Genomic DNA, 144,179 nt, shown 5'->3' with positions numbered 1-144,179 from the left:
TAACTAGAAAGAATAAAAATTTCAAATTTATATGCACATAATAACATGGCATCAAAATGATAAAGCAAAACTTGAGGGAACTACAACATGAAATAGACAAAATCACATACATAGTGGGAGATTTTAACATGCTTTTAAATCTCAAGACAAAAAAAATCAGCAATTAGATGATTTGAACCATCAAATTAGGAAACATGCTCTAATAAACATTTAGAAAGCACTGTATCAACAACTGAAGAATACGTATCATTTCCGAATACACATGGAATATTTATAAAATTGAACCATCAAGCACGTCTCAGCAGATTTCAAAAGACTGAAATAATTCAGAGAGAATGTTTTGTGACCACAATGCATTTAAGCTACAAAGTAATAATGAAAAGAAAATTAGAAAATTCTCACGTTTGCCATTTTAAAAATACCTTCCTGAATACTCTGTATGTCAAAGAAGAAATCTCAATAAAAATTAGAAAGTATTTCTAACTAAAATATAATGAAAATACTACATATCAAAACTTGGGGGATGCAGTTAAAGCTATACTTAGAGGGAAATTTATAGCCATACATGCATACTTTAGAAAAGAAAGTCTGAAAAATCAATGACCTAAACATCCATCTCAAGAAGTGAGGAAAAGAACAGCAAATTACAACCAAAGAAAATAGAAGGAAATAAATAATAAAGGTAAGAGGAGAAAACGATAATGTAGAAAAGAAACAATAGAGGAAATCAATATAACCAAAAGTTTTTGATAAACCCGTCACAAGATTGATCAAGTAAAAAGAAGAGGTACAAATAACCAATGTAAACAGTAAAAGAGAAAATATCATTACAGATCCTGAAGACAATAAAAAGATAAAAGGCTATTATAAACAATTTTTATGCTAATATAACTGAAATTTTCTATGGAATAAAGGAATATTTATTAAAATACAACTTACTATAGCTGATACAAAAAGAAATAGAAAATGTCGAAGGTCCTATAACTATTAAAGGAACAATTACGGAAATTGAAAGCATAATTTAAAATCTTTTCACAAAGGAAATTCTAGACCCAAATAGATGGCTTCAACCAGCAAATTCCACCAAAAATTTAAAGCCAGGGAAGAGTAAAAGAGGGAGCAGCTCCCAACTTATGAGCTACCAAAAGACAATAAGGACATTACAAGAAAGGGAATATCACTCAAAAAAAAAAAAAAAAAGGAAAAATCCTGCAGGAACTATTAGCCCATCACATTCAGAGACATATGAAAAGAATAATGTATCAAGCTAATTCAGATTCACTCTGAAAATGATAGGTTGGTTTAATATTTGGAAATTTCCACATGTGTTGGTTTGAAGCTGTTGTGTTCCCCAGAAAAGACCATGTTCTTTTAATCCATTCCTGGAGTGCAGACCTATTGTGGGTGGGACCTTTTGATTAGGTTATTTCAATTAAGATATGACCCAGCCCATTCAATCTGGGTGTTAATCCTCTTTATAAGAGGATAAAGGACACAGAAAAAGCCAACAGTTGAAATTCAGAGAAGCCCCAGAGAAGCTGAGAGATAAGACATACCCACAGAAACTGAGAGAGGAAGCCACTCAGCCAGAAGCTGGAAGCAATGAAACCCAGGAGAGAAGGACCAGCAGATAATGCCAGTGCCTTCCCACATGACAGAGGTGTCCCGGATGCTGACAGCCTGTCTTCAGAGAAGGTATCATCCTGTTGATGCCTTAATTTGGACATTTTCATGGCCTTAGAACTGTAAATTTGTAAACTAATAAATCCCCATTTTAAGAGCCAACCAATTGCCATATTGCATTTCAGCAGCTTAAGCAAACCGAAACACCATATTAATAGAAGAAAATGATAAAATTTAATATTAATTAATGGTTTCTTTTTAATCTTAACAAAGAAGGAAATTTCTTAATTTGAAAAAGAATTTATATGAGAAACCTACAGCAAGTATCATATTTAATGGTGAAATGTTTAACTCTTTTCCCTTTGAGATCAGGAATCAGTGAAGGGTACTCACCACTATCTCTTTTATTTGGCATTTTATCACAGATAAATGCAGAAAGGCAAGAAAAAGAAATAAAAGAATAAAGATAAGAAATAACTGAAACTAGAATTATGTGTAGATTTTATGATAATATACATAGAAAATACAAAAGAATCCCAAGATAAATTATTGGAATTAATACAAGGTCAATATACAAAAATTTGTTTCTATATATTTGTAATAAATATAAAATATCAAGTATCTAGGAATAAAATTAAATAAACCTAAGCAAATGAAGGTATATATCAAGTTCATGGATTGTAAGGCTCAATGTTGTAAGACTCATTATGCAAACTCTCTCTAATTAACATGTAGTTTCAGTACAAGCCTGATAAAAATCCCAGTAAGTTTTTCTGGAAATTAATAAGCTGATTCAAATATTTATATGAAAAATCAAAAGGTCAAGAATAGCCAAGACAATCTTGAAAAAGAAGAACAAAGTAGGAGAACTTTATCTACCAAATATCAAGATCTATTATAAAGCTATAATACTTAAGATGACATAGTATGGCTGCAAGGATAATCACATAGATAAATGGAGCATAAGAGAGAACCCAGAAGCAACACACAGATATTCAGTTTATTAAAAAAAAAAAAAAAACAAAACAAAAAAAAAAAACAGTAATGCTTGAGAGCAAGGTGTGGGAAATTATTTTTGATAAATATTACTAAAACAATGGGTTATCTATAAGAGAAAAATATTAAACTCAATCCCTGCCTCATACCATATACAAGGACTCAATTCCAGGTGGAATTATTCTGAATAATAATGTGACAGGTAAATCATAAAGCTTCTAGATAATGATACAAGAGAATATATTTTTTCATTGTTGAGAAAAAAATTAGATGAGATACAAACCAACTAACCACATGCACACAACTAAGTGTTTCCTTTAGGAAAGCACTGATATATTGGAATCCATTAAAATTACTAACTTGGATACATCAAAAGACACCATTAAAAAATTAAAAAGGCAAACCACAGAATGGAAGAAGATATGGATAACATATATAACTGACAAGGGGTTCATATCCAAAGTATGAAAAGAACTCCTACATATCAATAAAAAATAGACAGCTCAATAAAAAAAAATGATCAAGAGACCCTGAACAGGCACTTCACATGAGAGGATATCCAAACAACTGATACACACATGAAAAGGTGCTCAGCCTCATTAATAGTTATGGGATGCAAATAGAAACCTCAATGAGATGCCTTTATGAACCAACCAATGGTCTAAAATCAAAAGGTCTGAAAATACTAGTGGTTCTCCACAATGGGGAGCAAGTAGGATTCTCTCTGACTGCTGGTAAGAGTGTAAGTTGGCACGACTATTTTGGAAATCAGTTTCACATCACCTGCTAAAGTTTAAGATAGGCAGACCTTGGTAATCCAGCAATTCCACTCCTAGATAGAAATGTGTGCATGTATGCAAAAGAGTTTGCAGCAGCTAGTGCAAGACATTCAAGAGACGTACAAAAATGTTCATAGCCCCTTTGTTCATAGTAGCTCCAACTGGAAACGATCCATATATCCATCAACAGGAAGACAGACATATAACTTGTGGCATATCTATCCAATGAAATACCATACAGCAATGAAAATGAATGAACTACAACTACACACAATAGCAAGCATGAGTCTCCCAAACAAAATGCTAAACAAAAGATGCCAAACATGCAAACAAAAAAGAAAAACTATGTTATTCCATTTATGTATATATATATATATATTTTAAAAAAACAGGCAAAACTAAACAATTATGTTTAAGAATGCATGCTTAGTATAGTGGAAAAACCTTTAAGAAAAGAGAGGAAGGATTTACCATAGGCGCGAGGAAGGTGATTATTTGGGGGGAGAAGGGAGGTGGTAAAGATTAGAATGGGCCAAGAAGAGAGATTCTCAGCTACCTGCAACACGCAGTCTCTTGACTTGATTGGTGGCTTCGTGTATATTTGCCTTGTGGCGATTCTGTTCAGTGCAGTTTTCTGTATGCATTCAAATCCACAATTTATTTTAAAATTTATTTTAACTACCTCGGTTTCTTTGACCCCACCATATTCATATTCATGAAGGCTCCTATCTCTTGCTCTTTAGTAGCAGCTTACACGTTCTAAAAGTTTTTCACAAACATTAAACATCATGATAACAGGTAGCTGTCATTCTCCTATTCCAGATAGAAAGCTGAGGGTGGGGGCAGGGAATGGGAAGGAGCCGACTCTGGCTGTGCCAAAGCACCTCCCACAGCAGGCAACACAGAACTGGAGCCAGATACTCTCCTCACAGCCCGTCTTTCACTTTATGCAATGGATGTGTTGGGGAAGGGATGATGCAAATCACATTTCTATAAATTGATTTCATTTGGAATGCACTGGGGAGACTGCCACTTAAAGAGACCCCAGAGGGAATTCATTTATTAATTGATGCAGCAAATATTTATCGAGTGCCTATTTTATTCACAGCACTGTGATGCACTTGAAATCCAATTTTATTCCATAAAGTGAGTAAATACCCCCTTAATCTATTGTTGTACAAGTCTATATTTTCAGATATTGACACTTTTTAAGAGCTCTTATTGTTTTTTTTTTCTTATCCCAATATTGGTGCATGTTCACTGTAGAGCATTTAGAAAACAAGGAAAAACAAAGAGAAGAAAACAAAACACCAAATTCCACCACCTCGAGCTGTTGACATTTGGTATATATCCTTCCAATAGTTTTTTTGTTTTTTGTTTTGTTTTGTTTCATTTTGTTTGCTATGCATGTATACATTTTAAACCAAAATAGAACCGTATTATACATCTCGGTTTTGTTTTTACTTTAATTCTTATTTTATTTAAAAAATCCAATTGGAGTCCATTGACAGATGAGTGCATAAACAAAATGTGGTATATCCATCCATATAATAAAATATGATTCAACTGTAAAAAAAGAAATGAAGTTCTGATACATGCAACCGCATGGATGAATCTCAGAAACCTTATGCTGAGTGAAACAAGCCAGACACCAAAGGACAAATGTTGTATGATTCCACTCATATGAAATATCTAGAAAAAGCAAAGGCATGGAGACAGAAAGTAGATTAGAGATTAGAAGGGGCTGAGAGGAGGGAGGAATGGGGAGTTATTGCTAAATAGGTGGAGAGTTTCTGTTTGGGGTGATGGAAAGTTTTAATAACGGAAGATTGTGATGGTAGCACAATATTGTGAATGTGATTAAGGTCACTTAAAATGGTTGAAATGGGAAATTTTGTGTTTTATATATATATATATATTATATACATCCACGATATTTTTTAAATCCAATTGGAATCTATTCAGCAAAAATGAAGAGAAGTATCCCACATACTGTAGTCATCATTCTCCCATTTGAATGGGAGAACTATAATTAGATATCAGACAGAGTTGTTGTGCTTCAAAGGACTTTGTCAAGACGGTGAAAAGGCAACCCTCTCAATAGGAAGAAATATTTGGAAACCACATGTCTGTTAAGGATCTAATATTCAGAATATATAAAGAAATCCTACAACTCAACAATAAAACAAAAAAAAAATTAAAAGATGGGCAAAAGATGTAGACATTTTTTCCAAAGAGGAAATACAAACAGCTGCAAAGCACATGAAAAGATGCTCAACATCACTAGCTATTAGGGAAATGAAAATCAAAACCACAATGAGATAGCATTTCACACCCACTAGGAGCAGGGGATATGGAGAAATAGGAATGCTCATTCCCTGCTGGTGGTAATATAAAATGGAGCAGCCACTGTGGAAGACAGTTTGGTGGTTCCTCATAAAGCTAAGTATAGAATTTCCATATGATCCAGCAATCCCACTACTAGGTGTATACTCAGATGAACTGAAGGCAGGGACGCAAACAGACTTTTGCACACCATCATTCATAGTGATGTTATTCACAATGGCCAAATGGTGGAAACAATCTAAGTGTCCATCAACCAATGAATGGATAAACAAAATGTGGTACATGCATAGGATGGAATATTATTCAGCTGTAAGAAGGAATGAAATCCTGATGCAGGTAGCAACATGGATGAACCTGGAGGACATTATGTTGAGTCAAATAAGCCAAATACAAAAGGACAATTAGGGTGTCATGTTACTAATATGAACTAAATACAACGAGCAAATTCATAGAATTATTATCTAGAATATAGGTCACTGTGGGTTAGAATTAGGGTAGAGAATGGGGAGCTGATGAGTAATTTTTGCAGAATTTCTATTCAGGTTGATTGTAAATGTTTGGAAATGGATGGTGATGATGGTAGCACATTATTGTGAGTGTAATCAACAGCGCTGAATTATGTTGGTGAATATGGTTGAAAGGGGAAGATTTTGGTTGTGTGTGTTACTAGAATGAAAGTTAGACGATGAAACATGGGACTGTATAACAGTGAACCCCATTGTGTACAATGGACTGTGGTTAATAGCACAAATATAAAGGTGTTCTTTCATGAATTTTAACAAATGAATGACACTATTGTAAGGTGTTAATAATAGGATGGTATATGGGGGAAAATACACCTAATGTGAACTATGGACTGTAGTTAGTAATATTTTAATATTCTTTCATCAAGTGTAACAAAGGTACAACACCAATGCAAAGTATCGACAATAGAGGGACATATGAGAAGGTTGTATTTTTACATGACTTTTATGTAAACCTACAACTTCTTTAATTTAAAAAAATTAACAATAATTTTAAAAACATTATGCTAAGTGAAGGAAATCAGACACCAATTACTACATATTGCAGGATTCCATTTATATAAATTGTAAATATAAATAAATCTATAGAGAGAATTAGATTAGTGGTTATGTAGGGCTGGGGAAGGATAGAGGGATTGAGGAGTCACTGCTAAAGGGTGTGGGGTTTTCCTTTTTGGAGTAATGAAAATGTTCTAAAATTGAATGTGGTGATGAATGCACAACTCTGTGATTATACTAAAAGCCATTGGTTGTACACTTTGGATGGATTGTATGGTATGCGAATATATCTTGATAAAGCTGCTTTTTAAAAATGTACAGAGAGCTGGGAAGGGGGAGCAGTGTGAATTAACAGAGCCCCATTCAGCCATCATTTGAGCAGACTGGGAGCCTCCCAACACAGCCCAGCAGCCCAGAACTGCCCTGGGGGGACGGCACTCACCTGTGACATAGCACAGTCATCCCTCAACAGAGGACCCGGGGTGCACAGCCTGGAAGAGGGGCCCACTTGCAAGTCTCAGGAGCCATACGCCAATACCAAAGACTTGTGGGTCAGTGGCAGAGACAAACTGTGGCAGGACTGAACTGAAGGATTAGACTATTGCAGTAGCTTTAAAACTCTAGGATCATCAGGGAGATTTGATTGTTAGGGCCACCCCCCCTCCCCGACTGCCCAGAAACACGCCCCACATACAGGGCAGGCAACACCAACTACACACGCAAGCTTGGGACACCAATTGGGCCCCACAAGACTCACTCCCCCACTCACCAAAAAGGCTAAGCAGGGGAGATCGGGCTTGTGGAGAACAGGTGGCTCGTGGACGCCACCTGCTGGTTAGTTAGAGAAAGTGTACTCCACGAAGCTGTAGATCTGATAAATTAGAGATAAGGACTTCAACTGGTCTACAAACCCTAAAAGAACCCTATCAAGGTCAGCAAATGCCACGAGGCCAAAAACAACAGAAAATTATAAAGCATATGAAAAAACCAGACGATATGGATAACCCAAGCCCAAGCACCCAAATCAAAAGACCAGAAGAGACACACCTAGAGCAGCTACTCAAAGAACTAAAGATGAACAATGAGACCCTAGTACGGGATATGAAGGAAATCAAGAAGACCCTAGAAGAGCATAAAGAAGACATTGCAAGACTAAATAAAAAAATGGATGATCTTATGGAAATTAAAGAAACTGTTGACCAAATTAAAAAGATTCTGGACACTCATAGTACAAGACTAGAGGAAGTTGAACAACGAATCAGTGACCTGGAAGATGACAGAATGGAAAATGAAAGCATAAAAGAAAGAATGGGGAAAAAAATTGAAAAAATCGAAATGGACCTCAGGGATATGATAGATAATATGAAACGTCCGAATATAAGACTCATTGGTGTCCCAGAAGGGGAAGAAAAGGGTAAAGGTCTAGGAAGAGTATTCAAAGAAATTGTTGGGGAAAACTTCCCAAATCTTCTAAACAACATAAATACACAAATCATAAATGCTCAGCGAACTCCAAATAGAATAAATCCAAAAAAACCCACTCCGAGACATATACTGATCACACTGTCAAACATAGAAGAGAAGGAGCAAGTTCTGAAAGCAGCAAGAGAAAAGCAATTCACCACATACAAAGGAAACAGCATAAGACTAAGTAGTGACTACTCAGCAGCCACCATGGAGGCGAGAAGGCAGTGGCACGATATATTTAAAATTCTGAGAGAGAGGAATTTCCAGCCAAGAATACTTTATCCAGCAAAGCTCTCCTTCAAATTTGAGGGAGAGCTTAAATTTTTCACAGACAAAGAAATGCTGAGAGAATTTGCTAACAAGAGACCTGCCCTACTGGAGATACTAAAGGGAGCCCTACAGACAGAGAAACAAAGACAGGACAGAGAGACTTGGAGAAAGGTTCAGTACTAAAGAGACTCGGTATGGGTACAATAAAGGATATTAATAGAGAGAGGGAAAAATATGGCAAACATAATCCAAAGGATAAGATGGCCGATTCAAGAAATGCCTTCACGGTTTTAACGTTGAATGTAAATGGATTAAACTCCCCAATTAAAAGATATAGATTCGCAGAATGGATCAAAAAAAATGAACCATCAATATGTTGCATACAAGAGACTCATCTTAGACACAGGGACACAAAGAAATTGAAAGTGAAAGGATGGAAAAAAATATTTCATGCAAGCTACAGCCAAAAGAAAGCAGGTGTAGCAATATTAATCTCAGATAAAATAGACTTCAAATGCAGGGATGTTTTGAGAGACAAAGAAGGCCACTACATACTAATAAAAGGGGCAATTCAGCAAGAAGAAATAACAATCGTAAATGTCTATGCACCCAATCAAGGTGCCACAAAATACATGAGAGAAACATTGGCAAAACTAAAGGAAGCAATTGATGTTTCCACAATAATTGTGGGAGACTTCAACACATCACTCTCTCCTATAGATAGATCAACCAGACAGAAGACCAATAAGGAAATTGAAAACCTAAACAATCTGATAAATGAATTAGATTTAACAGACATCTACAGGACATTACATCCCAAATCACCAGGATACACATACTTTTCTAGTGCTCACGGAACTTTCTCCAGAATAGATCATATGCTGGGACATAAAACAAGCCTCAATAAATTTAAAAAGATTGAAATTATTCAAAGCACATTCTCTGACCACAATGGAATACAATTAGAAGTCAATAACCATCAGAGACTTAGAAAATTCACAAATACCTGGAGGTTAAACAACACACTCCTAAACAATCAGTGGGTTAAAGAAGAAATAGCAAGAGAAATTGCTAAATATATAGAGACGAATGAAAATGAGAACACAACATACCAAAACCTATGGGATGCAGCAAAAGCAGTGCTAAGGGGGAAATTTATAGCACTAAACGCATATATTAAAAAGGAAGAAAGAGCCAAAATCAAAGAACTAATGGATCAACTGAAGAAGCTAGAAAATGAACAGCAAACCAATCCTAAACCAAGTAGAAGAAAAGAAATAACAAGGATTAAAGCAGAAATAAATGACATAGAGAACAAAAAAACAATAGAAAGGATAAATATCACCAAAAGTTGGTTCTTTGAGAAGATCAACAAGATTGACAAGCCCCTAGCTAGACTGACAAAATCAAAAAGAGAGAAGACCCATATAAACAAAATAATGAATGAAAAAGGTGACATAACTGCAGATCCTGAAGAAATTAAAAAAATTATAAGAGGATATTATGAACAACTGTATGGCAACAAACTGGATAATGTAGAAGAAATGGACAATTTCCTGGAAACATATGAACAACCTAGACTGACCAGAGAAGAAATAGAAGACCTCAACCAACCCATCACAAGCAAAGAGATCCAATCAGTCATCAAAAATCTTCCCACAAATAAATGCCCAGGGCCAGATGGCTTCACAGGGGAATTCTACCAAACTTTCCAGAAAGAACTGACACCAATCTTACTCAAACTCTTTCAAAACATTGAAAAAAATGGAACACTACCTAACTCATTTTATGAAGCTAACATCAATCTAATACCAAAACCAGGCAAAGATGCTACAAAAAAGGAAAACTACCGGCCAATCTCCCTAATGAATATAGATGCAAAAATCCTCAACAAAATACTTGCAAATCGAATCCAAAGACACATTAAAAAAATCATACACCATGACCAAGTGGGGTTCATTCCAGGCATGCAAGGGTGGTTCAACATCAGAAAAACAATCAATGTATTACAACACATTAAAACTCGAAAGGGAAAAATCAATTGATCATCTCAATAGATGCTGAAAAAGCATTTGACAAAATCCAACATCCCTTTTTGATAAAAACACTTCAAAAGGTAGGAATTGAAGGAAACTTCCTCAACATGATAAAGAGCATATATGAAAAACCCACAGCCAGCATAGTACTCAATGGTGAGAGACTGAAAGCCTTCCCTCTAAGATCAGGAACAAGACAAGGATGCCCGCTGTCACCACTGTTATTCAACATTGTGCTGGAAGTGCTAGCCAGGGCAATCCGGCAAGACAAAGAAATAAAAGGCATCCAAATTGGAAAAGAAGAAGTAAAACTGTCATTGTTTGCAGATGATATGATCTTATATCTAGAAAACCCTGAGAAATCAACGATACACCTACTAGAGCTAATAAACAAATTTAGCAAAGTAGCGGGATACAAGATTAATGCACATAAGTCAGTAATGTTTCTATATGCTAGAAATGAACAAACTGAAGAGACACTCAAGAAAAAGATACCATTTTCAATAGCAACTAAAAAAATCAAGTACCTAGGAATCAACTTAACCAAAGATGTAAAAGACCTATACAAAGAAAACTACATAACTCTACTAAAAGAAATAGAAGGGGACCTTAAAAGATGGAAAAATATTCCATGTTCATGGATAGGAAGGCTAAATGTCATTAAGATGTCAATTCTACCCAAACTCATTTACAGATTCAATGCAATCCCAATCAAAATTCCAACAACCTACTTTGCAGACTTGGAAAAGCTAGTTATCAAATTTATTTGGAAAGGGAAGATGCCTCGAATTGCTAAAGACACTCTAAAAAAGAAAAACGAAGTGGGAGGACTTACACTCCCTGACTTTGAAGCTTATTATAAAGCCACAGTTGCCAAAACAGCATGGTACTGGCACAAAGATAGACATATAGATCAATGGAATCGAATTGAGAATTCAGAGATAGACCCTCAGATCTATGGCCGACTGATCTTTGATAAGGCCCCCAAAGTCACCGAACTGAGCCATAATGGTCTTTTCAACAAATGGGGCTGGGAGAGTTGGATATCCATATCCAAAAGAATGAAAGAGGACCCCTACCTCACCCCCTACACAAAAATTAACTCAAAATGGACCAAAGATCTCAATATAAAAGAAAGTACCATAAAACTCCTAGAAGATAATGTAGGAAAACATCTTCAAGACCTTGTATTAGGAGGCCACTTCCTAGACTTTACACCCAAAGCACAAGCAACAAAAGAGAAAATAGATAAATGGGAACTCCTCAAGCTTAGAAGTTTCTGCACCTCAAAGGAATTTCTCAAAAAGGTAAAGAGGCAGCCAACTCAATGGGAAAAAATTTTTGGAAACCATGTATCTGACAAAAGACTGATATCTTGCATATACAAAGAAATCCTACAACTCAATGACAATAGTACAGACAGCCCAATTATAAAATGGGCAAAAGATATGAAAAGACAGTTCTCTGAAGAGGAAATACAAATGGCCAAGAAACACATGAAAAAATGTTCAGCTTCACTAGCTATTAGAGAGATGCAAATTAAGACCACAATGAGATACCATCTAACACCGGTTAGAATGGCTGCCATTAAACAAACAGGAAACTACAAATGCTGGAGGGGATGTGGAGAAATTGGAACTCTTATTCATTGTTGGTGGGACTGTATAATGGTTCAGCCACTCTGGAAGTCAGTCTGGCAGTTCCTTAGAAAACTAGATATAGAGCTACCATTCGATCCAGCGATTGCACTCCTCGGTATATACCCGGAAGATCGGAAAGCAGTGACACGAACAGATATCTGCACGCCAATGTTCATAGCAGCATTATTCACAATTGCCAAGAGATGGAAACAACCCAAATGTCCTTCAACAGATGAGTGGATAAATAAAATGTGGTATATACACACGATGGAATACTACGCGGCAGTAAGAAGGAACGATCTGGTGAAACATATGACAACATGGATGAACCTTGAAGACATAATGCTGAGCGAAATAAGCCAGGCACAAAAAGAGAAATATTATATGCTACCACTAATGTGAACTTTGAAAAATGTAAAACAAATGGTTTATAATGTAGAATGTAGGGGAACTAGCAGTAGAGAGCAATTAAGGAAGGGGGAACAATAATCCAAGAAGAACAGATAAGCTATTTAACGTTCTGGGGATGCCCAGAAATGACTATGGTCTGTTAATTTCTGATGGTTGTAGTAGGAACAAGTTCACTGAAATGTTGCTATATTATGTAACTTTCTTGGGGTGGAGTAGGAACATGTTGGAAGTTAAGCAGTTATCTTAGGTTAGTTGTCTTTTTCTTACTCCCTTGCTATGGTCTCTTTGTAATGCTCTTTTATTGTATGTTTGTTTTCTTTTTAACTTTTTTTTTCATACAGGTGATTTGAAAAAAGAAGGGAAAGTTAAAAAAAAAAAAAAATAAAAAAAAATAAAAAAAAAATAAAAATGTACAGAAATACTCAGAGAGCACCAACTGAAGTCCTGCTTTTTATGTAGGTAATTGGGCCCAGTTTGATGACTTCTATTCTTTTAGGAAATCTAGCATCTGAACCTTTTTCCTGTGTTTGAAGAAATGTCACCAGAGAAGGAATGAGCATCTCCCTGACATCCCAAGCTTGGAAGTGGACTCACATTTTGGAACTTTGGGAGACCCTACCTTTTTTTGCTATTTTTTTTTTTACATTTGTACTAGTTCATGCAAGAACTTATTTATATTTGCAGTGTTAATCGGTGACATACATGACTCTAAACAACCTTTCAACCAAATTCACCCACCATACATCACTATTATTCGTAATCCCAGTAACAAGCTACCCCCACCCCTATCCATTTCCAAACATTAAACTTCAATCTCATTAAAGACTCTTTACCTATCAGGTAACCACTCCCACCTTCTCTACCTTCTGTCTATCTCTAGGTACCTTATATTCTATGTTTTAAGACCCCAAGTTTACTTATTATACTTAGTTCATATTAGTGAAATTATACAATATCTGTCCTTTTGTGTCTGACTTATATCACTCAGCATTATGTCCTCAAGGTTCATCCACGTTGTCTCATGCCTCAAGACGTCATTCCTTCTTACTGCTGCATAATATTCCATCATATGTATATACTACATTTTGTTCACCCACTCATCTGTTGATGGACACTTAGATTGTTTCCATCTTTTGGCAATTGTGTATAATGATGCTATGAACATCAGTGTGCCAATGTCTGTTTGTGTCCCTGCTTTCAGATCTTCTGGGTATATAACAAGTAGCAGAATTGCAGAGTCGTGGGGCAATTCAATATTTAGTTTTCTGAGACACAACTAAACTGTCTTCCACAACAGCTGTACATTTTACATTCCTGCCAGCAGGAATAAGTGTTCCTGTTTCTCCACATCCTCTCCAGCATTTGTAGTTTCCTGTTGGTTCAATAGCAGCCATTTTTATAGGTGTGAGATGATATCTCATTGTGGTTTTGATTTGCATTTCCCTAATAGCTAATGAAGATGAACATCTTTTTATGTGCTTTGTAGCCATTTGTATTTCTCCTTTGGAGAAGTGTCTATTCATATCTTTTGCCCGTTTTATAATTGGGTCATTTGCCCTTTTATTGTTGAGTTGTAGGATTTCTTTATGTATACTGGGTATCAAACCCTTATCAGATATATGGTTACCAAATATTCGGGAGACCCTCTTTTTAAAGGGTGAATGATTTTGGTTATAAGAATTGTGCTGTCTCAGCAGCAAACATACAGGTGCATTAGAATAAGTGAAAGCATGGGTAGTAAATTGCAGGCTGTTGTGGTGTAGTCAAAGGAAGTGTGGTGAAAACAACCCTTGACTTTGTTTGTTTAGCTGCTTAGCAAACAAATCACCTCCTATGAATGACACAGGAGTTTCAGTGCTAGGCAGAGCCCAACCACTTATGCAGAAGCAGCTCAGAGCCCAGGTCTTGGGTCCCATCCTCCCTCCCAGCTGGGTTTGTGCACACAGCCCAGGATCTGCCAGGCTTAGCCTGGGAATCAGAGGACCCTCGTGCACAGGTGTGGGGGGAAGCTGGAGGCTTGGCCCAGGTACTGCAGCAGGATTCTGGAAGTGGTTTACAGCTACTTAGCTCTGAAAATGGCCCTCCAAATATTTTGCTAATTCTGTAAGATACCCAATATCGTTTTTTCAAAAAATGTTATTGTGGATATATATGTGCGTGTATGTGTTTGTGTGCAAATATTTATTAAACTAGATATATACTTATAATTTGCCAGTTTAACCATTTTTAATTGCATAATTCAGTGGCATTAATTACATTCACATGTTGGGATACCATCACCACCTTTCATAACCAAAACTTTTTCAAATTGAACAGAAACACTGCACTCATTAAGCAATGATACCCCGTCACCCCCTCCACACAGGCCCTGATAACCTCTAACCTATTTTCTGTCTTTAAAAATTTGCTTGGTCTAGATGTATCAGATAAGTGGAATCATACAGTATTTGTCCATTTGTGTCTGGCTTATTTCACTTAGCATCATGTTTTCAAGGTTCATCCATGTTGTAGCAAGTATCAGAACATCTTTCCTTTTTATGGCTGAATAATATTCTATTTTAAGGCTTCATTCTTTTTATCCATTTATCTATTGATGGACAGTTTGGCAAATGTGAACAATGCTATTATGAACATTGGTGTGCAAATTATCTGTCTGAGTCCCTGCTTTCAATCCCTTTGGATATATAACTAGGTGGAGAATTGCCAGGTCACATGGTAGTTCTATATTTAACCTTTTGAAGAACTGCCTGTTTTCCAGAACAGCTGCACCATTTTACTTCCCACCAACAGTGCATGAGGGTTCCAATTTCTCCACATCCTTGCCAACACTTGTTATTTTCCATTTTTGTAATATGGCCATCCTAGTGGGTGTGAAGTGGTTTTGATTAGCATATCTATGGTGACTAATGATGGTGAGCATCTTTTCATCTGATTAATAGCATTTTTATTATTGCATTGTAGGAGTTCTGGATATTAAACATGTACAAAGGAGGAAAGATGGTGGAGTAGGAAACACCAAGAATCAGTCCCTCCACCAAAACAACCATTGAACTGGCAGCTATTTTGAAACTCTGCAGTCTAGTAGAGCACTGTGCAGCATCCAGAGAAGGCTTTGATGAAGAGGCTGGTAAATTGCAGTAAATATCAATGAATTTCACCCTCCTGCAGTGGTTACCATCCCTCATCCCCAGTGCCTAGCAAGCAGCAGAGGGGACTACAGCCCCAGCTCCTGGTGCAGCTTGCTGGAGCCAAGGTGGGCTATAAGGATCTAGTCCTCCAAAGTCCCAGGGAGTATAGTCTGATTGCTGATCACTGCTTTTGATCAGCTACTTCAGATCACTAGGGGAAAAGTTCTGAGACCAGCCCCTGTTCAAACCACCATCAGGCAAAAGTAATGGAGGAGTCTTAAAGAGACAGTGTATATTTTTTCTCTTTTCTCTTTCAGTCCTCATTTGCAAGCAAAAATGGTTTGGAAAAGTCACAAATTGACCACTCCAGCCCTCAATAACCACAGCAGCAAACAAAACAAAAAAACTTTCAATCCCAGAGGAGTGGGAGAAGTAGATTTCCAGAGTTATAGCAACAAAATACTCAGAATGTTCAGTTCTCAACAAAAAATTACAAAACATACAATGAAACAGGGGAATATGGCCCATTCACTGGAAAAAATAAAGAATTTTCCAGAAACCATCCCTGAAGAAGTTCATACATTGGAATTATTAGTTAAAGATGTTAAATAAACTGTCTTAAACATGTTTCAGAGCGGTAAAGGAATCCATATACAAAGAACTAAATGAAAGTAGGAGAACACTGACTAAACAAAATAAAAAGATGAAAATCATAAAAGGAACCAAACAGAAATTTTGGAGCTGCAAAATACAATAATTGAAATGAAAAACTTACTACATGAATTCCACAGTAGATCTGAAACACAGAAGAAAAGATCAGCAAACTTGAAGACAATTCAATTTAAATTATCCATTTGAGGAGTGGAAAGAAGAAAATAATGAGAAAAAATGAACAGAGTCTGAGGGACTTGTGGGACATCATCAAACTTACCAACATACATGTCTTTGGAGTCCCAGAAGCACAAGAGGGAGACAATGGAATAGAAAAAATATTTGAAGAAATAATGGCCATAAGTTTCCCAAATATGATGAAAGACATGAATATATACATCCAGGAATCACAATGAACTCCAAGCAGGATACACCCTAGGAGATCTACACCAAGACACATTGTAATGAAATTGTCAAAAGCCAAAGAAAAATATACGATTTGGAAAGCAGCAAGAGAGAAGCAACTTGTCACATACAAGGGGTCCCCAATAAAATTAACAGTGGATTTCTCATCAGAAACCATGGAGGCCATAAGACAGTGGGATGATATAAAGTCTTTAATGAAAAATGACAGTAAACCATGAATTCTATATCCAGCAAAATTATTTTTTCATAAGTTAAGGAGAAATTAAGACATTTAAAGATAAACAAAAGCTTAAAGAGTTCATTACCAGAAGACCTGCCATACAAGAAATGCTAAAGGGAGTCCTTCAGGCTAGAAATAAAAACACTAGGCAGTAGCTCCCCACCCCCCATATGACTCAAAAGGCAAATGTGTAAAATATTTAAAATCTATGTTAATGAGCATACAATGTATATATCTATAATCTGAGCCAATAACAATATAAAGTGGGAGGTAAGGAGATATATAGGATTAGAGCATTTATGTAATACTGAAACTACATTGGTACTAGTTGAACTAGGTTGTTATTAGTTTAAGATGTTAATTGTAATTACAAAGGTAGCCACTAAGAAAATAACTTAAAAATATACATAAAAGGAAAGAGGAAGGGAATCAAAAGGGTACACAACAAAAAGGCAACTAAATATTTTTGAAAGGCAATAATGGAGTCATTGAAGAACAAAAACCATACAAGACATTCAGAAATCCAATAGCTAAATGGCAGAAGTAAATTCTTCCTTCTTAGTTATTATCTTAAGTGTCAATGGATTAAACTCCCTTATTAAAAGGAAGAGGTAGGTAGATTGGATGAAAAAGCAGGATCCATCTACAGGCTGTCTAAAAGAGACTCATTTTAGGTGAAAGTAAAAGAGTAAAAAAAGATATTTCCATGCAAACAGTAATAAAAAGAGAGTGTGTGGTTATATTATTCTCAGACAAAATAGAATTTAAATTAAAAATAGATTACAAGAGAGGAAGAAGGATATTACATATATCACTAAAAGGCTAAATCCAGCAAGAAGATATGATGATTATAAACATATACTCACCTCACAACAAACCCCCAAAGTATAGGAAGCAAAAATTGACAGAATTGAAGGGAGAAATAGATAGTTCTACATTAATAGTAGGAGACTTAAATACACCAGTTTCAATAATTGATAAACAGAAGACAAATAAGGAAATAAAGGACTAGAACAACACTATTAACCATTAAGACCTAATGGATGTTTATAGAACACTCCACTCAAAACAGTAGAATACATATTCTTCTCAAGTGCACATAGAAACTTTTCAGGATAGACCATATGTTAGACCAAAAATGAAATCTTAGTAAATTTAAAGATAATTAAATCATAGAAAGTATCTTCTCAGACCACAATGGAATAAAGCTGGAAATCAATATCAGAAGGAAAACTGGAAATTTTACAAATATGGAGAAATTAAACAACAGGCTATTAAAAAGCCAATGGGTTAAAGAAGAAATCACAAGGGAATTAAAATATCTTGAGATGAATGCAAATGAAAACACAACGTATCAAAACTTATGGGATGCAGCCAAAGCAGTGCTTAGAGGGAAATTTATAGCTCTGAATACTTACATTATATAAGAAGAAAGATTACTAATCAGTAACCCAACTTCATACCTAAAGAACTTAGAACAAGAAGAACAAACTAAATCCCAAGTTAGCAGAAGGAAATAGTAAAGGTTAGAGCAAGAGAAACAAACTAGATAATACAAAAACAATAGAGAGGATCAACAAAACCAACTGATGTTTTTTTAAAAGATCAATAAAATCAACAAACTTTTAGCTAGACTAAAAAGTAAAAAGAGAGGAGGGACACAAATATCTAAAACCAGGAATGAAAGTGGGGACATTGCAACAACCTTACAGAAACAAGAAGGATTATAAGAGGGTACTATTGCCACTGTTAGAAAACGGTCCTAAATAGTCAGGCCCACATGATCCCGCATCAAACAGAGAAACAAGTCTCTTTGCTTTGGTGAGAAGATGAGTTATTGAAGATGCATTGACAAAGAACTGAAAGAAAAAAAACTTTCCAAGACTGGCTCAGAGTGAGAAGAGTGGTTTGGGCTTTTATAACCTAAAACAGACAAAGAAATGGCCAGAATCCAGAAGAAAGTAGAAGGTAAAAAATATAAGAAAGAAAGCTGTTTGGTTAGCATCTCCTGTTATCTTGAAGTCCTTCCCTGTTTTTCAAGAAGCTACTGCTTATCAGCCCATATGTTGGTATACCTCGTGTCCTCCTGCAGGCAATGCTTGGGGAAGTTCCTGGGAACAGAGAATAAGTTTTTTGTTGTTGTTGAGATTAGAGCAACAGCAAGTTATTTTAACAAGGGTTTTTTATGCTTTGAATAACTCAAGGCTGCTTGACTGAGGTGATCTTAACAAACAGGTTTTTTTCTTTTTTCTTTTGACTATTGAAAACTACACTAAGCATTTCCCAGCTAAAGAATTACATTGAGTATTTTCTACTTACCCAGCTATCATTATGAACAATTATATGCCAACAAATTAGAAAACATGGGTGAAATGGACAAATTCCTTGACACAAATAAATTATCTTCTCTGATGCAAGAAGAAATAGAAAATCTCAACAGACCTATAACAAGTAAAGAGATCGAATCAGCCATTAAAAACCTCCCAACAAAGAAAATTCCAGGACCAGATGGTTCCACTGCTGAATGCTGTCAAACATTTAAGGAAGATTTAATACCAATACTTCTCAAACTCTTCCAAAAAATAGAAGAGAGCACAAGAAAAGAAAATTTACAGACCAAAATCCCTTATGAATACAGATGCAAAAATCCACAACAAGATACTGACAAACAAACCCAACAGTACAATAAAAGTATTAGGATACTCAGGGACACTGCAGATGTTCTCCTTGGGTCTTTGGGGGTTGTGGAGTTGATGTCACTGCCCACGTTTCCTGAGAAAGATGCTTGCTGCATGTGGTCAGGCGCCACCCAGAGGCCGGCTAGCAGAGTGCTAGCGGCATCCCGGAACTTCTCAAATGATGCTACATTTGAAATTAAGAAACGTGACCTTCGTCAGTTGGAAGAGGGGCATCCTGTCACAACTGTGCTCGCCAGAGAGGACGGGCTCAGATTACTACAGGATGATGCAGACTATTGGTCGAATGCAGTTAAAGGCAGATCAGCTGTACATACAGAAAATTATTTGTGGTTTCTGTCATTTGTGTGATGGTCAGGAAGCTTTACATGTGGGCCTCAAGGCTGTAATAAATCCCACAGATCATCTCATTACAGCCTTTTGGGCTTGTGGCTTTACCTTTACTTGTGGACTTTCAGTTTGAGAAATTCTCACAGAGCCTCGTCACAAGACAAAGAGGAGGTTTGTGATAAAGGAAAAAGAGGATCAATGCGTATGTATGCCAAGGACTTCTATGGGGGCATTGTCGGGGCTCAGGGGCCCCTGCTAGAATTGCTCTGGCCTGTAAGTATATAATGGAAAAGATGAGGCCTGTCTGACTTTGTATGGTGATGGTGCTGCAAATCGGGGTCAGATGTTTGAATCTTACAATATGGCAGCTTTGTAGAAATTACCTTGCATTTTCATCTGTGAGCATAACCGCTATGGAATGGGAACATCTGTTAAGAGAGCAGCAGGCAGGTCTAATTAATACAAGACAGGCGAATTTATTCCTGGGCTACGGGTAGATGGAATGGATATCCTGTGTGTCCAGGAGGCAACAAGGTTTGCAGCTGCCCATTGCAGATCCAGAAAGGGGCCCATATCGATGGAGCTGCAGACTTACCATTATCACGGACACAGTATGAGTGATCCTGGAATCAGTTTTGGTACATGAGAAGAAATTCAGGAAGTGAGAAGTAAGAGTGACCTTGTTATGCTTCTCAAGGATAGAATGGTGAACAGCGATCATGTCAGACTGCAAGTAAATTTATTATTATACTTTGAATAAGATAGTCATCATCAACTTTAAGGAACTGTTTGGGTTCTCACCTTTGTTAAGGAGGAATAAAATCCATAAAACATATCTTGTAAACTTTCATTAACGCTGTTGCACCAGTTTGGATATATTGTGTCCCCCAGAAAAAGCCATGTTCGTTAAGGCAATCTTGTGGGGGCAGATGTATTTAGTCTTGATTAGGTTGGAACCTTTGGATTAGGTTGTTTCCATGGAGATGTGACCCACCCAACCACAGGTGATAACTCTGACTGAATTATTTCCATGGAGGTGTGGCCCTGCCGATTAAGTGTGGGTCTTAATTAAATCATTGGAGCCGTATGAGAGCTCAGACAGAAGGAGCTCAGTAATGAAGCTGAGAGAGACGTTTTGGAGACAGCCGTTGAAAGCAGACTTTTGCTGACACTTTGGAGATGCTAGCCCAGAGTTTGCTCCAGAGAAGCTAAGAGAGGACAAAACACCCCAAGAGCAACATTTTGAAGAATGCACAGGAGCTGAGAGAGGAGCTGGAACACAACCTGGGATCAGCATATGCCAGCCACATGCCTTCCCAGCTAACAGGTTTTCCAGACACCATTGGTGAAGGTATACTGGTATTGATGCCTTTGTTCAGACATTTGCATGGCCCTAAGACTGTAACTTTGTAAGCAAATAAACCTCCTTTATAAAAGCCAATCCATGTCTGGTGTTTTGCATTCCGGCAGCATTAGCAAACCGGAACGGCCAGTATGTAGATTAAATCCAAGGGATGGGAATTGTGTGCATCTTTGCATTAAAAGATGTTATTAAGGACTTAAACTATTTCATGTGATTATTGTAAAGATTTTAGTAAGGTTTTAGATTTATATAGGTCTAAAATAGGAAATGCAAGATTCCCCAAATTGTTTCCTAAAATGGCTCTTAAAATAGTTCCAATTGATTTGCCTGCATCAACCCTGCCAGCTTTTGAGGGTGCAGGGGATCATTCCCCTGATGTATCAGCACCTTACCCCTTACAGTGGCAGCTGCCATCAACCGCGAACTCACACAACTTCCAATGAAATTACCCTCCCCACAATGGGGATGCAGAGCTGGTGCTGAAGCACGTTCTCACCAGCAGTTCCCCACAATAAAACACAACATTTATTATTAGGGCAGGGGGTGGAAGGACAATGCCATTGTTAAATAAGATTTCATAAGCATTTCAAAGGCCGAATAGTTCCACTTTCTTCATTTATACATTCAATATAAATACGAAGCTATTTTCTTAATAGTTTTCTATTTACATCAAATATAAGGAGCATTTTTTAATCGCCTCTTTCGCAAATTTAAGTGCAACACCAGTTAATTATCGGGTATAATTTAACACCACAGTTTTCCAGCCTTTTAAAATAACAAAAACTCTTTCACGTTTTCAGCAAGTGCGACAGGGTGTGCTGATCTTTTTTTCATTGAAGCCAATTTTAAGATTTTTGTGATACTCTGTGATGTCAAAACGAAGGCTCACAATCTGTACATCCTTAAAACGTGTATCCATAATGGGTAAGCAATCCATTTAAGTAGGATAGCTTTTAAAACTGCATTTCTTGTGTGAAGTGTGTATATTAACAGATAATTTAACAGCAAAGATGAGGGGTAGGAAGATTTGCTCACTCAGTCCCACGGCCTACCTAACTGTGCTTAAACCTCATCTCTGGTTTCTGAGGGCTCCGGAGCCTGTGTTCTGTGCTGGGTGACAGCATTCCAGATCCCACAGAGGAGAACACCCCTATGAGACAAAGAGTCATAAGAAAAAATGAATTCATAGCAAAAAAACCAGTGCTTCCTTAGGTGCCCTTATGGCAAATGTGATAGTATATCATTCTATAATTGCTTAAATTTGGCATCTAGTCTTAAAAGTGCAGCCCCTACCTTAAAAATGTAGCAAAAATAAAACACACGTGGAGGTGACACTTCTGTCCCAGCAGTAAATAGCCGGACATGGTCCGAGCAGTATGTGCAGTAGCGCTGGTGGATTTGTGCAGAGCAGGCTACTTAAATGATGGGGTGGGCCATCTACAGAAAGGAGGATTTGGGGTCTAGTCCCCTTATATTTCATGCCTTTCCTCACTCCACTCCCAGCCAGGCATGTGCAGAAGATTGAACTGCAGAGAGCACTTCCGCTGCATCTTCCTACTTCTCTCTGACTTCTCTGATCCTGCCCAAACCTTCTGCTGCTTTTTCCCTACTTGAATCTGGCAAAATTTCAGAGTTTTGAGGGAGGCTAGGTAGTTTCTGTTTTTGTTGTCTGACTACAGGCCCTTCTGACTAAGTGATGGGAAGGGGAAATTTACTTCAATGACAGTGGAAAAGTTACCAGCACTTTTTTTAAAAGGATAATTTCACACATAAAATAATTTTGTGCTATAGGAACTGTTTTGAAGCGATGCGTACCATAGTCTAAGGTATCTTAGATCTTCATATCAGAATATCAGAAAGCGTATAACCTTCTTCAACAATCTGAAACAAAGATCAAATACACTAGAGAGCTAAGCAGTTTTTTCACAATAGCATGTGGATCATTTTATGGTTATAAGTTTACCTTTCCAATCGTATTAGGATCTGTTCCGTGCAGTTGCAACCACTCTACAAGCTCTTTATCTGTCCTCTGCTCAGGAAACTCATGATGGGGGCTGGGGGGGCTGGTTCTCTGTAATATCTGTAATGATTAGAAATTCATTTTATTGTATATTAATATCTAACAGTACAACTTTTTTAAAAGTAACAAGTTGCGTGCAATAAACTATTCCAGAATATAAAAAGAAGAAAAAATATTATACACCATGATCAAGTGGGATTTATTCCAGTAATGCAAGAATGGTTCAACATAAGAAAATCAATCAATGTAATACACCACATTAATAGAATGAAGGGGAAAAAAATACATGATCATGTCAATTGATGCAGAAAAGGCATTTGACAAAATCCAACATCCTTTCATGATAAAAACACTCAGAAAACTAGGAATGGAAAACTGCATTAATGAAAAACCCACAGCAAATATCAAACCCAGTGGTGAAAGACTGAAAACTTTCTCCCTAAGATCAGGAACTAGACAAGGATGCCCACTGTAGTCACTGTTATTCAATATTGTACCAGCAGTTCTATTCAGAGCAATCAGGCAGGAGAAAGAAATGAAAGACATCCAAACTGGAAAGGAAGAAGTCAGATTATCCTCATTCTCAGATGACATGATCCTATATATAGACAAATATAAAGTAGTGTCAAAAGGACTTAGAAGGGGCATGATGGGACAGCTTGTAGCAGTCCAGTGCTCCCACCAAAATCAATTGGAAAAGCTGGATAACATTAATCAGGCAGCAGCTAAAGCAAACAGTACTAGAAGAGCCAAAATTCCAGAGCGAGGTGACCTGCAAAGAGGTGTGCTTATATCCCACAGCAAGGTTTTCACTGGGGGCATTTGACAATTCTGAGAATTGTCTGTCTGACAGTTGTCAAATCTGACAGGCTGAGAATCTAGGCTTTGCTCAGGTAGAGGACCAATTACTGAGTTAGAAAGAAGCCAGCAGGACTGTTGTCAGACTCACAGGGCAAGGGAGATAAAATTGGAGTCTTGAGGGAATAAAATCCCTTTAAAAAAGGACAGAGGAGAACTGAGCCTGTCACGTGGTAGATTTTCCCCTTAAGAAATGTGCTGATTTCTGATACTGTGCATGTAGGAGTCTAGGACACTAAGTGTGAGAAGCCCACAAGTGTATGAACGAACCCCCAAAGCCTATGAATATGTTATGTTATTTGGCAAAAGGGGCTCTGCAGATGTGGTTAAGTTATACATCTTGAGATGGGGAAATTATCCTGGCTTATCCAGGTAAGCACAATGTGATCACAAGTGTCCTTATAAGAGGGAGGTAGGAGGGGCAGGGTCAAATAGAGATTTGAAGATGCCATGTTGCTGGCTTTGAAGATGAAGGAAGGGGCTAGGAGCCAAGGAAAGCAGGCAGCCTCTAGAAACCGGAGAAGCCGAGGACACAGATTCTTCCCTATAACCTCCAAAGGAACACAGCCCTGCCAACAGGTTGGTTTTAGCTCAGTGAAACTAGTTTTGGAGTTCTGACCTCTAGAACTGTACAATAATACATTTGTGTTGCTTAAAAAAAAAACAAAATACCTTATCATACATGTGATTTGCAATTATTTTCTCCCATTCTTTAAGCTGTCTTTCACTTTCTTAATAATATCCTTTGATGCACAAAATCCAGTATCCTTTTAAGAAGCTCTTTTCTGAGTAAATCAGCTAGAGTTGGTTCCTGAGCTTTCCAGCTAAGAAGACAGATTGCCAGACTATGAAAATAGTAGCATGTCTTGCAGAGACTTAAACCACACTTTCTAAGGTGCAACAGTATCATTCATATTTAACCTCTATGAACAACATAAAACTTATTCTTGAAATCTATATTTTTTAAGGCCTATGCATAAAATTGTCTTGCCAACCACACCAAATAAGATATATAGGTTGGATGACATTGGAAGCAAAATTACTATGAAATTTTTAAACACAGGCAAGCCTTTCGAAAAGCTCCATTAAGTTGAAATTCTTCCCTTCTTGCTGAAATCTCCCAGGAATGGCAAGAAAATCAAACTTCACCTTGATCAAAACTAGGATTTGACTGAAACACAAAACCAAAAAATTAGGTGAAGTATAAAAGCATAAAATTTGAGCAGGAGTGAAGGCAAAAACAGAGAAAGTGCCCGTGGTTGCAGGTATTGGAAAGAGCTCATGGGTATCCCAAGCGAGAGCCCAATCCTTAACCATAAGATGAAAATTCTTTTTGATGAAGAAAAAGAATGCATTATTTCCTTGTACTCAGCTTGGATCTGAAAAACAGTGGGCAGAGCTCCACAGGCAAGCTCAGAGAGAAAGAGAACGGATTTTGATCAAAGCCACCAGGCCACGTGGCCAGGCAAAAAAGAGAAACTTTGCCCAGTGGCCAGACCTACAACCAGCTTCATGTAGGTATGGAGTTGACCCTCCAAGATGGATACACATTGATTACAGTCCGTTCTGGATACAACCCTGGGCTCTCCTCCATTTGAGCCTCGTATAAACAGCTGATTTGTGAAAACTGCCTTATGCAGACATGAGTAATCAAAAACAAAGGGAAGATACATGTAACAGAAAAATATAAAAATGACCAATAAGTAAATGAAATGATGCTCAACATCATTACCATTAAGGAAATGCAAATCAAAACCAAAATGAGACACCTCTTCACACAAACAAGGATGACTTTTATTTAAAAGAAAGGAAGAAGGAAGGAAGGAAAGAAAAGAAAGAAAGAGAGAGAGAAAGAGAGAGAGAGAAAGAAAGAAAGAAAGAAAGAAAGAAAGAGAGAAAGGAAGGAAGGAAGGAAGGAAGGAAGGAAGGAAGGAAGGAAGGAAGGAAGAAGGAAGGAAAAAAAGTGCTGGTGAGGATGCAGAGAAATTGGAATCCTCATGCACTGCTGATGGGAATGTAAAATGGTGCAGCTGCTGTGGAAAACAGTTTGACATGTCCTCAAAAAGTAAAACATAGAATGACCATATGCTCCAGCAATTCCACTTCTAGTTATATATTCCAAAGAACTGAAAGCAGGGTCTCAGATACCTATATATCAATGTTCATAGCAGTGTTATTCACAATAGCCAAAAGATGGAAATAACCTGAGTCTATCTGAATGGGATCTTGGTTTGCCTGAGCTACTATCACAAATACCACCCAATGGGTTGGCTTAAACAATGGGAATTTATTGACAATTTTTTTGAGGCTAGAAGAAGTCCAAAGCCAAGATATAGACAAGGCTTGCTTTCTCCTCGAAGACTGTAGCATTCTGGTGCTGGCTGCCAGCAATCTTTGGGGTCCTTTGGCTTGTGTCTGCCTCCCATCCCATGATGTTGTCTTCTCCTTCCTGGCTTCTGTGACTTCCCAGTTCTCTTTATGAGGCCTCCAGTAACGTAATCCAGATTAACTGAGTTGAACCACATTGTAACTAAAAATAACATCTTCAAAAGGTCATATTTACAATGGGTTCATATCCACAGGAATGCAGATTAAGATTAAGAACATATCTATGTCAGGGTATACCCTTCAATCTATCACTAATGAATAAACAAAATTTAATCTATCCATACAATGGAAATTTATTCAGCCATGCAAAGAAACAAAGTTCTGGTACATACTACAAAATAGAAACATGCTGAGTGAAAGAAGCCAGACATAAAGGGACAAATATTGTACGATGCCACTTATATGAAATATCTAGAACAAGCAAGAGACAGAAAGTAGATTAGAGCATACAGGGGCCAGGAGATGGGAGAACAAGAAGTTATTGCTTAATGGGTGCAGTTTCTGTTTGGGGTGATGAAAAAGTTTTGGTAGTGGATGACAGTGATGGTTATATGACACTGTGACTGTAATTAAAGCCACTAAATTCAATACTTAAAAATTGTTAAAATGGAAAAAATGTATTGTGTGTGTGTGTATATATAACCACAATAATTATATATTATTAAAATATAAATAAAAATTATTTAAAATCAGATACCATATATATAAAGATGTTACAATAAATGAAAATGAGAAATACTGCAGAAAAACAAATAGCAGACAAATATTCACCAGAAGAAAATATCACTCCCAAACAGCAGAATACAGATACTGAAAAGTACATCATAAATTACTGAAACTTAATGAAGTCACTGACAATATAAAACAAGAGTGAAAAGTAGATACAAGAGCTCAGTGAAAATATAGAGAGATAAAGAAGACAAACCATGAACTGGTAGAAGCCAGAAAAGGGGCTAAAGCATACGATCATGAGGAGCAGATCAGAAGTAGCATGAGAGATTTTCCACAATGGTTTTGTACAAAGGATTTCTCTTCAGATGGAGTTCAGGGACAATTTATACATATTCTCTTCCACACAAAGTTCTGTTCCATGCAACAACATGGATGAACCTTGAAAACATGAAGCTAGGTGAAATAAGCCAGACACAAAAGGATGACTATTGTATGATTCCACTTACATGAAATATCTAGAACAAGTAAACTCACAGACACAGAAAGTAGATTAGAGGTTGGCAGTTCCTGGGGGGAAGCGAGGAATGGGGAGTTAGTGCTTAATGGGTGCAGAGTTTCTGTTTGTGGTGATTGAAAAGTTTTGGTGATGGGTGGTAGTGATGATGATATTCATTAAGGTTTATACTGTGGTTCCAAACTTGCCCACATAATTTGTATTTAACATTTTACTCCCTGTGATTTTTTTCATATTTTTATGGGTTGACTTGTGTTCCTCAAAAAAATATACATATGTTGGAGTCCTAACCCCCAATATCTCAGAACTTGACCTTATTTGGAAATAGGGTCATTGCATTTGGAACTAGTTAAGTTAAAACGGGCAGACACAGGGGAGAAGGCCATGAGATGACAGATGCAGAGACTGAAGTGCTGCAGCTGCAGGTGACAGAATGCTGAAGATTGCTGAAAAAAAACATCAGAAACTGGAAGAGACAAGGAAGGATGCTTCCCGACAGGTTTCAGAGGGAGCATGGCCCTGCCAGTGCCTTGATTTTGGATTCTATCTTCCAGAACTGTGAGACAATACATTTCTTTTGTTTTAAACCACCTGTTCGTGTAGTTTAATAAAATGGCCATTCAAAACATACCGTGGTTACCGTATTGAACATTGTACCAAAATTCTGCAAGATTGATCTTCTGTTGGAATTCGTGCATGCTGAAGAAAGTGAATGCACTGAGCCATGTCTCTGCTCAGATTTCCCCACGATGTCTCACACTTTTTACTTTCCTGATGACTTTTAAATTTTGCTGCAACAAGGAGAGGCTAAGTCTACTTATAATTGTGCCTAAGAGTCTCCCCCAGAGAACCTCTTTTATTGCTCAAATGTCACCTCACCCCCACCCCCCTAAGCCAACTCTGCAGGTAAACTCACTGCCCTCCCGCATACGTGGGACATAACTCCCAGGGGTGTTAAATCTCCCTGGCAATGCAGGACATAACTCCCAGGGATGAGCCTGGACCCAGCATCGTGGAATTGAGAAAATCTTCTTGACCAAAAGGGAGAGGTGAAATGAAACAAAATAAAGTTTCAGTGGCTGAGAGATCTCAAATGGAGTCAAGAAGTCACTCTGGAGGACATTCTTATGCTCTACATAGACAACCCTTTTTAGGTTTTAGTGTATTGGAATAGCTGGAAGGAAATACCTGGAACTACTGAACTGCACACAATCCAGTAGCCTTGATTCTTGAAGATGATTGTGTAACTATGTAGCTTACATGGTGTGACTGCGATTGTGAAAATCTTGTGGCTCACATGCCCTTCATCCAGTGTACGCACAGAAAAGTAGAAAAATGGGGACAAAAAGAAAATGAAAAATAGTGTGGGATGGGGGGATGGAATGATTTGGCTGTTCTTTTTTACTCTTATTTTTTTATTCTTATTTTTATTCTTTTTGGAGTTAGGAAAATTTGCAAAAATTGATTGGGGTGGCAAATGCACAACTATATGATGGTACTGTGAACAGCTGATTGTACACCATGGATGACTGTATAGTATGAAATATATCTCAATAAAACTAAATTAAAAAACTTTTTTTTCTTCAACATTTGAACACACCAGGCATGTGATGAAACATTTCTTTATGAACATCAGTGGGTGAGGAGGAATGTGACAATGCACAAAACTCATTCCCTCAACTCCGTCATCTTCCCAGACTTTCTCACGAGTAGGGACTTTCACTGGGGTGAATGCCATGTCCTTCCCTGTCCCTCCTGATTTTCCTCGTGCTTCTCTAGCTGGAGCCCCCAATGCCAGCCTTCTTTACATGAAGATAGTCACTCATCCTTGCCAGTCTTTCTGTCTTCACTCCAAGGAATGGGTTTCATCCCAAAAATGCCCCACTTTGAAGTTCATTTTCCTCATGCAAGCAAGTTTCCCAAATCTGGACAGTCAACCTAAAAAAAAATTTTTGACCCTTCATGGCTCATCCCCTTAATCCAACCAGGAGATCATGTGTGGTTTGGGATGGGTGGCCAGTGTCCATGGGCCCCTCTCTCAACCCAATGACAAACTCTTAAGGAAGGAACTGTCCCCACACCACCCAGTTTGCAGCAGTGTTAGGATCCCATCTGGCTCCAGAGTCCTTGCTTCCCCTGCTCTGTGCTGCCCCCCAAGTTGTGCTTTCAGATACAGCACTCATGTGCACAGAAACTTCTGGAAGTCCTCTCCAGGAGCCGCGCTCTTCACATCAGCATGTCTCCATCAGGTTCCACGAATTCTGAGGACCTGGGGCTTTTGGAGGAGAGCCCTGAGCAATGCAATTTTCCACTTAGCACATTATTGTAATATCTTTCTATGCCATTAAACGGTCTTCTACATCATTTCTCAAAGGCTGCAATAGCATTCTATTGTGTGAATGCAAAACAGTTGATTTAATCAATTCTCTCTCTTTTCTTCCCCCAGGTTATGGTTGTTTCTAACTTTTTGCTATTATAATTGCCCCGACAAGGAACCCATGTGCAGCTAAATCTTTACTCACTTAATTAGTACCTTGGAATAAATTACTAGAACCAGAATTGTTGGTTCAAAAGGTATGTGCATTTTAAAGGCTTTTGATGCGTGTTGCCAAATTGCCCTCCCAGAATTGTTCTACAAATGGTGCACTCAGAACAGCAGGGTATGAAATTCCCCCCTTCTCCACCCCACCCCACCCCCATACAGGGTCTTATCTTTTTGTTTTCCCCATCTTTTGCCAAATGCACTGTTGCTGGTTGTTGTTTTTTTAAGTATCTTGTTATTTGTATTAGCATTTCTGTGATCGCTGGTGATGTTGAGTACTTGTCATACATCTGTTAGCCTCTTGTGGTTTCCTCTTTCGTCCACGTTCTTTGTCCGTCTGCCCATCTTCTCCTTAATGATTGATAAATGCCCTAAGTGTACCTGCTTTCCCGAAGCGGGGCCCAGCTGCGCTCGGCACCCTCTCTGGTTGCTATGCAGATGTGCCAGCGGCGGGACCAGTCGCCATGGCCACAGATGCCCGGGTCTCTGCGAGGAGCGGAGTGGGGAGAGCGTTGCCATGGTGATGGTACCCAAGCAGGTCTGGCTCCCCGCCCACTCGGCCGAGCGGCTTTCTTGGCTGCATGGCTGGCCCATGCAGAGGCCTTACCGGGATGGAGGGAAGGAGGTAGGGGGAGTCCGCGTCTCCGAGAGGTCCAAGGAGAAGTTCCCCTCCCCCACACTACAATGCTCACTGTGTAAGTGGAGGCCCCCAGACTCAGAGTCAAGAGTTTAAACTATTTTTTAACCATTTTTTTTAAATTGAGAAGTTGTGGGTTTACAGAACAATCATGCATAAAATGCAGGATTCCCATAAATCACCCTATTATGAACACCTTGCATTGGTGTGGAACATCTGTTACAATTGATGAAAGCACATTTTTATTATAATTGCACTATGGTTTAACTTAGGGCTCACTGCTTGTGCTGTGCAGTTCCATGGATTTTTTTTTAATTTTTGTTCTAGTGCCATATAATTAACCTAATTTTTTATCGTAACTTTTTGATCCCCAAATATACATAGAGATGCATTTCTCTGATTAAAAGAAATAGCTGCTCATAGTAAAACTTAAAAGTTTTTTCCCCTCCCCAGACTGGATAGTCCATAACGCACTAAATGAATATTTTATTAATAAATCTTTTAATTATCTTGTTACTAGCACAATTGAAGTGCATCATTTGTGTGATGCATTTAAAGTACTGATTTGTTAAAGGTCAACATTTAAAATATATCTAGCTCCTGACAGTGACACAAGATAGCAGGCTCAGACAATTTATGAAAACCGAATACAGTCTTAAAATAGAATGTTGACCTAAATACCCAGAAGCACCCTCCTTTGTAAGATTTGTAACAAAAATTAATATGAATGGAGTTAATAGTTTTAATGGAGTGGTGGACCCAAGAGCCATATCAGTGCTAGCAAAATGGCAGAATTCATATAGCATCAAAGATGTCCTGCAAGAAGTTCAGCGCCTAATGGTGTCTAATGAAAACACGAAATTCCCTCAGCTGCCTGAAGGACAGTGTTACAGCAATTAATCAAAAAGAGAAACCACAGGCCCTCCCCCACCTCCATTCAATTTAAACAGTCGTCATTGCCCACAGTAGTAAATTTTCTAGACGCATCTTGTAGAATTCAAAGTACTAGAAAGGAAGTTCCCATTCAAAGGCAGTTTATCTTGAAATACTGTAAATGATACTATTGTCCATTTGAAACATATAAGTTATGTTATAACAAAGAAACAAAACAAATATATATATATATCCAGCTAGATTTCCCAAGTGGCCACAGTATGCCAAGTCCTAACCTTGGACCCTATCTGAGACTCTATAAAAGTTTCACTAAGTTCATTTTTCAGAAACTTAAATCCACCAGAGTGTTCCTATGCCAGACAAGTCCTAAAACCTAGAGGGAACAGCTCTTAAAAATCAACAATCAGATGCAGCCCCCTTCCCCATAATGTCAACAGCCCTTTTTAATATGAACAAGTTAGGGTGGTCACTGCCTAGACATCCCTGAAGATTGAGAAAGTGATTAAGCAAGAGGAAGGGGTAGCAACAGACAAGATAGGATTTAAACAAAGGATTACAAATGCTGAATCTTTATATAAATTTTTTTAGCTGCTAGGGTATTAGAATAGCTAGAAGGAAATAACTGAAATGATGGAACTGTAACCCATAAAATTCTTTGAAATTTGCTCTATAGCTACTCATAAAACTGTACTTTGAAAGTTATCACCTTTCTGTATATATCTTATATTTCACAATAAGGAAATAACTGAAACTGTGAAACTGTAACTCATAACATTCTTCGAAATTACCTGTATAACTACTTGTTAAATTGTACTTTGAAAGTTCTCACCTTTCTGTACATATATTGTATATCACAATAAGGAAATAACCAAATTTGTGGAACTGTAACCCATAACATTCTTTGAAATTTGCTAACTTCTTGTTAAATTGTACTTTGAAACTTATCACTGTTCTGTATATATGTTAAATTTCACAATAAAAAATGTATTTAAAAATATATGTAGACTAAATTTTTTAAACCTGTTGAGGCCTGTCTTCATTTTTCAATATGCCAAGATCCTAAAACAAAAACAAAAACAGACAAACAAAAAACACTGGAAGTGGCAGGGGCCTCTCTCAACCTCGGAGAGGGTCTGTTCCCCACGTGTCACCTCATTTCCCTGCGCTGGCACCACAGTGAGACTGGGGTCATTACACAACCCATTTACAGTGGCAGAAACTGGGGTTCAGGGATATTAATGAGGGAATATTGGAGTTGGAGTTTGCACCTGGGTTGGTTCAAGTTTGGGAACTGGGTTGTTACCACCACACAGACTTTGCAAAAGGGAGTTTTGCTAGGAGCTGGGAAGGCTGAGCCATCTCGTTTGCTTACAGCTGGGGAAAGGTCAACATCTTTTCCTCTGTTTTCCACAGCTGGAGGGAAGGAATCACCCCTCCTAAGACACGCCCCGCTCAAAACAGTTCCTTGCATAGTATTTCTTTCTGCCCTGTTATGGATCACATAACTTTTTCACTCATTTACTCCCTCATTCTATTACCTAACTCATATTTATTGAGCAACTATTATGTATCAGGACCTGGGATGGGAAACAAAAGGGAACGAGGCAAAATCCCTGACCTCATGGAACTTCCACACTAGGGAGACAAACGATCCACATGTAACCGTATAAATGAAGATAACTTCAGAGTCCCAAATGCTATGAGGTGGAGACAACAGGGGATAGGACAGAGGGACCTGAGCAAGGAGATAACTTTAGATGGAGTGATCAGGGAGGGGACATTGGACTAGAACCCAAGTGACATGGAGCCTCGTCGACCCAAAGGAGGAGTGCTCCAGGTGGAAGGAAAGACCAGTAGTCATCCCCGAGGCTGGAATGAACGTGGGATGCTCAGGAATATCAAGGACATGCCAAGCAAGGCAAAGAGCGGTGGGAGATGCAGATGGGGCAGTTGACCAGGCCCAGGAGAAAACTTCCTCAAAGGCAATGTGATGTGGGAAATCCAGCCTCCAGGCTCTGGCCATTCACCTCTGGGCAGCGCCCTGGGAGGCAGCCACGAGGAACATCAGAAAAAAATATGACTTTTGGAGACAGCTAAATTTGAATCTCGGCTTTTGATACCAACATGATACATGAATCATTTTGTAGGGGACACTGAACTCTGCAGCCCAGATCCCCATACTGGACCAGAGCCCTTATTCCCCAAGAGATTGGGAGAACTGAAAGCTGTTGGCTCATAACTGAGTCATTTCCCAGCCTTCCTTGCAGCTAATTGTGGCCATGGGTCTAAATGCTGGCCCTTGAGATGTGAAGGCAAATGATGTGTTCAGCTTTGAATTGTACTCTTACAAAGAAGGGGCTTAAAGGGTGAAGGCTGAAACTGACTGTGTGTTAAAACCTCAACTTCCATGTGAGACCAAGGGAAGAGATGTCTACTTGATGCAGGATCTATATTTTCTAAACAGTATAACTTCTACAGTCAATTTGTTCAAACAGCACAATTACATGGAACTTTGAATAGAAAGTGATATATGGTAGGTTTGTATAGGTTAGAGTGAAATAGTGACACATTCCAAAATAATTTGGGCAGAGAATAAAAATACACATGCAGGGCCCCCCTGAGGAGCTGGGGGAAAATGCAGAGGTGTTGGATTTCCTCACCTGGATTGTTGCTGATGTTCTCACAACATTGAGTACTGGCAGTTTGATGTGCTGAGTCCTCTACAAGGGGACGTGCCCTTATGAAGCTTGTTACTGCAAGGGAGAGGCTAACCCTGCTTATAATTGTGCCTAAGAGTCTCCCCTTAGTTGCTTTGTTGCTCAGATGTGGCCCTCTCTCTCTCTAACTGAGCCACCTCGCAGGTGAACTCACTGCCCTCCCCACTATGTGAGACCTGACTTCCAGGGGTGTAAATCTCCCTGGCAACGCAGGATATGACTCCCAGGGATGAATCTGGACCTGGCATCATGGGATTGAGAACATCTTCTTGACCAAAAGGTGGATGCAAAATGAAACGAAATAAAGTTTCAGTGGCTGAGAGATTTCAAATGGAGTCGAGAAGTCACTCTGGTGGACATTCTTACGCACTATATAGATAACACTTTTTAGGTTTTAATGTACTGTAATAGCTAGAAGTAAATATCTGAAACTATCAAACTCCAACCCACTAGACTTGACTCTTGAAGGCGATTGTATAACAATGTAGCTTACAAGGGGTGACAGTGTGATTGTGAAAACCTTTGGATTGCACTCCCTTTATCTAGTGTATGGATGGATGAGTAGAAAAATAGGGACAAAAACTAAACAAAAAATAGGGTGGGATGGGGGGTGGTTTGGGTGTTCTTTTTTGCTTTTATGTTTTATTCTTATTCTGATTCTTTCTGGTATAAGGAAAATGTTCAAAAATAGATTGCGGTGATGACTGCACAACTATATGATGGTACTGTGAGCAGTTGATTGTACACCCATGGATGATTGTATGATATGTGAATATATTTCAATAAAACTGAATTTAATTTAAACAATAAAATAAAAAATAAAGAAAATAAATATGGAAAAAAAAAAGAAGGGGCATGCTTTCCCCTTCTTACTGGCTGGAATACAGATGTGAAGGCTGGAGCAGGAGCAACAATTTTGGACCACAGGTGTAGTGAATGTCCCTCGCATAATGGGAGCTGCTTCGTCCTAGCTCATGCCCCTCTGAGAGGGGAGTCATCCTACATCCAGTGACTGACTGATGAGGGGCTATGAAGGCCTGGCCCCTAAGTCATAAATTGACAACTTTGGAGGACTATCCCAACAGGAATTAGCTGAGACTTTTGTTACAGCTGCATCACGGCTCAACTTCCCCCCAGTCATGTTTCCTTCACTCTTTTACAGGTGTTGACCATAAGTCTACTCCCTAATAAACCCTCATCACAGAAGTCTCTGTCTCAAAGTCTGTTTCCCTGGGAACCTTGCCTAAGACACACTTCAACTCTCTGAGATTCAGTTTCCTCGACTATACAATAGGCATACAGAGTTGTGAAAATTTAGAGATAATGTATGCAAAACTCCTAATCTAGCATATGGTAAGTCTTTAATTTTTTTTCCTTTTCTGACCTTTCCATACTATTTAGTCTTACACATATATGTGTTTCCCCCTGGGCCTAAGCCAAGGCCTCACACAGAGTAGGTGTTCAGTATGTTCTGGATTGAATCGATATACAACACACAATAAGTGCTGCTCTCATCATCAACAGAAAGGGTCTAATGCCAAAGAAGGAATTTATGAGAAGATGGGGCAGAAACTTTTCATTGTCCCCCCAATATCCAGTCTCAACATGTGTGAGATTTTTAGCTGGATGTACAGGCTTCCAGAATAAAGAATACATTTCCCAGCCTTCCTTGCAGCTAGCTGTAGCTGTGGGTCTAAATGCTGGCCAATGAGAAGCGAGTATAAATGATATATTCAGCTTCAAACAGTGCTCTCAAAAAGAAGGGGCATGAAAAAACAGCTACAGTTCAGTACAACTGCTGTTTTCACACTCAACTCCCTAAAACTCCCTGTAAGCTTCTGTAACTATTGAATGACCCTTTCTCCAGTTTAGACCTAAATAAAGCACAGTTTAAAAAAAAAAGAAGGGGCATGCTTTCCCTTTCCCACCTGCTGGAATGCAGACATGATGGCTGGAGCAGGGACAACAATCTGGGACCCCAGGTGTGGAAAATGGCAGAGATGCCAGTGCTCATGGGCTCTGCTCATCGTGGCCTGGTAAACACATCTCTTACCTAGCAGCACTTCCGTGTTCTTACATTTGAAATGAGAATAAAAATCTAAGTGTGAACATACACACTGGAGTCACATTTTATCCAACAGTTCTACTTTATAAAGGAAAAAACTTCCCTTAAAACTATAGGGCCTGGACTCTTAGAAATTCTTAATTCTAAATAAAATCTGCATTCGTTTCCTCATTTGAAGCTGTTATGTACCTCAGAAAAGGCCATGTTCTTTTTTTAAATTCAGTTTTATTGAGATATATTCACATACCATACACTCATCCATGGTGTACAATCAACTGTTCACAGTACCATCATATAGTTGTGCATTCATCACCCCAATCTATTTTTGAACATTTTCCTTACACCAGAAAGAATAAAAATAAGAAAAAATAAAAGTAAAAAAGAACACCCAAATCATCCCCCCCAATCCCACCCTATTTTTCATTTAGTTTTTGTCCCCATTTTTCCATTCATCCATTCATACACTGGATAAAGGGAGTGTGAGTCACAAGGTTTTCACAATCACACTGTCTCCCCATGTAAGCTACATAGTTATACAATCGTCTTCAACAGTCGAGGCTACTGGGTTGGAGTCTGATAGTTTCAGGTGTTTACTTCTAGGTATTCCAATACATTAAAACCTAAAAATGGATATCTATATAGTACGTAAGAATGTCCACCAGAGTGACCTCTCAACTCCATTTGGAATCTCTCAGCCACTGACACTTCATTTTGTTTCATTTCACATTCCCCTTTTTGGTCAAGAAGATGTTCTCAATCCCACGATGTCAGGTCCAGATTCATCCCCAGGAGTCATATCCCACATTGCCAGGGAGATTTACACCCCTGGGAGTCTGGTCCCACGTAGTGGGGAGGGCAGAGAGTTCACCTGCCAGGGTGGCTTAGCTAGAGAGAGAGGAAAGTCATGTTCTTTTAATCCATTCTTGTGGGTGTAGACCTATTGTGGGTGGGACCTTTTGATTAGGTTGTTTCAACTGAGATGTGACCCAGCCCATTCAAGGTGGGTCTTAATCCTTTACTGAAGTACTTTTTGAGAGGATAAAGGACAGAAAAGAGCTGGAGAGAGAAACACCTAGAGAACTTTAAAGAAAAGCTTCCAGAGGAGCTGAAAGAGCCACTGAAACCAGGAGCTGAAAGCAATGAAACCTGGGATCAGAGGACCTGCAGACTCCAGCCATGTGCCTTGCTATCTGACAGAGGAATCCCGGATGCCAGTGGCCTGTCTTCAGAGAAGGTGTCATCCTGGTGATGCCTTAACAGGGACATTTCACAGCCTTAGAACTGTAAATTTGTAAGCTAAAAAAAAACCCATGGTAAAAGCCAACCCATTTCTCATTCATTGCATTCCAGCTTTAGCACACCAAAATAGGCTACTATGACAACATACCACAGACTGGGTGGCTTAAAACAAGCAAAATTATTCTCTCTCAGTTCTGGAGGCCAGAAGTCTGAAAGCAAGGTGTTGGCAGGGCCACACTCCCACTGAAGTTTCCAGGGAAGACTCCTCCTTGCCTCTTCCAGCTTCTGGTGGCTCCCACCAATCCCTGGTCTTACTCGGCTTACAGCTGCAGCACTTCAACCTCTGTCTCGGTCCCCACAGGGCCTTCTCCCCTGTGCATCTCTCTTTGGGTCCTCTCCTCTTCTTTTAACAGCACCAGTCATTGGACTCAGGGCCCACCCTGATCCAGTATGACCTTAACTTTGCCTAACTAATTATATCTGCAAACACCCCATTTCCAAATAAGGCCACAGTCTGAGGTTCTGGGTGCACATGAATTTGGTGAGGCGGTGGTGGCAGCACAAACTTCTTAACTACTTTTGTTTCTATTTGCTTTGGGGATAGGGCTCTCCTTTCCCGGGGGTGGTTGAGACCTAGCTGGACCAAGGGAAAGAACATCAGGTAAAGAAACAATCTCTCCCTCCCAAAGAGGATATAGAATTCATGTAAATTCAAATGTAGTCCTGGTAGGGCTCCAACTGAGCACCTGCTATTTCATGATGTTATTCTAGACACCACCAGAACTGTAGGGCTCTGTGCGAAGGACATCCGTGAGGCAGAGGTGACCCTGAGTTGTGCAGAAGAGGAGGAAGGGCTTTCCTGGCAGGTGGAGTAGCTTGGAAAAGGTGTGGCGAGCATGGGGCAGAGTGGCTCCTGGAGTGGCTGGAATGAAGGGTCTTTGGGAAATTGGGGAGAGAAGTTTGGGAGGACAATTTGGGGCAAATGCACGGAGGGCACATGAGTCGGATGTGAGTGTCAGTGGACCCGAGGACAGGCTTGCCTGTGCCCTGGACAGCTGCTTCTCCAGACCTCAGCCCAGCCCTCTCCTGGATTTCCAGCTTACAACCCCAACCTGCCCTCTGGGATCTGAGGGACATCTCAGAAGATCCTGCCTTCTGTTCTAACACGTCTCAGAGATATCGCTTTGAGGTCATCTTCAAACTTTTCGCAAGAATGCTTTGGCACAGGAATTCAACCATTAGAGGAGCTGGTATGAATGTTAGCCATGAATGTACTGGAATCTGGGAGGATGTCAGGGTAAAGGATGGTGTACACATGAGATTTCAAAAAGCTTTGACCATTGGGGCTTATGCATATAGAAAAATCTAGCAGAAGTATTTTCCCTATTCCTCCTGCTGAGTACAGTTAGAAACACTGGAGGTGATATAGATATGGAGATGGAGATGAAGATGGGGATGGGGATGGGGATGGGGATGGAGATGGAGATAGAGATAGCAATAGAGATAGAGATAGAGATGATAGAGATAGAGATAGAGATGCTAGAGATAGAGATGATAGCGATAGAGATAGAGATGATAGACAGAGATGATAGAGATAGAGATGACAGAGAGAGATATAGAGATGATAGAGATAGAGATAGAGATGATATAGAGATAGAGATAGAGATGATAGAGAGACAGAGAAATAGAGATGATAGAGATAGAGAGAGATAGAGATGATAGAGACAGAGATGATAGAGATAGAGATAATGATGATAGAAACATAGAGATAGAGATGACAGAGACAGAGATAGAGATGATAGAGATAGAAATAGAGACAGAGATTATAGAGATAGAGATAGAGATAGAGACAGAGATAGAGAGATATAAAACAAATGTAAGAAGACCCTGAAATGTGGACAGAAGAAAACAGAACAGCCAGGAGCTGAGAAACAATGTAGCTCCTCTTGGCTTTTCTTTGGCCTCCTATATCCCAGACCGGGTGCTGGGGAAGCCAGCAACCTGGAAATGCCAAGGGGATCAGGAGGAACAACAACATCAACATAACAAAAGCCTGCTCTCTCTAGCCAAAGGACCAGGAAAGGGGCAGGCTGGCAAGACAGAAAACTTTTAGACAATAACTGCTCAACACCATCCAAATGACACAGAAAAAAATTGTGGCCCCATCCTCACCCTGGCCAGCAAAGGCCAAGCAGTGAGCCTAGACCACCACCAGCTGTAATGAGGTGGTGTCTCCCATCAAAGGGGTGTCAGGGAAAGCCCAGTGGGGAGCCAGGACTCTCATCACCCTGTGGTGCTAGTGAAGGTCACTAGGGGGCAGTAATGAGGCACCCTGCCCTGCCCAACCCAGGACATCTCAGTGGAGATCTAGTGGGGAGCTGAAACTCCCCTCCCTGCTCTGCGGTAACAGCAAACACCTCCTCCCCTGGGTGTCAACAGAAACCAAGCCTGGATTTCCACCCCCACCTGTCATTATGAGGCAGCACCACACTCTCCCTGCCAGAGCAGTGTCAGAGGAAGCCAGTTAAAATAGAAGATATAAGTAAGTCTCTGCTTTCAATGCTTTCAGGTATATATCCAGCAGTGGGATTGCCAGGTCATATGGCAGTTCTGTACTTAGCTTCCCGAGGAGCCCCCGAACTGCCTTTCACACCAGCTGCACCATTTGACAATGCTGCCAGCGATGAATGCATGTTCCTGTTTCTCCACATCCTCTCCAACACTTGCTATATTCTGTTTTGTTAATAGCAGCCATTCTAATGGGTGTGAAATGGTATCTTGCTGTGGTTTTGATTTGCATTTCTCTGATAGCTAATGATGTTGAGCATCTTTTCATATGCTTTTTGACTATTTGACTTTTCATCTCTCTGGGTTTTCTAAATTGTATTTAACAATTGAGGCAAAAATTATCTGATTTGGTTCTAATGTATGTAGAAGAAACATTCAGGACAATTATATTATAAACAGTGATAGTACAAGGATATAAAGGGACTTAGGTTACTATATTTCACCTCAGCCAATAAATTGTCAAAATCAGTAAACTGTGATAAGTTATGTATGTATAGCATAATACCTAGAATAACTGTTAAAAATGCTATCTGAAGAGATACATTCAAAAGCACTATATATAAACCAAAATGGAGTTTTAAAAAAGGTTCAAGTAATCCATAGGAAAGCAGGAAAAAGAAAACAGAGATTAAAAACAGGAGGAGCAAACAAAAAGCAAAAACTAAAGTGGCAGCCTGAAACCCTAACATATCAATAATTATATTAAATATAAATGGTTTAATATATCAATTAAAATACAAAGGTTGGTAGAATGGACATAAAAAATAAACATGACCCAACTCTATTCTGTCTACAAGGAATTCAACTTCAAATACAGTTAGATTGAAAATAAACACATGGGAAAAAAATAGGGACAATACCAAATACAAACAAGGATGGAAAGAAATTGGGTCTCCCCTATATTGCTGTGTGGAAATGTAAAATGATCCAGACACTTTGGAAAACAATTTGGCAGTTGCTACAAAAACTAAATATGCACTTACCCTATGTGCCAGTTTGAATGTATTGTGCCCCCCAAACACCATTATCTTTGATGTAATCTTGTGGGGCAGACGTTTTGGTGCTGATTAGATTTGCTTGGAATGTGCCCCACCCAGCTGTGGGTGATGACTCTGATGAGATATTCCCATGGAGGCATGGCCCCACCCATTCAGCGTGGGCCTTGATCAGTGGAGCCATATAAATGAGCTGACTCAAAGAGAAGGAACTCAGTGCAGCTGTGAGTGACCTTTTGAAGAGGAGCAAGCTTGCTAGAGAGGAATGTCCTGGGAGAAAGCCATTTTGAAACCAGAACTTTGGAGCAGACACCAGCCACGTGCCTTCCCAGCTAACAGAGGTTTTCCGGACGCCATTGGCCATCCTCTAGTGAAGGTACCCGATTACTGATGTGTTATCTTGAACACTTTATGGCCTTAAGACTGTAACTGTGTAGCCAAATAAACCCCCTTTTTATAAAAGCCAATCCATCCCTGGTGTTTTGCATTCTGCAGCATTAGCAAACTAGAACAGATTTTGGTACCAGGAGTGGGGTGCTTTTGCTGCTGAGTCTGCAAATACCAAACATGTTGAAACGGCTTTTCAAATGGATAAGGGGAAGATTCTGGAAGAATTGTGAGGAGCTTGATAGAAAAGGCCAAAACTGCTTTAAAGAGACTGTTTGTGGAAATATGGACTCTAAAGATACTTCTGATGAGGCCTTGAACAGAAATGATGAACATGTTGTTGTAAACTGGAAGAAAGGTGATCCTTGTTTTAAAGTGGCACAGAATTTGGCAAAATTGAGTCCTGGTGTCAGATGGAAGGAAGAATTTGAAAGCGACAACCTGGAATACTTAGCTGAGGGGATCTCCAGACTACATGTGGAGGACGTACCCTGGCTTCTCCTTGCAGCTTATAGTAAAATGCGAGCAGAAAGAGATAAACTTAGAACTGAACTCTTGGGTTCAAAGAGACCGGAAGCTGGTCACTTGGAAAATTGCGAGCTTCCAGGGGGCAGAATCCCAGAAGCTACAGCCCAGCATGAGGATGTTACCAAACATGGAACCCAGCCGCCATTTCAGTACAAGCCAAGATTGGAGATGGAATTATCCAGAAAGGATTTGTGGAAAGTCCTATTGTCTGATGGCTTTGATCCCTGTATGCTTCATGCAAAGCCAATAGAATTTTTGCAACATCTTTACAGACAGAGCCATTGCCAGTCTGGACTCAAGGAGACAGACAAGGAACAAACTGAAGGAAAAATTTCTTCAAAGACAGAGCCATGGCGATTGAGGTCTGGAGTCAAGAGGCCTTGGGCTGGGAGAGTGGAGCAGCCCACATGCATGGAAAGGGTGAGTTTGCCCTGGAGGTCAAGGATGGGCCTTCCTCCTCAATGCTCTGGAAGAGTTTTGCCACCCGAGGTCCCAAAGAGGGTGGAGCACATTCCCAGGGAATTGGGGAGAGCCTGGCTGCCACCACACTGTTCTGAAGGGGTTGAGTGTGTGCCCCGGAGATGGAAGGGAATCCGGGAGCTGCCCCGAGGTTTGAAGAAGGTGGGGCCAAGAAGGTGGTCTCCCCAATGTGTGGATATGTTGGAGCACTCACCTAAGTGTTTGGAGAGGAAAGGGCTGCCACAAAGGCCCTTGGGAAGGGTTAGACTCCCATTCTCTCAAGCCCCAAGGATGCAACGTTGTTCTGTAAATGACTCTCAGACTTTGAAATCTAATGGAGTTTGTCCTGTGGGTTTTAGGAACTGTTTTGGTCCTGTTAACCCTGTTTTCCTTACTCTTTCTCCTTATGGCAATGGGAATATTTATCCTATGAATGTCCCTCTTTGTATATTGGAAGCATATAACTTGTTCTAAGTCCACAGATCCAAGCTAAAGGAAAAGTATGCCTTAGGACTGACCATGCCTATATTTGATTTTGATGGGATCTTGTACTTAACTATTTTTACTGAAATGATTTAAGTTTTTGTGATATTGTGATGGAATAAATGTATTTTGTATTTGGAAAGATAATGTCATTTTGGGGTCCAGGGGGTGGAATGTGCCAGTTTGAATGTATTGTGTCCCCCAAATGCCATTATTTTTGATGTAGTCTTGTGGGGGAAGACATTTTTGTACTGATTAGATTTGCTTGGAATGTGCCCCACCCAGCTGTGGGTGATGACTCTGATGAGATATTCCCAGGAGGCATGGCCCCACCCATTCATGGTGGGCCTTGATCAGTGGAGCCATATAATGAGCTGACTCAAATAGAAGGAACTCAGTGCAGCTGTGAGTGACCTTTTGAAGAGGAGAAAGCTTGCTAGAGAGGAACGTCCTGGGAGAAAGCCGTTTTAAAACCAGAACTTTGGAGCAGATGCCAGCCACGTGCCTTCCCAGCTAACAGAGGTTTCCTGGACGCCATTGGCCATCCTCCAGTGAAGGTACCCAATTACTGATGTGTTACCTTGGACACTTTATGGCCTTAAGACTGTAACTGTGTAGCCAAATAAACCCCCTTTTTATAAAAGCCAATCCATCCCTGGTGTTTTGCATTCTGCAGCATTAGCAAACTAGAACACCCTATGACCCAGCAATTGTACTGCTAGGCATTATCCCAGAAAAATTAAGACATATCCAAACAAAAACCTGTATTCTTTACTGTAATAGCCAAAACCTGTAAACTGTCAAAAGGTCCTACAATAGATGAGTGTTTAAGCAAACTGTGGCACATCCATACTAACAATAAAAAGGAATGAACTATTTGATACTTGCAACAGTTTGGATGAATCTCACCGGCATTATGCTGACTCAAAAAGTCAATCCCAAAAGGTCACATACTGTATGATTCCTATTTACATAACATTCTTGAAATGACAAAATTATAGAAATGGAGAACAGATTAGTGGGTGCTAGGAGCTAAAGATGGGGTGGTTGGGGATTGAATCATGACCCCCCCAAAAAAGGCATGTTCAAGTCCCAATCCCTGGTCCTATGGGTATGAACCCCTTTTGTCAATAGGACCTTGAAGCTGTTATTAGTTAAGATGTGCTCAGACTGAAGGAGGGTGGGCCTCAATCCAATATGGCTGAAGTCTTTAAAAGCAAAGGACATTTGACATGGAGGGGAATTCACAGGGAGCAGCCAGGAGCCAGAAGCCAATGGAACCTGGAAGAAAAAGGAGAAGACATCAGCATGTGCATTGCCATGTGACAAAAAAGCCAAGGAACCCCAAAGATTGCCAGCCAACCAGAAGATATTAACCCTGGGAAGAAGCCAAGCCTTCTAGCTTCTGAAACCATGAGCCAATAAATTCCTGTTAAGCCAACCCATTGTACGGCATTTGTTTTAGCAGCCAGGAAACTGAGACACGGGTATGACTATAAAGAAGTAGCAAGAGGGAGATCTTTGCAGAGTTCCCTATCTTGATTGCAGTGGTGCTTACAAGAATCTACACATGTGATAAAATGACATAGAACTATACACATACATTGTAACAATGTCAGTTTTCTGATTTTGACATTGTACTAAAGATGTTTTCTTTACATAAGATGTTTTCATTGGGGAAACTGGGTGAAAAGCACATAGGAACTTTCTATATTATCTTTGAAACTTCTTATGAATCTATAATGATTTCAAAACATGAAGGTAAGAAAAGAAGGTTAGAATGCAAAATTATATTCTTTATTTTGATTGCATCCATGTATATTTATAAGGGTAATGATCAGGAGAACCCAAAGATTTGTATTTAGGTTTAAAAAGTGGATGTGTTGTTTTTGTTATTAATTATTTTGTTGATCTATATAACGTATCACTATTAAATTGGGAAAAACTGGCTCTGTTGTATATAAATATATATGAAAGCATACTTGTGTTCATTCATTCATTCACTCAATAAGTATTTATTGAGAATCAAAAAAAAAAAAAAAAAAACACAAAACACCTTTACCACCTTCAGTTTTCAGCATTTTCCCAACCTGGGAGGCAACAGTGACAATCTAGTTTTCTGAAATGTAGCAATAAACCCCCAAACCCCTAATTTTCAATCATCCAGCTTTTTGAATGGTTTTGGAAGCCCTCAATATCCTTTTCTGATGGGGATGGGGGGGTTGGGAACCTCACCTAATAATTCTGATATTATATGCGCACACACCTGGCACTTGGGTGGGAATCTTTGGAAAGAACATATCTGATCATGTCGCTCCCCTTGCCTAGAACCATCAATGGCTCCTGTTTACCTCTGGCTGGGAACTCAGCAACTTCTTTCCCCGTGCAGTCTGGTTTCCAGCTACTTCCTGTGGCCCCCTCCAAGACAGCTCCATATCAGCCTCCTTTACACCATGGCCTTGCCCATGCTTTTCCCTCTGCTCAGAATTCTGTTCCCTATGCACTTTACTCGGCAAACCCATCTATCTTAGGTCAGACATCCCAGAGCAGACCCAAAGACAAGGATTTAAGTGCATGGGATGTATTAAGGAAGGGGTGTTGCCCAGTAAGGGCACGGGGAACGTGGGATCGGGAAGGAGAGGAAGCCAAGCAATGGCGCAAACTCAGGCAAAAGCCCAACCCTGCAGGGAAATTCTGGAGTGTACTTGACACCTCAAAGTTGCCCCACCAGCAACAAGGGAGCTGGGCTTTCCCATGCCCATACTGGGGCCGCCTGGGAGCCCATAAACTCCCAGGTACATCTTGGCAGGGCGGCTCCAGTAGCTGGAGAGCAGTCTTCCAAAGAAGAGTTGCAGGTGTGGGCTGCTGGAATTTTAGGTTGAATATAAGTTACTAGAATAAAAATTTTAAAAAAGAATTGTACAACACATACTGTGGACCCTATTGTAAATGATGGACTATCATTAATAGTACAATTATAAAAATGTTCTTTCATGAATTGTAACAAATGTCCCACACTAATGCAAGGTGTTAATAATAGGCTGGTAATGGGAGCTCTGTATTTTATGCATGATTTTTCTGCAAACCTACAACTTCTCTAATAAAAAAATAATGATAATAATAATCTTTTTCAACTGCAATTCTATTCATTACTAACACAAAAAATAAATCTCTTGTGGAAGTCTCACAGAAGACAAATGCAAGAATACTTAAAATAATATGACAAATAAAAATAATCCCTTGGTTAAAAAGAAAAAGAAGCACATGGGAGCCATAGATGGTCAAAGGGGTCCATGAAGCAGTGTCCACTACACTGTACCTTGAGGTCCAGAGCAAGAACTTCCTCTACAAGTCCTCCCTGCTTGTGCCAGTTTGGATGTATTATGTTCCCCAAAACTCCATGTTCTTTAACACAATCTTGTGGGGGCAGACGTATTAGTGTTGATTAGGTTGGAACCTATTGATTGAGTGTTTCCATGGAGATGTGACTCAATCAACTGTGGGCAAGAACTTTGATTGGATAATTTCCATGGAGGTGTTACCCTACCCATTCAGGGTGGGTCTCATTAAATCACTGGAGCCTGATAAAAGAGTTCACAGACAGAAGGTGCTCAGAACAGCTGAGAGTGACATTAGAGAGAGCAACTGAGAGAGACATTTTGGAGACGGCCATTGAAAGTAGACTTTTGCTAGTCCAGAGTTTGCCTGGGAGAAACTAAGACAACACCTCCCAGAAGTTTATAGAGAAACATGCTGGGAGAAAGCCGTTTTGAAACCAGAACCCTGGAGCAGACGTCAGCCACGTGCCTTCCCAGCTAACAGAGGTTTCCCAGATGCCATTGGCCATCCTCCAGTGAAGGTACCTGATTGTTGATGTGTTACCTTGGACACTTTATGGCCTTAAGACTATAACTTTGTAACCAAATAAACCTCCTTTATAAAAGCTAATGCATTTCTGGTATTTTGCATAACGGCAGCATTAGCAAACCAGAACACTGCCCAAGACCCACTCCTGCCCACAGCACAGGTTCTCTCCACCCCACTCCATGCTTCCATCACTGGTTTGTCCTGTGTTCATAATGCCAGGTTGAAAGTTTTGTTCAGGATTTTTTTTTTTTTTTAAGAACACTGGGAATGCCCTTCCTTGAAGAGAAAAGTCCAAAGTGCCACAATGTTAACTTTTTTTTTTTCTTTTTGGTCATGGACAGACTAGATTTCACATCAAAAGAGCTGTGACCCACGAACATAGTACCTTCAGGCATCACAAACTGAAGACAGATATCCCCGTGTATCTCCGCTAGGTGCTCCAGTTTTGATTTTCGGACAAAGATGGACAGACTGCGTGTCTAATCAGGCTCAAACACATCCTTAAATCTGCTTGGATCTATGTCCCACACCAGGGCATGGCTAAATGTGTATAAAAGATAAGTCACAGGAAGAGTCCCCCGCAATTTGAATGACTGGTTAACCGTCTACCTCCCACCAAAGGCTGAGCCCTTTGAAGGTGTGGGCTTGGCCAGATTCTCTTTGTGCCACCATAGCCCAGCACTGAAAGATGGCAAAAGGGAGGGGCCAGGGATTTTTTTTTCTTAAATTCATGAGCAGGTACAGTCTGCATTGCCAAACTGTTTTCAGAGGAGCCAAGGGCTTCTGTCTGCAGGTTCCCCATCTCCAAAACCAGAGGTCTTGCAGGATGTCTTATGAGCCAAATTGGATGCATGAGGCAGCTGGAAACCCTTGCTGCCCCCCACCCCGGTCTGGGGGCTTCACTCACCAGCAAATGCTACAGCAAGGGCTGTGAGCAGGGAGAGGAGCTCCATCATCTCCTGCCACTTTCCCATTCATTCTAGAAATATTCCCTGGGTCTCTTCCACATGTCAAGTGCTAGGAACCCAGCAGCAGACAAAGTAAACATGCGTTTTATAACTCAGCCATAACATTAATCACTCCTTCTGCCTCAGTGCCCTTGAGTGTAAAACAGAAGTAATTACATCTCCTCCCTCTTATGGTTGTCTGAGGGTAAAATAAGTTAAAATACATGAAGGACATGGAGCAGTACTTGGCACATAGTAAGTGCTAAATAAATCCAGCTATTCTTAGCTCACAGAGCATATGTTCTGGTGGGTGAGACAGACGATATAAGCAAGTCAATGAGTAAATAGGACCGTTTTAGAGAGGGACAAGCACTAGGAGGAAAATAAAACAGAAGTGGTCCAGGAAGGGGAGCTGCTTCGGATTGGTCAGACAGCAGATTAGGGAGCCCCCCAATATGGCACACCCATGGCCGCCATCTTGTCATCCCACCCCAACCAGCTGAGACTCAAGGTTTCCATGGAAGAAGCAAACGAGTCCATCGCTCTATCTCTTCAGGTTCTGGGAAACTGAAAATAAGAGGCAGGCAGGGATGGGGGGATGGGGCGGAGAGCTCTGTTCAGCCATATATGAGATGAGCTGGTGGAGGCAACCCTTCTGGGGGGCCCAAGGCCAAGAATAAAGCTCCTTTCTGGGCCAGGTTTGGAGACCCCCTATCCTCCCCTCTGCCTTTCTCCCTCCTCTCCTCCCCCTTCCCTCCCCAAGCACAGGTCTTCCCTCACACAAAGACAGTCTTTGTCTGCTGAGGCCACAGTGCTCTCTAGTCCCTTTGTTGCTAGGTGATGAGAACTGGGGGGGCAGGCGGGGAGGGAGTGGGGGAAGCCTGAGACGCACACATCACCTACACACAGCCCTGCAGACACACAGTGACGCAGAACCCCGCCTCCAGCAAGCACCCCCCACGGGCTCACTCGAGGGCCCCCACCCACACGCAGACACCCACACCCATCCAATCGTACCCAAACAGTCGCACTCTCGTACACAAATACACACACACACCCGCGCACATCCAGGCAGGCAGGGAGCTCGCGGAGACACAGGCAGACAGGATTCACACAAACGCACACGCAGGTGAGGTGCCACCCAGACGCCACCTTCACGGGCACTCACAGGCACATCCAGAGGGAGGGAAAGGGTCTCCCGATGCTGCCTTGGTCATGGCCAGAGACATATCAGAAGGGACCCCCCCCAAGGGAGGGGAAACGGGGGTGCCAAAGAAAGATTCCTTCAGCCCTGTCCACACCCTTGTGCCCACCAGGTACACCCCAACCCCTGCCACTTTTCCAGAGCTCAAGTGTCACCTAGAACTGCATGATCTTCTCTGAGCCAGAACCAAGGGCTCTCTCTTGGGGGAGAGGCCCCTGGCCCCACGGGCTCCTCCTTACCTCCCATTCATTTGCCCATTGGTGGGGACACCTCCGTGGAGAAAACAGCCTCGTTCTGTCCTTGTGGCACTTACAGTCTAGTAGAGGGCAAATATATCGTGTTTATGACAGGAGGATGTGGGGAGGGAGGTGGCATTTGAGCTGGGGTGACTGCAGTAGAGGTTGGGGAGCATTTTGAGCCTGTGCAAAAGCCCAGGGAAGAGAAGCTGGGGAGCTCCTGGGGGGCAGCAATGAGGCCAGGGGTGGCTGGTTGCACAGCAGACACGGGGCAGAGGGGTGGGGAAAAGGTTGGAGCAGCCAGCAGGGCCAGCAGGCAGAGCTCAGTGCACGGTGGGGAGTTTAGCCTTGATCATAAACGCAGTGGGGAGCTATGATGTGAGTTTTGTCCACACATCTAGAGGGCAAGCCTGGAAACAGGAAGCCAAAACATTTATACGGGTGGATGCGTGTGGCCCAGTCCAGAAAGGTGGCTGCAGGGATGGAGAGACGTGGGCAGATTTGAGAGGTGTGATGGTGGTAGGGTTCCGTGCTGAGGCATGGGTGGGTGTGGGGTGACAGACAATCAGCAGTCAGGGAGTTGGTTTCCCACACTTTGGCTTAGGCGATGGGAGGCTGACGGCGGGAGAGGCCCTTGGCTGGCACAGAAATACCAGAGGGGCTGGGCAGACCCTAGACTCCTCCCTGTCCCTGCCCTCACCCCCACAGCTGCCATCCTCTAGGTTCTCAGCAAATCCAAACTCTGCAGTTATGCTTTCAGCAGGCATCACCCAGCATCCTCTCAGTGCAAGCTGTGTGCTGGGCAATATCAGGACACAAAAGGGGGCCTCACCCCACCAGGCCCCCGAAGGCCTCAATCTGAGTGGCAGCTCTCATCAGTGCCTTGCCAAAAGAAGGGTGGGGGCTTTGGGGCCAGATTGGGGGCTGCTGAACCGGCTGGGAAGTCAGGCTGGAGGACAAGTTAGTATGAAGTGGGGATGGGGAAGGAGTTCTCCAGCCCAGGGGTCCCCCAAATGGAACACCAGCCCTCCTGGGTTATCCAGGGGTCCCCCAAATGGAGCACCAGTCCTCCTTGGTTATCCAGGGGATCCCCAAATGGAGCACCAACCCTCCTGGGTTGTCCAGGGGACCCCCAAATGAAGCACCAGCCCTCCTGGGTTATAAGGGGACCCCCAAATGTAGCACCAGCCCTCCGCGGTTGTCCAGGGGACCCCCAAATAGAGCACAAACAACCCTGGGTTATCCAGGGGACCCCCAAATGGAGCATGAACCCTACTGGGTTGTACAGAAGACCCCCAAATGGAGCATCAACCCTCCAACGTTACCCAGGGGATCCCCAAATGGAGCACCAGTCCTCCCGGGTGTACAGGACGACCACTGGCATAGGAGAAGAGACTGTTAGAACTTCTATGCATACCCCCAAGGTGTGAGAGGAGAAAAGAAAAACATTAAGTTTCATTAATACATAATTTAAAGACTGACACTGACACCCTCGTGCGGTCCCCATGTCAAGACGTCCACTTCCTTCTCACCAGGGAGGGGGTGGGGGAAGCTGGGAATGCAGAGCGCTGGCTCACACAGGTTCATTCTCTCTCAGCACGTTGCCCGGGTAAGTGGATTTGTGGATTACAGTCTCCGGTTTTAATTAAACTAACCCTAACGAAATGAGCAAGTGGCTTAAAAAGTTTCCCGCAAAGGAAACGGGGATCAAAGATAATGGAAACATGAGCTTAGAACAAGAAATGGTAAAGCTGAGGCTCCTTTTTGCTCCTGGAGGCAACCCCGGAACCACACACTGCTAGGTAAACGCAGGATCTATCTAATCAGCTCTGCCAAAGAGTCAGACCCAAAAAAGAAAAAAAAAATTACAAAATCATCAAGAAGTCTATCTGCAATGAGGATTTACATCCACAGGCATTAGCCTGAGCTAGAATAGCAGGTGAAAACACAAGTGTCAAAGCAGATTGTACTTTATATCCCACTTGCGATCAAAACAAAATAATAAGGATAATATGTGTTAATATATGCATGAAACCTGGGGGGATATGCACCAAACCAGTCTTCTTTTTGGGGAAACGGAGTGTCACCAACAACACTGTATGTCTCTGATGATTTGAATTATTGCAATGAGTGGCATCATAGTTATAATCAGAAAAATAATAAATTTTAATCAGCTGGCTTTGTCCTTTGGAATTTATTTTAGATTTATCAGAGTTGGAAAGATAATACAGAGTTCCTGTATAGCATGCCACACAGCTTCCCCTCAAGACTGGCATCTTATATAACCACAGTTACATTTATGAAAACTAAGAAATGAACATTGATACAACACGAGTGACGAAACCAGAGACTTGGTTCATGCTTCCCCGGTTTTTCCACTAAGGTCCTTTTCCTGGTCCAGGATTCCACAGTGTATTTGGCCTTCGTGTCTTCTCTGTCTCCTGCGAGCCGTGATTGTCTCCAGTCTTCCCTTGTCTTTCGTGACCGTGTCCCTTTCAAAGAGCAGCGGCCAGTCATTTTGTAGCACGCATCTTGATAGGTTCTCATGGTTACAATGGAGTTAGGGGTTTGGGGGGCGAGACCACAGAGGCTGAGCATCCTTCTCTTTGCATCGTATCAGGGGTACCTGATGCTGACGTGACATCTCCACCCACAGGAGGTGGTGTCTGCTTTGTTCCACCACCATAAAGCTGTGGCTGGTTCTATGCAGTCAGCGGGAGCTTTCTCAGGACCTAGAGGGACAAGGAGCCGGGCAAGGCAGACTAGACTGCAGACAACTGTGACCACAGAGCTCAGACCTTATCTTGAAGGTAAGGTGGGGGTCTGAAGAGTTAGGGGCAGAGACGTGGGGCTGGGGGTCTGGCATGAGGTTTTAAGACCTCCGTGGCATCTGTATCAGGAGAGGGCTGAGGTGGGGGCTAGAGGGTGGAAGCAGGGGCTCCCAGTGAGGTGGCACAGAGCAATGATGCCCAGCTAATGCGGTGAGGTAGCGGAGAAAATTCCAGAACAAGAGAGGAGGCAAGATGGTATTCCAGTTTGCTAAAGCTGCCATTATGCAAAACACGAGAAATGGATCAGCTTTTATAAAAGGGGTTTGTTGGGTTGCAGATTTACAGTTCTGAGGCCATAAAATTGTCCAAACTAAGGCATCAACAACAGGATACCTTCACTGAAGAATGGCCATTGGCATCTGGAACACCTCTGTCAGCTCAGAGGGCACGTGGCTGGTGTCTGCTGGTCCTTTGCTCCCAGGTTCTGGTTTCAAAATGGCTTTCTCCAAAAGGTCTCTAGGCTAGCATCTCCAAATGTCTCCAAGCATCTCTAATCATCAGCTCCCAAGCATCTCTCCCAGAGTCCCTCTCAGCTGCTCTGAGCTCCTTCCATCTGTGCACTCTCTTATAGGACTCCAGTGATTTAAGACCCACCCTGAATGCGTGGAGTCCACATCTCCATGGAAATAATTTAATCAAATGTGTCCACCCTAATCAACAGACTAATCAGTCTGCCCCCACAAAATTGCATTACAGAATATGGCTTGGAGGAGGGGCGTACATAATATATTCAAACTGGCACAGATGGAAAGGTTTTATGATGTCAAGGGCCTCTCCAAGGGGCAGAAAATGACATCCCCCTGCCCTCTCTGCCTGATCCCACACTGCTCTGAAAGGTAGAGGCACTTGCTGGGGACGGCAAGTAACCAAAGCCTCACATCCCAGAGGTTTGCAGCCCTCAACAGAGAGAAGGCAGAGGAACCAGCTCACGTGGCTGGCACCCCACTTCTAAAGGGGGAGGGACAATAGGACCTTATGACCCCCCATTTGGTGGATGAAGTTACAGGGGAGGATGCACAGCCACTCGGGCCAGAGTCCAAACCCTGAGTTGTTCCCCCAAATCCCACAGGCTTTTTCCTGTAGTCAGAGCCATGTAGAGGGGCAGGGGCTGCCTTCCTCCCAGCTGGGACTTCCTGCCCCTTTCCACGTCAAGGTAGGAACCTGATGGCCTAGAGTAAAGAGTGGGGGTGAAGGGTGGGGCTCTGTTCCAGTTGCCTTAGCTCCAACATAGTTAACATAAAATAGCAAACCTTTTATTATACTGTGTGATTCTAGCAGTCGAGAATTCAGAGAGAGCACAGTGGGATGGTGTATCTCTACTCTACAGTGTCCGTGGGAGGATTGAAGTCTGGGGGGGGTGGGGAGCTAGGGGGATGACTCAAACTACTAGGGTCTGGAAATCCTCTAGAAGTTTCTTCACTCCCCATCCCAGCGCCTGGCTTGGGGTGATTCGAGGCTGAATTGTTGGTGGGAGCAGCTAGCTGTGGCCTCCCCCTGCAGCTTGGGCTTCCTCCCGGCATGGCAACGGGGTTCCAAGAGGAGCACCCCAAAAGGGAGCTTCTGAAGGATGGTGGGTCCCCGAGACCTAGGCGGAAGTCATGCAGCATCGCTTCCAGCATATTCTATCGACTGTAAGCAAATCACTGAAGCCAGCCCAGGTTCAAGGCCAAGGGTTTTGGGGGGATGGGGGAGTTGGATATCACCTCTTGATGGGGGAGGGGCATGGCCACACTGCAGAAGAGCTTGGGGGTGCGAAATGTTCTGCAGCTGCCTTTGGAAAATACCACCCGGCTCCCACGGTCCTTCAGCCGCTGTGTCCGGTGGGACAGAGGGGTGGGGCCCCCTGCTTTCAGGATCACGGAACTGCTACATCTCCCCCTGCTCCTACCACCCCTTTACTGCACTGTGTGGGCCCAATCCATAAGTTTGTGCTCCAGTCTCAGTTTCCCCACTTGACACTCCGCTCCCCACAGGGACTTAAAGGCCAAAACCAGCTGGTTCTCTGTGTCCAGGCAGGTCCAAGCAAACTCATCTACCCTGTGGGGGTGAGCTTCAGAATCAAGCAGCCCTCGGGGCCAGTTTCAGTCCTCCCCCCACCTACATTTGCCCTGCAGCACCCCCTTAAACAAGACATTTCTCCTCTGTGACTCTCAACCTTTCAGGTGCCAGGTACAAGCCTGAAGGTGTCTTCTCCCAGTATGGGGCCTGGATGCCCCACCTGCCTCACCCTAGTCCAGGCCTGTGCCACATCCTCCTGCCATTCTCCCTGCCTTGCTGAGCCCCCTACCTGTTCCCCAGTCCTGTAACTGGTGTCCTGCCTTAACCAGCTTCAGAATCTAGGAGCTGATCCTGCTGGCTGTTCAGCCATTCACTCATTTAACAAGTGTTAATTGAGCAAATATTGTAGGCCTTGAGGATACAGCAGTGAACAGGACCGACACAGCTCTTGCCCTGGTGGAGACCCCCAGATCCAGGGGCAGGAGACTGAAATAGACAAATAACCAAACTACTAGACAAATGTCCAATAAAGGAAAGGGCAATGAAGAAAGAAATCAAGCAGGGTTGTGTTCCGATTTGCTAATGCTGCCAGAATGCAAAATACCAAAAATGGATTGGCTTTTATAAAAGGGGGTTTATTTGGTTACACAGTTACAGGCTTAAGGCCATAAAGTGTCCATCAACAAAGGGTACCTTCACTGGAGAAAGGCCAGTGCCCAGAAAACCTCTGTTAGCTGGGAAGGCATGTGGCTGGCATCTGCTTGCTCCCAGGTTTTCAAAAATGGTGTTCTCCAAAATGTCTGTATCAGCTTCCAACAGCCATCTTCAAAATATCTGTCTCAGCTCCAGCTAGCCCTGAGCTCCTTTTGTCTGAGCTTATATAGCACTCCAGTAAACTCAACAAGGCCCACGCTGAATGGGCAGGGCCACACCTCCATGGAAATTATCCAATCAGAGTCATCACCCACAGTTGGGTGGGGCACATCTCCATGGACACTGAACCAATAGGTTCCAACCCAATCCACACTAATATGTCTGCCCCAACAAGAATGCATTAAAGAATATGGCTTTTTCTGGGAGATATAAATATACAAACTGGCATAGGTTGTGAGGATGGCTAGCCGACAGAAGTTGGGTTTGGGGTGCAGACTCTAAGATGGAGATAAGCATGCAAGAGGTTAACTGGGAAGGGCCCTTTGGGTCGACGCCCAGACAGGAAAGGGACAGAGGCAGGACTGGGCAGGGAGGAGAAGGTGTCCTGTGATGCTGTCTCAACAGAAGCCTTGGCCGACCCTACGGGAAGTCTTGAAGATGGATGGCCCTTCAGAGCTGGCCCTAGAGCCCGCATCAATCCGTCACAGGTTATGGGCAAGACCTCGGGTGGAGTGGCTCTGCAGCCAGGCAGGGAACCAGTCCCTCATTCCCTACAGGGGATCTGAGTGACTATCTCACTCACAGGTGCTAGTTTAATTAGGAAGGCTTCTTGGAGGAGGTGACATTTGAGCAGAGACCTGAATGACGGTAGAGAGCGGAACCATGCAGGTGGCAGCTGGGAGCTCGGGGGAGTTCAAGAATCAAGAAGGAGGCTGGAGGGGCCAGAATAGGGTGAGGGAGGGAACGATGGTGGGAAACTGACTCAGAGCAGGCAGCAGGACCCTTATAAGCATGACACAGACCTGGAATTCTGTTCTAAGCATAATGGGGTTTGAGGAGGACATGGCAGGATCTGAATGAAAGGCTTCCTCTGGGTGCACCAGTGTTCACAGCAGCATTAATTCACAAGAGCCAAATGGTAGAAAAGCAAACCAAGTGTCCATCGACAGAGGAATGGATGCACAAAATGTCGTATATACGTGGCATGGAATATTATTCAGCCGTAAAAAAGAATGAGGTTCTAACCCATGCCACAACATGGATAAACCTTGAAGATTTCACTTTCAGTGAAATAAGCCAGACACCAAAGGACAAATGTTGTATGATTCCTCTTATATAAAATATCTAAAATAAGCAAATTCATAGAGACAGAGAATAGATTAGCAGCTACCAGGAGCCAGGGGACAGGCGAACAGGTAGCTTTTGCTTAATGGGTGCAGGGTTTCCATTTGGGGTGATGGAGAAGTTTTGGTAATGGATGGAGGTGATGGGAGCACAACACGGAGGATGTAATGAACGCCACCGAGTTGTACCCTTGAAAGTGGTTAAAATGGGAAATATGTCATTTGTTACCGCAATTTTTTTTTAATTAAAGTAAATTAGAAAGCTTCCGCTGGCCAGCAGGTGGAGAACACAAACTGCTGGGGGGCCTGGGGAGAGGCAGGGAAGCCTGCGAGAAGGCTGCTGCCTTCTGCAGGTGACAAAGATGCAGCCCTATCAGTGATGGAGGCGGAGCTTGTGAGCTGCGTGGACTCAGGTATACTGTGAAGACAGAGTCACCTGGGCTTTAAAGGGATAGAATGGGGTCAAGATTTTAAGACTGAGCACATGGGATCAAAAGTGTTGTCAAGCTCCCGTTACAGGCTCCCGAATTTTCTCTCCTAGCACTGTCACCCTCTGTCGTGATAGCTACTTCTTGTCTCTCCCAGCAGCTAGGAGGGCAGGGCACAGGGCTCCCGGTGTAGGACCGAATGACTATTTGTCGGATGAATGCCTGCATGCATGAGCAGGCTGTCTGCACCCCACGCCCGGGGCTCCGGATGCCAGTCCGGGTCGGGGCGCGCCCCAGGCAGCCTCCAGCCCCGCGGGGAGGGCGCCCCCACACCCACCCCCACCCCGCGAAGGAGCAGGAGAAAGCGCGCCTCTGCCCTCGAGGAGCTCACGCGAGTTACGGAGATAAGGCACCAAATAATTAGTGAGCAGAGTGTATAATTAAGTGCTAAATTGTGTGTTTCAGACTCCCTGCGCTGCGGGAGTGCGAGGTGGGGGGAGGCCCGCCAGGCTGGAGCGGCTGGGGAAGGCAAGTTGCGGGGCGAGGCCACAGTGGGTGGGGCTCCGGGTGGGGGCGCATGGCTTAAGGTGGGGGGAGGCAAGAGAGGGGTGAGGTACGGCTGCCCGTGCAGGGAGGCAGAGGAGGGCACAGGACCCAGCTGGAGTGAGCAGTGGGCTTGGGGCGCCATGCCCTGTCTGGTCCCTTTCGGCCAGTGACAGCTATAGGACCTCACTGGGCCTCAAGTGCCACATCTGTGAAATGGGGAGAAGATCCCCTAATTCATGAGAGTGCAGGGAGTATCTAGAAGCACAGGGTGTGCACAGATCCCAGCACGGAGATGCTCAGAGAGACGGATGGACAGACACACGGACCTAAGGACTCACATGCACACAGGGGAGCAGTCAGGCAGACACACAGACAGTGCGACACAGGCAGACAGACAATTGTGAGATAGATAACCAAGAGACATTGGAATGGACAGACAGACAGACAGCTGAATTCACGTATCCTGGCCCAGCAGGGAGCCCAGTCCCGGTGGGTCTTACTTAGAGAGAGTCTGGGGGTGCGTGCCAAGTCCTAAGGCTATATAGTAGGGGTGGGCCTGGATTGGAAGGAAGAGGGGTCAGATCTGAGCAGGGTGGGGTTCACGCCCTGGCCGGGGCCAGGCTGGGGTCATAACGATCAGGCCAGACACTGATGAAAGGGCAGTGAGTCCCCAGTCCCCACGAGGGAGCCCAGCGGCGGGCAGGAGATTCCCTGACTTGGCAGCTCTGTGTTTGCCGCCTGGCTCTGCGTGCTGTCACCTGTTAAACAAATATTGTGACAGGCCCGCTCCGTGCACCCAGGGACAGCGCGGCACTCGGCCGTCGCCGAGCGCAGCCGGTAATGGGGACATTCTGTGCCTCTTCTTCCTACTCAGAGGCAAAGTGCGCTGGCTAAACAAACACCCGGCTTGGCCGCCACAAAGCGGCTTTACCAGGCTAAATGAGGCACGACTGGGAAAAGAGACGGGAACGCCAGGCCCACGGACCTCGCACGGGACGCTTCGGCCACAGACACACAAGAAGGAGGCAGCCCAGTCCCCGCCTGGCATTGCCGCCCCAGAGACAGCCCTCTTGCTCCACTTGCCCATTTATTTATCCTTTGAGCAAATATTTATTGAGCACCTATGTGTGTCAGGCATGGTCCTGGAGCCTGGGACACAACAGGAAACAAAGCAGCCAAAAGCCCTGCTTAGATTCTAATGCATGGGAGGTTGATAATTAATAAATATATCACATGGCAGGTGGCAATAAAGTGCTAAGAAGAAAAATGATAGGGTAGAGGGGATACACGTGACAGAGATAGTGGTCAGGGGAGCTCTCTTGGAGACTTTTGAACAGAGATCCAAAGGAAGTGGAGGAGCCACGGGAAAGTGTGTCCAAGCAACAGGAATAGCACATGCAAAGGTCCTGGGGCAAGACTGTGCTGGACATGTTCTACGACTGGTAAGGAGATGTGTGGGATTGAAGTTGGATGCTAGGGAAAGAGATGGGCAATGAGGTCAAAGAACTACCAGCAATAGATGAGGCAAGCTTCACAGGCATTGTTGGGACATGAGCTTTCCTCTGAGGAAAGTGGGAGCCATGGAGGTTGTGGAGCAGAGGAGGGAAAGGATCCCTTTGACTTCGGTTTTAACAGGATCCCTCTGGCTGCTAGTGGATAAGAGCAGAAGTTGGTGAGCCAGTGGGAAGGCTGGTGCAGTAATCCAAGCAAGAGAGAGGGGGTCAGCTCAAACCAGAGTGGTAGCAATAGGTCAGATTCTGTGTATTTTGGAGGTAGAGATGGCAGGATTTCTCTGCAGAGTGGATTTGGTGGTGAGAGAAAGAGAGGAGGCAAGGAAAGAGGTGAGGAGACCCCACTGGATTATAAGCTACCTGAACAGTGCTGAATTCCCCATTCATTCATTCATTTATTCATTTTTTTTTCTTTTGGGTAGGGCCAGGAGAGCTGGAGGGGAGGGGATGGCAAGTGAAGATGTTTATTGCTGCATTAATTATAAGAGTAAACTTGGACAGGAGCTACCATCCTTAACATTGGGGCAATAAATAAACTGTCGCTCCATCGTACGTATGACAAAAGAATAAGTGGCTCTGAAGCTCAAGTCTAGAAAAGTATCCAATCCATCAATCGTTCTTTTTCCATGCCCAACCTCTGCCTAGTGTATGCCAAACCTTGGCATAACGGATTGAATCGTGTCTCCTGCAAAAGACGTGTTCACATTCTAACCACCAGCCCTGTGAATGCAACCCGATTTGGAAATAGGGTCTTTGAAGACGTAATTAGTTAAGATAAAGCCAAACTGAGTGAGGGTGTTGCCCAAATCCAGTATGACCAGTGTCCTGAGGCCACAGGCAGCCACTGAAGGATTATTGGACAAATTGCATTCTGGCAGCTGTAGGGAAAGTGGACAGAAAGGGCACAGAGAGCTCTGGGAGGGGGAGAGGGTAGATCTTTGGGAGCTAGGGGAGGTGATCTGAGCTGGGGCAGGAGGAAGGCTCATCTGTTGCACAAAAGGACAGAGGTCACCGTGTCCCCTCCCACTTTGGCTGGGCCTTGATGTCACCCAGACCCCCACCCTGCCCTTGCCTGCTGAGCCTGTCCTTTCCCCTCTATTCATTCAGCCATGGTCCCAACCTCACCATGTGACTAGGACAAGCCCCTCCCCTCTCTGAGCCCTGATGGCCGGGCCAGATCCCCAGGTCTCAAAGGCCCTGTCACCCTGTCATCTTGAACTTGCAACTCCCCAATCCAAACTTCTCCTTGCACAGCCCAGCAGCACTGGGCCAGGACGGGCCGTTCATCCCCGGGAGAGCTGTGTCTGCAATGGTGGCGGCAGCTGAACGGACTGATTTTCAGCATCTTTAAACAAAGCCTCCAGATGGACCTCGGCTGCTGGGGGAGGGTGGGACGGCTGCTGTGCTAACCCAGCCGGCTGCCACACTGGCACTCAGGGATTTTCCACTAATTGGATCCCTGGGGAAAGGGCCCGGGGAAGGAGAACAGCCTCCATCCTACTCATTCATTCATTCATCCATTCACTCATTCCTTGAGAGCCTACAACATGCCAATGGGTGCACTGAGCTCACTCCAGGAACGCTGTGGTGAGCAAGGAGATAAAGCACTGCACAGATGGAGCTTACAGCCCGCTGCGGAAGTCCCACGATAAAGGCACAAGGGACAGATCAGATGTGGTATATGGTAGGCAGAGAATTAAAACAGGGTGAAGACGGAGAGAGGGCTGCGGGGAAGCTATTTTAGATGGTGCGGTCAGGGGTTTGGAGGCACTTCCCCAAGGAGCAAACGTTTAAGCTGGGATCTGAACGGCAAGATGAGGTCACAACAAGGGAGGAAAGGGTTCTGGGCAAAGGAACAGCAAGTGGGAAGATGCACTTGAACATGAGGGGCTGTTTAAGGCACAGCAAAGAGGCCCACAGAGCGGGAGCCCAGTGGGCCAGGGAGAGAGGGGAAGGAAAGGCAGTTGGAGAGGTCAGCAGGTGTCAGCCAGGTAGAGCCTTGTCTAGGAGGTAGAATTTGCATTTTGTGCCTAGTGTAGGGGGAGCCCTAGAAGGTGGAGAGAGGGGAGGGATGATGTGCTCTGAATTTGCTGTGAACTGCTCCTCCTGCCCTGATAATGCCACTCCCACAGGCAGACTTTCAGATAAAGCCCCTTCCCACCCAAGAGCCCACCATATCCCCACAAGGAGGCAGTGCTGTGCCCATTTATTGGATCAGACAACTGAGGCTTGGGGAGCTGAAGTGATGCAACCAAAGTCCTATGAGCAGAACTCAATGGAGCAGGAATTCAAGTCCAGCAGAGCCCAGCCCGTAGAAATATTTCATTTAACCTGCATAGTTTTAAAATTTTGAATCAGTTACCAATATTTAGGAATTGGGAGGTTTTGCATTAAAGCTTTTTTTTGGCTTTCCAACATCTGAAGTTGCCACCTCTGGGCTACCACTGCTTGGAACCACTGGCTGCTCCAAGCTCTTGGTCAGCTGAAGAGAGGCATGCAAACTAGGTGTTTTTTCAGGGAGCTGACCCCCACCCCGATTCCACAACTGCTCTATTTCCTTCCAAAGATCTTGAGACACGACCCCCCAACTCCAACTTTCAATATTGACACTCAGAGGCCCAAAAAGCCAGACACCCTGGATAAGGCCATCCCACAAAGGGGAAACTAAGTCCCAGCTGTCACCCAACCGGTGACTCCCGCTGTAAAGAAATGAATTCCTTCTAGAACCCTGGGCCAGAAATCAAGAGTCTTGGCTCAGATTCCCAGCCCTGCCTCTGTTTTGCTGTGAGACTTGGCCAACAAGTCTCACTTCACCCCATCTGTACACTGAGGGGGTCAGTGGGGTGCCCTCTGAGGCCTCTCTTAACTCGTGAACCCATCATCTCAGGAGAGAAGCAACTTGTCTCTCTGGGTTTCCCGTGCAGGTGCCTCCACTTCTAGCTGTGTGACCTTGAGTGGGTGGCTTAACCTCTCTGGAGATGTATTTCCTGGGGGATATTATGATCATCCCATAAGGTGATTCATAAAAATCACCCAGCACCTTGTAAGTGCTTAATGAATGTGCACGGGAGGCAGAGTTGTCAGCTGAGCTGTGCCCCCTCCCCAAGGTCATGGGCAACAGGGGAGTGGAAAAGAGACTTCCAGGTAGGAACTGGGACTACTTCAGATTTGGAGGTCAGGGAAGACATTCGGACAGAGCGGGAGGAGGGCAGCTCAGGCGAGTTCGAGGCCTGGGGGCAGGAGCAACCTTGGCGCTTTGATGGAACTGAAAGAAGCTCAGTGCCTCCCTACTGCGGGAGTCAAGGGGAGAGAGTGGTGGGGTGTGGTGTCAGCTAGGTGGACAGAGCCTCAAGGCTAAGGCGCTGGGATTCTATTTTAAGAGTGACAGAAGCCCCTGGAGGGTTGGAAGTGGGGCTTTCTGTTCGGCTTTCTTTTTTACAAATCAGACCAGCGTCAGGGCCGTGGCTTCAACCCTGGCAACCTGGCTCCGGGGCAAGCCTGGTTCCAGGCAAGGAAACGCAGCCAGAGTGAGACCCTGGGTGACTGGGAAGGGGGCGCGGGCTGGAGTCTGAGGGAGGGGGCATAGGCTGAGGTTAGGGGGGGATTTCGGGGGTGAGCAGGGCGGTGTTGGCAAGGCCCAGGAGCGAGCGCTCCGCCAGGTCCAGGGGCCGGGGAGCAGGACGCGCGCGGCCCGCACGATCCACGGAGCGCGCAACGGATAAGGGTCTGCGGCAGGCGGGACGCCCGAGGCCTGCGCGGGAGCCGATCGCGCCTTGGTCGGTGCGGCATCTCCCCCTGCCGTCCGCGCGGAGAATTGCACCTTGCGTCTGCCAGGCGCCGGGGGCTGCGTACCGCGTGGGGGGCAGGAGGCTGGGGGGCGCCCCTGCAGCTTCCTAAGGCCCCACGCGGTGGGGTGCAGAAAGGTCGGGGCGTCTCCGCAACTGCCGGGAGCGGTCTGCGACCGGGAGACCCAAGCTCAGCCGCGGCCCTGGCCCCGCTCGTCTCTGTGACCTTGGGGAGCCCCTCCCCTCTCTGGATCTCGCTCCACAGTGGGACACGGCCAAGGTCACCCGGTGGGCGTGGCAGTCCTAGCCGCAAAGCGGTGGGACAGCGCGGTCCACGCAGGCCAGTTGTCCCCGCGACTCAGTTTCATCATCTGTAAAACAGCAACCGTCATACACGCATCTGGGTTGCAATCTTCACCTCAGACCATTAAAATCTCAGCAGTAACAATGCAAAGCTTAGGGCGCAAATAATTTGCCTTTTTCATTCATTTCCTTTTGGTACAAGCAGCTTTGAACCACGGGGTCCGATCTGTAAAGATGTGAAGCAACACCCCCCCCCCCAAGACAATATTTTAACCCTATTAAATGATGACCAAAAATTCATAGAAACAGAAAGTAGATTTGAGGTTACCAGAGGCTGGGGGAAGCAGAGAATGGGGAGTTATTACTTACTGGGTGCAGAGGTTCTGTTTGGGACCATGAAAATGTTCTGGTAATGGATAGTGGTGAGGGTTGCATAATGTGAGTGTAATTAATTCCATTGAGTTGCAGCAAAAGAAAAAAAAAAGTCAAGTGACAAAAAGAAAATTATTTGCAGAGGTCAATAAGCGGCTTCTGTGAAGGGCCACATAGTAAATATTTTCAGCTTTTCAATCATGTGGTCTCTGCTGGAACTACTCAATTGTGCTGCAATTGAGGCAGGAAAGCAACCACAATGAGCATGGCTGTGTTCCAATAAAACTTTATTTACAAAAACCAAAAAACAGGAAGTGAGCCCATTTTAGCCCATTGGCCAGAATTTACCAACTCCTGGTCTAATCTAATATATAAGGAGCTCCCAGGAATCTAGAAAAGACCAACAACCCAATAAGAAATGGACAGAAAACCTAAATAGACAGTTTACGAAAATGAAACTCAAAAGGCCCATAAACAGATGGCAAATGTCTGACTTCACACATAATAAGAGAAATGGAAATTAAAATGACCCTGAGAGGGCCCCCCTGAGGAATTGGGGGAAAATGTGGAAATGTTGGACGTCCCCACCTGGGTTATTATTGATATTCTCACAAACATTGGGGATTACCAACTTAACAGGCTGAGCATTCGATCTTGCTTGTTACTGCAAAGGAGAGGCTAAGCCTACTTATAATTGTGCCCAAGAGTCTCCCCCAGAGAACATCTTTGTTGCTCAGATGTGGCCTCTCTCTCTCTCTCTCTCTAAGCCAACTTGGTGGGTGAACTCACTGCCCTTCCCACTACACAGGACAGGACTCCCAGGGATGTAAATCTCCCTGGCAATGTGGGATATGACTCCTGGTGATGAACCAGGACCCAGCATCATGGGATTGAGAAAATCTTGACAAAAGAGGGAAGCAAAATGAAAATAAAGTTTCAGTGGCTAAGAGATTTCAAATGGAGTCAAGAGGTCACTCTGGATGGCATTCTTATATGCTATATAGATATCCCCTTTTAGTTTTTAGTGTATTGGAATAGCTAGAAGGAAAAACCTGAAACTGTTTAATTGCAACCCAGTAGCCTTGATCCTTGAAGACGACTGTATAACTGTATAGCTTATACGGTGTGACTGTGATTGTAAAAACCTGGTGGCTCACACTCCCTTTATCCAGTATATAGACAGATGAGTAGAAAAATGGTGACAAAAACTAAATGAAAAATAAGGCAGGATGGGGGGAGTGGCATGTTTTAGGTGTTCTTTTTTACTTTCTTTTTTTCTTTTTCAGCATAAGGAAAATGTTCAAGGATTGTGGTGATGAATGCACAACTATATGATGGTTCTGTGAATAACTGATTATACACTGTGGATGATTGTATGGTATGTGAACATAGCTCAATAAAACTGAATTTTTAAAAAAAATGATCCTGAGACAGCCTTTCTTGCGTGTCAGAAGGGGAAAGAATTCCAACATTTCACTATGCACCCTAGTGGCGAACCCACGGGGAAACAGGTCTCTGCACACACAGCTGGGAGGAGTGCGAAAGGAACACCCTCCGGAGGGGAGGCTGTACCATTTATAGACTCGTCCATTGCAGTTACCCTGTGACCCGGGAATCCCACTTCTGAGTGTGGATCTCGCGGACAGACCGTGCCCCACACAACGTGATGCATATGCAAAGTTACACCAGGGGATTCACGGATGCTATGTTTGCTAATAGTGGAAATACTCAAAACAGCCACCCAGGGGCCAGTTACGGAAACTCTGATACATGCACAGGATGGAATCCTGCACAGCCATTAAAGGGAAAAGGAGGCTCCATGTGCTGATGGGGAAAAATCTATGCACTGATATATATTAAGAGAAAAAAAAAGGTGCAGAAGCATGTCTATGGCATAAGGCCTTTGTCTAAGAATGGAGCAAGGAAATAAGAATGCTTATTTTTGTGCGTTTGTTATTGTGTAAAGAAGCACTGAAAGGATCCCTAAGAAACCAATGCAAGTGGTTGCCTTTAAGGGAATGGGGTGATCAGAAGTGGAGGACAGGGGGAGAGAAAGAATTCTCAATTTCTATCATTCTAGATTTCAAATCCTGTGAGAATACATTTTCTATTCAGAAATTTAATTTTTTTTTTAAAAAGTCAATATATATGGCTCTGACCAGAGGTGAGGAAAAGAAGCATAATGCAGAAGAGTGTATCCAGAAAGCTACAAATTTGTGTGGGAAAAGGAGTATCTCTGGAAAGATAATCCCCCAAGATGAGAACCTGTGGCTGTTATAATAAGACAACAGCTCCGCCAAATGCACTGAGTAAGTAGTATTATCTCCATTTTACAGATGGGGAAAGTGAGGTTCAGAAAGGTGAAGTGACCTGCCCAAGGTCACACACTGGTGAGAAAGCCAAGATCGCAAACCCAGAGTCAGTGCTCTTAACACACCCCTTCTCCCCCACACCCCATCCCCCATGACATTGCCTGTCAAGTTACTATAAAGGGATTCATCAGATTCCCCATGACAGCCCCCGGGGCCAGTAGCTGGGAACCACTGACCTTGTTCCAACACCTTTCAGCGTTGGGATTCTCTCTATAAAATCCTCTCAACTAGTTGTCCAGCCTTTGCTTGAATACCTCCCAGGACAGGAAGCTCACTACCTTACAGTGAGAAAATTCTGTTGCCGGGTGGTTATAGTTAAAAGCTCCTCCTCACACTCACTTAAACCTGCCTCCCTACCGCTAGCTTGACCAGGAACAGCCACTTGTCCAGCCTGGAGCTCAAACACCAGGACCACCTGGTGCCGTTCTTAAGACTGATCAGTCCTGGCTCCTGCAGTCTTTGTAGCACCCTTTGACCCTTGTCACATGCCACTGAAACTGAAGGGACTGTTCTTACACAGATAACACTAATTCTTACCACTATAAGAAGCCGAGTGAGCTGTCTATCCCTGTCTGTCCCACTGGAGAGGGGTAGCAACCCAGCAGAACAGGGAGCGCCGTATAGTAAGAGGGCTCAACTCCAGCTCCAAACCGACTTGCTGGGCAACTCGGCTAGACTCTTCTAATTCTTCTCTGATCCCCTGCTCTAACCACATTAACTCGAGTCTTGCTCAAGTTAAGACAAGCCTGGTATATTAGTTAGAGTTCTCTAGGGAAATAGAACCAACAGGAGATATCTGTATGTATGAGATTTTTATAGAAGTGTCTCACACAACTGTGGGGATACACAAGTCCAAATTCCACAGGGCAGGCTGCAAGCTGGCAACTCCAATGAAGGTCTTCGACAAACTTCCCAGGAGAGGTTGGTTGGCTGAAAAAGAAGTGAAAGTTCTCTCTCTTCTCCCTTAAAAGTCTTCACCTGATTGAATTAAATCCAACTGATTGGATTCTCTCGTTGTGAAGACACTCCCTTAGTTGATTGTAGGTGTAATCAGCCACAGATGCAATCAGTTGACTGATGATTTAACAAACCAGCCATGAAATGTCCTTGCAGTAGTGGTTAGGCCAGTGCTTGCTTGACCAGACAACTGGGCACCATCACCTGGCCAAGCTGACACATGAACTCAACCAGCACACCTGGGTTTACCTCAGGGCCTTTGAATCTGCTGTACCCTCTGCCTGGAAAGCTCTCCTCATGTCTGTGTCTTTCCATCCTGCAGTTTCTTAGCACAAATGCAACTTTCTCCCAGAGACCTCTGCTCTTGACTGCAGTGCACATAGCTCCCCATTCATTCCTTTTCCCATCACCCCATTTCATTCTGAAATAGTCTGGCTGATTTCTTGCTTTGTTTATTGTCTGTTAGCCCTGGTAGAACATAAGCTCCTGGAGGTCAGAGATCCCCAGTGCCTAGAACAGTGCCTGACATCCAGTGGGTGTTCAATACATGTGTGCATGAATGAATGAAGGGTCTGCAAACACTAGAGAGCTGGGACAAGTCAGGAATGGCTGCATCCCCATGGGACCATGAGACGAAGGGTCCATTTCTGGGGTCTGTCCTGAGAAGCCACCACCAAGGCACCCTCCCCACCCCCCTGACCTTTATCCCTTCTCTTCTTCTATCCACTGCACAGGGCAGAGGTGAGGCCAGGAGGTCACCCACCCAGAGCAGTATCAGTGTTCTAAATTCAATTTAAAACAGTTTAATTGCCTAATTGCTCAGCTCCTCGGTGCAGTTTGCTAGCAGAAGCGATCCTGCAGCAGCCAGGCCAGCCTAGCATAAAACTGGCATTTTAGCCAGAGAGAATTAAAACGGCAGAGTGCTAAACCGCCGCTCCTCCCAGCTGTCCCCACGTTCTTCCCCTCCTCCACCACCACCATCACCCCCAGCCCATGTGAGGACTTGCTCACTTGAAAACCTGTTCCAAAGGAAGAGAGGGTCCTTGTCAGCACGTTCATAGGTGAGGGTCAGGGTGGGCAGCATTTGTGCATTTGGATAAGCAGGTATTTTTGCCAGATGGTTCTACCTTGTGCTTACATATGCATGTCTGTGCTTTATTTTTAATTCCTGCTTTCAAATAGGAAACATGTAAAAATAATGTTTTAATTCAAGGTATAAAAGGGTTTGCAGCTAAAATAAGCCTTCCTTCCCTACCTCCACCCTAATCACAAACCACCATGTCCCCTCCCAAGGACAAGCCCAGCTAGCCATTTCCTGTGGACCCTGCCAGAGATATTTCAAGTTAATCTAAGCATAAAACTATTTTTATACTAATGATTGCATACTATAAATAGTGTTTTGCAGGGTTTTTTTTCACTTGATATATCCTGGAGAATGTTCCTAATCAGAGAGCAAATCTTGAGTTTCCTCATTCTTTTTAACAGCTGCATAGTACTCCACTGAATGACTGTACTTCAATTTCCTTAATCAATCCCTTCTTGCTGGTTATTAAAATTGTTTCCAACTTTGTGCTTTTACAAACAACATTGTTGTCTCAATCTTCATACATGCTTCGTATTGCACCATGAGAGTATATGTGTGTAGAATTCATATTCCTTTCAAAATCAAGTGGGGTTTATTCCCAACCACAAAGCAATGCTTCATTCCTTTAGGAACAGAAAGAGGACCCCAATCCCAAAGACTCAGAAACAAACAGAAACAACCACTGTTACATTCCACAGTAAATCTCCCAGACCCTTTTCCACGCTGATTCTGACTTCTATTTTATGCAATGCGTTCATACCTTTCAGACTCACTTGCAAGTTTTTCTTTCTTCCCCACTCACCAATAAATGAAGCCCAACTTTCACATAAATAAACAGCTCTGCAATATGTTCTAAGTGCTGAATAGTGTGCCATCTTGTTCTCCTACCACAATGGATTTAACCACTCCCTTATTGAAATCTAGATTGTTGCCAACTTTTGTTATTACAAACTGCACTGCAGGGAAATTCCTTGAAGCTAAGTCTTGGCACACATCCTTAATTCTCTCTTTGGGCAGCTTCCCAGAAATGGAATTTTAGGTCAAAAGGCATGCACAATTTTTTTTTTCCAGCACATTTTTAAACCATCGGAAATGTCTGTGCCTGTTTCTGTTGTGTGTCTGCAAGCCTGTGCTTGTAGATTTGGGCCTATCTGCTGTGAGGCTTGCATAAATGGTATGTGCTTTCTCTACACCCTTAATTGCTAAAACCACTCAGAGCTGCACCAAAACAGTGTTCCCAGGAGCCTGCACCATCTTCCTTCCACTGGGGTCTCTGCAAGCCCACTCTGGCTCCTGAGCTAAACCAATTGCCAGGGTCAGAAACAGCCCAGACATGGGTAACCAATACAGGAATTAGTTTGAGTAACTGAAAAGTCCAAACTCCAGGCCCCGTTGGATTCAAGTGTGCAAAGAAGCCCATTCAAGTGCAGGATTCAAGTGCAGAATCTATCTCTGTGTCAGCGTCAGTCTCAAATGCGTCCTCCCCTCCTGCAAACAGCTCCAAACTCCCAGCTTCTCATTTATTCACCTCTTTTTTCCTGCGGTTCCCACAACGGCTGGGATTTCTTCTGATTGGACCAGCTAAGATTACACGCCCACCCCTGAACCAATCACCGTATCCGAGGGGCTGTGAGGCTCTCATTGGCCAGCCTGGGGTGCCCGCCACCGCCTCATCCAAGAGCTGGAGTCAATCCTCCCACCTGGTCCAGGTGGACTGGGCTGGCCTTGACCTCTTACCTCCATCCCTGTCCCGACACTGCCAGCTCCTCCCCTGGAGCTGTGCCCTGCTCCCCATGCACCCCGGGAGCTGAAGCTTTCAGGGGCAGGGGCCACACCTGATACCCACCTGTGCTCCAGGTACCCAACCCCAGGGCCTCACTCCTGTATACTGGCTCTTTGCCTAACATAAATTTCAGTCCCAGACCCTGCACCTGCCTCTCCGCAATTTTACTCCCCAGTCAGCCAACACCTAATTTGTCAGCAGCCAACAACTCTTGGGGGTGTCCTCATCCCTAGGATAACTGCAGGATTAAAGGAGACCCCAGGAATAAAAAGGCTCCCACAGAAGAGGAGAGGAGCTAGAGGTCAGAAGTATCCTTTTCAAGTGAAAGAAGTCTCAGGGAACAAGGCTCGACTTGCTCTTCCGTGAAAATTAACTAAATCCATCTGTAAATTTCCTGACTGTTCCTATTTTTCTTCATTGTCCTTCCCAATCTGAATGAGGGGAAAGTCATTTGATGCTGAGACAGAGCCTTCACCACGGGTGATGCTGCCAACCCCAGATCCTATCAAGTTGGATTTATGTGCTTCAGCAAACTCCTATTTATCCTTCAAAACCTATCCCAATATTCATGTTACAACTTAGATGAACCTCAGAAACATGATGCTAAGTGAAATTAGCATAATAGCACAAAAGGACACAAATATTGCATCATCCCACTTACATGAAATAGGTAGAATAAGCTAATTCATAGAGACGGAAAGTAGATTAGAGGTTACTCAGGGCTGAGAGAACAGGGGAATGGGGAGTTTTTGCTTAATGGGTACACAGTTTGTGCTTGGGGTGACGGGGAAGTTTTGGTAATGGATAGTGGTGATGGTAGCTCAACATTGTAAATCTAATTAATGTGTCTGAACTGCACACTTGAAAGTAGTTAAAATGGGACGTTTTGAGTTATATATATATGTGTTTCCACAATAAAAAATTTTTAAAAGCCTATCCCAATGTCCAATGTCACCTCTCAGAGAAGTCTTCCCAGGCTCCCTCTGGCAGGGATGGCCACTTTCCAATGGCAGGACCAGGGTGAGCCACTTCTGCTCCCTGAGCATGCAATGCACCAGCATCCTGGGCTATGCACCTGGTCTAGGGCTTCTGATTTCCACCAGCCTCATACCCCTTCATCCCTTGAAAGGGGAACTTAGGGTAGGGTGGATATTTCGAGCACCGAAAGGGACAATCCTTGTTTCCATTCATTCATTTAACCACTATATATATATATGGGGGGTGGGGGTGGAGGGAGCACCAACCAAAGAACAGGCCTTGTGCTAGATGTTACACACAGAGGTTACAACACAGACTTACCTTGTTTCATTGCACTTCACTTTATTGCACTCTGCAGATAAAGTGTTTTTCACAAATTGAAGGTTTGTGGCAACCTTGTGTGGAGCAAGTCTATCGGCACCATTTTTCCAAAAGCGTGTGCTCAATTCATGTCTCTGTGTCACATTTTAATGAAGGCATGTACATTGCTTTTTAAGATATCATGCTATTGCACACTTAATAGACTACAGTAGAGTGTGACCATAACTTTTATATGCACTGGAAAACCAAAAAAATCGCATGACTTGCTTTATTGCAATATCCACACTATTGCAGTGGTCTGGAACTGAACCCGCAATATCTCCAAGGTATGCCTGCTTTCATATAATACCAGGAATAAATATTACATTGTAAAGTGTGGTACACAAAGGAGAGACAGCACAACCCAGTGTTGAAAACAGAGCATGGACTTGGAATCTCTGCTCCACCCCTTATCAGCTGGGTGAGCTTGGCTAAGTTGCAAAAGCCCTCTGAGCCTCAGTTTTCTCATCTGTGAAATAGGGATGGTAATGATGTCCATCCCAGTCCTCTGTTGGGAGGCTTAACTGGTTGTTGGTTGTAAAGCCCCTTAGAGCAGTGCCGGGGCCATGGTAAGAGGTACATGCACATCTGTGGAACAAATACTCTCTCAGCATGTGTGAAGGTTGGGTTCATGTGTCAGCTTGGCCAGGTGATGGTGCCCAGGTGTCTGGTCAAGCAAACACTGTCCTAACCATTACTGCAAGGACATTTCATGGCTGCTTAATAAAACCAGAAGGTTGGTTTATCAAATCATCAGTCGATTGATTGCATCTGTGACTGATTACATCTACAATCAACTAAGGGAGTGTCTTCCACAATGAGAGAATACAATCAGTTGGATTTAATCCAATCAGTTGAAGACTTTTAAGGGAGAATAGAGAACTTTCACTTATTCAGCCAGCCAGCCTCTCCTGGGGAGTTCATCAAACACCTTCATCAGAGTGCCAGCTCACGGCCAGCCCTACAGAATTTGGACTCATGCATCTTGCCCTAAAGAATTTGGACCTGTGCATCCCCACAGTTGCATGAGACTGTTTTATAAAACCTCATATTTACAGATACCTCCTGTTTGCTCTTTTTCCCTAGAGAACCCTGACTAATACAGCGTGTGTGTAGAGTACTGATCCTTGGCAGTTCAAGGAAGGCTGGTGTCTGCACAGAGGCTGCAGGACGAGCAGGAATGCACTACAGAAGCCAGAGGAGGAGCATCCCAGCAAAAGAGCCTATGTGCAGAGACCCTGACTAGCTGGTGCCCCAGACCTTTGCATCCAAATTTTTCTTCACATCACTGCTCACCCAGGAAAGAATAAACCAGGAGGGAAGTAGGAGCCTCTTCACAAAGCATGGTGAAAAAAAAAGCATTACGTTTCCTTGACACTATAAAGTAGGGCAAGAAGAATAAAACATAAAGTGCTTGAAGGTGATATTCGATATTGGATTTGCATTAAATTCCCAAATAATTTAGTTGGCTTGGATTAACGTGACTTTTTTTTTTACACTAACATCTCAGGTTTCATGCTTGAGATGGGGAACACAGTCCCTGGTGGAGAATTTTTTTTCCTTATGAGCTCTTCAGGTTTGTGGAATTTAAGGATAAGGGAGAAGACGCCCAAGCAATGGGTGGTAGATGAGACAGGTGGTTCCTCATGAGGCTGCTACAGGGAGCCCTCTAGTGGAGGGTGGGAGGTCTACAAGGCAAAGCCACCATGACCCAATGAGATTGTTGACCCAGGGGAAGCCAAATAATGTTCAAATATAATTTCAACTCTTGTCTATTTTTGAATGGCTGTAAGAAAATGATTTTATAGCTATAAGATTTTACCACTATCAATAATCTAGATCTAAATGTCTGGCAACACACTGATTAGGGTTGGAAAGCTCAGGGTTAGAGGAACGGAGAGAATTGGGATGGCTGCAGTGTAGACAGGGATTGCGGCTCCCGATACAGCAGGTGAGGAGGGGTCTTGGTGAGGACTTTGAGGACCATGGTAGAGGAGAGCCATGGAAGGGAACAGTGATGGAATCAGATTCTCAGGTTTAAAAGAGCTCTCTGGCTCCTGTCTGGAGAGGGGATTAGAGGGGGCAAAGTGAGAGTGACAGTTTTGGTCTAGAGGAGAGGGGGTGACAGTTGGGGGGGGGGCAGATAGATCAAGGTTATATTTTGGAAGTAAAACTCAAAGGACTTGGTGATAGATGGATGGTTGGGATGGGGTGAGAGAGTGGGGGCTGTCAGGACCTCCAAGGCCTGGCTTTCAGAAGGTGGGTGGGCAGGGGCCCCTAGGGTCCCCTTTGGCACAGTAGCAGCAGTGCTCTTCTGAGTGTCAAGCCAGCTGGGGGCAGGGGGCGTGTTGTGGGCCAGCACACCTCCCAGTTTTCCAGAGACAGACCCTGTTGATACCTGTTGCCCCCCCACCATAATTATTAATTGTGCCCTCTTTCACTGTCAAAAGTGTCCCTGCTTTCCTCTGAATAAAATTGGAATCCATGAGTCCTCCCTGATACAGATGAAGAAATGAGTGAGGAAGAAAGGTCGAAGCCAGCTTGTAAATGTAGAAGGAATGAATGATGGAACTGGAAAATCACCATATGGCAACCAGCTGGGAACGACTGTTTCAGGCGAGAATCAAAAGATACTGAAACTAATAGGTGAAAGGAAGATGGGACAGCGACAGAATCGGGGTGTGTGGTGGATTTATTTATGTACCCCAAATTAGACACGTTCTTAATCTTAACCTGCATCCCTGTGGGTGGGAAACCACTGTAAATGGGACCTTTGGGAGATGATATTTCTAGTTCAGGCATGGCCCAACTCAATGAAGGAGGGTCTTAACCTGGATGACAGGAGACCTTAGAAAGAGAAAACCACAGGGAGGAACCAGGAGCAGGAGGTCAGTGGGAACTCAGAAGAGAAAGGAAAGGTCATCAATCGTCATGTGTTGTGAGGCAGGGATGCAGGCCAAGGATCACTGCAGCCAGCCTCAGAACGTTTCAAACTTTGGAGAGAAAGATTTGCCTTGCTGATGCGTCAATTTTGGACTTCTTCGAGCCTCAAAACCATGAGCCAATAAATTCCCATTCTTTAAGCCAGTTGTTCTGGTTTGCTAATGCTGCCATTATGCAAAATACCAGAAATGCACTGGCTTTTCTAAAGGGGGTTTATTTGGTTACAAAGTTAGAGTTCTACAGCCATAAAAGTGTCCAAATTAAGGCATCAACATGAGTATATCTTCAATGAAGAAAGGTCATTGGCGTCCGGTAAACCTCTGTTGGCTAGGAAGGCACGTAGCTGGTACATGCTTGTTCCCAGGTTGTGTTTCAAAATGGCATTCTCCAAAATGTCTCTAGGCTTAACTTCTCAGGATGAACTCTAGGCTAGTATGTCCAAACCGTCAGCAAAAGTCTGCTTTCAATGGCTGTCTCCAAAATATCTCTCTAAGTTGCACCTCCATGGAAATAATCTAATCAAAGGTATTACCCACAATTGGGTGAGTCACATCTCCATGGAAACAACCTAATCCAAAGATTCCAACCTAATCAACAGTAATACGTCTGCCCCACAAGATTGCATCAAAGACATGGCATTTGGGGGACATAATACATCCAAACTGGCACACCAACCCATTGTGTGGTATTTGTCCTAGCAGCTAGGAAACCAAGTCTCGGTGCCTTCCAAAAAAGTATGTGACATGCAAAGGGGAACAGAGTAGATTTCCAGGGAAGAAGCCTGGCAGATATCTCCTTTCATAAGGAAGTGATCACAGTCATCATCACTAATAATGAGACAAATGTCATTGTGGGCTCCCTGGTCAGATGCAATGAGAAGAAAACACAGAGCCTGAATTTAATCATTAGGAAGCATCAGCCAAACCCACATGGGGAGGCATGCTGTGAAATAATGGGCATATAATGTTCAAAAGTCTCCAAGTCATGAAGGTCAAGGAAAGACTGAGGAGCTCTTCCCAATTTTGGGGGATTCAAGGACCACTCGGTGCAACATGTGGTTCTGAGCCGGCTCCTTTGCCCCTAACAGACATTTATGGGGACAAATGGCAAAACCCAAATAGGGTCTGAGGCTCAGATGGTGGTCTCCTGTCAGTGTGACTTTCCTGATTTGGGTGGCTGGGTTAGCGTCTTATCAGAGAATGATTTAATTTGAGAGAAATACACGCTAAAATATGTCATGTCAACAACTTACTCTCACATGGTCCAGGAAATAGAAGTTCTTTGTACTGTTTTTGTACCTTTTGCCAGAGGTCTGAAATTATTTCAAAATAAAAATTACCTTTAACATCGCAAAACAAAAGGGTAGTGTCTGGGCAATGAATTTTCCGACTCTCCTAGTCAAGAGGCATGGGCATAGCTGTGGCTCCCCTTTGACCCAGCTTCCTGGGTGGTACTTGATGGGAGAGGGGACAAGGGAGAAAAACTCTCCACCTTGCCATCCCCAGGCCCTTGAACCATCCTACCTGCCCCTCCTCTGGTTCTGGCTAAGTGGGCATTTCACCCTTAGGCACCCCCAGATGGAGCACTGGATTGGGATCAACACATCCAGTATGGGATCCCCCAGGCCAGGCAGCATCCCCCAAAAAGACATGTTCAAGTCCTAACTCCAATTCTATAAACATGACCTTATTTGGAACTAGGGTCTGTGAAGCTGTGATTCATTAAGATGAGGCCAAACTGGATAAGGGTGGGCTCGAATGCAATATGACTTGTGTCTTTATAAGAAAAGAAGGAAAGCAACACAGACAGACAGACAGACATGGGGGAGGAGAACGTCATGTGTAGATGGAGGAGATAGAGATTGGAGTGAAGCATCTACAAGCCAAGGGATACTGAGTTCATCAGAAGCCGGAAGACGCCGGAAAGGAGGCTCTCATACAGACTTTGAAGGGAGCGTGCCCTGCCGACCCCTTGATTTTGGATCTTCTGGCCTCCAGAACTGTGAGATGATACGTTTCTGTTGTTTTAAGTGCCCCCCTCCAGTTTGTAGTACTTAATTATGGCAGCCCTAGAAATTCAGAGCCCATCTCTGGCTGCAGGTGTCTGCCCCAAACCAGTACCCCAGGGCCAGGGCAGCAGGGTTGTATGGCACAGCGTGTACCCCTGGGAGAAGGAGGGCTGCTCTCCTGCCAGGAACCAGCTGGACCTCAGCTGGGCTCCAGCCCCCAGGGATCAGGGATCAGGGCCCCGGCTTAGGGCTTTTCTCCTCCCCAGACCTCAGTCTTGCCATCTGCAAAATGGACCCACCTCCACTTGCTTCACCAACTTCAACATGAAAATGTAAGCAAAATTCTTTAATGAATTAAGTGCCCCTCAAGGGCCAGGGAAGCTGGTTCTTGGGTTGATTTCATAAGTGGATGCCCCTCCTACGGTGGAATCATTCTGTGTTATCAGGATTCAAGTCACACTGTATCCACCAAGGCTCTCTATTGCACCAGAGTGGACTCCAGCCAGCATTAAAAAAAAAAAAAAGAAGTCGTTTATTAAAAGGATGTTGAGACAAATATTTATGCACTCATATATGTAAACATAATACCTGGGAAAATTTCCAGAAAGCTCACGTCACTGGTTGCCTCCAGGAAGTTGGAAAGGGAAGGCAGGGCGAGACGGAGGGGGTGCTTTTCCTGGATACCCTTGGCTCTCTTTTGCATTTTGAGTCATGTGAATATGTTACTGATGTGAATAGACACATATATAATACGTATTTATACATGCATATGCATACATACAATAAATAAAATAGATAATAAAATTGGGGATAGGGGAGGATATCAAGAACTCACAGAGCATAGATGAAGGTAAACTGCTCAAGAGACTTCCAGGGCCCCCACTCAGATCTGGTCCAAACCATGCCCCCTCTCCCCCAACTCCTGCCCACAAGCACTATATGCCTTCCACCAATTCTGCATCAGAATCTCAATCTACAGCAAATAGCACTGTCACTGGTGCTTCCCTCTGCTGCTAGATCACCAGCCTTGTAAACAAGGGAGGTGGGAAAGCAAGTACCTGGCATTTTCAGCTTCTATTGTAGAAACTGGTCTCTACCTACCATAAGATTTATAAGAGGGAGGCAGGGTTTCCCAAATAAAGAAGTAGGACTGAGATGCTGGGTAACCAAAATTATTAAGAACTGGGCACTCTGCCCATTTATTGAGGAACCACTGTGCACCATGCCCTGGGCTGAGAACTTTCATGGAATGCCAAAGGAATGAATGTCTAATGGTTGAATGTGAAATTGAAGAAAACTAACCTTAATGATAGGAGAGTCTGTGACACCCTCTAGCCTGGCATTTCTGTTTTATAAAGGAGGAAACTGAAGCCCAGAGGGGGATGGGGATGGTCTGAATCAAAACAGATCTCCTGGCTCCCTTCTGCCCCAAGGTTCTGAGGCCAGAGAATGAAGAAGAGACGTGGAAGCAGTGAAGAGGGGCAGGGTCCTCCCACGTCATCCTGCCCACCCAGGTAAAGCCCTGGAAGCCCCACACCCACAAGGAGCTGTTTTTCTGCCTCCCAATTTCCCTGGAATCAATCACTGCCTTCCTCCACCCTGGAGACCCTGCCTCAGTTTACCTTCTACAGACCCTGGTCTGATTTAACTTCTGTGGCTGGACCAGCAAGCATGATGTTCCGGGGGCACCATGCGTGAAAGCAGCCACCCATCCAGAGCAGGATGTCAGAACACCAAGTCCACATCCTGCCCCAGCCACTGCCAGCATCTCCCCCACTAATCTCACATGGAAGGCGGGTGGGGGGTGTCAGCTGATGGATGGGGGGAAGGCAGTTCAGGTATTAGGTGCTCTATTTTGCCTCTTGTGTTTGACGTCCCAGTTTCCCTTAGGAAGCGTGAGATCTGCTGCTGCCTCCCTAAACAGTCATTTGTAAGTTTTTTAAAGCCATGGTCCCCTTTGAGATGCTGAGGGGAGCTCTAGAGCCTCTCCCTGGGACAGCTGACTCCCCCCCACAAACACACACACACACACACACACACACACACACACACACACACACAGCATTCCACATAGTATTTTGGGGGAAAGGGACGCCCAGAAGCCTATTTGGGGACTCTTCCTTAAAAACTTCTACACTAGGAATACGGTGATGCATCTAATCACCAAGGAATCATTGTCCCAAACAAATCAGCGCTACGAGGGCGTCTCCGCCTGGCCGGAGCGGTTCGGTCTGCGCACGCGCGTGCGCACACACACGGAAGCGTCTGCACCCAGGCTGCTTGCCTCAGCGAGGGGCCGCTGACAGCGAGGAAGGGCGTCCTGTTCCTGCCCCAGAAACCGTCTCCCTGGAGATGACCTCAGTGGCGGTGATCTCAGCGCCAAATCCCTTGGCCACCAGGACTTTCCATTTCGCTGTCAAGCATCAGATGTATCCTCCCAGCCCCTGCGCCTTCTAGCCAGGGGTCATCACCCACGCAGCATCCTTTCATTCAACTGTTAAGTCATTGAGTGCCCAGTACGTGCCAGGAACTGCTCTAGGCACTGGAGATGGAGCAGGGAACAAAACAGACCCCAAATCCCTGCACTCGCAGAGTTTAGGTACAAGAAACAAAGATCAGCAAGGATGGGCATGAAAAGAACCTAATTTTAGAGCGGGGGCCTCCTGTGGGGAAATAACTCTGGGCCTCTGGGCCTGCTGTTCCCTCTGTTCCCATGCTTTTCCCCAAAATAGGCACAAGGCTCCCCCTTACTTCCTTCTAGTCTATACTTCCAAAGTCGTTTTCTTCTAAGCCTTCCCTGCCCACTTCAGGACACTTTCAGCTCCCTGTCCCCCAACATTTCACCTTCCCCCTCTCTGCTTTGTTGTTCTCCTTCTTCCTTATTGCTTTCTAACAGGCTATAGATTTTATGTGCACATCATATTTGTTATCTACTTCCTCCCACTAGGATATCAGCTCTGCAAGGGCAGGGATTTTTGTCTGCTTTGTTCTCTGCTGTTTCCCACTGGGGCCGCTGACACTCGGGAGAAGCTCAATAAATTGCTGCTAAATGAACGGAGGGGCAGGTTGCTTTAGCTGGGGCATCCAGGGAGGGCCCCTCTGGGAAGGTGACAGCTGAGCAGAGATAGAGCTGGGAGAAGGAGTCGTTTGAGCCAGAATTCAATCTCCGTGATGTCATCCTTGCCATTCCCACCTCAAATCTGATTCTTGCCCTTGGACTTACTCCATGGAGCTGCCCCCACCATCAGCTATAGGCCAAAGACCACCCCAATCCTTCCCCAAGCCAGGCTGCAGTGGTCCCTTCTGTGGTGGATCAGACTCAAGACAGCAATTATATCCCCCGGACTGTCTGTTCTCCAAGCAAAATAGCCTCTTTCTGTCCACTCACACCCCCACACACACACATACACACACATACTCTTTTCTGGATCCTTCTACTGAAAGAGCTTGTGGCCAACTTGGACCCAAAGATCTTCTTTCAGATAGAGCCTCTGTCACCAAATCTTCCCCATCCTGTTTGAGGACCTCTGACTTACTCTAGAAGTGAGCCTCCACCTGGATCCCATCCCCTGTGAGCCCATTGTGCTGTCATCTTCACAGCAGCCGACATCTGGTGGGTGTGATTCTGTCACCATGACACACACACACAGGTATCTATGAAATAACCCGAGAGCTCAAACTTCTCTAGAGAACTCATATTTCTGGAGAGCCTTCTGAGAGCGGGCTGTTTTTTACGTCAGCTAATCCTCCACAGGGAGAAAGGTATTATCGTACCCATTTCACAGAAGAGGAAGCTGAGACCCAGAGAGTAAGGTCATTCAGCCCAGGTCACTCTCAGAAGCAGAGTCAGGATTTGAACCCAGGTTGTCTGACTTCTTTTGCTCACACTGGGCTGTGCTGGGCTGGCCTTTTCAGCCTAGATAAGGATCCTCAGCTCAGATGCAGGAGCACCCCTCTTGTCTGAGGTAGGATGGAGATGCCTGGGTGATGAAATGCCATTAGCACCTCAGTCTTAGTTTGCCCAGCTGCTATGATGAAAAACCACACAATGTGTTAGTTAACAACAGAAATTTATTGGCTCATGACTGAAAGGCTAGAAGTCCACATCAAGATATTGGCAGGGTTATGCGTTCTCCCCAAAGTCTATAACGTTCTGGATCTGGCTTGCACCAACCCTTAGGGTTCCTTGGCTTGCATCTCTGCCTCCCGTCCCATGGCGAGCTCTCTCTCCTTGTGCCTGCTGTTCCGGGTTCTGCTGACTTCTGGCTTCTCCCTGTGGGCTTCTCTGACTTCAACTTCCAGTTTCTTCTCCTTATAAGGCCTCCAGTAAGATGGATTAAGACCCACCCTGTTTCAGTTGGGCCGCACCTTAACAAAAAATAACACCTTCCAAAGGGCCTATTTACAAATGGTTTCACATGCGCAGGATCATGGATTAAGATTAAGAACACGCCTTTTAAGGGGGGCTCAATTCAATCTACCACAACCATGCAGCACCCCAAGGGGCAGGTTGAAATGGCTCTGAGATATACCAAACAAATGAGGAGTTGCTTCCAAGGAAAATAAATTCTCAGAACACCAGGTACCCTCTGAGGATCGCCACAGCAGGGGCAGTCGGCAAAACGTGGGTTCGTTTCCAGCTGCAGCATTTTTTTTATTCAGTTTTATTGAGATTTATTCACATATCCTACAATCATCCACAGTGTACAATCAGTTGTTCACAGTACCGTCATATAACTGTGCGTTCATCACCCCAGTTTTTGAACATTTTCATTACTCAAAAAAAATAAGAATAAAAATACAAGTAAAAAGAACACCCAAAACATCTCATCCCCCATCCCCCCCCCATTATTCATTTAGTTTTTGTCCCCATTTTTCTATTCATCTGTCCATACACTGGATAAAGGGAGTTTGAGCCACAAGGTTTTCACAATCACACAGTCACACCATGTAAGCTACATAGTTAAGCAATCGTCTTCAAGAATCAAGGCTACTGGGTTGCAGTTTGACAGCTTCAGGTATTTCCTTCTAGCTATTCCAATACACTAGAAACTAAAAAGGGATATCTGTATAACACATACGAATAACCTCCAGAATGATCTCTTGACTCCATTTGAAACTTTATTTTGTTTCATTTCTCATTCCTCTTTTGGTCCAGAAGGCTTTCCCAATCCCATGATGCCGGGTCCAGGCTTATCCCCGGGAGTCATATCCTGCATTGCCAGGGAGATTTACTCCCTTGGGTGTCAGGTCCCACGTAGGGGGGAAGGCAGTGAATTCACCTGCCAAGTTGGCTTAAGTAGAGAGAGAGGCTACATCTGAGCAACAAAGAGGCACTCAGGGGAGACTCTTAGGCACCATTATAAATGGACTTACCAGCTGCAGCATTTTGAAACCACGTGATCATGAGCATCCCAAGAACTACAACTGGAGTTGAGGAGCAGGCAGAGGTCATGCAGCCGCTACAGCCGTGAAATGGCTTACTGCTGGTGTCCCCCACACATGCTCCAGCTCCAGCTCCTGACCTCACTGTAAAAACATGGGCCTGTCTCTTGGCCGTTGGCGTGGGTTGCATTGTGTCCTCCAAAAAGATATGTGGAAGTACTAATCCTACATGTGAATGGGAACTTCTTTGGAAATAGGGTTGTTGGAGATGGCATTAGTTAAGATGATGTTGTACTGGAGTAGGGTAGACCCTTAATCCAATATGACGAGTGTCCTTATAAGATGAGGAGAGGAGATGCAGGTGGATGCAGGGAGAAGGCCACGTGAAGATGGAGGAAGCAAAGAGGTAGCGTACTGCATCTACAAGCCAAGGAACACTAAGGACTGCCAGCGATTTGGGGCTTCCAGCCTCCAGAGATGTGAGAGAATAAATAATTTCTGCTGTTTTAAACCACCCAGTCTGTGGTACTTGGTTACAGCAGCCCTAAGAAACTGAGACAGCAGTTCTAAAACAATTTTGTATCTCAGAACCCCTTTATACTCTTGAAAATTATTGAGGACCCCCAAAGAGCTTTTCTTATGGGGGCTTTATCTACCCGTGTTGCTCACATTTGAAATTAAAACAGACAGACTCTTAAAACATGAGCATGCACAAGTGCACATTCCATCAGTCGCTGGCGTGATGTTGTTACACGTTGTGTCTGGGGAACTCTACCGTGCACTCAGGAGAGAGTGGGAGTGAAAAAGACAATGTCTTAGGATTGTTAGGAAAATCGCTTTGACCTCACAGAACCCCTCGAAGGGGCTCAGAGACCCTCAGCATTCCTGGTCCACAGTTTGAGAACCAGTGGTCTATGTCACACCCCTGCTTCAAAGGCCCCAGGGATTGCAGGACCTCTTGGAAGAAAACTGTCAGTAGCGAGTGAACTTCAAAGTGTCTGTGACCTCAGCAATTCTGTCCCTCCAGATACACTCTGGAGAACTCTTACACATGTACACGCCACAAGTCAATAGGAGAATGTGCATAGGAACGTTACTTGCTTTCACAATTTGGAAACAATTTGAATGTCTGTCAACAGGAGAACTGATAAATAAATGATGCTCTGTTTATGCAATAGAATCCTATACAGTAGCTAGAAGTATCGACACAGATAAGTCCCCCATGCAAAAAATTGAATTAACAAAGAAGTTGTAGAATAAAATAATTGGTATGAACCCATTTGGGTAACTTCAAAGCATGCAAGACAATGCTGCACATTCTTTATGGATACATATATAGAGATTGTATCATTAAACACAAAATTCAAGATAGTGTCTACTTACTCGGGGGTGGGAAGGGAAATGAGACAAGGAGGAGCACACTGCGGATTTTAATTGTGCCTCTGGTGTTTTAATTTGTAAAATAAGATTAAAATGCATTTCAGTGACAATAATATGTTTTGAAGGTTGGAATAAAAAAAATCAAATAAATTTTAAAATGCCTGCATGAATAACTATGGGGAAATGTAAAGCTATGACAAGCTGGTAGTGTGTGTCTGAGAACTTCACAAACTTCACATTTTTTAGGGTGTGTAGCAGAGACTGCCAGATGCCTACCTAAAACTCATTTTCTTTCTTTCTTACTCATTTATTAGAGGGGAGGGGGCAGCAATGTGTTCAGTTAAAAAAAAAATCTACATTTCCCAGCTTTACTTGCAGAGTGGTGACTATATGACCAATTTTTGACCAATAAGTGAAAGTTAGAGTTATTAAGTGCAGTTTAGGAAAGCTCTTCAGAAGCTGACAGCATCATTCTTTACCCTTCATCCCTTCCTCTTTCTCCCTAAGACATGATGGCTGGAGCGTTAGCCGCTATCGTGTGACCACGAGGCAACCTGGAGGATGGAGTACAAGGCTAAGGATGATAGAACATAATGCAGACGGAGCCTGGGGCATTGATGGCATCACAGAGCCCCTGCACCAGCCCCGGACTGCCACTTTCTGGCTTTATGGTACCTTGGGAAAAATTAAACTATTTATTTAGGTCATTTTGGTCCAAGTCTCTGCTACTCATAGCTATGTGCCTTTGCATACTCATCACTGCAGCAAAGCTCAACTATTGTTACTTCCCCAAACATGCTCCAAACACACTTTCTCCCACTGAAGATGCAAAGGCATATGCCCCAAATTCCATTACTTACTAATTTCTGTTCTGCTCTTTTCCTTTCCACAGCCTAAGTTTTGAGCTTTTGAGACTGCCCTTTTCTCCCCACCCTTAGTGCTAAATAATGAAATTTCAGCAGATCGCCTTGAAAACTCTAAGCCTTTCTTACTGCTGGTAAAAGAAATCTCAGCAAGATAAGAGAGTAAAAATGTTCCCTTGTCCCCTACCGCCACAAAAATACAGACGCTCTTCAGAATCATAGAGCTGGTTCTGATAAAGCAGTGAAATGAGAATGCTCACACACACCAAAAAATTATTCTCCAGACCGATGGAGACTGGTGTGAAAATATAACAGCCTGTTCTATTTTCTCTGAGTATAAAAGTGTCCTTAGTACAGGATGTTTAAGAAGGTTGGTTGTAAAGGTTCAGAAACAGATAGCACAATACCAGGAGGGTAACACAAGACTGTAAGTGTAATTAACAAAGCTCAGTGTGAGTGTGGCTGAAAGAGGAAGATTAGGGTCATGTATGTCATCAGAAGGAAAGCTAGAGGATAAAAATTGGGACTGTATAACTTAGCAAAAACTAGAGCGGACGATGACGGTGGTTAATTGTACACATATAAAAATGTTTTTACATGAACTAGAACAAATGTATGTCACTATTACAAGGTGTTGATAATGGGGCAGTATATAAGAAAAAATACAGTTAATGCAAACTAAGGTCTATAGCTAACAGTAACATTGTAATACTCTTTCATTAATTGTAACAAAGGCACTATACCAAAGCCAAATGTCAATAATAGGGTTTTTGGTTTTTTTTGTTGTTGTTCGGAAGAAATGGAAATGTTCTCATATAGATTGTGGTGTTGAAGGCATAATTCTGTGATTATACCATCAGCCATTGACATTGATTATACAGTTAGGATGGATTGTATGGTATGTGAATAAAACTGTTTAAAAAAAATAACAATGGGGGGATAAGTGGTATGGGATTTTTTTTTTTTTGTAATGAAAATGTTTTAAAGTTGATTGTAGTGATGAATGCACAACTATGTGATAATACCACTGATTGTATACTTAGGATGGATTGTATGGTGTGTGAATATATCTCAATAAAACTGCTTAGAAGAGAAAAGAAAAGTGTCCTTAGAATGATATTTATACAAAGATATCTTTTAAGTTGACTGGACTTGAAGCCTTGCTGTCACATCCCATGAAATGGGACCTACAACCCTCTCAAAGCCGTAACACTAGTTTCTTGCCCTGCTATTTGGCACCTCTTATTTTCCAAAACTTTTTGTCAACTCATAAGAGGATCATTCCACTTGCCTAGATCATTGCAAATTAATAAAAGCTATCGCTTTGTGAGTTTCTTTATCTGAATCAAGATTCCAAGAGTTTTGTCTCATTTAAATTGACACTGGTCTATCAGGATTTGCTCATGGGTTCCCCCTGCCCAGACTGTCCTCCTCTCCCGACTCCCCCTTCATTTCACTATCACATGCTCACCCTTCAAACTCAGGCCCAGGGTCTCCACTTTGGAAGTGATGATCCTACCTCCCCCTCTCCCTGCTCCAATGGAGCTCAGCTTCCTGTTCCCTGTCTGCAGCCCACCCCACCCCCCTCCCAGGGAATCCAGCCACCATAGCTCTCCCACACTCCTATCTGGTTGTGAGTGACAAGAGCCCAACTCACACTAGCTTGAGCCAAAAAAGATGTGCTGGCTCTTGGAGTGTGCTCTCAGGCTCAAGTGGATCCAGGTGCACAATGGGGGAGGACACACTCCTGGGCTCTGATCTGCATCTAAGCTCTACTGTCCCCCGGGTTGACTTCATCCTCAGAGAGTCCCACCATATTCTACCGGCTCAGAAAACCCTGCAGAAAGAGACTTTGCTCTCAAGAGTTCCAGAAGCAGCTGGGTGATTCTGATCAGCCTGGCTTGAGTCACATATGTATTCCTGAACCAATCACCTCTAGGTCTAGGGCAGGTGCCCACATGTGACCCCAGAGGGAGGATCAATCCCATTCAAATGAGGTGGTCCAGCAACCCAGAGGGAAATGGGGGCGGGAAGACTTATCAGCAGACGGAGCAGGCAAAAAGGACCCCATGTCCACAGCAATGCAAAGCTGGAAGCTGTTTCCTTGTCTGCCTGCCCTTCCCGAGGGCACCTCTGGATCTGGGTCAGGTAGGCGCTCAGTAAGCGTCAGTGTGCGTGGGAATTGCAAGATGCAGCCAGGAGTTGCCCTTTGGATGCCAAAGCATCAGAATGTCCGAGAAGTTTCAAACTCAGATTCATACAGAGTCAGGCAGGAAATGCAAACAAATGATCAGGGCAGCCTAGGGGCGGGAAAGTTGGGGGACTGTGGTCAGAAGCTGAAAATCTGGACTTCTATGTGAATTCTCCTGATATTTAAATGCTGACAACTAATTAAACATTGTGCAAGCCAAAGACTGGTGGGCTGGAGTTCAGCCCAGGGGTCACCTCTGTCCGTGAGGCTAATAGGAGTCAGTATTTGAAATGAGAACCAGATCAGGAGAGCAGGAAACTTCTGGAGACCAGCCTGCACAGGGACAGCTTCAAGGAATAGCGGAGGGTGCTTGTCACTCCCATGCCAAGCTGGGAGTCAAGGGTCTCCAGAGCCAAGCCCTGGGGGTGCAGCAGTGGGAGCCCCCCACTCCTACCCCAGCTGGCAGGGAGGGCAGTCTCCTCAGAATGGCTCTCAATTTTCCTCCTTAAATCAGGCTCCGTCTTCTCCAGAATGCCACTCAGCCCGCCCGAGCAGAACTGATTTGGTATCCCAGGGCCCCTCAGAGTACCTAATGAGATCTCAACTGGAGCCTGGGTTTAAACATTCTTCACAGCAGGTTATTGGATCTTGATTTGCTGTACGCATTCGGCTGAGTCACTGTCTCCAAACAAATATGAGAAATAAAATGCTGGGCATGCCCGGGCAGCCAGCCGGTGACTCCTGGTTCCAGGGTGGCAATTACACAGGCCACCCTGCCAAACCCCCTCCCCCAAACAGTCTTAGAGGGAGGGAGGATGGCCCCTCGATGGATGGTGCCAGGCCCTATACAGGAATCGGAGAGAGGGGGTGCGCCAAAGAGACCAAGGAGGCGTTCTCAGCTCCACAGTCATTATAGATGGGGAAACTGAGCCACAGAGCCTGACGGACCTTGCCAAGGTCACAGGTGAGGAACTGGTGGCACCGAGACTGGAAACTGGGTTGTCTGCTCCATGCTCAAAAGACAGGCAGGGATAGCTTGCCAGGGAAGGGAGACAAAGCTTCTGTTCCAGTTTGCTAATGCTGCCTGTTAAGCAAAATACCAGAGATGGACTGACTTTTATAAAGGGGGTTTATTTGGTTACAAAGTTACAGTCTTAAGGCCATAAAGCGTCCAAGGTAAGGCATCAACAGTAGGGTACTTTCACTGAAGCATGGCCAACAGTGTCTGGAACACCTCTGTTAGCTGGGAAGGCACGTGGCTGGTGTCTGCTGATCCCAGGTTGTGTTCTAGCTCCACTGTCAGTTCCTGTGCATTTTTCAAAGTGTCCCTCTGGGCTGCAGCATCTCCTTCTGTCTGTGAACACTTTTATAGGACTCCAGTGATTCAATTAAGACCCAACCTTAATGGGTGGGGTAACACCTCCATGGAAATAATCCAATCAAAGTCATCACCCACAGTTGATTGAGTCACATCTCCACGGAAACACTCAATCAATAGGTTCCAGCCTAATCAGCACTAATACGTCTGCCCCGACATGATTGCATCAAAAAACATGGCATTACTCTCTCTCTAACTAAGCCACCTTGGCAGGTGATCTCTTTGCCCTCCCCGCTACGTGGAACCTGACTCCCAGGGGTGTACATCTCCCTGGCAACACAGGATATGACTCCTGGGGATGAATCTGGACCTGGTATCATAGGATTGACAATATCTTCTTGACCAAAAGGGGGACAGAAAATGAAACAAAATAAAGCTTCAGTGGCTGAGATAATTCAAATGGAGTCAAGAGGTCACTCTGGTGGACATTCTTACGTACTATATAGATAACACTTTTTAGGTTTTAATGTATTGGAATACCTAGAAGTAAATGCCTGAAACTATCAAACCACAATCCAGTGGCCTTGATTCTCGAAAACGATTGTATGACAATGTAGCTTACAAGGGTGACAGGGTGATTTTGAAAACTGTGGATCACACTCCTTTTATCCAGTGTATGGATGGATAAGTAGAAAAATGGGAGCGAAAAACTAAAGGAAAAACAGGGTGGGGGAGAGGGACAATTTGGGTGTTCTTTTTTCACTATTATTTTTTTATTCTTATTATCACTTTTTCTGGTATAAGGAAAATGTTAAAAAAATAGATCAGGGTGATCAATGGACAACTATATGATAGTAATGTGACCAATTGATTGTATATTTTGGATGATTGTATGGTGTGTGAATAAATCTTAATAAAAAAAAAGTAACCTAATTCAGGACGAAAAATAACAACAACAACAAAAAAAAGAACATGGATTTGGGGGGCATAATACATTCAGACTGGCACAGCATCCTCCACCAGCCTTCCAGAAGGCAGGTCAGCTCTGGGGCCTGGAGTATACTCAATAAATAGTAGGAATGAAAATATCAGTGTTTTGGTTTGCTAAAGCTGCTGGAATGCGATATACCAGAAATGGGTTAGCTTTTACAATGGAGATTTATTAAGTTACAATTTACAGATCCTAGGCTGTGAAAACAAACAACTCAAGGCATCAACAGGACGATACCTGGACTCTGAAGACAGGCTGTTGGCATCCAGGACACCTCTGTCACATGGGAAGGCACATGGCCGGCGTCTGCTGGTCCTCTGCTCCTGGGTTTTCTTGCTTTCAGCCTCTGGCTTCAGTGGCTTCCTCTCTCAGCTTCTGTGTATCCTGTCTTAGCTTCTCTGGGACTTTTCTCTATGAGCTTCTCTTAATTCCATCTCTGATCGTTTGTATGTGTTTTATCTTCTTATAAAGGACTCCAGTAGGAGGATCAAGACTCAACTGAAATAAACTAACCAAAAGGTCCCACCCACAATAGGTAGGTCTACACCCACAGGAATGGATTAAAAGAACATGATCCCTTCTGGGGTACATAATAGCACCAAACCACCACAATGGGTATGTCCTCAATTTCACTGGCTGGCTCCAAATGAACGCCTGTGCCACCCCAAGGCAGTAGCTTCCCAGCTCCCCAGGATCACATGGGCCCTGCCTCCAAAGAACGTGAGGCCTCTGGAACCTGCAGGAGGGAGGAAAGCTAGGGCTTTCAGGTTATGGGCCTGGCCCAAGTACCTCTGAGGAAAGGAAAAGGTGACTTTTCTGTGAAGCTGGCAGGAAGAGCCTCAAGGTCTGAAAACGAGGCCCATGAGACGTAGGGAGAAGGGAAGAAACCCAAAGCCTTAGCTGTGTTAGTTTTCTCCAGGCCAGGCCTTGTTTCCCTATTTGTTGCAAATCAAATTAATTTAGCACCTACTATGTAATAAGTGGTCTATCTCATTTAACCCTCATATGTTAGTCAGGATATGCTAGGATGTGCTGCAGTAACAAACACTCCCCAATTCAGAGTGACTGAAAGCACAAGGTTTATTTCTCATTTGGGCTACATGATTAGGCAGCTCAGCAGAGGGGGCGCTTCTCACTGAAGAGAAGAAGCAGTGTGGCAGAGGCTCTATCTGGACACGTACTTCTACCATGACTGGAAGTATCCAGCACTGTTGGACACTTGTCCAGCAGAAGGAGAAACCATGTGTGAGCAGGACGGAAGAATGATCAGACAATCAGATGCTTTCACCCAGAAGTGTCACATGCCACGTCTACTTATATTTCACTGGACAAAGTAAGTCACATGGCCTTGCCCCACTTCAAAGGGGGCAGAGAAGTGCAATCCTATGTGAGTATAAGCAGCCCCCACACCTAGCAGCTATGTTCTAGAACTCTGCTTAATTTCTGACTTGGCCCCATTCTGCTGAGTGGGCAGAATATTTAACCTCAGTCTTTCACGGGGTTTTCCTGCCTGTTCCATGGATCCAGACAAGGTCCCAGGATCTCACATGGTGTCAGGACATTAGGGGGAGAGGAACGCTAGTGCCACCAGTCACATGCTCACACCTGTTAGCTGTGCTCCTGGCTAAGTTGGCCCTGCAGGTCTTGGTGCCATGCTTGGGCTGGGAAAACCTAGGCAAAGCTGGTGCCCAGGATCTCCTCCCTAAACTCACACTGAGGCCACTCTTATATGGAGCCTGGACTCACTCACGCTAGGAAGCCGAGCCTGGGTCCTCACAACTCAGGGACACCCAGACCTCACTCTCTTCTCCAACCCAAGGTAATCCCCACCTTTTTCTTTCCACAAGCCCCTTCTGCCCTCTGTAACCTGAAGCATTGGAAACAAAAGTCAGGAGGTCAAGCTAGCTCTGTTGTCCATCCCACTGCAGGCCTTACCTGACAGCAAGAAGCCCAGGACCAAAACCTACCAATGAAATGGGAGGGAGGAAAAGGGTAAAGTGAAAAAGGGAAAAGACACAAATTGGCATCTCAAAATATTATCCAGCTTCTTTTGAACAACCCCTGAGGGGCATATTATCACAATATGATATATTGTCATATCATGTCATATGTTATCACAATATATGTTTACTGTAAAGAGGGTAGTTTCTCTCTCACATAAAACAAGTCTGGCAGTAGCAGGCAAACGCTGGTATGAGGGCATTACCATCGCCAAGGACAAGGCTTGTTTTGTCTTTCTATTTGAATATCCTCAGTGAATAGCTTCCTAAAGTCATCTCATAGCCCAAAGTGGCTGCTGGAGATCCTGTCATCACATCTGCATTCTAGGCACAGGAAGGAGAAAGGTGGGGGGACACAAGAGCACAGCTTCTAGTGGAGTCAGCTCCCTTTAAGCAGCCTCTGCTGAAGAAAGTCTCTCATATTTCTGTTAACATCCCACTGACGAGAACTCAGTCACACAAGTATCTAGCTGCAAAGGAGTCTGGGAAATGCCATCTTTTAGCTGGGTGCTTCACCAACTCACAAAACATCAGGGTGTTGTTACTAAGAAGAATGGATACCAGTCATCTGCCTACCCTGTGTTAGAGAAGAAGAAACTAAGAGTCAGAGACAGGACGTGACTTGTCCAAGGTCCAGAGCCAGGGAGTGACAGCAGTAGGGAGGTAGGGCTAGAACTTTTGCCACATGTGGTAAAGTCTATTGCCAGCCTCAGGCCTCCAGAACCTCTGCATCCTGGCCATTCATAGCACAAAGTGTAGTCCAAGCAGAACAAATGTGAGCAGAGCTCACACTGAATAGCACACAGTGTTGGTGCGGATGTGCAAGTAGGAGTTAAAACCAGTACAGCCTCTTTAAAGGGTTCAGATTAGGTTCAAGTGCAAGTAAGAGAAAACCCAAGTGGTTTAAACAAGATAGATGTTTCTCTCTCACATTCAAAAAGTCATCAGAAGGTAGACTATCCAAGGTTATTATGTTTGCAACACAGTGTCAGGGACATGGGCTCCTTCTATCTTGTAGCATTGCCAAGGGAAGCTTCCATTCCCAAGTTTCCCCTATATAGCGCTAGAATGGCTGCTATAACTCCAGCCATTACAACTACATCCCAGTCAGCAGCAAAGAACAGCGCCTACCCTCTCTTTAAGGGCGTTGCATACACGCTTACATCCCATTGGCCAGAACTTAGTCACTGGGCCACACCTACCTGCTAGGAAGGCTGGGAAATGGAGTCTTTATTCCAGCGATGTCATCTTGAAAGAGAGCTGCAAATAGGTCAAAGGCTGCTGATACTGAACCCACTGCTAGCATCTGACTTTCACATCTTCTTTGACCCATTCTCAGAACTGCTGAAGACCATGCACTCATCATTCCCACCCTTTCTGCCCTCAGCTCCCTGCTCAGAAATGTGGTAGGTTTCCCTTCCCTAACAGGCTCCTACATAAGCAGTGAGGCCCTAGCAAAGCAGCCCAGGAGTTCAGCTCACTGGCTGTGCCTTTGCAACTGCCTCAACAGCAGCAGTGAGGGCTGCCCGGGGCCAGCAGCATCTCCAAGCCAGGAGCCCATGCCTGCTGACACCAACAGCCCTCAGGCACTGGGACCCTGGGGGCAAGCACACCGGCCCCCACAGCCATAAAGGACAAGGTATGTTGGTGCCAGTGCCCTTGGTGGCTTCCTGAGACACAGGGCCAGCAGAGAAAGTGGGTCCCAGCCTTGGCCCTCAGGACTCCACCTACTAAACCACCTCCTCTTAGGTGTGTCCCTAGCAGGTCCCTCCTTCTCTGACAATGGGAAGCACATAATTGGTAGTGACCCCGTTCACTGTGACTGCCAGAAAACTCAAGGCCAAACCACAGGTACAGCGGCAGCAATGGGGAGACCGAGAGCCTTTCTCCAATTATGTAGAGCCCAATGCTTTATCCAGATTCATTCCCATTTTCAGCTAGTCCTTGCAAAAATGTCATTCCCCAGCAGCAGATCTTGTGCGTGCCTCCAATGTGCCAAGCATTAGGCTGGGTGACAAAAATAATAATAGTTAGCATTATTGTTGTTACTAGACGCCAGCCATTTACACTTTCCGTAGTCTGATCTTTATGAAGTCCCTTAAGACGGGAATTCTTATCCCCATTGTACAGACAACAGAACGGGAGCCGGTGGAGGGGATGTGGCTGGCCCAGGATCACTGAGTGAAAGGTGCAGAGAAAGGATGGATCATTCCAGAGACTGTGTTAACAGGCTGGGGGATGAAACTACAGCTTGGAAAACCGTAGCTCTCTCTGTTCATGGCGGTCTCCTCCGCTCAAATGGGAGACCCTGACGGGCAGGGATGGCAGGGATCTGACTTCCCTCCACTTCCCCGGCAGCCAGCCCAGGACCCAGGCACTAACAAGCGTGCCTTGGTTGAAGCAATGAAGGGACCCCGAGCCTTTCCCAGGGCTCAGGGCATCCGAGGGGCCTGCTGCAGCCCCTCACCCCAGCCCTCAGGCTGTCGAAAGGAACCAGTCCAAGCGTTCCTGCGAAACCCCCATGTGGACGCCTCCTGCTCCTTTCTCTTTTTATTAAAAAATAGATTGAGAAAATATACACGCTTTGGCCCATCCATCATGGTGGGCTTTTGAGGAGGTCAATGCACCATGGGGATTGGGATGGGGATGGGGATGGGGACGGGATGGGGGGTTGGTGAGGAGAGCCAGACCAGTCCTGGGGTGCTAAGGCTTGGGAGGGAGGAGGTGTCCTCTGTCTGCTGAATCAGGTCTGGTCCCAGGAATTAAGTCTGGGCCGCATTGCTGAGCAGGGTGAGGACAGGCATCAGGAGACAGTGGCAAAGGGAAGCTGTGAGGGATAGGCCTCCAGCCCCGGGATGAAGGCAGCCCGCCACTGGGCATCCCCCACCATGGAAGGTTCTGTGACATGGCCCTCCCCAGCCGGGACCACGTGATCCCGGGCCTGGCCTTCTCTCCGGCCTGCCCTCCACGGGCCTGGGGCTGCGTGGCTCAGGCGTTGATGGCCTTCCAGCGCTCGCTGTCCGTGCTGTTAATACTGCCGGCATGGCAAGGCATGGAGGCGACGTCATCCAGGCAGGCAACGCCGCCAGCCGAGTCGAACTGCGTGCTCGAGTAGCAAGCAGCCGAGGTCCCCACAGCCTCAGGGAGTTCCCGCCGGGTCACGGCGTAGGGCTGGGGCAGGTGCATGTCCGGCTCCTCCGTTTCGTCGACTTGGCACTTGTAGGAGAAGAGGATCTTTGGCTCTGAGCTGGAGGGGAGGAGAGGGGCAGGGGGAGCCTGGCTGTGAGCTAGGACAGGCTTTCCCCCCGACTGCGGTTGTGACGCCCATCCTGAGAGGCCCCCATCGCTTTGGACGCTTGAGTCAAACAGGTCTGTTTCACAGCCTGGCATCTCTCATTCCTGGCCATGAAGCTTAGGCACTTGGTTTCAGGACCTGTTTTCTCACTTCGGCAGGTGCTTTGCGGAGGGTGAGCGTTTAATCAGCACCTGGCCCAATGTGCCAGTCCTGACCACCACCCCTACTCGCGCAACCCCTGCAGCTCTTATCACTGTGCACTCGGCACCCCACCGGTCACTTAACTGTCAGCACCGTTGGACCCATTTTACAAAACGGAACCTGAGGCTCAGAGAGAGAAAGTCGAGTGCTCAAGGTCATACGCGCCAGGTCCGAGGTGGGGCCGGGATTCTGTCAAGTTCACCTCACCCCAGAAAGTCCACAGCAGCCCATCCCACATGCCCTCTCCCAAGCTTACCCAAGCAGGAGGCAGGCCTCCCCACCCCACCCCCAGGTGGCGTGGGAGGGAGGCAAGGAGGTAGGGGTTTGGGGGGCAAAACACACGTACTTCAGAGTCAGACCCTGACCCCTTAGCATCCCAGCTCCCTGACACTCCCCTAAACACACGTGCACAAAAGTGCACTCCAACCCCACATGCTCAAGAGCACACTGGACGTCCCACCCCAAACCCACTCCTCTCCCCAAGCATCCCCAGCTAGAATACAGGCTCCATGCAGGCCCAGATGTGTGTCTATTCAGCCCCTGTTGTGCCTGGCATATAGCCTGCTGGGTGAATGAATGAGTTAATACATTAAATTAAAGACAAGTTAGAAAGATGGGCAGAGCTGCTATTTCTTTTGGAGGGAAAGAGTGAGCATTGGGAGTGCATATATATATACGTGTGTGTGTGTGTACATAAACATATGCACATACAACAGATACATACACACGCAGATAGACATATACACACACACACACACACACACACACACTCTGCCACTGGCACCTGGCCCAGGGAGACCGCTCCGCTCGCGCACGCGCACCGCGCACACCCCAGGAAGCAGAAAGTGCGGTCCCACCAGCAGCCACACGGGGGCGCCCGCGGCCCTCAACCCGGAAGTCAGCGAGGAGCAAAACCAGGAGCCCGGCCCCGCCCGCACCGGGGTCCCCTCCTGTCGGGGGGACTCACCCGAAGAAGCCCCGGAGGAAGGTCACGTAGATGAGGGGCGCGAAGAAGCTGAAGTAGAGGAAGGTGGTGGCGTCCACGCAGCTGGAGGGGAGAGGTGGAGGGTCAGGGGGCGGGGCCTCGACCTCAGGCGGGACATCGCGCCCCTCGCTGCTCCGCCCCCAGCCCTGGGCGGGCCCGACGGCTCGCGACCACCCCGCGTTCCACGTACCAGAGCCCCTCGATGATGTCGGCACAGAGCAGCGCGCTCCCCAGGCCCTGCACCAGGTTGAGCAGCGCCAGGATGCCCGCGTACACGTAGAAGCTCCGCCGCGCTGGAGGGGGTGGGTCTATGAGGTCCTGCCCTTCCAGGGCCAGGCCCTGCCGCCCCTCCCTTCCAGCGCGTGGTCTGGGACGCCCTCTGGGGCTCCCCCGGAGGTCTCCCCCCCCACACCCCGGTCAGGGTTCTCCAGCTCCAGGCCACAGTGGCCCGAACAGACCTCCCCCACCCCCACCCCTCCCCCAGTCCCTCTCCCAGGGCCACGTGCCAGCCGCTCACAGGGCAGGGAGATGCGCTCCTTCAGCGGGGTCTTGGGGAGGACGACCACCAGAGAGTAGACCTGAGAGGACAGAGCGGGGCTCAGAAGGATGTCGGGGGCACCCTGCCCAGACCCGAAGCCGACCCCCAAGGCATCCCTTCCCGGCTAACCCAGCCCACCCCCAGGGTTCCCAACCGGGGAGCCCCAACCTCCACCTCACCAGGAAGAAAAAGCAGGAGCTGACCAGCCAGAACTGGCGGCCCCCGTGCCCGTAGATGTTGAAGTCCTCAGCGGACAGGTGGGCATCTGGGTACAGGATCTCCAGGGTCCCCTGAAGGGGGAGGGGTGGAAGGAGAGGGTCTGGCCAGGCCCTGCCACCTGGAAAGCCACCTCCCCAAGACCTTGCCCTGATGGGAAGCCCTCCAAGGCCTTTCCATCCACCAGGCCCATCTTTCTCAGCCTGGCCTTCGAAACTCCAGGAAACCTGGCTCTCAGAGTTCCCTGCTCTCTGGCTATATCCTGTCACCTAACTGAGTCATGTGGGGCAGCAGGGGGCGGGGGGGTGGGCAGAGATGGTTAAGGTGCAGTCCCTGCCCCCATCTAAGAAAGGGGCCACTAGACCCACGTTTCTCAGTGTGATCTGCAGGTCTGCATTTTTACTGCCTGGATCGCTTGTTAAAACAACAGATTCCTGTACCCCATTCCTGACCTACTGGCTCAGAGTCTGTGGGAGAGGCCTGAGAGCCTTTCTTGTTAACAGACACCCCCAGGGAGATTTCTTTGGTGCAGTTCGAGTTTGAGAAACACTGCACCTAATAAACCCTCAATAATCCCTGGCCTGGTACCAGGAGGCAGTGTGAGCCCAGCCCTGGGTGACCCAGCCCCTTCCCCTTACCTGGGTGACCGAGTAGGCTAAGGACAGCACCGTGGTGATGGCCAGCACCCGCTTGATACTCGACTTGCTCTCCAGGTGGCCTGGAAGAAACATGCTGGTCAGCGAGCGTGGGCCAGCCCACAGGATGCTGTGCGGGGCCGCCCCCAGCCAGGGAGGGAGAGCGTGGGCCCAGGCCCGCGAGCCCCAGCAGCACACGCACCAAAGGCCAGGCCCAGGATGACCACGCTCAGCTCGATGGCCAGCAGGAAGAAGCGGGTAATCTCCCACAGGATCTGGACACAGAGTGGGCAGACGTCAGCCTGGTGGCCTGGCCAACCCCTGGCCCCCAGCATCCGGCGCCCCCGCCCAGCCCGCCCTTCTCGGCCAGCCCAGACACACCTTATCAGCCACCGTGGCGGCATCCGACGTGCTGACCGTCATGGACACCACCGCCCGGGCGATGCCCACCAGTGCCACCACGAACACCTGGTGGGGCCAGGGGTGGGAGACTCTGGGTACGGCAGGGACACACAAACCCACCCCCACACCTGCGGGTGCCTTCTCTTCCTCGAGAACAGGAGGAATTCCTACTAAACTGCAAAGCCCCCAAGTTGGGGCTCCACTGCTGTCTGGCCTCAGGGCTGCCCGTTGCCATCACCACCACCCCGCGCCCCTGGGCCTCGGTTTCCCGGCTAGCGCTGACATCCTGGATTCCAAGGCCCATGAAGCAAAACAGGGGCCAGAAGGGTGAGACAAGCTGACAAGGTGGAGCCAGAGTGCCTGGGTTCAAATCCCAGCTCTGGGACCCCAGGCGAGTAACTGCACCTCTGAGCCCTCAGTTTCCTCTTCTATAAAGTGGGAGTTAAAGCAGCCCCTGCTGCGTTTGATTGTTGGTAATATATGCAGCCCAAGAGTGCCTGGAACCCAGCAAGAGCAGAATACGAGTTTGCCATTGCTGCCGTTGTTAGTGGTTTTAATCCTGAAACAAGTGGGGCTGGGAAGAAGGTGGCTATGGAGGAGGGGCTTCAGAGACCTCGGGTACAGTGCTGGTGCACAGCAACTGGTGGCTTTTGTCTGGGTGGTTCCTGCTGAGGCTGGCCTCCCAGCTGTGACACAGCCTGCCATTCCCCTGGCCTCAGGATTGGTTCAGGGATATCGAGTGGAAGTTGGACCCAGGACAGCCAGTTCAGTGTCAGGAAAGGCCAGCTGATGCAGTGCAAGCCTGGGGCCCCCGGGTGGCTCCTTGGAGAGTAAGGCCATCAGAGAGAAGCCAAGCTGAGAGGGAGATGGAAACAATGCCCCAAGCCCATCCCTGAGCCCCAGAATCCAGGCAGGCCTGCAGCCCTGGGGTGTCCCAGCTTCTGAGGCAATACCTTCCATCTGGCTTCTGTGAGGTTAAGTTGGCTTTTCTGACACATTAAAAAAAAAAAAAAGACAGCCCAGATTCATATACAGTGTGCCCTTTGTGCCATGAAAATGGTAGCTGGGCCTTGGGGAGGTTGCCACCACTCAGCAGACCAGAAGGCACCTAACTGCGGAGCACCCACTGTCTGCCAGGCTCCCCCCAAGGCTGGAGTTTTGCATGTCTTCTCATTTGGTGCTCATAAGAATGCCACAAGCCAAAGCAGATTCACCAACTATTACACAGAAGGGCGTCGAGGCACAGAGAGCCCAAGCCACTGGCCCAAGGTCACACAGCATGGCTGGGATTTGGACCCAGTCTGCTCGAGTCCACTCTTACCACTGCCTCCTGAGCTCTTTAGGGCAAGGGCCTCAGGAATAAGTGAGTCAGGCTCTGCCGATGCCCCTAGCCCTAACTTATGCTACTGGGCACTGGGCCTGGGTCCCTTCTCCCTGCCTGCTCCCCCAGGAAGGTATTTGCCTGGCATACAGTGAGTGCTCGTGAATAAATACATAAACAAGGATATGGTTAGAGGGGCAGCAGGAGAGATGGAGGGAAGAAAGCAAGCTTCAATTCCCATGCCTAACCCACCACCTTCTCAGGGGAGGGGCTGGAGGAGGGGGCTCCAGGCTGCTAGTGGCCCCAGGGCCTTTACCCATGGCCTCCAGGGCTCCCCATTCCCCTCACCTGCCTCTCTGTCTACCCACTGCCCACTCTTCTGACCTGGAACGTTCTGAGCCAGGCCACAACCAGGGGGACCCTGGGAGCCACTCAGCTCACAGAGAATGGAGGACGACAGTCAGGCCCGTCCTTTCTAAGCAGAGGTAAAGAGCCCTGAAGGAAGGAAGCCAGACTACTGGCACCTGGAGCTACCTTTGCAACCACAGCCCTGACCCCTTGCCCAGGCAGCATGCATCCAGACCCCCAAGTGATGAAAATGCAGGCTCACCCAACAGGAAAGCTCCAATAAGTCCCATGGAATACGGATGGACAGATAGATGAGAAGGTGGATAGAGGGAGGCAGCAGTGGACATTTTTTCCCCACCCAGCATGTTTCCCCTTCCTCTAAAATCATTACCCTGTTTTGTTTCAAGGACCACCCCTCCCTCTGCCTCAGTCCACTGGGTCTGCTTGGGTTGACCCCATTCTCCTAGCTCCAAAGTATCGTTTTCCCTGCTAGCCACACTGACTGATCTGGGGATGAGCATGTGATCCAAGATGGGCCAATAAGAAGGAATTCCGGGCCTACACTGGAATATCAGGAAAGGGGTACTCTCTGATGGAGTTGGTAGGGAGACAGGATGTTAGATCAAAACTGCTCTTGGCCATCTTTGATAACTCAGCTGAGATAAGACCAGAGAAGAGCAGAGGCCAGAGGTACACAGAGAGAGACAGAATCTTGATGACATCATTAACCGCCCCCCTAGATCCAGCCATACCTGAAGCTGCAGTTTTTTAATACATAAGGCAATTAATTATTTTTTTTTTCCCCTTAAGCTAGTTGGAGTTGGGTTTGCTGTCACCGACTGGGATGAACTCACCAGGATGTAAAAGGTGATAAAAATGGGGCTGGAGGTGACACGGATCTTGGCCCGAGCAGACGGAAGCTTCCAGAGCAGGAAGATGAAGAAGAGCACATTGGGGACGAGCAGCAGGAGGTCCCAGTACCGGACCCTAGCAGTGGGTAGAGAAGCTGGCTCAGTGGTGAGGTTATATATGCACTGCCTCCAGCATCCCCCCCCAGCATACACACACTGGGAAAGCACACTGACATCCAACCAAGCTGTCCAGCAGGGCTGAGGCCCTCACCTAGAGTTGCCAATGTCTTCGTAGAGCAGCAGCAGACACTGGTGAGGTACAGTGATGTTTGGGGCCAGGGGTGGGGGCGGCGCTGTGCTCCCATTGGCCCATGCCACCTCCTCCAGGGTGTCCATCCAGCCTGCAACCAGCCCTGGGGAAGTGAGAGCCACTAAGGTTAGCAGCACAGGGACTGTGGGCCCTGGGCCACCATCTCTGGGTCTCAGGCTCCCAGCAGAAATTCCCCAGGCCAGGCAAACGCCTCCCCGCTCACCCCCGCCCCACCCACCAGACGCTCAGCTCCAGGGCCTGCTGGGTGGAGGGCAGATGTGGAGCTCCTGCACAGGCCACCACCCCATCTCCACACAATCTTGGGACAGGAGCCCCGCCCCTTATCTCAGGCTCTGTCTCATGAGCCCCCAACAATAACAAAAGCCACCACCATTTATTGAACGTTTCCATGCGCCAAGCACAGCATCTGGGCTCCTTGGCATCACCCCTGTTGAACCCCTTCAATCTGGAAGGGCTTGGGTATAGAGAGGCAGGGGAGTGGAGTGGTTCGGAGCAGGGGCTCTGGAGCCAGCACCTCCCGCCCCTGTTCACGGCCCAGGCTGGCCCCACACTTCCTGCTTCCCCCCCAGGGAATGGTGGTAACGACAGCATCCACCTCATGAGGCTGTGGTGAGGATGAAGTAAGATGACTAGCGGGAGGCATCTCCAGCAGCGCCCATATGTGTTACGTTCCCAGTGGCTGTGAGCTGTGGCGCCCCCCTCTGTGGGGATGTGTGAGGTCCCTCAGCTAGCAGGTGGCAGAGCGGGGCAAAGCATGTACCTCGGTTCCACCTTCCAGCTCTCATCTCCCCTAGCTGCTGCTCTGTGAGGCAGCCCACATGGACGGGACGTTGGTGTGCCTGGAAGACGTATGCCAGGCCTCCAAGTGGAGATGGGAGTGGGGAGAGGAGAGGGAGCTGTGTGTGTGTGTACAAAGGCCCAGGGGCTGCTCTCAGGTACCTCAACTCTGAGATTGAGAGGGTCAGGGGAGAAGCCTGGAAGACAGGAGAGCTGAGAGTCTGGGGTCTGGGAAACAACATAAGGGCCAGCCTGGCATGGGGTCTCAGAATCCAAGACATGAGCACCAGGTCACGAGGGGCCTCTTGGAGACTGAGGGGCAGAAGGAGTGGGCAGTGACTCCTGGCAGGGGGGAGCCAGGCCAGGCCGGGGCACCAGGACTTATTAGGTGCAAACATTTAAAATGGGGACCCGAAACAGCCTGCGTCTTGTGACCTGGTATTTCCACATCCAATAGAAATGCATGTAAAGGTGCATTGGAGGCTGGTACTAGAACATTCATAGCAGCTCAAGGCCCAGCCACAGCAGAACATATACAGATGTGGTGGCATATTTGCATTACTATGTAGTAATAACACAATGAACTATGGCTGCACATGACAACACAAATATGTCAAGCAAAAGCTGGGCCCAGGTACACACGCTGCCTGATTCCACAGAAAACGACTACCTCTGTGGAGGATGGAGGGGACAGGGGACAGTAACCGGTGGAAACACACCAGTGCCTGGGTACCTGAGCTTGGCGGCCATGCCCAGGTTTGTTTCCTGTTTGCTAATTCCTTAAGTCACATACCGATGATACGGGTGGCTTTGCTGGGAGTGGTGGAGAGTTATGCTTTGATAAATGAAAAGAAAGTTAAAACGCTTTCCGTGTCGAGAGCACAGGCCTCCCATGTGGCAAGGAACAACCTGGGGAGCTTAGTGCCCTGTCAGCAAGAAGCACTTGGGGCACTCCAATGGGAGCCCCTGCTTGGGTTTTTGCTGACACCCGTCCAAGGGGAACAGCATGGCCTGGACCAGCACTGCAGGAGATTTAGGGACATTCTCACAACTTGACCCTAGCCAGGAAATTGCTGGTGACACTCCAGCTGAAAGAGAGAAAAGCCTGCAAGAGGGTCAGCCCTGTTCTCCATTTTTCTTTCCAACAGGGCACACGCCAACCAGGCAATCGTGGCTCCATCTGTAAAATGAGGACATAGCAACCTCCACGGGGCACTGGGGTGGGGGTGGGGGGCTGGGGAGTAGTTAAGAGGAGACTAGCTGCCTGGTGCAAACTGGGTCCAAAAATAGAAGGCGGTTCCCTCCCCTGTTCCCTCCTGATAGGAATGGCAGCCTGAGAAGTCCGCCTTGCTGCAAGGGCATTCATTCATTCATTCATTCATTCTTCCTCTTTCTCGGCAGATGGTGCCGAGCAACTACAATGAACCAGGAAGTGCAATTGTAGGTGCTAAAACTGGCAGGGAACATGACAATCAAGGCCCTGCCTGCATGAGGCCTTCATTTTAGGGAAGGGAGGCTGACAATGAGCACGAAACCCTACTTCTAAAAAGGCAAATTTCTCCTGGCGATAAGTGCTAAGAAGAAAGCAAATCAAGAGAGGAACAGAATGATGCAGAACACGGTAGAGACTGCTGGAGACTCCCCCAATGCCCATACTTCCATTGAGTAGAACCTTGGGATTTTAGCCGGCTCATGGCTGTCCCCAGCTTCCCTTGCAGCCAGATATGGCCACATGACCACACTGTATCCGAAGGGACGTGAGCAGAGTAATGTTTGCCAATTTCAGGTCATGCCTGTCTCCCTTCCCATTGGCTACAATATAGATGTGAGGGCAGGAGTGGGAGCAGCCATCTTGGACCATGAGGCAGACGCCATGTGCTGGGGATAACAGAGCTAAAGGAAAGTTGTCTAGGCCCCAACATGATGGAGCTGTCATGCAAGACCTGGGCAGCTTGCAGGCAGACTGTCACAGGACAGACAGAACTAGCCTTCTATTTCATTATTTTGGTGTTAGTTTCAACAGCTAAGCCTTAATCCAGTGTATAGAAGGCTGCTGCTTTGGATTGGGAGGCCAGGCAAAGCCTCTCTAATGAGGCAACATTTGATTTGAGATCTAAATAACTGAGAAGGAGCCAGCCTTGGGAAGATCTAGATAAACTGCATTCTGGGGAGAGAGCGGGCAGCGGATGCAAAGGCCCTGAGATAGAAACAGGCTGGGCCTGTGTAAAGGGCAAAAAGCAGGCAGTGTGGCTGGAGATAAGATCAGAAAGGTCAGTGGTGGGCCGGGTGGCCACATGACCGCAGGCAGTGTGACCTTGTTCTCAGCACAGCAAGAAGGGTGTTAGGGGAGGGAAGTGACAGGTCTGATTTATCTGTGAAGAGGTCTGCTCTGACTGCCACGTGGAGACCAAAGTGGGAAAGAGTGGAAGCTGGGAGATCCCCTCACCCCCCAACTGAGGGGCTCCTGCAACAGTCTGGGTAAGAGCTGACAGTAAGACGCTTGAGCTAGGAGAGCAGGGGGGATGGTGGGGGCTCCTTTGGGAGGGTTGGCCAATGCTGAGGGATCAAAAGCCGGGAGTCAGGGAAGATTCATGCAGTTTCTGCTTTGCGCCACTGGATATTTTGACACTGTGAGGCAGATGCTGATGGTGGTGACCCACCAGACCCTGCCCACCTTCTTTCTTGCCAACGAGCTGCTATTTTGGTCAAGGATCCCTCCATAAGGCCCCAACCAGGCAGAGAGCTGAATCTCAACTAATCTAAGGTGGTGGTTTTAGGGGGCAGGGCAAGTGGGGAGCAGCACTGTCCACCTCCGGAAGGTACCGGTGCTGTACATGGACAAGACTGTGGATGCGGGAAAGAGAGGGTGCTGCAGATTTTTCTTTTTTCGTGCATAGGGTCCAGGGCTGCCAAACACCCTGCAGTGTGTGGGACAGTCCCACAAAATGAAATATAGTCCTCCTAAGTTGCTGATGGGGCCCTGCAGAGAGGGCCTGGTCAAAGGCAGGGGGGGAGCCCGGTGCTTTCCTTTGCCAGGGACTGGTTTATGCAAGGGCACGTGGCACCATTCCAGCCGGTGAAACATGGGGGAAGGTGCCTGAGAAATATGAGAGTAAGATACCCTCAAGAAGAAAGTGTCTGTACGTGGCCACCTCCCTCACAGACTCCCCGTGACATGAGATAATCATTTCCAAGTCACTTTGAAGTGAGAACATCAATGACCCAAAGGAAGGAGAGAGATCCCACTTCCTCCTCCCTGCTTCCCATCTCCCTTTTTAAGGTCAAGCCTGATACAGCTCATTTCTGATTCTGGCAGCCCAGATGCCAGGAAGCCCAGGGCTGAGGGAACAGGCCAAGTACCCAGTCCCTACATCTGGGCAAGGAACCCCTGACCCCCAAACTGTGGCTGAGAGGAATCAGAGAGGCCCCTTAAATGGGGAGGGGGGGAAGCTGGGAAACATGTATGGGATATGAGGGGCAAGCAGCATCCAAGCTCCCAACCGTTGCTAAGGAACACCCCATTTTCCTCTGGGGGGAACCTCAGCTCCTCTACTGTCTGCCAGTAGAGGTTTAGGAAAGGCTGACACCACCCCTTCACAACACCATGTGACCCAACACTGGCCAATCAGGAGGTTCCACTGCCCTGGCCAATGAGATTCAGCCCTGGGATTTTTGCTAGAATCCGTGGGAAAGAGATACTCCTTCTGCTGAGATCACTGAGGCAGAGCTGCAGCACTTTGATCCCAGGTGTGGAGAGCCCACCTGAGAATAAAGCCAACCCAGAAGAGAAGGGCACTGCAAGACAGATGGAGATAGGTTCCATGAGCTCACTTGAGTGCCTGGATCCAGCCACACCTGAAGCCAGTCCCACCCCATGGACTTCTCAGATCAGTAGCCCAAAGGATTCCCTTGTCTGCTTAAGCCCGTTTGAGTCTGATTTCTCTAATTTACAGTAAAAACCTTGGCCAGCTACTACATGTCATGGAGCTGGGCAGACCTGGGTCCCACTTTTGGCTCTTCCACCTATTTGCTGTGTGGCCTAGGGTAAGTTGTTTCACTTCTCTGAGCTCTTGGGGACAAGAGCTCCTGTCTAACCAGGTTGCTGTAAGGAGCCAACAAAACCAAAGCAGTAAATGTCTGCAAAGCATCACATGCATAAAGGTAATTGCTGTTTTTCTACCAGAGCAGGGGCTGGGGGGTGGTGGGGATTTGGTTCACATGTCCAAGGGCCCCTTTTGAAGCCCTGGTTGCTACGGGAGTGTGGGGTAAGGAGGGAGAGATGTCAGCATCTCCCACTGCTAATTCCACATTTACAACACAGATCAATCAGTAAGCCCAGCCTGTGCGTCCTTCCCTGCCTGAGCATTGGACAAACAGCACCTCACTTAACCCTACAAGTATCCCCACTGTGCCAGAGGCTCAGAGAGAGGGAGTCACCTGCCCAGCCTGGATTCCAGGTTGTCTGTCTCCAGAGCCCAGGGCCCCCAGTCAACAATTTGCCAAGTGCCCCTATCTTGGGCCTCAGTTTCTCCATCTGTGGAATGAGGGCAGGCATCAGGCTCACTCTAAAGCTGTGCTTCTCAAGCTTGCATGTGCCTGGGAAATCACCTGGGGATCTTGTAACAAAGTGCAGATTCTGATCCTGCAGGTCTGGGGCCTGGCCTGAGTGGCTGCATTTCCAAAAAGCTCCCAGGGGATGCCTGGGGATTAGGAGGATATCAGTCATACCAGAATTGACCTTGTGTTTGGTTGAAGTTTATAAAATAATTGAAGAATATAAGTAATAGAATAGCAAATGCTTCCTACATGCAGACACAGAGCTAAGTGCTTTCCATGTGGGAACACACTTAACGACTACGCCTGCCTCTAAGACAGAGGGGACTATCATTACCCCCATTTTACAGAGGAGGAAAGGAGAAGCACAGAGGGGTTAAGTCCCTGGCCTTCTTTGCTCTTAATTATGTTACACAAATGGTGCAATACACCCACATTCTCCATCCCCCAAGCCCCAGTGCTTTTCCCTTGGGGTGAGTCCTGGCTCTGAGGGCAGAAGCCCAAGGTAGGGACAAAGAGGGGTCAGCAGGCACAGGAAAAAGGGGCAAGTGGGAGGCTGGCTGGGGCCAGGGCCGGAGAGTGGGGGCAGCCAAGACTAGAGAGGGCTGGGGAAGAGGCTTCTGGGACAGCAGGTCAGATAACAAGGACGGTCTCAGAGAAGGTGGTCAGTGGGATGCTGACAGCTCTCAGATAACCCCAGTCCTCTTGGGACCAGACAAACAGGAACAGACTGCTTCTTCCACCTGCAAGGGAATCTCCCAACCTCATTAACATTCCAGAGGCCAACTTCCCAACCCCTGCTCAGCCTCCCCTACCTGCTTGCCACCCTCCAGGGCAGGTCTGTGGGGCAAGATGCCAGCTCTGGTCACACTGGTGCCGGATCTCCTGGGGCCCTCTCTCGGCCTCAGCTTTCCCATCTCTCATCTGTGCAATGGGCCTGACCCACCTTCATCCAGAGCTAGTGGATGCGAAACCCCAAAAGACTGATGAGCTTCCAAACCCTGGAACAGGATGGCTCCATAGTACAGAGGCTAAATATCCTTTAACACCTCACACACACCCACACCCCTATCCTTCAGCCTCGGGGGGGCAGGGGGGGAGGAGGAGGAAGAGGAGGTGGAGGAGTGAACACTGACTTAGGGAGACCTGGCAGGTAAGTGGGCAGCACAAGCAGGAGCCCCAGGAAGAAAGAAAGGCCTGAGCCCCTGGCCTTCATCTGGCTCCCTGCTTGTCCCTCTGCCTCATTCCCTTCCACTCTCCAGCCACTTTAGCTTTCCTCTTGTTCTTCAAGCTTGCTAAGCTTATTTCTACCTCAGGGCCTTTGTGCTGGCTATTCCCTTGGCCTGGCTCCTCCTCCAGCTTTCTCTCCATCTTTCCTTCTCTCCATCTCAGCTCCAAAGCCGCCTCCTCTGACAAGCTCTCCTTATCGATCTCTAGAGGTCAGGCCACCCTTGTGTTTTCTTTACCTGTGGCTGAAGCTGTCCTAGTTGTCCATTTACTCACGTACTGTCTGTCTAACCCAGAGTCCTTGTCAGTCTTGCTCACGACCCAATCCCCTACAGTAGTGCCTGGCACATAGTAAGTTCTCAATAAAACGTGATGCCATGACCAACTGAATCTCCGGCACAGTGCAGCCAAGCCCTTCCCAGGCGGGGGTTAGGGAGGTGGGAAGGTGGGGAGGTAAGGATATGCCTGGGAGCACCCCACAATCCCCTCCCCACTGCAGAGTTGAAAGGCAAGGCTACTCCTCACCCTCCAGCCCCAAGTTCAGCAGAAGTAGAGTCCTTAAGCCTTCAAGGTGGCCCCACGTGGAACAGAGAAGGGCAGATGGAGCTGCAGCCCCAACTCAAGCACGACACCCCCCACCCCTCTGAGGCTGCTGGAGGCCACAGGGGGGCCCCAGGCAGGCCCTGTAGTGTGTGGTCTCCCCCCTCCCTGAGCCCTCCACTTCTCCTTGCTTATGAGACTCCCAATTGCAGGGTTCACTCTTCCTTGGGGTTCTCTGTTTCAGGCCCTGGTACCTAGAGGCCCCTTTGCCTTCTGAAACTTCCCCAGGGGTGTCTTCTGAGGCTTGCTCTGAATGGAGAGGGGTCACCCCCCTAGAAAGGAGAGGGAGCAGGTAGGCTCCCTGTCCAGCTGTGGGGGAAGGGCGCCCCACCAGGTTTGGGGGCTCGGGGTACAGCTGCTGTGGGGCGATGAGATGCACCTGTGGCTTCCAGAGGCTCCCCGCCCAGTCGTGGGGACGGGAGGGGGCTGTTTATCTGGCAGTGGCTCTCGGGGCTTCCATGGAGCTTTGCAGGTTCCCCACCCAGCCCCGGGGTACAGGGGAGAGGGCGCCCTGTCCGCTGTAGGGGCGGCATCCCGTTGCGGCCGATGAGACTCCTTCTCTAGCTGTGGCGGGAGTTGGGGGGTGGAGAGGGGCCCTAGTTACCTGAGAGCCTCGGACTGCGCTCAGGCTCCGCCGCCAGGATGGCACATTGGCGGCCGCCGGGTCCGAGGACCCGGTACAGGCCCCCGGCCTCCGGCCTCCAACGCCCGGAGGTGTCCGGGGCTGGGGAGCGTCGCCCAAGAGCGGGGGGCGGCCGGCTCCGCGGAAATTGGGGGATAGGCCGGGAAGGCGAGACGGGGTCAGGCTGCCAGAACACCGGACCACCCTTCCCGGCAGCGGCCACCCAGAAGGCAGGACTGCCTCTTTCGTCCAGCCCAAAACGCAAAAACAGCCACAATCCCCCGCTGGTAGCACTCAGGCCCGCCCCTCACCCGCCAGTAGCCTATAGGAATGGACGTCCGCCGAAGAGAGGGCGGAAGCAGCCAATCAGATCTTTAGAAGGCCGGGCGCCTCGCTGACCTCTTAAAGCAACAACACGAAAACACCGCGGGGACCGAAAGCCGCCGCGGGGAAGAGAAGCCGCGGTGTTTCTTACCCGGAAGGCGGGCCAGGAAATCCCGGACCCGAGAGCGGAGGACGCTGCCACCTCTCGGCCCCCGGGCCAACAGCTGTCAGCAGCTGTCAACGGGTCACGATCGCTGCCCCGAGTGCTCCTCCTCCTGGAACGCGGGCTGCCGCGGGGAGCCAGGGTGGAGAGTGTAGTCCTGCCCCCAGCAGTCCTGGGAGGAGCCTCCGGGGGCCGCCCCCTCGCGTGCTGCCGCCTCGGGCTCCGCGAAGGGGCAGCTTTTCCTGGTGACGTTTCGCCCCCTGGGCAAGGAAGGAAGTGTGGGAAACCCCACCCTCTGGAGGACGCGTTTCCATTAGCGTGCCACGCTCCTTGAGCTTCCTCCATCAAAGAGGACTCACTGGCTTTTTATTAAGCAGCGTCTGGATTTCAGGCACTAATTCTCATAACAACCCTTCAGGGTGGTTATTAATTAGTCCCAGTTTAGAGGAGGAACCTGAGCCTTCGAGAGGTTAAATAACTTGCCCAAAGCCACCCAACCAGGAAGTGACAAAGCCAAGACGCCAGAGTTTGAACCACCCACACTGTCACTTCAAAAATTCTTCCACGCTCCTCTCAAAGGCAGCTTCCTCTGGGAAGCCTTCCCTGATTGTCCTTGCTCCTGGGTATCTATCCTACACTCTTAGCTCTTCTCGCACTGGCCCTGCGTGTTTTGCCCCTCACCTGCCTCTTAAGTCCCTGTCTCCTAACCACCTCCTCTGCATTCATCATGTTCAGGCTCTGCTGGCTTAGTTTCTGTTCCTTGAATATGAAAGCTTGTTCCTGCATCTGGGGCTCTGTATCTGTCCCCCTCCCTGGAATGTGTTCCCACAGAAGTTCCCAAGGCTGGCCCCTTCTGGTCATGTCACCTCCTTAGAGGGGGCTTTCTTGACAACTTCGCTAAAGTAGCTGTCCAGTCCCTATCACATAATGCTCTTTATTTCTTTCAGAGCACTAATTGCTATCTAAAACAATGAAATATATGTATATACTTGCTTCCTAGTTACTCATCTGTGTCATGAGTGTCATGTCATGCTTGTCTTATTCCCTGCAGCATCCTGACGCTAAGCCGGTGCCTGGCACAAATTAAAGTGCCCAGTTATTGCAGCAACCCAAGATTACACACGCCATGATAACACAACTAGGCTAGCTCCTACACTCAAACGGGGAGGTTAAGACATGAGCAACTAGTGATCATTCTGGATGTGGTTGATCTGAGCATTTCCCAGCCTAGTGGCAGAAAGATGTGCCCAGTGTAAATTTCAATTGCTATGTTAGCCAGGAAAGGCTGGGCTCCGTGTTGATGTCTTCATGACCACTAATGACCATAGCCAGAAATGGACTGTGGAAAATCACAGGTGGCAATTAAATCAGCCAGGAGGTTACACGCACTTTCTGCTCACATGAAATTGGCAAAAGCAAAGCCACTTCCAACCTCAAGGGGGCAGGAAACTGCCACCTCACCATGTGCCAGGAAAAAGAAGAAATACTTGTGACCAGGCCTAATAACTACCATCTCTCTTTACTTTTTTGCTTTTAGAGACAGTACAGATTTTTATGGATTGAATTTTGTCCCCCAAAAATAGGTGTGTTGCGGTCCTAACCCCCTATTTGGAAATAGCGTTATTTCAGATAGAATTAAATTAAAATGAGGCCAAACTCAATTAGGATTGGCTCTAATCCAATATCACTGATGTCCTTATAAGAAGAGGAAATTTGGACACAGTCAGATATAGGAGAGAACGCCATGTGACAACTGAGGCAGAGATTGAAGGCTATGATTGCCTGCAAACCACCAGAAGCTAGGAAGAGGCAAGGGAGGATTCTTGGACTTCCTACAGATTTCCAACTTCCTTCTGGCCTCCAGAACTAGGAAACAATAAATTACTGTTATTTTAAGCCACCCATTCATGGTACTTTGTTACAGTAGCCCCAAGAAAGTAAGACACAGACTTCCTGGAAAAAAATGTTTTCTATTATTATTGCAATAACAAATCCTGCATTTTATATTCAAATTTTGGACTCGGTGAGATTTTATTGTATTTGTGGAATAACTGAGGATATCTATTCCACCCCCACTTTGAGGGCAGGAGCAATGGATTATTCACTGCAATATCTGCTATACAAAGGACTGAGCTTGGATCAACAAAGTTCAGTCACTGGTAGTTTAATAAATGAAGATCTGAGTCCCAAGTTCAATTCTTTGCCCTCCAGATTCACTGGCAATCATTCTTTCTAAGCCCTGGCTAATGGTAGGAGATGCTGCTACACAGTTATGCTCTCTGCTAGCGGGGTGGGGGGGTGGTGGTGGATAATAGCAATGGGGATCTCCAAATAATAGAGGCCAGATGCTAGTACTTAGCTGTCAAAGCAAAGTGGGTGCAATCATCTTTACGACCATTAAGTTCAAAATGGCAGCCAGGAAGGCTGACTGTATCACTGGGATGGAAATATTGGTAGTTGGCAGAATGCCCACATTGGTTCCTTTGTCTGTGTTGTCAGAGTTCTCAGTGGAAGCTCCTGAAACTCCCCTTACACCCACACACCTCAGGCAAGATAGTAAAAGAAAAATGATATCACGTACTGGGTATAGTAGGTTGAATTATATACCCCAACAAACACATGTTCTTGATTTTAATTTGTGTCCCTGTGGGTGTGAACCCATTGTAAATAGGACCTTTTGAAGATGTTATTTTTAGTTAAGGTGTGGCCAACTGAACCAGGGTGGGTCTTAATCTGGATTACTGAAGCCTTATAAAGAGAACCTGGAAGTCACAGAAGTGAGAAAGGAGAGAACATTGCCATGTGATGGGAGGCAGAAATACAAGCCAAGGAACCCCAAGTCTTGCCAGCAGCCAGCACAAGAACACTACCAATCCCGGCAGAAAACAACCACTCCAGTACTTTGATTTGAGTCTTCTGGCCACCAAAACCACGAAGACAATATATTCTTGTTGTTTAAGCCACCCCATTGGGTGATATTTGTCGTAGCAGCCTGCAAACCAAGACACTGGGGAAAATGGCAGAGATTAGTACCACCCTTGAAGATTTAAAGCATGTGGGGATTGTGGACCCATCATATCCTTATTTAATGCATCAGTCTGGCCTTTTAAAAAAAAAAATACAGAGAATGGCAGTTGATTGCTGCAAACTCAGCCAATAGCCCCGATTACAGCTGCTGTGCTGGTGTGGTGTCATTGCCAGTGTAGATCAAAACAGCCTCGGGTACCCAGTATGTGGCCATCATCTGACCTTGTTTCTTTTCCATCCCTCTCAGGAACCATTTGCATTCACAGGAAGGGACAGCAGGAGATATTATGGTCTCACCCCCAGCCTGTGTTAATTCTCCCACCCTTTGTAATATAATCCAGTCTGAAGGGACTCTTGAACCATTGGGTCATTTTGCAGAACACTGCATTAGTTCACTGTATCAAAGATATCCTGCTAATTGGGCTCGATGAGAAAGAAGTGACAAGTAAATGGAGACCCTGATGAGATAGGGGTCCCAGAGGGTGGGAGAAAAACCTTAGGAAGATTTGGGGACTTGCCACATCTGTAAAGCTTGTAGAGTCCTTGTGGTCTAGGACATACCAGGACATCCCCATCAAAGTAAAGGACAAATTATTGTATCTTGCACATCTCATCACAGAAAGAGAACACAATGCTTGGTCTCTTTGGGTTCTGGAGGCAGCATATTCCACACTTGGGAATACAGCTCTAGGTGATATAAAAGGCTTTCAGCTTTGAGTGAGGCCTACAGAAGAAAGTGGCTGTCCCTGAGGCCACAGAGTCACAGATCCTGTGATATTAGAGGCCTTGGTGGTGGGAAAAAATACCGTGAGAAGCGTATGGTGAGCCCTAGTGGAAAGCCACAATGTAGAGCCCTAGAGTTTTAAAGCAAGGCCATGCCATCTACAGAAGAGAAATACACACTATTTGAAGAGCGGCTTGTGCTGGTTTGAATGTTTTATGTCCCCCAGAAAAAACCATATTCCTTGATGCAATCTGGTGGGGCAGACCTATTAGTGGGGATTAAGTTGGAACGTTTGGATTAGGTTGTCTGCATGGAAATGAGCCCCACCCAACTGTAGGTGATAACTCTGATGAGATATTTCCATGGAGGCCTGGCCTCACCCATTCAGGGTGGGCCTTGATCGGTGGGGCCATATAAATGAGCTGACAAACAGAAGGAACTCAGTGCAGCTGTGAGTGACATTTTGAAGTGAAGCTGAGAGGAACGCTTTGAAGAATGCAGACAAGTTGAGAGAGTAGCTGCAGATGAGAGACAGTTTGAAGATGGCCGTTGAATGCAGACTCTTGCTCCAGAGAAGCTAAGAGAGGAAAAACACCCCAAGAGCAACTGAGAGTGACATTTTGATGAGGAGCTGTGGCCTAGAGAGGAATGTCCTGGAAGAAAGCCATTTTGAAATCAGAACTTGGAGCAGACGCCAGCCACATGCCTTCCTAGCTAACAAAGGTTTTCTGGACACCATTGGCCATCTTTCAGTGAAGGCACCCGATTGTTCATGCATTACTTTGGAAACTTTATGGCCTTAAGACAGTAACTGTGTAATCAAATAAACCCCCTTTTATAAAAGCCAATCCATCTCTACTGTTTTGCATTCCAGCAGCATTAGCAAACTACAACATGGCTCCACCATGATACTGGTAGAGATGACTGTGGGAGATTCTCACCAACGAGCATCTACTACAGAATAGGCACTAAACAACCCAGCAAACAGCAAGACTCCACCAGTTAAAGTCAGCCATGTGTCCAGAGCTATCCCTCATGAACTGGGTTCCATCAGATCTACTAAATTGGATGGGCCTAGCAACCCATCGTAAGGTGGAAGTGTTACATCTGGGATTGGGTATGACAGGGACAGGAGGCAAGAGTAAATTACACAACCAGGTGACCCGATCCCCATGTCATCTACCACTGTTGCACTAGCACTTCTTCCTTGGTTCACACCTATGGCTGATTGGAAGTTTCCTTATAACCAGCTGACCAAGGAGGAAAAAGGCTGAGCTTGAGTTAGAGATGAGTTGGCTCATTCTGTAGGCCAGCAGCAATGGAAATCTCCCCAGTGGGCAGAGTTTTAGACCATGCACCTAGTCATCCACTCTGCATGGGAAGAAAAATGGCCCAAGGTATGGATATACATGGACGTGTGGGTGGTGGTGAATGGCTTGGCTGCTTGGTCAGGGCCCTGAAAGGAGAAAGATTGGAAGATCAGGGTCAAGGAGTCTGGGAGACAGGCAGGTGGATGGACCTAGAGGAGTGGGCCCCATGTGGGACGATATTTGTATCGGATTTGATACTCACCGTGGTAGATTAGGGACCCCAACAAAATATGTTCTTAGTCCTAGTCCGCATTCCTGGGGGTGTGAATTTAAGTGCAAATAGGACTTTTTGATGGTGTTATTTTTAGTTAAGGGGTGCTCCAACTGACGTAGGGTGGTCCTTCTCATCTGCATTACTGGAGACCTTCTAAAGAGAAGAAGTTGAAAGCCAGGAGTCAGAGAAAGACACAAGGAGGAGCCAAAAGTCAGCAGAAGCTGGAAGTGCAGATAGGAGAGGATTACACCATGTGATGAGAGGCAGAGATACAAACCAAGGAACGCCAAGGGTTGCTGACAGCCAGCAGCAGAGCACTACAGTCTTTGGGGAGAAAGCCAGCCTGGCTGATATCTTGATTTTGGGTTTCTTTGAGCCACAAAACCAGGGGCCAGTAAATTCCCATTGTTAAGCCAAAACCAGTTTGTGGTATTTGTGATAGGAGCACTGGTAAACTGAGATACTCACCAATGAGCATCTACTACAGAATAGGTGCTAAACAATCCAGCAGACAGCAAGACTCCACCAGTTAAAGTTAGCCAGCCTCTGTCATCACCCCCCTACCCAGTGCTTGCACAAATGGAACAATGAAGCAGGGCAAGACTCAGCTAGTTAGTGTCAGCCAGACCCTGCCATCAGCCACCCCAGGGCTGGCATAAATAGAATGGCAAGGATGCAGGCTATGCATAGTCCCAATACCAGGGACTTTTGCTCACTAAGGTGAGTTAACGCTGTTGCCAAATGTCCAACCTGCCAGTAACACACACCAGTGAAACTATCCCTAGAGAAGACCAGCCATCCATTTGTCATTGGCAGGTTGACTACATTGGATCCCGTTGACCCTGGAAGGGGCAGGCAGTGATTCGTATACATATTCATTTATTTACATTGGCTGGGATGATCCCATATTCTGGGTTTGCCTTTCGTGCCCCAGAGCTTCCCATCATCCAAGGGCTTAAAGGAAGTTGGATCCATTGACACAGAATCTCACATAACATCACCTCAGACTAAGGGACCTACCTTATAGCAAAAAAGTGCAGCAGTGCATGCCCGACCATGGGATCCTCTGGTCCTATTACATACCTCACCACTCAGAAGCTGCTGGCCTGAGTAATGGGATGGCCTGTTGTAAGCACTGCTGAGGCACCAGTTCAGAGACAACACCCTTAAAGAATGGAGGGTCATCCCCGGGATGCAGTCTACACTCTAAATCAACTACCACTAGATGATGCTGTATCTCCGATAGAATACATGGGTTTGGAACCAAGGGATGGAAATAAGGTGGCTCCTCTTGTCACTCCCAGTTACCACTTGGGAAATTGCTGCCTCCCTTCTGTATTAGTTTCCCAAGGCTGCCATAACAAATTACCACAGTCTGGGTGGCTTAAAACAACATAAATTTATTGTCTTATAGTTCTGGAGTTTAGAAGTCTGAAAGCAAGGTGTTGGAAGGGTCATGCTCCCTCTCGAAAGCTCTAGAGAAGAATTCTTCATTGCTTCTCCTGGCATGTGGTGGCCCCAGCATTCCTTGGCTTATAGCAGCAAAACTCTAATCTCTGCTTCTTTCTTCATAGGGCCATCTTCCCTCTGTGTCTGTGTGTCTGTATCTAAATCCCTTCTTCTCATAAGAAGGCTCACCTTCTTCCAGTTTGGCCTCATCTTAACTTGATTGCATCTGCAAAGACCCTATTTCCAAATGAGGTCACATTTGCAGGTTCAAAGTGGACATGAACTTCGGGGGGGGAGGGGGTCTATTCAACCTAGTACAACGCCCCTGCAATAGGCTCTGTGTGTCCAGAGGTCCTCATTGCAACAAAGGCCTCAGCTCATCCCATGGTCAGCTTGCGATCGCCCTCCAGACTGTTCTGAATTGAGGCCTTTGTTTGCCCCATTGACCAATCATTGGATGCAGCTGCCCCTGGGGAGGCGACAGAACCTTCTGTTGAGGTGCCTTCTACTGAGGACAATTCCTGAAGAGGTACTCAACTGAGAGCCATCACCAGCCAATACTCCCGGCAGTTAAAGGATTGCTGCGTCCAGCTGAACCAGAAACAGGACTTACCTGGAAAGAAGAAAGAGGGGGAGACCCAGCTGGGATTGTCCTTAACCTGCCCCAGAGTGGGACTTGTTGAGATTCTGAAGAAATAGGCACTAAACAGCAGGGTGATCAATCCTTAAGCAGGCATTAGGGGAACTCAGAGAGGACTGCAGCTACATCGCAATGGACATTGAAGTGGCAAGAAGTTCACTCAAATATGTCTGCACCTATGGGAACTGCTCTTTAGATTATACAAGGCTGAGTGGGGTGTGGGGTGTGGATTAAGGAGGCTGAATGCCAGAAACTTGCATGCAGGTTTGGGGAAACATCTGGATATGTGCTCCTTTTTCAAAACAAGATGCACTAGGGGCTGGCAGCATCTAAGGTTATGGCAGCTGTTCCGGTTTGCTAATGCTGCCATTGTGCAAAATACCAGAAATGGATTGGCTCTTACAATAGGGATTTATTTGGTTACAAAGTCACAGTCTGAGGGCCATGAAAATGTCCAAGCTAAGATGTCAACATGAGTATACCTCCACTGAAGGAAGGCCAATGACGTCTGGAAAACCTCTGTCAGCTGGGAAGGCATGTGGCTGGCCTGTGCTGATCCCAGGTTGTGTTCTAGCTCCTATCTCAGCTTCTGTGCATTCTTCAAAATGTTGCTCTTGGGGTATTTTGTCCTCTCTTAGCTTCTCTGGAGCAAACTCTGGGCTAGTATCTCAAAAGCGTCAGCAAAAGTCTGCCTTCAAGGGCCGCCTCCAAAATGTCACTCTCAGCTGCTCTGAGGTTCTTCCATTTGTTAGCTCTTTTATAGGACTCCAGTGATTAAATCAAGACCCACCCTGAATGGGTGGGATCCATATCTCCATGGAAATAATCCAATCAAACTGTTCACTCACAGTTGATTGACTCACATCTCCATGGAAACAGGCCAAGGATTCTAACCTAATCAACAATAATATATCTGCCCCCACAAGATTGCATTAAAGAACGTGGCATTTTGGGGACATAATACATCCAAACCTACCCAGCAGCTAAAGTTTGGCGGGCTTCCAGGGAGTTACAGGGAGGGTTTCCTGAGGAGGGGGGTAGGGGCATGGTCAATCCTTGGTCAGGTAGGAGATGCTCTATGTATCAGAGAGGGATAAGTGCCTCAGACCTAAGGTGATTTAAGTGGCACACCAAAGCATTCATTAGAGTAACTGGTTAGTCAGTGGAAGTAAGGCAGCAGCCAAAATTCCTGAGGCGGGACACCAATGTCTTCAGTTTGAAAACCTGGAGGCATTTCCTCACAGGTATTTAAGACATTTCTTGCACATTGTCTCATTAATCCTCCCAGTCACTCCAGCCAGCAGTGAGTTATGAGCAGTGAGTTATGATGGAAGAGGACACTGAAGTGGAGGCTGTTGAAATTGTAAATTGCAAAGTCAGGGAGGAACCTCATCTAGTGACCCTGGCATCAAGCTCTCACCTAAAACACAACTTCATCTGGGCACAGAGGGGAAGCTTCCAGGAGAGTTGAACCCATCCTAGTACACAGTCCCCACTAGTTAGCCTGAACTCATTCTCCCAAACCACCTGCATCCTTTTCAATCCAATCAGTTAGAAGTCCTACCCATGCCACTTTGAAATAAATCCCTCCCCATTTTGAGTTAGGATGTATTCAGCTGCAAGTAACAGAAAAATCCAACGAGCAGTGGTTTAACCACAGGGACATTTGTTCTTCACTGAAGTCATCCAGAGGCTGAATGGGTTTGGTAGGTCAGTGGAGTCTTCAAGGATCCAATTCAAGTGATTGCCCAGATGTGCCATCTTTGATGTGTTGGTGACTCTCCCCTCACAGTCACAGGAGGGCTGCACAGGCACCAGCATCACATCTTCACATGAGAGCAGCAGAACCCTGAGAAGGAAGCAAGTGGGGCAGGCAGTGGAAATTGTCTCTTTCTTTGGCAGGGATTATCTACGGTGGACCCATACTCCAGTGCTGGCAAGGAAACCTAACAGGAAAGTGGCTGGAGTTTTCTGTAAATGTTTTTTCTCCTCAGTGGAAGAGGGTGCAACAAGGAGGAAGACTTTTTGATGTGAGAGGCTTAGGCCAATCCTCATTCATCCCCCAGAGCTGCCCAAGCAAACTCAGGATTCTGGTGACAGGGAAGAAGGGATAGCACTCAGATGAGTGTGGTGGAGACTTCTGGTTTTGCATCAAAATCCTTCTGCTGCCTCCAGTCCTAAAAGAGTTGAAGTTAGGCACACAGCCAGCCAGTTACAGAATGCATTGCCCCACCTCCCTCAATGACAGAGATGGTCATTGGCTAAATGCTCACAAATGGACCAGGGGCAGAAATAATGGGGGCCCTTACTGCCATTCTTGTTAAAGAAAATTGTGTGTCCTGGGCTTCTGGACTTTCCCTTTTCAGAGCTGGAACACTGATGTGTCTGAGCAATGCAATTGAGGGGGAGTGACAACACGGAGAGAACCTGGGTTCCTGAATGACATGCAGGAGAGCCACCCACCCACCAACTCCACCTCCCTCTGACCTAGTACATGAGAATGAAATAAACATTTCTTTTGGTCTTCTTGTAACAGCACCTTAACCAATTCTGTAGGCAGACAACAGTGTTGGTCACGCCCCTGTCCCCATTGTCCTCACCCTAGCTTAGGTTGCATTCCGTCTTTCTTGTCTGAATGATGACACCACCAGCCTCCAGGCTCCTCCACCACCCATTCATCTGCCCATTTCTGACCAAAGTGATTCTTCTTAAATGCAATTCTAACCCTGCTGCGTCCCTGCCCAAATTTTCTAACATTTTCTGATACCTGTAGAATTAAGTCCCAACCCTTTAGCACAGCCTGCATGGTGACCACGATCTGCCCCCTACCCAGCTGCCACATTGTAGACACCACATGACAAGGAACTAAGGGAGGCCACACCCAATAGCCAGTGTGGAACAGAGACCCTCAGTTCAATAGCTTACAAGGAAGTGAATCCTGTCACACGTGTGAGCTGGGAAGTGAATCCTCCTGCTGTTGAGCCTTCAGATGAGATAGCAGCTCCAGCCAACAACTTGATTGTGGCTTGGTGAGAAACATTATGGCAGTGTGCTCAGTTAAGCTGTGCGCAGATCCTTAATCCACAGAAACTTGAGAAAACAAACCCTAATTGTCTTAAGCTGCCAAATTTTGGGATAATTTGTTACCAAGCAACAGATAACTAATACAATCCCATTCACCATCTCTTTTCTAGCTTTTCCCTCAACAGCTCCTTTGGCAGTTCCTTCCCAGCATTCTTTGTTGATAACTGTAGTGGTTTAAAGCTGCTGGTACCCCAGAAAAACATATTTTTACATCTAATCCATTCTGTGGGTGTGAACTCATTGTTAAGTGGGACTTTTTGATGAGGCTACTTCAATTAAGGTATGACCCACCTCATTCAGGATGGATCTTACTCTTATTACCAGAGTCCTTTATAAAGGGAATATATATATATATATATAAAGAGAAAACCATGGAAGCAAGAAGCTGAAAAGCAACAAAACCTGAAAGAGAAGGAAGAGACCAGCAGATGCTGCCATGTGTCTTGCCATGTGGCAGAGAAGCCAAGGATCACCAGCAGCCAGTCTTCAGGAAAAAAGCATCAGCTTGATGGTGCCTTGATTTGGACATTTCTTTGAACTGAAAACTGTAAGCTAATAAATTCTTATTGTTTAAGCCAACCCATTTCATGGTATCTGCTTTTATCAGCCCAGGAAACTAAAACAGTATCTATTACTGTTGGGGTTTCTTGGGTCCCAGTCCTAGGTCTTCTTCTCTCCTCACTGCACTCATTCTCAAGCCATCGACAACTTTAGTCCTAACTCTCTCTTGAACCCCAGCCCTGAACAGCCAATGGCTTCCTGGATATGTCCATTCAGGACCCATGTGGAACACAACCAGAAAACAACTTATCCCTCTGTTCTAGTTTGCTAATGCTGCTGGGATGCAAAACACCAGAAATGGACTGGGGTTTATTTGGTTACACAGCTACAGTCTTAAGGCCATAAAATGTCCGTCAACAAAGGGTACCTTCACTGGAGAAAGGCCATTGGCATCCAGAAAACCTCTGTTAGCTTGGAAGGCACGTGGCTGGTGTCTGCTTGCTCCCAGGTTGCGTTTCAAAATGGCATTCTCCAAAATGTCTGTCTCAGCTCCAACTAGCTGTGAGCTCCTGTGCGCTCTTCAAAGTGTCCCTCTTGGCTGTAGCAAGCTCGCTCCTTCTGTCTGAGCTTATATGGTACTCTAGTAAACTAATCAAGGCCCATACTGAATGGGCGGGGCCACACCTCCACGGAAACTATCCAATCAGAGTCATCATCCACAGCTGAGTGGGTCACATCTCCATGGAAACACTCAAAGAATTACAATCTAATCAACACTAATACATCTGCCCACACAAGATTACATCAAAGATAATGGCGTTTTGGGGGACATAATACTTTCAAACTGGCACACCCCCAATTCCCCCAATTAGCTTATCTTCCTCCTGAGTTCCTCATCTCAGAGACAGAGTCTCATCCACCTATTCTCCTGGGCTAGAATCCTAGTGCCATCCTGCATCCCTCCCTTTGGCTGTCCTCAATCACCTTCTAAACTTCTCTGGGATATTCCCAGTACTCACCATCTCTCCTGCCCCTACCCTGGGCCAGGGTCCCATCCAGAGCAGCTTGTTCACCACACAGAAGCTCCTGGCCAAGGGGGCTGAAATTCAGCCCAGCCTCGGCTCACCTAGCCAGGAGCTGCCTGTTATTAGAGGAGTAAACAGCAGCTTCCTCCCTCATTTGTCACCCTCCAATCTGATCCAAATCCCCCTGTGGCAGCCTGAGGGGGATTTTCTAGCTGGTTTATGCCCACATTGCTCTAAACCCTTTTGTGGCTTTCTATCGTCCTGGTGATAAAATTCACATTTCCTTGGCAACACTTGCGAGACCCGGGAACTCAGACCTCAAGTCTTGTCCCTTCCAGAAACTCCAAGCTTTCAGGCTGTCTCAGGCTTACCTCTTTGCATATAACGTTCTTTCTACTTGGAACGTCCTCCCTGCATCTTTACCCCCCTTGGGGAGGATGGTACTTACTAGATACCGGGGCTCTTTTCCGTGTTGGAAATATTTAGCTTTAGAACTTTCAGAAAAGTTGAAACTGTCCGCTCTTAAGACAGTAAGGCCATATAAACAAGCTTCTGTTGAAGGGATCTAAACGCTCTGAGCCCCAGTTGCCTGTTCTATAAAATGGCCATAACTTGACCAAGGTCCTCTCTTGTGCCCAGCTCCAGCTCCACTTGCCAAAACGTTGTGAGTCGGGCGAGCTCAGCGGGCACCAGGAACGTGGCGGGGAGGCGGGGCCACCAGTCCGGCGTGGGCGGGGCCGGAATCACTGGCCCGTCCCTCGCCCGCGCCGGCGGGACGGGAATGACGTCATGACGCCGTGTTCATTATTCATGACGCTTCCCGGGCTCTGGTGGGTCACGTGAGCCACTTTTCGCGCGAAACCTGGAGGCAGCAGGAAGAGCGGAGGGGAACGCGGTGCTGCGATGGCGGTGAGCGAACCGGGACGCGGCGGCGCGGAGCGGGCGGTCCGTGCGAGGCTTCCACGTTTGCACGGGCTGGGCAGAGCCGGGTGTGGGCGTGCGGGTCCTCCGACCCGCGCCCTGCTCCTGCTCCGCTTCACGTCCTCTGCGGGGTCCGGTGGTCCGGGCCGAGGTTGGGAGCCCTATTCTCTCCTTTCCTCCCCTCTTGCGGGATGTAAAGGCAAGGGGACCCCGCAACTGTCCCCCTCCCCCGAACCAGTCTGGGAGCGCTGGGCCCCCCTAGTCGAGCCCGGCCCGCTCGCGTCCCTTCCTTTAACTCCTTCCTCGCGTGCTTATTGGGCGCCATCTGTATGCCTGGCCAGACACCAGACGGATAAATTGTGTTGTAGTTGTTTTACTGTCCGTCCCCGTCAGTCTGTAAATTCCAGACCTGACATGTTTGGGTCGCTCTTGTTGCCCGCCACCTATCACAGTGCCTTGCACCTTGTAGTGGCCCTGATGGGTAGGATGCATACTTAAGAAGGAGAAAATAGACAATACCTGGGCAAGTAAATGGCATACCTCAGTGATTCCCCAGGGAAGTGATATTTGAACTGGGTCCTGGATATTGAGGAGCCAGTGGCCAGGAGAACTCAGAGGAGAACGTTCCAGGCAGAGGGAACAGCAAGTACGAAGGTCCTGAGGCTGGCAGGGGTTTGGTGTGTTTGAGGACAGGGTCACTGGGACTGGTGGCAGGGGAGACTGGCTGGAGATGAGATGGAAGGGGAGTGTCGCCCCTTATGCACAAACGAAGCTAGGTCAGCCCTCACCTCACCAGTCTTTGACACAGCAGTTTCTCTGCAGGAATCATCTGAGTCCTTCACTGTGGCATCCAGCCCGGCCCAGCGTCGGCGAAACGTGGATCCTCTCACCTCTAGCCCCGGCCGAAGCTCCCGGCACACCGATGCCCTGACCTCCAGCCCTGGCCGGGACCTTCCTCCCTTTGAGGACGAGTCCGAGGGGCTGCTAGGCACAGAGGGGCCCCTGGAGGAAGAAGAGGATGGAGAAGAGCTTATCGGAGATGGCATGGAGAGGTATTTGAGGCCTTGGACTCAACAGATAGGTTTGTGTGCAGAAAGCCTGTTTGTGTGCCTGGGAGTTTCATGGATACTTTGGCCATATAGGGTTTTTGTTTTAAATGCTAACCTATATACCTAATACAAGTATGTGTTTGGTACTGGCCAGCCTATAGAAAGGAATAAGGAGTCTTTGGAGAAATCAGTCCTGGACCCAGAGACTGGGCATAGGGTGTGAGTGGCTTTGGTGTTCTGGGCTGCGGAGTTGCGCAGGCAGGATGCCCCTTCCCCACCTGCTCTGTCCTGACCCTTCTCTTTGCTTCTGTTTTGCTTCAGTGATTCATGGAGAATGAGAGCTTCTGGATAGAGTTATCTGAGGGTTGACTACTTCAAATTAGGTTTTGAGTGTGTGTGTGTGTTTAAACAACTTTATTGCACTATAGCATATGTTATAAAATTCACCCTTGTAAGTGTTCAATTCATTGCTGAGTTGTTCTGCCATCAGCACCATCCAGTGTTAGAACATTTTTCCATCATCCCAACAAGATCCCTTGTGGTTTTCTACAGTTAATCCCCCACCCCTAGTCCAGGTAACCACTAATCTACTTTCTGTCCCTATAGATCTGCCAGTTTTGGACATTTCATACAAACAATCATACAGTATGTGGTCTTTTGTGACTGGCTTCTTTCACTTAGTGCAATTTTCAAGATTTATCCTTGTAACATGTCAGTACTTCATTTATTTTTATTGCTGAATACTCTTCTGTTATGTGGGTGTGCTATATTTTGCTTATCTGTTGATCGATTGATGGCCATTGGGGTTGCTTCCATTTTTTGACTATTAATGAATAATGATGTGGATATTTGCCTGCAAGTCTGTGTAAATGTGTGTTCTCATTTCTCTTGGCTACATACCTCTAGGCTATGTACCTGAATCAGATGGTAACAGTTTAATCTTTTGAGGAACTACCAAACTGTTTTCCAAAGCAGTTAAACCATTTTACATTCCCATAAGCAGTGTGTGACGGTTCCTGTCCTCCACCTCCTCACCAACACTTATTTTCTCTTTGATTCTAGCCATCCTAGTGGGTATGACGTGGTATCTCCTACCACATTCGGTTTGCATTTCTCTAATGACTAATGATGTTGAGCATCCTTTCATTTGCTTATCGGTTATTTGTATGTATTTGGAGAAATATCCCTTCAGATCCTTTGCCCGTTTTTTCTTGAGTTGACTTTTCGTTATTGAGTTGAAAGCATTGTTTTTTGTTTTGTTTACATATTATGGACATGAGTTCCTTTATCAGATAGGTGGTTTGAAATATTTTCTCCCTAATCTGTGGCTTGTCTTTATTTTCTTACGGTGTCATTTGAAATGCAACCTTTTGATTTTTGGTAAAGTCCAATTTATCAGTTTGTTTTTTTGTTTTTTTAATGGACTAATTATATTTTTACTGAGGGCATTTCATGTGGCTTAGAATCCTTGAAAGGTCAGACAGTTAACCTTTTCCCTAAGAACATTTAAGAATTCTGAACCATATCAGCCTTGATTTTGGATTCCATTTCTGGCTTCAGCAGTGTGGGGTTGCTTGTTTTCAGAGAGTAGTTTGACAGAATTTACTGCAAAAAGTAGTAGCAGTTTAGCAATGATCACTTACCTGAAAAGGGGGAGAATTCTACAGCATTTTGGACAGGGAGGCAGCATGGTATCAGTGAAAGGGCACACGATTTGCTGAGTGACTTGCCAGAAATCACATCACCTTCTGAAGCCTGTTTCCCACATCTTTTGGTTAGTGTGATAATGTCCACCTCCCAGAATTTTTGGAAGGAAAGCAACAATTTCTCTCAATGGGTTCCTTGTTAAGGCATTATTTCCCTTCAGCTACCTGAAAGACGATCATGTAAGAAAAATGATTATATGAAGGTCTTGCAGTAGCTCCAGAGGATTGGGACAGTGGTTGGATGTTTCAGAGAGGCTGGTTTGGCTGATTATAAATAGATGACCTTCCAGGGTATCAAGTTGTTTGATGATGACATCGTCAGAGACATGCAGGGAGAATTCCTGCTCTGTGGAGGAAGTAGGGATTTGGCTACCTGAAGGCTTCTCTGGCCCGATAGCTTTGTGATTCTTCCCCAATTCCGTTTCTTTTTTTTAAGTGGTGTTGGAGGCTACTCTTTTTTTCAGCCTTTTGCATTCTGCCCAGCCTGGTGATCCTGAGCCTTTTGGAGCAGGTCCTGTTCTGGGTGGATTTATTTTGGTGCTAACCGCTATCTGCATTGGCTCTCTCTCAGGGATTACCGGGCCATCCCAGAGCTGGACACCTACGAGGCCGAGGGCCTGGCTCTGGACGATGAGGACGTCGAGGAGCTGACCGCCAGTCAGAGGGAGGCAGCAGAGCGGGCCATGCGGCAGCGTGACCGGGAGGCTGGCCGCGGCCTGGGCCGCATGCGCCGCGGGCTCCTGTACGGTAGGTGCAAGTGCCTGCGCCCCCGCAAGGGGCTGGTCCTGGCTTCTGGAACCTGAGGGGGTTGGGAGGGAGAGCGAGGAAGGCAGAGCAGGTGCCAGGAAGGACTCTGCACTCTGGTTTTCTTTGCCTCCCCAGACAGCGACGAGGAGGATGAGGAGCGGCCAACTCGGAAGCGCCGCCAGGTGGAGCGGGCCACGGAGGAGGGCGAGGAGGACGAGGAGATGATCGAGAGCATTGAGAACCTGGAGGACCTGAAGGGCCACTCCGTGCGTGAGTGGGTGAGCATGGCCGGCCCCCGGCTGGAGATCCACCACCGATTCAAGAACTTCCTGCGCACCCATGTGGACGGCCACGGCCACAACGTCTTCAAAGAGCGCATCAGCGACATGTGCAAAGGTGCTCCCTGCCCTGCCAGATCCTTCCGCGGTGGGGGTGTTCCCTTTGGCCTTGGAATGGCTCATTTACTAGGGAATTGAAGGGCAGGGAAGAGTATGACCATAGCTAGACAGGAGCTGGGAGCTGAGACCTAAGACTTCTGTTCTTTAGACCTTTTACAGAGAGGGTCAAGTGTCCACCCTAGGACCCCCCAGCCAGCTGTTTGGAGACCACATCTGGCCCTTAGAAGTGCTTTTTGACGTGTTGAAACAGCAGCACATTTTGTATAAAAATCGGGATGACGACTTTCATCCACAAGTCACAACATTAAACTCATAGTTTTACATGACAGTAATGGATGTTAAAAGGGGTCGTGTGCGTCTTGGTTCTCTACAGTCCCTTCTGCTCTTTTTCATCTTGTATTTGATGGAGTTTACTATGCACTTCCTTCCTGGCCCCTGTAGGCAGTTTGAGTTTGCAGCCCCTGGTGCAGTGGGCACTTGGTACATTAATTCACCTTATCCCCTAGCACCTTTGTAAACTGTATGACACACCCATTTCGCAGAGTGAGAAACTGAGGCTCAGGATATATGGCTTATCTGAGTCCCATAGCCAGAATGGAGCAGGCTGAGAAGTAAGAGCTGGGCTTTCCTACTCAGAGTCTTGGGTTGGTGACACTTCTATCTCACCTAGACATTTTTGCAAGAAGGAAATTGCTCCCCTGGCCCCAGCCCCGTGCCTGACACTGGGTTTTTCCTCCCACCATGCCCCCTTGCAGAAAACCGTGAGAGCCTGGTGGTGAACTACGAGGACCTGGCCGCCAGGGAGCATGTCCTGGCCTACTTCCTGCCAGAGGCACCAGCTGAGCTGCTGCAGATCTTCGATGAGGCTGCCCTGGAGGTGGTGCTGGCCATGTACCCCAAGTACGACCGCATCGCCAGCCACATCCACGTCCGCATCTCCCATCTGCCGCTGGTGGAGGAGCTGCGCTCGCTGAGGTGGGGGCGAGGGCAAGAGGTCCCGGGTGGGTTGAAGGGGGCTTGGGAAGGTTCCAGCAGTGTCATGGTTCAGCCATCATTCCAGAAAGCTTCGGTGGAGAGTGGCAAGGTTGTGGGCAGGGTGGGGTGCAGCCAACAGGAGCCCTTTTCCCAGGATTTGTTCTGGGTTGGGCCAGGGGGGCCATGGGTTGGATCTGGTTAGTCCAGGTTGTTGGGGTGAGGGGCACACTGTGCCCCACTTTCTCAGGATCTGGTGTTGGAATACCCTTGTGTGGAACCCTGACCCCACAGGGGGAACGTGGGTCCAGGCCTCCAACAGCCCCTTTTTCTGCAGGCAGCTGCACCTGAACCAGCTGATCCGCACCAGCGGGGTGGTGACCAGCTGCACAGGCGTCCTGCCCCAGCTCAGCATGGTCAAGTACAACTGCAACAAGTGTAACTTCGTCCTGGGCCCTTTTTGTCAGTCTCAGAACCAGGAGGTGAAGCCAGGCTCCTGTCCCGAGTGCCAGTCGGTGGGCCCCTTCGAAGTCAACATGGAAGAGGTGAGAGTGCACATGCCCACTGCTGCTGGCTGTCTTTCCTGTTGCAGGAGAGGCAGGGCACAGCCCTTCAGAAGACAGGCACAGGCCACGACGTTAAGCAGGCTGGGATTGGTGAAGACCCACGTCGATCTGGCCATTGTGTTTAGTTTGGCCCACATGGTATCGAAAAATCTCAAGAATTAGAGCCAGCATTGAAAAATCTGCTGTTCTGTTTAAAATGTCCCAAGCGTACGGCCTCTTTGAAAAAACTGGAAGGCCTGGCACAACCCGGGCTGCTGCTTCTCCGGCCACCCCCTATGGCTGGGCACGTGCTCGGCAGCTGGCCACAGCACCACCGCCCACCCAGGGCATGTCAGCAGTCCATCCAGCCCTCTTGTCTCAACTTGGTTCTGGTGCCTGCCTGGCGCTTGAGGGCCTTTTGTTAGGGACCCCTGGATTATCATACCCACTTTAAACTCGGCTGTACCATATTCAAGAGACCTGGCCTAATGACCCTCTGTGCTCTAAAACCATCAACGTGGCCCTGAGACTTTGCACTCAGACATCCTTGTCTGTAAAATGGGTGTGATCGTAATTCTGTGGTGGATGCCCAGATGCCCTGTCCTGCTTTACCAGCCAGAGTGTCAGCTGTTGTCTCCTCACAGCTCTACACTTCTGAGGGTGGCCCTGGCTGGACCCATCTTGCCAGGAAGCTTCTGGGAGGTTAGGCCTCTGGCAGCTCACAGCCAGGGACTGACTGATTTGAAGGTCCCGGGCCTCCTTGCCTCCAGCCTCAAGGCTCAAGGTCAGCTGAGCCCATGTCTCGGCCCAGCTTCTCTCCTTGCCCTGTCCCAGTTCCCTTACTCCTTCACAGGTTCCAGCTTCACAGGCACCTCAGTTGGTTTTTTTATGCAGGAGTCCTTGTTTCATTCAGGCTCTGCTCCCAGGGAATGTGAGAGATTACTTAATAGAGAATTACTACTGTAGCTAAGATTTGTTGAGTACTTTCCACCAACCAGGTGATGGGTCATGTATGACTTAATCTGTCACAGCCCTCTAGGGCAGATACTGCCAATGACTCCATTTTTTAGATAAACTGCTTTTTTGAGTAGTGATTGGGGGAGGTCACTGAGGTCACGGAGCCAGGAAGTGGCTGAAAAGATTAGAACTCTGGCCTTAGACCCAGAGCTTATGCTTTTAAGTGCTGTGTCATTTTGTCTCTTGTAGACAATAAATGAAATAATGGATAGTAACCTGCATGGCACAATGCTGGCCCAGAATCCTTAACAATAAGAGCTGATGCTCGCTGTAACTTTGTATTTTTGTCAGGCATTGCTTTAAGTGCTTGATGTGTATTACTCAGCTTCATCCTCTCTGTGAGGTTGTAGTTTCGGTATGATCCCCGTTCTGCAGAGAAGACACAGAGACAAAGTCAAGTGCCCCAAGATTACACAGCTTAAGAGACAGCTGGGATTTGAGCTTAGGCAGCCTAGTTCCAGCATCAATACTCCTAACTGCTCAGCTCTAGTCTGTATAATAGATGGCCTTATCATACCTGTTGACTTCCAGTAGTGAAAAGGTCTACCAGAAGGATGGTGACGGCAGCAAGGACTGTCCACTGTTGTGCTGTGTCATAACCATCTTTGGTTCTCCACTTCCCCGTTGGCACATGGAAATAATACTGCCTGCTCTCCTTCTTCTGGGGGCTGTGTTCAAGATCAGGTGACACAATCATAGTCAGTGCTTTGAAAAGATCAGAGGGTGGCTGCACAGCCCGTCTTTGCCCCCCAGGAAAGGACTCCTATAATTGTCTACCTTGTCCTGTGCAGACCATCTATCAGAACTACCAGCGCATCCGAATTCAGGAGAGTCCCGGCAAAGTGGCGGCTGGCCGGCTGCCCCGCTCCAAGGATGCCATTCTCCTTGCCGATCTGGTGGACAGCTGCAAGCCAGGAGACGAGATAGTAAGTGGCTGTGAGCAGGCCAGGAGGGAGCCGGGTTTTCTAGGAAATTGGTCAGAGTAGCTGTGGCCAGGGGGTTGGGTTGGCTAGTACTGGGGGAGTTTCGGGGATTGGCTCAGTTCTTGAATGACTGGGGCAAAGAACTTTTCCTCATAAATGGATTGGCCGAGTGGAGTGTTGGGTTTGGGAGTAGTTTTCCTTTGGCTCTCCTGAGTTTCTCATGTTGGTTACACTCTAGTACAGAGAACTTGGAATAGATGAAATTGGGTGGTGGGGCCCAGCTCCCCTTTCTCTCTCTTTTTTTTTTTTAATAATTCAATTTTATTGAGATATATTCACATACCATGCAGTCATACAAAGCATACAATCAGTTGTTCACAGTACCACCATATACTTGTGCATCCATCACCAAAATTAATTTTTGAACATTTTCATTACCACACACACAAAAGTAATAAGAATAAAAATTAAAGTGAAAAAGAACAATTAAAATAAAAAGGAACACTGGGTTCCTTTTTTTTTTTTTTTTTGCCCCCGTTTTTCTGCTCACCCATCCATACACTGGACAAAGGGGAGTGTGATCCACTTGGCTTTCCCAATCCCATTGTCACCCCTCATAAGCTACATTGTTTTACAATCGTCTTCAAGATTCAAGGGTTCTGGGTTGTAGTTTGATAGTTTCAGGTATTTACTGCTAGCTACTCCAATTCACTAGAACCTAAAAAGGGTTGTCTAAATTGTGCATAAGAGTGCCCACCAGAGTGACCTCTCGGCTCCTTTTGCAATCTCTGTGCCACTGAAGCTTATTTCATTTCCTTTCACATCTCCCTTTTGGTCAAGAAGATGTTCTCCATTCCACATTGCCGGGTCCAGATTCCTCCCCGGGAGTCGTATTCCACTTTGCCAGGGGGATTTATACCCCTGGGTGCAGCTCCCCTTTCTAAGCCCTTGGTTAGAGCCTCTGGCCACTTACCCCCTTCCCTCTCCCTAGGAGTTGACTGGCATCTACCACAACAACTACGATGGCTCGCTCAACACCGCCAATGGCTTTCCCGTCTTTGCCACTGTCATCCTGGCCAACCACGTGGCCAAGAAGGACAATAAGGTCGCCGTGGGAGAGCTGACCGACGAGGACGTGAAAATGATCACCAGCCTCTCCAAGGATCAGCAGATTGGGGAGAAGGCAAGTGGAAGCCTGGGCTGGGGACTGCCGAGCTCCTGTGAGGAGGGGGTGAGGGAAGCTCTCTGGGATGTTGTGGGCACCCCAGGGCTTGCTGCCCAAACTGCAGCTTGTTCCCCAGACTGCCTCAGTACCTCAGTCTTGATTCCCGGGATTCTTTCTTATTCATGTAATTCCCCAGCGTGAAGCTCAGTAAACTTGCCCTGATGGGGAGATAACTGTACTGTAAGGAAAAGAGCATAAACTTTAGCATCAGGGATTGGCAGCTCCAGCTCTAGCTCTGCCATGTTCTCACTAGGTAATTCGGTAACTTGGATGATCTCTCTCTGAGCCTAAAGGACAGGGAGAAAAGAAGCTGCTTAGGGCAGGGCTGTTAGGAGGATTAAATAAGAGTCCTCTTTTTCATCAGAGCATGTCAAGCAGGGCTGGAAATTGAAATGAAGGTGTAACAGTAGGTATGGGTGGTCTTCCCTTGTATCAAACTCTTAGCAAAAGTAATTCACCTAGTAAAAAGGCCGTCTTAGTGGAGGTTTAAAAAAAAAATGTAGACATTTTTAACTGAAGGATAGGGAGACAAGAATTTATATTGCAGATGTATTGTTAAATTTCTCTTCATAAAATCCTCTGCCATTTCTATCACTCAGGCTCCAACCTCCCAGGTCTTATTCTCAAGCTCATTGTTTTCTCCCCTCACTCCCTCCTTTCCTTCCTTCCCCCTTTCTCCTTCCCTTCATTCCTCTCTCCCTTGCTTCCTTCTACCTTTTTCCTTCCCTCCCTCCCTCCCTCCCTCTCTCTCTCTCTCTCTCTCTCTCTCTCTCTCTTCCTTCCTTTCTTTTAACCCTCTTCTCAAACTCTTAACTTTCTATTTAGTTTCTAATGCAGTTTAGCTCTCGCTTTTGCCCTTGTCTTCTGCTCCTATAGAAACAGTCCATCAGGGCAACATACATTTCAGGTTCCAACGATTTGTTGACAACAAATTTTCAACTTCCTGAGAGCAGGGTCCATTTCTGATTTGTTCACCTCTGTCTCCAGAACCTGGCCAGGGGAGGCACTCGGTGAATATTTGAATGAATGAAAGATTGAATAAGGGAAAAGCTGCATCCAGGCTGCATCTGTTCCTCAAACCCACCTTCCCTTGAAGCACACGGAGCCTCTCCATCCCTCCTTCCTCTTTAGCTCGGTTGTGATTGTCCCTTCTTTGTTCCCCCTTGACCTTTGCACTCACTAGCTGGTTTCTTAATGTGTATTTATATTGCTAGTTAATATTCCTGCATGTGCACGGTCTATTCTGTTTCTTTCTCTAGCCCTTGAGGCATCTTTTCAAAGTAAGCAAAGCAGATTTATGTCTCAAATCCCTTTTATCAGTAGTGTGCTGTTTGTGTTCACTGTGAGAAGCTGCTGCTTAATCGGATAGTAACCCAGTAGAAATTAAGCAACTGGTGCTTGCAAGCTCAAAGAAGCTTTGCACTCAGGATTTGTCTGGATTCTTGCCTGTTTGTTCTTGTCCTTCTTTCTCCCCGACCCCCAAATTCTGATTCTTTCCATTGTTGAGATAAATCAGAAAATTAATGAACATTGTTTACAAGTCTCAGGTACAGTAACCGTATGACCATAGAGGTGTGGGTTTTTTATTTTTACGTTGTCATTATTTAGAAAAGCTCTGGAAATGCTTGGGAGATGCTAGTACCACTTCTTCCCCAGCTCTACATTTGAAGATTGAATCGGGCCATGTTTCCTAGTCTGCCAAGATTTGGGGTTCCCACAGGAAGGCCAAGCAGGTGTTCTTATGCTGCTCTTGTTTCCACCAGCCTCAGGAGGACAAGAACTTCAGTTTAGCCATCACAGCTTCCTTTGAATAGCTTCTAGGGCTAAGTTCTGGAGTACAGTGGTGGGTGAGTCTGTCATGGTGTGGGTATTTTACTGATTCCCAACAATAGAATTCATTTCGTGCGGTTTTAAGTGCTGTGAAAGCAATCACACAGGAAAAGAAAGCTATGACCAAAGATTCTTTGCTTCCCATTCTTCTACCCTTACCACCTCCAAAAGAAAATTAGTGCTGGTACAGTGGCACTTTTTCAGAAGCCCAAAGGAGTTCTTGAGCCAGATGGGTAGGTGGACTCCAGCCTGTCCCTAAGCAGCTGGGCTTCCTGTTTCTTTATGTGCATCAGCTTCTCTGCACATGTGCCTGACATGTCAGAGGAGCAGTGTGCTCCGGTGACACTCGTAACACTTTCCCCCTGCTGTGATTTTCAGCCACTGATTCACCAAGCTGGTCTCAGAGGGGATTGGGTGAAGATCTGAAGGTTGTAGATGCAGCATGCCTGGACTTTGACGGGACATTTGACAAGGCTATTCCCATGTATAGCTTTGTTCTCCAGACTTCCTGAACTAATTGTAGTAGTCCAAACTTATAAATTCTGCCACACTTTCATGCCTTGATACCTGCTGTTTTACCTGCCTTGAAGACCTTTTTCCTTTCCTTGTCCACCTGGCTGCCTTCCACTTAATACTTAGTGCTCAGTGCCAGTTACTCCTCTGCATGCTCAGACAATGCACCAGTTCAGTTGGAGAGGATGATTTCTGAGGTTCCTTGATTTCACTTGGAGAAATGAGGGCTGGGTGCTAATAGGGAAGGTCAGTCTGAAATGGCATGATGATGGCCTGATGTTTAATCTGCTGTTAAGGTGAACAGCTTTACGAGTGACCAGGACACACACATAGAACACACACACACACATATTTAAATAGAAAAACATTTCAGTGACTCAGCAGTAGAAATTACTTGACTTCCTTATGGCTGCATCTTGGAGATGTGCTGTGTTCCTCCTACCCCTGTCCTGAGCCAGGGACTTGAATAAAGCACTCTCACTTAGAGCTCACTCGCTTCGGTGAGCTGGCTGTCAATATCTCCCTTTCACATAGGAGGAAACTGAGGCTCAGAAAGGTTACAGAACCAGAACAGGCTAAGGCAGGACCGTAAGCCCGGGCCTCCTGTCACCAAAGCCTGCTCTCTCCCCAAGTATCGCACCGTCTCACAGGCCTCGTTCTGGACCCGCTTCTGCTCTTGGGCTGTTGTGTTGGTAAAGTTCTTTGAAAAATGGCAAGATAGGCTGGACCGAGATTCCTTTCAACACTGAAGTTTGCTTATGCTCAGGAAAAGTCAGTGGTCCCAGAGCATCTTCCCAGACCAGGGCTTGACAGCAGGGCGTGGTGACACCAGGGGCTTCCATCTGCTGTGATCCGGGCACAAGGGCGGCCACCTACTCTGAGTGTCAGATCCACTTGGCCATGCTCGCTGCCTCTCCCTCACTCTTCTCAGATCTTTGCCAGCATTGCTCCTTCCATCTATGGGCACGAAGACATCAAGAGAGGCCTGGCCCTGGCTCTGTTCGGAGGGGAGCCCAAAAACCCAGGTGAGCTGTGGTGGGCGCCAGGCCCCCTCTTCCTCTGCAGGGCTTTTTGTAGGTTTCTCTTTGGGGAGCCAGCCTTCTGGGTGATGGATTAGGATGGACTGTGTTTAAAGCATCGCGTATCTGGGAAGAATGGCAGTATGCTTGGGGACTAGGTCACCGTAGGGGGGGAAGGGTCACAGAGTCATGACACGGTGGGTGTTCTGGGTGCCGTGGTGCAGTGTCTATTGCCACCTCCTCCACAGCTGGTGATTTGAGCAAATTCTTCTTTGCTTCTCTTTATTTTACATTTTGTCTTTGAAAATACTAAATTTTAACCACAAATACAATTCGTGGATTTTTATATTTCTGTTACATCCTCTTTTTAAAATCTTTAGAAGTCACAGATAAGCTAAAGTCACCACTGACCACCATATCCAGCCCCAGTCACCTACCTGTTAGGTTTGGTGTGTATACTTCCAGATCTGTGTAGTGGCCTTTATGTATATGCTTACACATATATTTCTATAGAAAACTACTGCTCTTCAAGACATACATACACATATTTATATTTTTAAAAGTTTTCCCTGCACATATGATAAGCAATATCCATATACATATTATCCACTGTTTTTCCCACTCACTAGCATGTCTGACATCTATTCATATTAATGCATGCAGAGCAATTTCATTCTTTTAAGTTATTGTATAATATTCCATGTAAAGTAGTTTACTTAGCTATTCTATTTGGAAAACATTTACATTATTTCCAGTTTTTGATGTTTGCAATGAACATTTTTGTCGCTGCTTCTGTGTACACCTGTGCAAGTGTTTCTCTGGGGTAAGTGCCTGCTCAGAAGTAGCATTGCCATCGCAGGGTGTTACATACCTTTTAGACAGCATCCCTTCGCCATTCCTGAGAAACAGGTTGAGAAACTGGTGGTGAGAATTCAGCTAACTCCTGTACCCCTCGCTGCCTTTTTCTTTCCCATTCCCTGAATTCCCATCTGTCTCCTCCAGGCGGTAAGCACAAGGTGCGAGGTGATATCAATGTGCTGCTGTGTGGCGATCCTGGCACAGCTAAGTCGCAGTTCCTCAAATACATCGAGAAAGTGTCTAGCCGAGCCATCTTCACCACAGGCCAGGGGGCTTCAGCCGTGGGCCTCACGGCGTATGTGCAGCGGCACCCGGTCAGTAGGGAGTGGACCCTGGAAGCTGGGGCCCTGGTGCTGGCTGACCGAGGAGTGTGTCTAATTGATGAATTCGACAAGGTGGGTCTCTGGGCCACAAGACTGATGGGATGCACAGTGCATCCACTTAGCTCTCAGTGGGGAAAGAGTCTGGGATCCGAGAAAGTGGTAGGGCCAAGAATCAGGCCAGGAGATAGACCTCTGAATGTCTTGCAGATGAACGACCAGGACAGAACCAGCATCCATGAGGCTATGGAACAACAGAGCATCTCCATTTCAAAGGCCGGTATCGTCACCTCCCTGCAGGCTCGCTGCACTGTCATTGCTGCCGCCAACCCCATAGGTATAGACCAGGCACTTCAGAGGAGGGGCTTGGGGCCTGTCAAAGGGGGAGAAGACCCAGAGGTCTCATCTCTGTGAAGCAGGAGCTCACGAGAGCCTCCTCTTCCAGTTTCCAGAGGTGGGGGAGTCCTAGCTGCAAATCTGAGATAGTAAATGATCAAAAGAAAATGTTCCTCTCTTCTACATTTCTTGCTAGAGAGAGAAAAAGTGAAAGTAGGACTGGGAGACACCTGGGTTTTTTGTTGAGGCATGTTCTCAGAACTTGGAATTTTTTTTTCTTGGTAGACATGGCAGGAAAGTTTTAGAGCATTTTCTAAGCTGGGATAGAGTTGGTTGTTGGTCTCAGCCAGGAAGTGATTTAGAGAGCCCAGGCACTGTCACACATCTTATTCTTGGTTTTTCCTCCCTGGGAAGCTGTTTAGCTTTCTGCTTAAAGGCTGTTTTGGACAATTGCTGGGGATAAAGCCTTTGTCCGTCTCCTGTCCAGAATATCTGATGAGTAGTAGGGGTAGCGCATCTGGCATATTTCTTCCCTTTTCCAACTATTGAAGCCTCTTGGGGTTGGAAAGAACTTTCAGAAGGTTAAGAAGAGAGAATCTGGCAGGGAACTGTGATGAACTCTAAAGAAGAGTTCCCTTTGTATTACAGGAGGGCGCTATGACCCCTCACTGACCTTCTCAGAAAATGTGGACCTCACGGAGCCCATCATTTCCCGCTTCGACGTCCTGTGTGTGGTGAGGGACACGGTGGATCCGGTCCAGGTTCGTAGTGCCCATGTCCCAGGTGTTCTTGGCACAAAGTTCTGGGGACCTCGAGTGAGGCTTGGAACTGCGTAGCAGTGCTGGGACTTGTGGGCACAGGGAGGCTGGGAGTCGCGGCTCAGACCAGTAGTGTCCTTTGCATAGTCTTGTTCCCTTTGTCTCCTCTCGTATCTAAAAATCATCTTCAGTCCTCTTTTCCTTCACCAGCACCCCTGTCATCAAATCCTGTCGGTCCCACGTCCACATTATTTCCTGAACCTAACCACTCTCGCTGTTTCTCTGCCACCACTCGAGTCCACGCTTCTCTGTCTCTTCCCTAAAGTGCTACAGTCGTCTGGTGATTGGTTTCCTGTCTTCCACACTCGTGACCTTTTAGGCCTTTCTCCATCTTTTGAAAGCATAAGTCAGATCTTGCCACTCTTCCTTAACAACCTGCTAGTAGTTTCCACGGTAATTAGGGGACAATCAGAAGTCCTCCCCTGATCTACAAGGCCTTCTGTGACCTATCCATTGCCCGTCTCCGACTTTATCTGTAAGTGCTCTCTTGTTTCCTTCACTTGGCCTGCAGCAAAATGCCAAGCCCTGGGGCTTTGAACTTGCTATTTCCTCTTCCCAGAATGCTCTTCTCCTCCATTGTCATCTATCTTATCCTCGTCCAGTTCAGATGGCTCCTTCAGAGGGACTTTGATAGTCTTACCTAGAGTAGTCTTCTCAGTCCCTCTATCCCATTGCCCCATTTTTCTTTTTTTCTTTTTTTTTTTTTTTTTTTAACACTTGTACAGGGAATTTTATTAAGCATTTACATACACCCTCTCATTCAATCGCCAAAACAATCCCAAGTAGGTTTCATCACTGTCCCCTGTTTACAGACTAGGAAATTGAGACTCAGCGAATCTAAATACCTTGCCCAAAGTCAGACAGCCAACAAGTAGAAAGGCAGGCAAATCCATACAGTGACCCTAGAATCCACATTATACTATACCACACCACTCCAGAACACCACATCATAGTTCACAGCAGATTTTTTTATTTTCAGCTTTCTAAGTAGAATATAATTTATATGGCAATCTGAACGGTCTTTAGATCTGCATTTGATTACCCTGAAACTCAATAAATGTGACTTTAAATGAAGCTACTATACTCACAGATAGCAAAATAAGTTCAGTATTTTTGATAAAGTCATGCAAAACTTACTTTTCATTCTAAATTTTATGTATGTCAGTATAATAGCATAATTAGTTGTTGATTTTACTTAGCATCAAATTGTGGAATCCTTGTTGAGGCCATAGCAGTTTTTCCACTAGTGTTAACGTATATCCCAAGCTATCTGGGAAAATATAATAGGGCACTTCCAATTAATGAAAATCATGACCACATTTTTTTTTCAACTTAAAAGGGATGCTCAAAAAGTAAACCCTAACCTTTTATAGTCCCAATTATATGACAATGCAGGGCTTATATTTGATTTATATATGAAGCTAATGAAACATTAATCTTTCTAATTTTTTTATCTTTAATTTCATTTGAAAAATGTAAGTAACCTCATTACCCTATCTCATCCTGTCCCCCTTTTTTAGTTTCACACTTTCATTGCTTATTTTTTTTTATCATCATTTTATTGAGATATATTCACATACCACGCAGTCATACAAAACAAATTGTACTTTCGATTGTTTACAGTACCATTACATAGTTGTACATTCATCACCTAAATCAATCCCTGACACCTTCATTAGCACACACACAAAAATAACAAGAATAATAATTAGAGTGAAAAAGAGCAATTGAAGTAAAAAAGAACACTGGGTACCTTTGTCTGTTTCTTTCCTTCCCCTACTTTTCTACACATCCATCCATAAACTAGACAAAGTGGAGTTTGGTCCTTATGGCTTTCCCAATCCCATTGTCACCCCTCATAAGCTACATTTTTATACAACTGTCTTCGAGATTCATGGGTTCTGGGTTGTAGTTTGATAGTTTCAGGTATCCACCACCAGCTACCCCAATTCTTTAGAACCTAAAAAGGGTTGTCTAAAGTGTGCGTAAGAGTGCCCACCAGAGTGATCTCTCGGCTCGTTTAGGAATCTCTCTGCCACTGAAGCTTATTTCATTTCCTTTCACATCCCCCTTTTGGTCAAGAAGATGTTCTCCGTCCCACGATGCCGGGTCTACATTCCTCCCCGGGAGTCATATTCCACGTTGCCAGGGAGATTCACTCCCCTGGGTGTCTGATCCCACGTAGGAGGGAGGGCAGTGATTTCACCTTTCAAGTTGGCTTAGCCAGAGAGAGAGGGCCACATCTGAGCAACAAAGAGGCATTCAGGAGGAGACTCTTAGGCACAAATATAGGGAGGCCTAGCCTCTCCTTTGCAGCAACCGTCTTCCTAAGGGTAAAACTTATGGTAGAGGGCTCAACCCATCAAACCACCAGTCCCCTATGTCTGTGGTCATGTTAGCAACCATGGAGGTGGGGTAGGCGAATACCCCTGCATTCTCCACAGGCTCCTCAAGGGGGCACTACATCCCATTTTTCTTATCACCTGTTATCTCTGTACAGTAATTAATTTTTTTTGTAGTTGTCAGCCGTAACAGGTTTTAACAATCTTTTTTATTTTAAAGCGATTGACTCTACAGAAGTTGAATTTTTATTATTTTCAATACAAAATTATGATGACAATGCACATTGTAGTTGGAAATATGGTTTCAAAAACCATTTGATTTTGTGTGACTTGTTACTTTAAAATCTGAACACAGTGCTGGATTAGAGGGCTTAAAGTTGTATTATAATTATCCAATTAAAACAAACCCCCTGTCTCTAATTTATACTTATTCTTAAAAATATTTAAATACCAAAATCATCCATTGAGTCAATATGGTTCCTGTTTCATGAAAAGAATAAATAGGTCCATTTAAGCATGTGAAAACCAATCATAATAAAATCTAGAGATAAATGTTGATGGAAGATGGCCTTCTGAGTAATTAATTTTTGCAAGCTGTCTTTGTCTTCTCTCCCCTCACTAGGAAGTAGGCTCCCTGAGGGCTTGGTCATATTTCCCAGTGTGTCCTTGTGCCTAACACTGTGCCTGACACACAGTAGGTATGGGATCTAAGTGATTGCAAAAACCTTGTTCTCTCAGCCATAGACAGCTTTTCCTTTCTTCCGACTCACTGACTGCTCCAATCTAGGCCACTGAGACTTAATCCTTACAACACACAACACAACCTCCTGCTGTCCCCTAGGACGAGATGCTGGCCCGCTTTGTGGTGGGCAGCCACGTCAGACACCACCCCAGCAACAAGGAGGAGGAGCGGCAGGTCAACGGCAATGCCCCGGAGCCCACCGTGCCCAATACGTATGGTGTGGAGCCTCTGCCTCAGGAGGTTCTGAGAAAGTATATCATCTATGCTAAGGAGAAGGTCCACCCCAAGCTCAACCAGATGGATCAGGACAAGGTGGCCAAGATGTACAGTGACCTCCGGAAAGAATCCATGGTGAGAGCCCCATGGATGGTGCCCTGAAGGGGTGGGCAGGGCTAGGACATGCAGGGAAGGAAAAATAGTAGCTGTTTTATCTTGGCAGTTGGGGGTTGTTAGTGAGCCAATTAATGCAAAAAGTGCTAAAGCAGGAAGGCCTAAAAAATGATACCTAGGTATGTTAGCCATTTAGTTTTAGGTGAAATGGGAAATACATGTTCATTTGTCTCTGTTGGTACAGGGCCAAGGTCTTTTTTCTACATACCATATCAGCTTTGCATAAATCTCACCCAAACACACGATCTGAGTTCTAGTTTGGGTTCAGCCATAGTGAAGTGACAATTTAAAGGCAACTTGTAAGCAGTTGGAGTGCAGAAGTCTTGTAGATATGTACATCAACCTATACCTACTCCAACAGCAACTTTTTTTTGCCTTTTAACGTTATCTTTTCAAAATATTCAACATAGTATTCATAGAAACAGCAACTTTTCTTACACTGCATTTGGTTATGCAATATTTTTGTTACAATGACAGTAACAAGTACAGCTGGCAACAAATGTCAGTGCCTCTGAGATGCATACAAGTCAGCTAGTGGGAGCAGACGTACAGGTGTAATAGTGACAAGCCAGGCACGTTCAGAGAAGGAATGGAAAATGTGAGTTAATCTTTTGAGACAGTGAACCCTTTAGGTCAATTGAGAACTGCACAGTAGGATTGTCAGGTGAACATTCGTGATTGAGGCTGCCAAGTGCTGTTTCTTCGTGTTCCTTGCTTCTCTTTCCTACCCGAGGATGGCCTGACAATGTCCTTCTCTGCAGGCAACAGGCAGCATCCCCATCACGGTACGGCATATTGAGTCCATGATCCGCATGGCAGAAGCCCACGCACGCATCCACCTGCGGGACTACGTGATAGAAGACGATGTCAACATGGCCATCCGTGTGATGCTGGAGAGCTTCATCGACACACAGAAGTTCAGTGTCATGCGCAGCATGCGAAAGGTGAGTGTGAGCTGAGGCGCAGGGGCCTCCTGGGACAGGAGGCCCAAACCAGGGGATTCTTAGGGATCCGTGCCTGAACCCCAAAATGCTTTGCCGTCCTGCCTGGTCTGGCACCTCTGAGCAGGGGGTGAAGGAAGGTGTGGCAGAAACGGGGAACTGGTCATCCCGTCGTAGCTTTTCAGAGTCTTGGTAGTGAGGGGCACTGTTGCTTTTCTCTTGCAGACTTTTGCCCGCTATCTTTCATTCCGGCGCGATAACAATGAGCTGTTGCTCTTCATACTGAAGCAGTTAGTGGCGGAGCAGGTGACGTATCAACGCAACCGCTTTGGGGCCCAGCAGGACACGATCGAAGTGCCTGAGAAGGACTTGGTGGACAAGGTATGGCCCTGGAGTGGGAGGCGAGTGGTCAGGCTCGCGACCTTGCGAGTTGTCTGGGCCATCTTTGGGGGCTCGAGCATGGTGGTTGAAACAAGTCCTTGCTCTGTCACCAAGCACCGTGGGACCTTTGTGCCTGCAGTGTGCTGGGCGACATTTCGGGTACTTGTAATCTTGACAGCCACCAAAGTGAGGTAGCTCCTGTTAGTGTCATCCCATTTTCCAGTGGAGGGATTGGGCACCGAGTCATCCAGTAATTTGCCCAAGTTCACACAGTAACTGGCAGAGCTAAGGTTTAGTCCCGTTTCATCTAGCCCCAGACCTTTCATCCATCTCTCAATGCCTGTTTTATTTTTCCCCCTGTGAGACGGAAACCAAGCTTCTCTTCGCACCCCTGAGGAACAAGTGTTTGAAAGTGCCCCCAAACCGCAAAGCTCTGTAGAAATACTGGGCGTCATCATTACCATCACTGTCGACTCACTTGACCTTTCATCGTTTTAGGCTCGTCAGATCAACATCCACAACCTGTCTGCTTTCTATGACAGTGAACTCTTTAGGATGAACAAGTTCAGCCATGACCTGAAGCGGAAAATGATCCTTCAGCAGTTCTGAGGCCCAGGGCCGTCTAGAGTAACTAACTATGCGTCCTGGTTTGGGAAGTCGGAAATGAGCGCTCAGTTCCCTTTGTGCCTTAGAGACAGACGAGCCCATAGCTGGTGGACTTGGAAGGAAGGTAGGGCAGGGGTGTGTGGAGTTGGACCACCTGGCTTCCCCCCCAGAACTCTCAGGTTAAGGCCACAACTTGGATTGATGGTATTTTATATCTTTGGTTCCATTTTCTGCTTCTCTCACCTTCTTGGGTGGGCACCCTTTGCCAGAATTTCTTTCTCAGCTGCTCACCAGTCTTATCACATACAAGTGCTTTGTCTCTACTTCAGTAATAGTAACTTGGATCACATTCCTTGTGTTTGGGATACCCCTGGTAAGAGGTCCCAAGTACTCTGCCGAGGCACATCTCACACAACTGACATTTGAGGACATTAGGAGAACCGTTGCCCTCGTGGCGTGAGTTCCTTGTTCAGGCTGCTTCTGCCACCTGTGGCCTAGCAGCAGGTTAAGGGATTCCTAGGCTTTTTCTGAACGCTGTCCTGTAGGTTTCTCTCAGCTACTGTGAGTAGAGAAAATGTAGGCTATGAACAGAAGAGACCACAACCCTGTCAATACAATCTGTTTGCTCTGTAGTGACATGACTTGATTTCCTTTGGACTTGGTGGGATTCAAGGAGTTGGATATGAGCAGTGAGGATTGTTGGATGGCCACGACTGTCAGTCACCATTGCTATATTAATCTAGTTTCTCTCACCTAACCATTTCCCAGTTCTCTTATTTGTTTGTACATTGAGTTGTCTCTGTAGTTTTCATTTTTAATAAAATTAAATAAACTCGAAGCTCTGGTATCTCCTGGTCTCAATTTTCTTCTGCTATCATACCTCCAGGTTTTCCTGGACTTCCTTTGAAGGCCCTTTCCCTCTTCTGCCATTGGTTTTTCTGTAGAGGTAGGTCAACTAGAAGAGCTTGTTTTGTTTGTGGCTGTAAAGAAAGCTAAGATGATGTCCCTAGAGCACCAGTTTGCAGTTGCTGCATGTGTGATATCTAAATGGGATCCCTGGAAATCACAGAGTAGACTTGTACATTTGGAAGAACTTTTGAGGTGACCTAGCCCAACCTCCCAATGACATTGCCATCTACCCTCTACCTACCTCAGAATCCCAGGCTGCCGTGGAAATTATCAGACACCTAAAATATTTTAGATTTAGCTGAAAGGTTTCTTTGCAGCGTCCATCTTGTGAGCCAAGTTTTCCCTTCTGGAACCTTCCAAGATGAGTCCTTCATTGAAAAGCCCTGCAGATAGATAACTAATGTTCAGTTCCTTCCACAGATACTTGAGAGTGTACTAAGTGCCAGGTCTAAGTCTGTGTGTGTGTCAGGGTAGACGTTCAATCAGCAAAAGAAGAAAAACCTCTGTAAGCTGTGCTGTAAAGAAAGGGAAGGAAGAGCTATGAAGGAAGCTATCAAGTATCATGAAACCGAACTGAGGGTGGAGGGTGGGAATTAGTTGGAAATCTTATCTGAGGAGGCGAAAATTTTAAAGGTGACATCTGAGGAATGAGGAGGATCCATGAGGAACGAAAGAGTGTGGCTGAAATGGTGAAGCGTAGCATGGCAAGAGCTGAGGTCAGTGAGTTTGGCAGGAACAAGATCAAATGGCTCACAGGCCGTACTAAGGTGTTTGACTTTTAGTCTCATTTTAGTAGAAGGCCATTGAGAGTTGTAAGCAGGAGTGTTGGGACCCAATGTCTATTCCAGAAACAGCTTTGTGGCCACTGAAAATTGTAGAGACAAAAGAATGGAAGGCTGTAGTAGTCTACAGGATGTCGTGATGAGTGAGGTGGGAGTGAGGAAAAAGAAACCATGGATGATGAACAGGTTTTGGGTTTGGGAAATAGGTGCAGATTTAGTGGGGAAAACTAGGAGGTGTTTTTTTTTGTTGTTGTTTTTAATTACAGAAGTTGGGGGCTTACAGAATAATCATGCATAAAATACAGGATTCCCATATATCACCCTATTAACATGTCTGTCACAGTTGATGAAAACACGTTTTTACAATTGTACTATTAACCATAGTCCTTGGTTTAGCTTAGGTTTCACTGTGTGTGTAGTGCCGGTTACAGGGATTTTTATTGTATTACCATATATACAACCCAGTATTTCCCTTTTCAACCACATTCAGATATATATTTCATTGCTGTTAATTACATTCACATTGTTGTGCTACTATCACCACCATCCATCACCAAAACATCTCTGTCGTTCCAGATAGGAACTCGGTACATTTTAAGCCTCAGTTTCCCATTGCCCATTCCCAAACTGTCCCTTAGTAACCTATATTCTAAATTTTGACTCTGAGTTTGCTTATTCTAATTATTTCATATCAGTGAGATCACGTAATATTTGTCCTTTTGTGCCTGGCTTATTTCACTCAATATGATGTCTTCAGTGTTCATCTCTGTTGTGGCATGTATCAGGACTTCATTCCTTTTTATGCCTGGATAGTACTTCACATTATGTATATACCAGATTGTATTATCCATTCATCAGTCGATGGACATTTGGGTTGCTTCCATCTTTTGACAACTGTGAATAATGCTGCTATGGACATCGGTGTGCAAATATCTGTGAGTCCCTGCTTTCAATTCTCTTGTGTATATAGTAGTAGTGGGATTGTTGGGTCATATGGTAGTTCTATATTTTGCTTTCTGAGGAGCTGCCAAACTGTTCCACAGCAGCTATAATACTTTACATTGCCACCAACAATGAATGAGTGTTCCTATTTCTCCACATCATTGGCAACACTTGTAATTTTCAGTTTTTTTAATAGCCATTCTAGGGGTGCAAAATGTTATCTCCTGGTGGTTTTGATTTGCATTTCCCTGATGGCTAATGATGTTGAGCATCTTTTCATGTGCTTTGTGGCCATGTGAATATCTTTGGAGAGATGTCTATTCAAGTCTTTGGCCCTTCTTTTTTTTTTTAATTCAATTTTATTGAGATATATTCACATACCATACAGTCATCCACGGTGAACAATCAGTTGTTCACAGTACCATTATATAGCTGTGCATTCATCATCATAATCAGTTTTTGAACATTTTTATTACCACACACAAAAAAGAATAAAAGTTAAGGTAAAAAAGAACACCCAAAACATCCTGTATCCCCATCCCTCCCTATTATTCATTTACTCCTTGTCTTCATTTTTCTATTCATGTGGCCATACACTATATAAAGGGAGTGGGAACCACAAAGTTTTCACAATCACATGGTCACACAGTGTAAGCTGTATAGTTACATAATCATCTTCAAGAATCAAGGCTACTGGGTTGCAGTTCAACAGTTTCAGGTATTTCCTTCTAGCTATTCCAATACACTAAAATCTAAAAAGGGGATTGTCTATATAATGCATAAGAATAACCTCCAGAATGACCTCTCAACTCTATTTGAGATCTCTTGGCTACTGAAACTGTTTTGTCTCATTTCTCTTCCCCCTTTTGGTCCAAGAAGGCTTTCTTAATCCTATGATGCCCGGGCCAAGCTCATCCCCCGGAGTCATGTCCCACGTTGCCAGGGAGATTTACACCCCTGAGAGCCATGTCCCACATAGGGCAGAGGGCTTTTGCCCATTTTTAAATTTTTTTTTTGTTTGTTTCTGTTGTTAAGTTGAAAGATTATATACTGTAGATATTAAACCTTTATTGGGTATGTGGTTTCCAAATATTTTCTCTCCTTGTGTAGGTTGTTGTTTTATTTTCATGATAGAGTCCTTTGAGGCACAAAAGTTTTCAGTTTTGATGAGGTCCCATTTATCTATTTTTAATTTGGTGCTTGTGTTTTGAGTATAAAGTCTAAGAAACCATTGCCTAACACAAGGTTCCTGAGGATGCTTCCCTATGTTTTCTTCTAGGAGTTTGATAGTTCTGGCTCTTTGATCCATTTTGAGTTGATTTTTCTCTAAGGTGTATGGAAGGAGTCTTCCCTTTTTTTTTTTGCAAATAGAGATCCAGTCTTCCCAACACCATTTGTTGAAGAGACTATTCCTTCTTGGTCTTTGCCCAGGAGCTTTGTTTTGAAACATGTTGGCCAGAAGGCCTGTTAGATATAGAAGAAGTAATGCTAACTTGGCAGTCAGGTTGGGTATGA

At 45.9% G+C, this 144,179-nt stretch overlaps 2 protein-coding genes and 1 long non-coding RNA gene across 6 annotated transcripts; 2 read left to right on the top strand and 1 right to left on the bottom strand.

The window, feature by feature from the left end:
* Positions 1-92,517: 92,517 nt before the first annotated feature.
* Positions 92,518-107,553, bottom strand: TPRA1 (transmembrane protein adipocyte associated 1). Of its 3 annotated transcripts, none has more exons than XM_037803356.1 (11): positions 107,387-107,553; positions 99,072-99,213; positions 98,804-98,936; positions 96,260-96,346; positions 96,081-96,153; positions 95,882-95,961; positions 95,231-95,317; positions 95,007-95,067; positions 94,680-94,782; positions 94,472-94,552; positions 92,518-93,255 (listed from the first exon to the last, which is right to left on the bottom strand). In XM_037803356.1, the coding sequence occupies exons 2-11, from the start codon at positions 99,194-99,196 to the stop codon at positions 92,997-92,999; spliced, it is 1,089 nt and encodes a 362-aa protein (XP_037659284.1). In that variant the 5' UTR covers positions 99,197-99,213; positions 107,387-107,553; the 3' UTR covers positions 92,518-92,996. The 3 variants fall into 3 exon arrangements, with proteins under 3 accessions (XP_037659284.1, XP_037659276.1, XP_037659292.1); XM_037803348.1 differs by having other exon boundaries at positions 92,519-93,255; positions 95,207-95,317; positions 107,387-107,552; XM_037803364.1 differs by lacking the exon at positions 107,387-107,553 and adding an exon at positions 106,894-107,211 and having other exon boundaries at positions 92,519-93,255; positions 95,207-95,317.
* LOC119509382 lies at positions 94,396-96,730 on the top strand. The gene is made up of 2 exons (XR_005211687.1): positions 94,396-95,284; positions 95,957-96,730. It is a non-coding gene; the product is annotated as an uncharacterized LOC119509382 (long non-coding RNA).
* Positions 107,554-120,253: 12,700 nt separating the features above from the next.
* On the top strand, positions 120,254-140,878 carry MCM2 (minichromosome maintenance complex component 2). Of its 2 annotated transcripts, XM_037803333.1 has the most exons (16): positions 120,254-120,341; positions 121,176-121,405; positions 123,680-123,855; positions 123,991-124,251; positions 125,009-125,228; positions 125,563-125,770; positions 127,579-127,713; positions 128,702-128,893; positions 132,210-132,303; positions 133,300-133,550; positions 133,686-133,812; positions 134,460-134,572; positions 137,813-138,064; positions 138,865-139,047; positions 139,270-139,425; positions 139,924-140,878. In XM_037803333.1, exons 1-16 carry the CDS (start codon positions 120,336-120,338, stop codon positions 140,032-140,034), a joined length of 2,715 nt encoding a protein of 904 aa, XP_037659261.1. In that variant the 5' UTR covers positions 120,254-120,335; the 3' UTR covers positions 140,035-140,878. The 2 variants fall into 2 exon arrangements, with proteins under 2 accessions (XP_037659261.1, XP_037659264.1); XM_037803336.1 differs by lacking the exon at positions 120,254-120,341 and having other exon boundaries at positions 121,329-121,434.
* The last annotated feature ends 3,301 nt before the right edge of the window (positions 140,879-144,179 follow it).

Source organism: Choloepus didactylus, chromosome 1, assembly GCF_015220235.1.
Source record: "Choloepus didactylus isolate mChoDid1 chromosome 1, mChoDid1.pri, whole genome shotgun sequence".
Lineage (NCBI taxonomy): Eukaryota > Metazoa > Chordata > Mammalia > Pilosa > Megalonychidae > Choloepus > Choloepus didactylus.
This window is presented reverse-complemented; position numbering and strand designations above follow the sequence as displayed.

Coding starts and splice junctions, on each gene's coding strand:
- TPRA1 (XM_037803348.1), bottom strand. CDS start 99,196: ATGGACACCCTGGAGGAGGTGGCATGGGCCAATGGGAGCACAGCGCCG. Junction 95,962..96,080: donor CATCCTGGGCCTGGCCTTTG/GTGCGTGTGCTG, acceptor TGTTTCTTCCAG/GCCACCTGGAGAGCAAGTCG. Junction 94,553..94,679: donor GACATCATCGAGGGGCTCTG/GTACGTGGAACG, acceptor TCTCCCCTCCAG/CTGCGTGGACGCCACCACCT.
- MCM2 (XM_037803333.1), top strand. Junction 125,771..127,578: donor TCGAAGTCAACATGGAAGAG/GTGAGAGTGCAC, acceptor TGTCCTGTGCAG/ACCATCTATCAGAACTACCA. Junction 132,304..133,299: donor AGGGGAGCCCAAAAACCCAG/GTGAGCTGTGGT, acceptor TGTCTCCTCCAG/GCGGTAAGCACAAGGTGCGA.